Source organism: Chlamydotis macqueenii, chromosome 7 (assembly GCF_036417535.1).
Source record: "Chlamydotis macqueenii isolate bChlMac1 chromosome 7, bChlMac1.mat, whole genome shotgun sequence".
In the NCBI taxonomy this organism is placed as follows: Eukaryota; Metazoa; Chordata; class Aves; order Otidiformes; family Otididae; genus Chlamydotis; species Chlamydotis macqueenii.
In genome coordinates, this window is record NC_141562.1 from 33,998 (window position 1) to 147,930 (window position 113,933).

A 113,933-nucleotide genomic window follows, 5' to 3' on the forward strand; every position below is an offset into this window, starting at 1 on the left:
GGATACGGAAAGCCCGGAGCCCCAATGTCTGTGGTGCTGTAGATGCGCAGCCAATGGCCCGTGAGGAGAAGCAAGAGCTTGAGTGGCTGGCAATTTCAATGAGGGCGCAATCGTCCGATGTTTGTGATTTTTCGGGGTTTTTTTTCAGTGGGCGTCCAGGTGCAGCTGGTGGTACACGTCGAAGCCCTGTTGGTCAGGGAAAGCCCGGAGCCCCGATGTCTGTGGTGCTGTAGATGTGCTGCCAATGGCCGGTGAGGAGCAGCAAGAACTTGACTGGCTGGCACTTAAGGTGTGCGAGCAATCGTCCGACGTTCGTTCTTTTTCGGAGTATTTTTCAGTGGGTGCCCAGGTTCAGCTGGTGGTAAACGTCGAAGCCCTGTTGGTCAGGGAAAGCCCAGAGCCCCGATGTCTGTGGTCCTGTAGATGCACTACCAGTGGCCGGTGGGGAGCAGCAAGAGCTTGACAGGCTGGCACTTTCGGTGTGGGAGCAATCGTCTGATGTTCGTGATTTTTCGGGGTATTTTTTCAGTGGGCGCCCAGGTACAGCTGGTGGTAAACGTCGAAGCCCTGTTGGTCAGGGAAAGCCGAGAGCCCCGATGTCTGTGGTGCTGTAGATGCGCTGCCAATCGCCGGGGACGTGCAGCAAGAGCTTGACTGGCTGGCACTTTCGGTGTGGGAGCAATCGTCCGATGTTCGTGATTTTTCGGGGGTTTTTTTTCAGTGGGCAACCAGGTGCAGCGGGTGGTAAATGTCGAAGCCCTGTTCGTCAGGGAAAGCCCAGAGCCCCGATGTCTTTGGTGCTGTAGATGCGATGGGAATGGGCGGTGGGGAGCAGCAAGAGCTTGACTGGCTGGCACTTTTGGTGTGGGAGCAATCGTCCGATGTTCGTGATTTTTCGGGGTTTTTTTCCAGTGGGCGCCCGGGTGCAGCTGGTGGTAAACGTCGAAGCCCTGTTGGTCAGGGAAAGCCCTGAGCCCCGGTGTCTGTGGTGCTGTAGATGCGCTGCCAATGCCCGCTGAGGAGCAGCAAGATATTGACTGCCTGGCACTTTTGGTGTGGGAGCAATCGTCCGACGTTCTTGATTTTTTGGAGTTTTACTTTCAGTGGTCGCCCATTTGGAGCTGGTGGTAAACGTCGAAGCCCTGTTGGTCAGGGAAAGCCCGGAGCCCCAATGTCTGTGGTGCTGTAGATGCGCTGCCAATGGCCGGGGACGTGCAGCAAGAGCTTGACTGGCTGGCACTTTCGGTGTGGGAGCAATTGTCCGATGTTCGTCATTTTTCGAGGGTTTTTTTCAGTGGGCAACAAGGTGCAGCGGGTGGTAAATGTCGAAGCCCTGTTGGTCAGGGAAAGCCCAGAGCCCCGATGTCTGTGGTGCTGTAGATGCGATGGGAAAGGGCGGTGGGGAGCAGCAAGAGCTTGACTGGCTGGCACTTTCGGTGTGGGAGCAATCGTCCGACGTTCTTGGTTATTTTTCGGGGTTTTTTACCAGTGGGCGCCCAGGTGCAGCTGGTGGTAAACGTTGAAGCCCTGTTGCTCAGGGAAAGCCCAGAGCCCCGATGTCTCAGGTGCTGTAGATGCGCTGCCAATGGCCCATGAGGTGCAGCAAGAGCTTGACAGGCTGGCACTTAAGGTGTGGGAGTAATCGTCCGATGTTTGTGATTTCTGGGGAATTTTTTTGAGTGGGCGCACAGGTGCAGCTGGTGGTAAACGTCGAAGCCCTGTTGGTCAGGGAAAGCCCAGAGCCCCGATATCTGTGGTGCTGTAGATGCGCTACCAATGCCTGGTGTGGAGCAGCAAGAGCTTGACTGGCTGTCACTTTCGGTGTGGGAGCAATCGTCCGACGTTTGTGGATTTTAGGGATTTTTTTTCTATGGGCGCCCAGGTTCAGCGGGTGGTAAACGTCGAAGCCCTGTTGGTCAGGGAAAGCCCAGAGCCCCGATATCTGTGGTGCTGTAGATGCGCTGCCAATGGCCCGTGAGGAGCAGCAAGAGCTTGACAGGCTGGCACTTTAGGTGTGGAAGCAATCGTCCGATATTCATGATTTTTCGGGGTTTTTTTTCAGTGGGCGCCCAGGTGTAACTGCTGGTATATGTTGAAGCCCTGTTGGTCAGGGAAAGCCCAGAGCCCCGATGTCTGTGGTGCTGTAGATGCGCTACCAATGGCTGTTGAGGAGCAGCAAGAGCTTGACTGGCTGTCACTTTCGGTGTGGGAGCAATCGTTCGACGTTTGTGATTATTCGGGGTTTTTTTTCAGTTGTCGCCCAGGTGCAGCTGGTGGTAAATGTCGAAGCCCTGTTGGTCAGGGAATGACCTGAGCCCCGATGTCTGTGGTGCTGTAGATGCGCTGCCAATGGCCCGTGAGGAGCAGCAAGAGCTTGTGTTGCTGGCACTTTCGGTGTTGTCGTAATCGTCCGAAATTCGTGATTTTTCGGGGCATTTTTCAATGGGAGCCTAGGTGCAGCAGGTGTTAAACCTCGAAGTCCTGTTGGTCAGGGAAAGCCCAGAGCCCCGATGTCTGTGGTGCTGTAGATGCGCTGCCAATGGCCGATGAGGAGCAGCAAGAGCTTGTCTGGCTGGCACTTTTGGTGTGGGAGTGTCCTGGTTCTGGCCAGGATAGGGTTGATATTTACCTGAGCTGGTTGGAGAACTGAAGCTGGTAGCCCCTATGGCTGGGATAGTTAACTAATTAGCTAACAGCTGGGGTTAATTTACCCAAATTAGCCAAAGGGCTATTCCATCCCATCTGACATCATGCTCAGTATATAAGTGAGGAGGGTGCTGAAGGGAGGCCCCCTGCTACTTGGAAGAGACTGGATGTGGAGATCTGTTGTGAGGTATTTTACTGTATTTGTGTTCCATCACTGTCTTGTTTCCTTCTGTCATTACTGTTAAATTTATTTTTGTTCAATCTCAACCCACGTGTTTGTTTTTTTTTCTGGTTTTCTTTTGTTTGTCAAATCTCCTCCTATTCTCTCCGAGAGTGGGGGGAGTGAGAGAGAGATTGCGTAGTCTGGTCCCCATTGGGACTGATCTACGACAGGGAGCAATCGTCCGACGTTCGTGATTTTTGGGGATTTATTTTCAGTGGGCACCCAGGTGCAGCTGGTGATAAATGTCGAAGCCCTGTTCGTAAGGGAAAGCCCAGAGCCCCGATGTCTGTGGTGCTATAGATGCGCTGCCAATGGCCGGGGAGGAGCAGCAAGTGCTTGACAGGCTGGCACTTTCGGTGTGGGAGCAATCGTCCGACGTTTCTGATTTCTGGGGATTTTTTTTCAGTGCGCGCCCAGGTTCAGCTGGTGGTATATGTCGAAGCCCTGTTGGTCAGGGAAAGCCCAGAGCCCCGATGTCTGTGTTGCTGTAGATGCGCTGGGAATGGCCCGTGATGAGCAGCGAGATCTTGACTGGCTGGAACTTTCAGTGTGGGAGCAATTGTCTGACGTTCGTGATTTTTGGGGATTATTTTTCAGTGGGCGCCCAGGTGCAATTGGTGGTAAATGTCAAAGTCCTGTTCGTGAGGGAAAGCCCTGAGCCCCGATGTCTGTGGTGCTGTAGATGCGCTGCCAGTGGCCCATGAGGAGCAGCAAAAGCTTGAGTTCCTGGCACTTTCGGTGTGGGAGCAATCGTCCGACGTTTGTGATTTTTGGGGATGTTTTTTTCAGGGAGCACCCAGGTGCAGCTGGTGGTATATGTCGAAGCCCTGTTGGTCAGGGAAAGCCCGGACCCCTGATGTCTGTGGTGCTGTAGATGCGGTGCCAATGGCCGGTGAGGGGCAGCAAGAGCTTGACTGGCTGGCACTTTCGGTGTGGGAACAATTGTCTGATGTTTGTGATTTTTCGGGGTTTTTTTTCAGTGGGCGCCCAGGTGCAGCGGGTGGTAAACTTCGATGCCGTGTTGGTCAGGGAAAGCCCTGAGCCCCGATGTCTGTGGTGCTGTAGATGCGCTGCCAATGGCTGGCGAGGAGCAGCAAGAGCTTGACAGGCTGGCACTTAAGGTGTGGGAGCAATCGTCCGACGTTTGTGAATTCTCGGGGTTTTACTTTCAGTGGGCGCCCAGGTGCAGCTGGTGGTAAATGTCGAAGCCCTGTTGGTCAGGAAAAGCCCAGAGCCCCAATGTCTGTGGTGCTGTAGATGCGCTACCAATGGCCCATAAGGAGCAGCAAGAGCTTGTATTGCTGGCACTTTTGGTGTGGGAGCAATCGTCCGATGTTCGTGATTTTTCGGGGGTTTTTCCAGTGGGAGCCGAGGTGCAGCAGGTGGTAAACATCGAAGCCCTGTTCGTGAGGGAAAGCCCGGAGCCCCGATGTCTGTGGTGCTGTAGAAGCGCTGCCAATGGCCGGTGAGGAGCAGCAAGAGCTTTACTGGATGGCACTTCCGGTGTGGGACCAATCGTCTGATGTTCGTGATTTTTCGGGGGTTTTTTTCAGTGGGCGCCCAGGTGCAGCTGGTGGTAAATGTGGAAGCCCTGTTGGTCAGGGAAAGCCCAGAGCCCCGATGTCTGTGGTGCTGTAGATGCGCTGCCAATGGCCCATGAGGAGCAGCAGGAGCTTGACTGGATGGCACTTTCAGTGTGGGAGCAATTGTCCGACGTTCGTGATTTCTGGGGATTTTTTTTCAGTGGGCGCACATGTTCAGCTCGTGGTAAACTTCGAAGCCCTGTTGGTCAGGGAAAGCCCGGAGCCCCGATGTCTGTGGTGCTGTAGATGCGCTGACAATTACCCGTGAGGAGCAGCAAGTCCTTGACTGGCTGGCACTTTCGGTGTCGGAGCAATCGTCCGACGTTTGTGATTTTTCGCGGTTTTTTTCAGTGGGCGCCCAGGTGCAACTGGTGGTATATGTCGAAGACGTGTTGGTCAGGGAAAGCCCGGAGCCCCGATGTCTGTGGTGCTGTAGATGCGCTACCAATGGCCGGTGAGGAGCAGCAAGAGCTTGACAGGCTGGCACTTTCAATGAGGGAGCAATCGTCCGATGTTCGTGATTTTTCGGGGGTTTTTTTCAGTGGGCGACCAGGTACAGCTGGTGGTAAACGTCGAAGCCCTGTTGGTCAGGGAAAGCCCGGAACCCCGATGTCTGTGGTGCTGTACTTCTGCCTGTAATGGCCAGTGAGGAGCAGCAAGAGCTTGAGTTGCTGGCACTTGCGGTGTGGGAGCAATCGTCCAAAGTTCCTGATTTTTCGGGGTTTTACTTTCAGTGGGGGCCCAGGTGCAGCGGGTGGTAAACGTCTAAGCCCTGTTGGTCAGGGAAAGCCCGGAGCCCCGATGTCTGTGGTGCTGTAGATGCGCTGCTAATGGCCGGTGAGGAGCAGCAAGAGCTTGTGTTGCTGGCACTTTCGGTGTGGGAGCAATTGTCCGATGTTCGTGATTTTTCGGGGTTTTTTCTCAGTGGGTTCCCAGGTTCAGCTGGTGGTAAACGTCGAAGCCCTGTTGGTCAGGGAAAGCCTGGAGCCCCGATGTCTGTGGTGCTGTAGATGCGCTGCCAATGGCCGGTGAGGAGCAGCAAGAGCTTGCGTTGCTGGCACTCTCGGTGTGGGAGCAATTCTCCAACGTTCGTGATTTTTCGGGGCGTTACTTTTAGTGGACGCCTGGGTGCAGCGGGTGGTAAACTTCAAAGCCCTGTCCGTCATGGAAAGCCCGGAGCCCCGATGTCTGTGGTGCTGTAGATGCGCTGCCAATAGCGGGGAGGAGCAGCAAGATCTTGAGTGGCTGGCATTCCTTTTACAGATAACGTTGTGCAAAGTCTTATTTTCTTAATACTGCAGGAATAAAAAAAAAAAAGGAAGGAGTTTCTTTGTGTGTGGTGTTTTTGGTCTCTCCTCTGAGCTGGGGCTTTCCCCCCAGAGCGCTCTCCTAGCTGTTCCTCGGTGTCCCTTGGTGACAGCTTCCCGCTGTCCCGCTGTTATCAGCTCTCCCCAGACAGCTTTTGGGGGACTCATAGCCGTATCTGCTCACAAAGACCAGCTCTGCCCAGGCTACGTCTGTCAGAGCTCCTCTACCTCGTACAGCAAGTTGTTTAACTGGTGTCGGGTGCTTGTTGTGTTACAAGTGGTGGATTTTATTCCAAAATTGGACTCAGTCCTCTTCTCTCCACAGGGTCTTTTTTGCATGAAACATTCCCTTGACCAGGAAGTCATTTGTGATTTGATAGATGGTTTCGTGGAGGTTTTTTTTTTTAATGCTTTTTAATCAGCATGGGACCCAGCCCACCCAAACATGCTTTTGCTGTATTGGTCTACTTCCTAAATGGTAATGAATTCATCTCTCTCTTTCCAGTGAAACTAGGTGTTTATGTTATGGCCATGGTTCAGACCGGGAGAGCTGCAGGTACGGTAGCTTTGGCCTTCCTCTCTGAAAATGTATTGTCCTTGCTTTCTTCTTGGGAGTGCGGCATTTTTTACAGCGTGTCTCATTTGCACTTGGAACTGGTGTTACTGTCAGGTCAGGTACACGGAGGATGAGGAGCGCTCCTTTAAGGATCACACAGAGAACATTTACTTTAATTGACTTACCTACACTGAACAGGGAACTGAAAAGGAAAAAGAAGGAATTATTTCTCCAATCTGTCATTTACCTGCCTTTGCTGTAAGACCTGGTCTCTCTCCTGCAGTCCCCCCATCTTCCAGGCTCTCTGCCTCTCACTTCTGCGCATACACAGAGAAGAGCCTGGACTGCAAACGACAGCCTCCTTCCATTGCACATCCTCACCTCCTCTCCTGGTGGGTAGAAAAACCTTATGTGTGTTATTCCTGTCAATGCAATTCAGTCAGGATCAATCACAGAAATGATCTTTATATTCTGACTTCTCAGTGTTTGCCTCCAATACTTTTCCAATGTCTTCTTTCTGATAGAAGGGAAAGAGTGAACCTCTGGAGGTCACACAGTCCTTTTCTGGAGCCCAGGGCCAGGCTCGTGTTTGTAACACTGCTGGCGCACATCTGTCTGTGGTGGAGGCTGCCGGCCTGGCATTGCTTTGGCTTTTCTGTTGTCTGACCTGAGGCTCTGGTACTGCAGCTTAAGTCTGCCTTTCTCGCCTAGTCTCTGTGGCTGTGGAGGACGGTATGGTGCCTTCTGCTTTGCTGCAGCCTTTTTCACCCGTGAGCACTGTTAGCAGCTTTCTCAAATTTCAGTCATCTTTTCTGCAGAAGAAGGAGACTCTGGCTCTTTCAGTCTCTCCTGGCTGGCTGTGCTTTCTGGCTCTCCGGTCCAGTTTCTTTCCATGCGGGCTTTAGTGAAGAGCACTTAGAGAAGACACTCCCTACATACCATGCACGTGCACTGGATGGCTCCAGTTTTTAAAGTCAGCCCCAGACACAGAGCTAAGCAGGTGTTCACTGCTGCAAGCGCCATCCCAAAGGGTTAGTCCAGCCACAGCTAATGAGTGAAGAGATCCATTTCTGTAAATGAGATGATGTGAAGACACCTCTAAGGGAGTTGTCCCTCCAAGACAGGCTGTGTCGGGGCTATTGTCGAACGCCTACGTAGGAAGCCTATGGCACTCTGTGCCTGATGTGTTATAGCCCAAGTCTTTATAACCTCCTGAGTTTCTCCATTAGTGGGACAGTGTCAGCATTTGTCTAGAAGCATGACTGGTGAAAGGGCTGTGGTTGCAGACCTGCTGTGAAAAGTTCAGGTGCTTAGTATGTTTTGTGAGGGAAAGTTTTTGATGGTCTGCGGAAACGGAGCTGGCACTGTGAGACCTGAGGTGATGTTTCCATTGCCGCTGTAGACATGGGCTCCTGTGCACGGTCTCGTGGCTGCAGATTGTACCAGGCTCTTTGCCCATTGTGAAGACAAACTGCTGCTCTGCTTACGTGTTTTCCAAAGCTGTTAAAACTGTAGTGCTTTACTTATTTTTTTGCTGCAGGCTAATGGCTGTGACCCAGAGGCCGTGATGGATTTAGATCTGGCAGGTTATGAAGCAAAAGCTTGCCAGTTCCTCACCCTTGCTGTTCATGCCCTGAGGTTGAGTGCAGACTGTCGATGGTTGAGCCTCTGAGCAAACAGCCTGGCACACGCTCCTCTCTGTTGCCTTAGCTCAGGGTGTAATAATCTCCAACAGCAACGCAAGAGGGACAGCACAGGGCGGGAACCTCCTAAATCACTGCAACTACTGAGCCACTGGTGTAAACACGTGCCCGCTTAGCAGGGCTCAGCTGATGTGCCATAACTCCACTGCTGCTCAGCCTCTTAACTCCAGCCATCCAGGGTTTCTTTTTCCTAATCTGTGGCTGCCTTCCTGCCTTTTTGATAGGGCAGAAAGAGAGGACAAAGTGCCCACATGGCTGATGAAGGGGCAGTGGCGGCGGCAGGGTGCTTTGAGTTGCCAGGGGAGGTGACAGTGCTGACTCTGCGGGGTGGGTTTTGCTGAGTGTTGCAGCAGGTCACGGGAGCTTTTCAAAGGGAACAGTACAAAGGTTCCTGCCCAGATCTGCTCTGTTACAGATGGAAAAATGTTGTAAGCCTGATGTGTGTTTCAGATAGATCTGCTGCTCAGAGGGTCCAGCTGAAGACACCCAGGCCAGGGTACAGGGCTGTGTGAGGCTGCCTGATGGACAGACAGCAGAAGAAGCTATGGATGCCTAGTACGCAAAACAAGGACATCCTTCCAGGGCTCCTCAGGCAAACTGGAACCAAAGGAATTAAATGGCATGCAATTAGTTCTGGTGGTTATTTTGGTGCAAGCTTATGTGAACTTTAATTTGAGGTGAAGAGCAGAATCTCTGAGGTTCAAAGTGACCTCTGGAGATGGCGTAGTCCAACTTAAGTCAGTAAGGGGAGGTGGAAGACAGAAATAGGAAGGAGAGCTGGGCACTGAATAATTTGTCCCCTGGATGTTTACAGGCTTGACGACCCATTCCCTCCAGCAGCAAGCCTGTGGCAAGGCACTTTTCCACAGACCTGCCTGCCTCACCATCTACTCCTGAGCCAGGTGCCAAAAGTGTCCAGGGCTCCTGCCGCCGCCACATGTCTCAAGTACCCTGCAGGATAGTTTGCTTTGCTGAAGAGAGCCAGACTGAGGAGGAATTGCATGTAGGTACAAATGAGCCCTGTGAACAAGTTCAGCTTCTTTCCATGAGAATTTGGCCAAATGGCTTTTGCTCTGGGCCGCTGCTTGCAGAGCTCCTGAGCAGGCAGACCTGGCACGGGGAGGCTGCGAAAGGGGAGCAGGGCTCTGGCAGGGAGATGGCACTAGCAGAGTGAGTTGGTCCTGGGGATCTTGCGGAGCACTGAGAACGTGAGCTCAGAAGAAGAACTGAGGCAAGAGGTGTGAGCTGTGGTGCAGCTGTGGTGAAGGTACCAGTGCCTCTAGCGCAGTGCTCTGGGTTGTAGAAGATGGTGGTGGGAGCCAACGCTTATCCAAGGGTGGTCAGTATGGTAGTGGCAGTGCTGGGAGCACTGGTCTCCTGACATTTGAAGCCACATGGACTTCCAGAAAAGAAAGTTTCCTTCCTCCTTTCTTTGCCACCAATACTTACATGTGTGCTTTGAGGGAAAAGTCTGGGACATAACCCAGTCTGTGGATTCCTCAGTGCTGATGCAAACATTTCTAGAGGAAGGAGAAAGCTCTCCCCAGCAATCATTCCTCATGTTTTTTCCCTGGTATGTTGCAGGAAGGGTTAAATGCTTGAGGAGGAAGTTGACTGAGTCTTTTTGGGTGGTCTGGGAAAGAATGAGAGAACAGACTATTCAGTCTTTAATTTACCTGCTTTGGGGAGGTGACAGGAGTTACAGAACAGAAAACAGGTGGGTGAGGACTACCGGAGACACTCTGTCTTCATACGCATTCACTGATGCAGCTGTTTGCTGTTGGGGAGGTGTTGCAGTGAGGTAGAACTGCAGCAGAAGCTTCCTCCTCAAAGGGAAGGTTTAAAGTGGCTTTTATTATAATCCTAGCCAAGCATAAACTAATGGCTGCAGCTTAAAGAAAAAATAACCACCAAGCATTTTCTTGCAGCTGAGATTTCCAGATAGAGAAGCCGTTGGCCTGGGGAGTCTAAGAGCAAAACCTTAGGATCCCTGGGAAAAGAAGCACTTGAGATATGGGTCTGAAGTCCTTCCAGCATTTAGATGTCCACTTGGAATCTGACAGAAACATGTTTGATCTTTGACACCTCTTGGGCCATGTTGGATCTGCTTGTCCTGCATGAGATGTAACACTCAGTGCTATGCCTGCACCTTGGGATTTAGCAATGGACAGGAAAAGGGACAGGCAAGCTTAGGACAGGGGGCTTTTATTTCATTAAAGAAGCCTGGTGGGGTGGGGAAGAGGTGTTTGGAGTTGTCTCCTTTGCAAAGACCTTGTAAAGCTGTCATTGAACTTGTAGTCTGGGTGCAGTTCACAGTTCACAGGTGTATGCCCTTGGCCATGGCCTGCACAGGTTTGATCAATGACAACTACTCGTTCCTCAGGTGTTCTGTGGCGGAAGTTTAGTACCTCACAGAGCTCCAGCCAAAGGCATTTAAAAACTGTGCTGCGATTCTTGCAGGCTTCAGAAGTCTACAAAACTGAGCATTTTGGTTCAAGGTGCTTTCCACTTGTGGAATTAGATTCCACCTTCACAGTTGTGCTTGGAGTTTGTACTCTCTTCCTGTCCTAACCTCCTGCGTAGCGTGCCTGCGCCTAGCTGGATGGCTAATGCAAGGACTGGCTGTGTTTTACTGGTAAGCCACCTCTTTCTTACTGCTAAAACTGTGCCCATGGGTGTATCCCAGGTGAGTGACTGCTTCCCCAGTCTGGGGGAAATTGCAGCTGCCGTGTGCCTGATGCATTGGATTTTCTAGCCTCCTTTCTCTAGTATGTCCATTTCCTTCTTTTTCACATTGCCTTCGCTGCAGAGACCCTTGTGCTCTCTGCCTGCTTCCCTCTGTGCTTCCTTCAGACCCATTTCGGATGTTCCCTTTTCCTGAAGCTCTCTCCAGTCCCTCCCTGGAGGATTGCTCAAATGCTTCTCTGCTTTCTGCCTCAGGTGTTCTGCGATGCTTTTTCCCACAGGCTGCCGGGTACCCCCTCTCCTCTCCCACCCCAGCAGTAACTCATGCTGGTCTCCTTATGGTCAGTAGGTTCTTCCATCCTCAGTCACTTACCAGCAGCCCTGTATACCTGCTGCATAGCGCATGAGGAACGGATTCTGTGTAACGGGCTGTTTGCTGTAATAGGTGGGCTGCTGTGCTGATCTCCCTTTTCCTTCGAGAAGCTGGAGGGAAATGATGGGACTGGCTTCTGTGAATCAGAGCCCAGAGCTGTCTGTGGCAAGAAGATGGTGCTGGGACTGGGGAGAGAACACTGGCCTGATGGGGAGGTCTGCATGCTCTTCTTGGGGATGGCGCAGCGTTGGAAGGAAGGAGGTGCTCCTGACACTGAACAGCCTGGTTTTCCTGGATCATAGGTATTGTAAGTATGAACCTGCAACAAAACTGCTTTCAACTAGGTCTGAAATGTGCTTTCCCTGCTCAGAAGGGATGGATGATTGAGCAGAAACTGGCTGTTGTTTTCATTCAGCTACTAGATCTTCTGTTGTTTTTTTTCCTCCTCCTTTGTTGTAGCTGATCTCCAAGAGCCCCTGTACTCTGATGTACACCTGTACTGATGCTAGATCCACTCTAGCACTTCCTGAACAGGAAGGTTCCCTGTCAATAGAAACTGCTTAAATGTGCAAGGAAGCTCTTGATTAAAGAACTCTCGGTGATTGATTGCTCTTTCTTGGCCAGTTTGTGTCAGCCCAGCTAGGAATGGAGAGAAATTTTTACCTGTGCGTTGAGAAGGAAGCCCACGCGAAACCCCAGCCGCTGGTAAATCACCCTCTGGTTTGGCTGATGCGAATTGTCAGAGACCCGCAGCTGCTGCCGGTCCATGAATCAGCTCAGCTTCAGACCCGAATGGAAATTCACACCCTCTCAAGTCATTTTTTATTTGTGCAAATGTCAGCACCCAAGCAAAAAGCATCTGTTTAACCTCCCCATCCGCAAACCCGGAAGCTGTTTGCAGAGCAAACCGTACCATGGTGTTGGAAGACAGAGGAGAGAGATTTACTTACAAACTGTGCCCTGCATCCCACTAGCAGGGGCTGTGCCTGACAGAAAAGCCTGTGCCTGCTCCAGGGGCAGATGTCTGTGGTGGAACTAGAGGACTGTCCCCACTGACGTGTGTGTTGGCAGGATGCTGTGTCACGAAGGTATTGGTTCAATAAGGTATTGGTTTTGCTTTAAAACTCCCCAGATGTGAAAATACTTAAATGCACTGGACTTGCAGCTCCAAACTTGTACTTTGGAGCTTGTGATGTAGCTCCTTGGGCATGAAGGTAGACTCGAATGATGTGACATGGAACTCTGTCTTGAACAGCTATCCTATTCTGATACTGCGTCAAATGCAGGTGGGAAACGGGACTTGTGGCTGCATTATCCATGTCTCTTGTGGAAGTTGGGTAGTGGGTAGCAAATGAGGCAACTGCTGCAGGAGAAGCTTGGACAGCTGCATGGCAGAGGTGTTTGAGCTGCGTTTGAGTCAAGAGGCCCCAGACTGAGAAACAGCAGTTGTTAAATTATTCTGGCAGGCGGTGGGGCAAACTAATATAGTGACCCACAAGTTAGGTGGCCTTGAAAAGGATGGAAATCATGCACCTGCATTTCCCCTGAATATCTTGGGCACAAGTAGAGCTATTCCTTGGGTGGCCTATTGTCAGTAGCTCAAGCTGGATGTGGGCCAGGGAGTGATAAAACAGCAAGGGTCTGTGCTTCTTTTATGGAGCCTGTCAACAGGGCTCCAGTCAGAAGAAACTGCAGTCCAAAGTTACATGCACCTGGCTTTGCCTATGTTTGATGCTCTGGAGGTCTAGTTTGGGCTTCTGTGGGCACCAGATCTTGTCTCTGGCCGTTGTCCAGACGCTTCTCTATTGGTTTGTCTGCTGTCTGTGTGTTCCTGGCAACAGTGAGGCACAGCTCTTTACCTAAAAGCGAGTTTTGAGAAGCTTTGGCCACTGGGCCAAGAGCTTTCAGAGTTATTTGCACAGTGTGCCTGCTGGTGCAGTCTGGTTTTTGTGTTTTTTGAAGTTACTCAGATTAGAGACCCATAGACCATTTTGTTTTGTCTGTGCTGGCACTGCTGACCTGGGAAGGCAGAGATGCTCTGATTCTTGGGGCTGACCCTTTGGGGGGCTGGAGTAGCCCATTGGGCTCATTTTGCCTGGAAGAGAAGCCTGTTATTTGCTGTGGTATTGACGGTGGAAGTGTGTTTTGCTCAGCGACGCTCTGAGCTGCAGCTGGCCCGTGTATAAAGCTGCTGATGCGTTGTGCAGTTGACCGCTGCCTGGATTTAATATCTAACCTTTGATTGTTCCTGAAAGCATGTTCTAGGGATTGCATTCTCACCCACACTGCTCCTGTGACCCCTTCCATTTCCTGGGTGTCTAAGTACAGAACAGAAAAGATTCATTAACCTGGCAAGTAACCTCTTTTTATGGGGGAAGTGATTTTCTGTCACGCTCTGTTAGATCCTATTGATTTCTGGTTTTCCCCTCTTTGGCCTCTTCTGCCATATATTCTCTTCTTTGTCATGCTTCAGTAGGAGGGTGATATGTGATATGCTGGGGTTTTTTTTGCTGTTTCCTGGGCAGAGAACTGGGATCTCCTAAGGCCATTGCTCAAGTGCCCAAGTCCCTGCCTTTTCTTGGAAAGCTCTGTTGTCGAGGTAAACTGCTGGTTAGTAATGGGATGTTGACGTGAGGACTACAACCTCCTGGCTGCCCTCTTTTTTTTTCTTGACATTGAGAAGAGCATTTTCTGTCCTTTTGCCCTCTTTGCCTGTTGTACAATCCTTCATCTCCCGGCAGAGGTGTGACACGTTTGCCCTGGGGTTTGCAAGCAGGCGTGAAATTGAGACCCTCAGACCATCAAGTGTGCCTGCTCTTTCTGTCCTCCTGGGCGGTGATGGTGGCTGGGTCCTGATGCTTTTGTGGTGCCTGTGTATTTCACAGCTACGCCTCTGCTTGGTGTGAAATGGAAGGAGCTGGCAGGTTTGAGCTGTCCCACTGGTTTGTTGTAACAAAGGTAGATCGAGGCAAGTGTGAGGGGAAGAGGCATGTCCTTGGATCTGGTGAGAGGGCATGGGAGTGTTCCTCGTTTCAGGAGGAACATGACATTCTGTGCAAAATTCCACCCAGGGAATGAGGAAAGAGTTTTCTTCCCAATTAGTGCACGTTTATGTATTCCTCCCTGTGGACAGTCATCTTTGTGCTAATGCAGCCATTGCAAAGATAAAAGATGACAAAGGTAAATGCTAAATACACGCTCTCTGAGCAGGATACAGCAGTTCTGAGAAGGCTGTTGCTGTTTACTTATGTATTTGGTTTTTAGACAGAGCCCTTCTGTGATTCAAGGCAGATATTTCACTAATTTGAGAAATAGTTTTCCTTTCAAAAGAACACTTCCATGTTTTGTATTAATTTCTCAACTTTCATAGTTCTTGCTAAATTCCTTTTTAGATATGAATATTTTATGGCAGTCCTGTGTAGAGGTATTTCGACTGAAGTGTCAAAGACTTATAATCCAAGGGAGAGTTGTTGTTTCTTTCAGACTTTTGTATTGTTACAGGAAGCCTGTCCTATTGCTGCTCAGGTTCAGCTGAGCAAAAGGAGGAGTTCTGCCCAAAATGAGAACTAAAGCTCGCTGTGGTGAGGTTTGTCATCTACGTTGTCCTAAGGGAAGATGTATGAAGAACAGATCCTTTTAATTTACAGATCTTAGGCTGCACTTTCCCTAAAATAGGCAATTAAACCCTGAGGGGTCAGTGAAGGGATACGAGCTCTGTTTGCAGACCAAGCAGACTGATCCACAGTGATGGATGTTAAGTGTTAGGCTGTTCGGAGGCTTGCTTTCATGGTTCAGTACATTATGTGGGAGAAGGTGGAAAAGCTAATGGGACTTTTTTTTTTTTGCAGAGAAAGAGGTTGGTACTTTGGTGAGTGGAATATACCAGGAAACTCCTGAAGACCTGGATCGTGGTCTTTGCTTTTAGTTGTGAGCAGGTGTGGGGAAACCAACAAGCTCGAGAGTCTTAAAATTAAAACTTGAGTCAGCATTTAATGTTGTCTTCCTCATATTGCTTTCAAGGCTTTGAACTTTCAGTTTCTATGGTGTTGGTTTGTTGTTTTTGTTTTGTTTTTTTTTTAATTATTTTTTAAATAAACAAGTTTCCCCCCTGTCCTTCATTAACCTAGAGACTCCTCACATACCTTGAAAGGGTGAACAGTAATCTGTACCTGTTACTACAACTGAGAGTAGAGACATTGGAAGGTCTCCTAACAATATTGCCAGCTTTCCCAGCGTTGCTATCAGCAGAACAAGGCACCACCAAAGGATCAGCTGGATGTGGGGCTGGCTAGGGAGGTTTGGGACTCTTTAAAGTGTGCTTTGAAAGGATGTTTGCTATCCAGTGTGAATGCTGGGCTGGAGCTTGGTGACCTCTAACTGCAGGACTGTTTTCAGAATGCCAAAGTGCCCTTTCAGTCAATATGAAGGCTCAAGGTGTTGTGTTTACAGGCATACAGGTCTTCCTTCCTGTATGAGGAGTGGACCTCTTCTCTGTGATGCTGCTATGTGATGCAGGCAGCTGCTGCTTCCTTGAGGGCTGTCCTGAGGATGCTCCCTCTGGAGAGGGAAACTCTGTAGTAAGCCGTGTCCTGGAGAGGCTGCAGGTGAGGGATGGAGTTTTGTTGCAGGTGGTGCCTCTTCTCTCATTCTTCTGGTGGTGGTGAGGCAGAGAGGGTAATGGATACACCCGAAGTCTTCTGCATCCTGGGGCTCTTGTTACTCATTATCAAAAACCTCTGTTACACTCTCACAAGCCAGGGTTTTGATGTTGTCTCCATCCCCCTGCCTTGCCCCAAATTTTGCTAACATGCATGAATGCAGAGTCCTGAAATTCAGGTTCATGGTTCCAAAGTTCATGGTCTTGAGAATAAACAAAAAAACTATTGTGGTGGCTGAGAGCTGGGTACCCCATTAACCCAGAATCATGAATATTTATCACACTGGATTACAAAAGAACATAGAGGCTATATTGTATTTCCTATAACTTTATTTCCATGGCATCTTTTCTTGGCGGGTCACTTTAATGTAAGCTTTGCTTATTTAGTTGCACACTTTAAGCCGATTAACTTTTTACTAATAAAATGTGTGTTGACTCCCTTTGTTCCAGCTCCTGTTTGTTTGTACCTACACTTCTGTGACAAAGAGTCACAGAGAACTGCTTTAAGCTCTGGCTAAATCCCACTGCTGGCAGCTTTGAGTGAGCTGAATGTGTCTGGGGATGATTTCAGCCTTGCATTTTCTCTCTTGCCCTCTTGCTGCCTGGAAGTTGGGCCCTGCAAAGCAAGCTCTCCTGAACCCCCCACCACCATTTCCAAACCATTTGTGGTGCTTTGGCAGGAAGGATCCAGCCTGTTGTTGTCACTCCCTGAGCTGGGTCAGAATAAAACTACAAGCAGGGGGAATCAGAGCTTTCCAGCCGTGCAGACTGATCTGTGGCTCTGCACGTTCAGTAGTTTCCCAGCTGGTAACCGCATTATTCCTTCTCTGCTTACATGCCTTGCCCTGTCATTCAATGCCCAACATGCTGCACACTTTACTGCGACTTCTCTCTAGGAATGTCCCAGAGAGGTGATTACATCCTGCTGTTTTATTAAAGGACTTCTACAAAAACTTCTCTTTTTCCACCAAGGCAGTTCAGACCAGAATGTCAAAGTTAGTTGGGAGCCTAAAGGTATGGATAAGCACTTGGAAAATACTTTCTAAAGGCCTTTTATAAATCTGTTCCTTTGCATTTGGAGCTTTGCTGAAGCTAAAATGATCCCTTAGAAATGTACTGTAAATGCTTAAGAATGGCTGATCTGTCTCAAAACAAACTCGGTAGTCTGTTTCCATTGGACCAGCAGCAAATGCCAAGGGAGGTGTAGAAGAGCAGGAGAAAACAGAGTGATACTTCCAAAAAGTCTCTCTGACTGTAGCAGACTCCACAGTCCATGAGCCAGAAATGGTTCATTGTCTTTAATGATCTTGGATAGCTTTGTCTTGCATCTGCTTTCTTTTTGAACCTGCATAAGCTTTTAGTATCCATAGCCTCCTGGGATAAGTGCCAGAGCTTAACTGCAGCATCCCTCCACTCCTTTCTTACCCACTTGTGAATCAGTGCATCGGGTGCTGCTGAGGTTTAGTCACTGCTGCCTACCAGCTTCCACTCTTTGTCTCCTCTTAGACCAAAGCTTCCCATGCGTTGTTTCTACCTTGGGGAGGAGTCAGAGGAACACAGCTGTTCTTAATATCAGGAAATATTCGTCCTTTGCTACAGTGAGACAATCCTTTTTTTAAGAACTCAGAGATCCCCCTGGCTGGGGAAATGTTGAGTGCAGTACCAGCCACGCTCCACACCTTGTGGAAATTGCTAAATGCTTCTTTGCATCACATTTTGCAGATGAGTATTGCACCACTCAGGTTTCAGGGATAATTTTGAATGTGCCCATTAATTCATTTGCAGTGGAGAGGGGATGACCATAGGAGGTGCATGCCATTGCTCCCCCGTTGCCTGTCCTCCCCAGGGAAGAGTCTAACAAATTGTGGTGGGAGGTGATGGAAGGAAGGACAGTGTAGGAAGGGGATGCACTCACTACTGTAGTGTCTGGGCTGCTTCTAGTACTGGAAGTTTGAAACTCCTGTTGTTAGAGTGAGGTCATGAGGTTTTGTGGCTGATTGGTGTAGTTTCAGAAAGCACCTTGTGTTTGTGATGGCCCTGATTTTGGGGAAGGACATTGTGCCTTTACTACTGGACCTCTGAGAAAGATGAAAGTTTTTCTTTACCCAGCCTCAGCTAAGCAGTTGGCTGCTGTGATATGGTTGTATGGTGGATGTAGACAGGTTGTGACATCTACAGATGTTCTCATTCTGATGGCATCTGGGAAGCATGCAGTGGCAGTGGTCCTTTTTCAAGTAGTTTATACACAGTATTCTCTGCTGATGGCAAAAGCATGTGTGTTTAGTGCTGTGCATTGTTTTTCCTTTTCGGGGAGTGTTTTGGGTTTTATTTATCACATCTAGATCTGTGAAGTTCCTTGGATTGTCTTTCCCAAAATCCCCAATGCCTTTTTGCCCTATATTGAGGACTAGTGGAGCAGATGAGGTTTCACATGAGTCATGATTGATTTTCAGCATCTGTTGTGTGGACACAAAAGGACCTACCAGCAATAAGCCCAGAGAAGTACATTGATGTGTTCTCCCTTTTGGTTGATCTACGACTCGTTGTGCTACCTTCTGTCACTGATCTTGTAACATTTCCTGTGCAGTCAGACCTGGTGAGGAGATAAAACCAGCCTTAGCATGTGAAGCCATCACCAGCCATGGAAATACTGGTTCCCCATCTGATGATAACCAGTTCCTGTGTGACAGCTGTGCCGTGTCCCGCAGTAGGGACACCTTTGATGTGAAAGGACATGGTGAACTATACTCATCCTGCCTAACCAGCACTAAATACAAAGTATAAATCTCTGTGCTGGATGCAAGCTTTTTATTTGTGGTGCTATCAGTATCTTTTTGTTGCAGCAGTTCCTGCTAGGGACACAAAAAATTTAAGGATCTTGGTGCTTTCAATTTCCTCCTGGCTGAGTGAAATAAAAGTTGAGTTGACATGTTTGCATTGTCCCTCTGTCAGCATTGTAGCTCAGCAGTCTCCATCGTATCAACGTATTTCAGGAGTGGTGTGCATACTACATGACTGTTGAGTGCGGAGTGTTTGAAAGTGTCTGATGAAGACTGATGCAGGGCAGCAATGTCCAGATAAAGGAATGAAACATGGACATGAGGCTACTTGTGTAGTTGAGTGTGGAGATGCAATTGTCATGTGTTGGTTGCTTTGTTTGAGGGATGATATATTGGGAACCGACTTATGTTTTCTGGACTACCTTAAATATTACATTTCTAAAATTCCTCAGACTTCTAGACCCCACTAATACCCCTTTTTACCTGCGGATTTGCCTGCTCTCAGCTCTTCAGTGTCTGATGGTGAGGGAGCTTTGTTGTCTCTTGAAGGTGCATGGAGAGTGGGTGAAGGTTTGCTCCCCTCTATACTGCAAGTCTGGGCAAAATTTGGAAGGGAATCAAAAGAGTACAGCTTGAAGATCTCCATGCTAGGCAATGCTGCTTTATGGTGGTTTTAATCTTCTGCAAGGTTAATATTAAAGTATGAGTGTGTACCATGCAGGGCAGTGCTAGCATTTGACGGGTTAAAAGCGGTGGTGTTGATGTGGCTGCAGAGGGAAAACTGACAGGAGGGGCAGCAGATCGGCTGCTGCTGGGCTGTTACAATACCTCAATAGCTGGAAACTCTTTTGATAGAGGCAACCCTTCTGGAAAGTGCTTGCATTTTGCTTTCCACTGATCCAGAGCTGGCATGGGGATCCTGCTCCATGAGAGGGTGAGCCAGGGGCAGATCTCTCTGCTCATCCTTTCTGCTGAGGGTTGGAGGGAAAGGTGTTTGCTACAGCTCCCTCAGGCTTTCCTGTGGAGCTCATCCCCTGTCCCTGGCATCTTCAGGAGGAGCAGGTGGTGTGGAAAAGCAGCAGCTGATGGAGCGAGTGCCCAAGGCACTGTCCTCTTTCTGACCCAGCACAAGTGTCCTTCAGCAATAAATGAGCCACTTTCCATTTTGGGTACCTTCCTCTTTCCAGCAGGGCTGGTGACCCTGCCTCCTGCCGATTTCCAAGGGTGCCCATGGCAAGGCCTGGCTTAAGGCTGTGGGAAACTGGAACTAGTTTCTAGTTTGCAGTTTTCTTTGGACTGAAGTTTTTCCTGTCATCAGTGTGCCTGAGGTGGGGAAGCGTTTTCAGACCCTGAGCCAAAAAAAAAAAAGGGCTTCACTGCCTCAGAGCAATGCTAAGGCCGGGAGACCTTGCTGGCACTGCAAAATCTTGGCAACTGCTTAAAAGTGGCTCAGTCCCCTCTCCCCTTTGCTCCCTGCTTCTGTCAAACTGCAACCTCCCACTTAAAAGGCAGGCACGTTCCTGACACAAGGCTGCTTGCTATCCAGAGGGCACAAACAGCTTGTCAGGGGAAGACGTTATCTTCATTCCCCATGTAAAGATGTTTTATTAAGGCTGGGAAATGTCAAAAATGAAGTTTGCTTTTGTACCTTCAATCCGGCCCCACTTATGATTGCGATAGTCGCTAACTATACAATTGCGTTACGCAGCTCCTGGAAAGGATTCAGCCAGGGGCGAAGGGGACTGATGATGACAGGGATCCTGTCTTTCAGAGCTAGGGAGGTGCACACTGAGCAAGGATGAGAAAAGCCTCTGTCTTCTAGACAGCTGAGTGGCTCCACAGAGGAGCGTGTACCGATGCTCTGCATCGATGTTCCAATGTGATCTTCAGCAAGCTGTGGCACCAGTCTTTCCAAGGCTCCTTGCTACTTTTGTGCTTTTCTGGGTATTTGGCATGGGAGCATGTAGATCCCTTGCAAAAGCGCTGAGTACTTGCTGCGGCCAAGTGGGGAGCCGAGCTCTGACACAGGCAGGACTGGGCTGATGCACAGGGCACAGCTCGGGTGTTTCAGGGAGGGATGGCCAGCAGAAGTGGTATTGGTTTCCATTCAAAGTTATGTATTTAATGTAACTGTGGGACTCTTTGTGAAGGCCTGGGATGAATAACTCTGGGAGATGCTTTGTTTTCAGGACAAGGCTGGAAAGATAGGAAGGGCCGTGCTGAAGTAGAAGGCCATCCACTGGCTAAGGAGGGCTGAGCAGCTCCTCACTGAGGCTGCAATTGTGGCCACTTCAGTCTGGCTTAGGTCTGGGCTGCTGCTGAAGAGGACAGCTTTTCCTCCCTTCTTCCTCATCCCAGTATCGGTGAGCTGTGGGAACTGAGTGCAGAGAGGGACTGATCTCGTTGAGAACAAACTGTTTTTTACCGAGTTGGTAAAACCAACTTCGTTTTTACCATGTTGCTTCCCAGTCCTGTGGTGCTTGTGGTAGCACAGGAGAGGTCATAGGAAGAAGCGACTGGGAAGGAGGAGGGGGAGAAAATAGATATGAGCAGCTGCCTCTGGGTGTGTAAACCAACAATTCTGCAAGCTGGATGTGCGGTGAGACAGTGTTTCTGTTGTGCATGTGCTTGTCTGGACAGTCATGGCTGTAGCTAATCTTCACTAAAAGACCCTCCAGTTTCTGTGAAGTTGTAGGAGATTTTATGTATTTGGGATCAAATGTGACTGGAAAGCACTAAGGATGAGTGAACAGTTGATGCAGGTGTGGAAGGTAGACCATATTTGCATATGCATGAAGCATAAATCTTGTTGAATGTCATCTTCTACTGGATTCTTTAAGTCAGTCTTGCTGCATGAGAAGACAGAGCTGGGTTAGGCTGGCCTTCTCTAGGAGGTGAAGGGTTAATGATGCCTCCTTCAAATTACTTAACACTATAGTTTTATCCTGGCTGTTCACATCTGTTGTGATGTGAAACAATACTGGATGCCATGAAGGGCTTTTAAATGGAAAACAGCTTTCACCTGAGATCCTCCTGACTTCAGAGCCTTTGATTCCTGTCTGGAGCTGGGTCTACTACAGTTATATTTTGTATGAATTCCCCCAATTTGCCTCTGGAGATGGCTGTGTGTTGATTTTCCTTCTATATTCCATCTCCAGTGTACTGATTTCTGTTCATGAGAAGACTTGTGTGTTCTGCAGTGATCTCCCCAAAAGCTTCATCACAGCCTGTCTCCTTACAGTAAGATGTAGAGCCTGGACATGTTCCTGTGACTCTCTGAGGGCAGCCCTCCATTACTGTAGCCTCATGCTTGCATGTGCTCCAGGCTTCCTGCAAAGTTCAGGGCATGAAGTAACTCCTGTAATTTGGACTCACGGGAAAAGGCTGAACTAGAGGGCTCTGCATGACCAGTGGAGGAGGCAGAGGTGGCTGCCGCTAGCATGCTGAATCGCACAGCATTTTGTACTCATTCCAGCTGTTTAACGGGATTACATGAGGAGTGGCTTCTGCCTGCAGGCACTTAGTGCCTATGGAAATCCGCAGCTGTTTGAATCGGTTATGTACTAATCCGATGCCTCCCCTTTATGCACAGTGATTTGTGAATGATGGAAGCCATGTGAATCAATTGCATGAGTAATTTTTCATGTGCTTCATGTCGGATTTGAGGAGGACTTTCAGTTAACTGTGTCTGCAGTCCCCAGCAGCTTCCACAAACAGGGAGTGACCATGAGATGTAGGAGTAGGATAGCTTTGGTGAATGTGAATCCCCTTACTTTGGACAATGGGAAACAGCCCAGTGTGCCAGTAAACATGGAGCTGAGCTCCCTCATCTTCTGCTTGGTCCAACTGCCCTTTCTGTGGCATGACTGCCTTGTGAAGAGCCAAGGACTTGAAACCCTTCAGCCTCAAGAGAGGGAAGGTAACTCTATCTGGTGCTGGGCAGCAGCAGGTGGTCTGCCTCATGGTGGAGCACTGGGATGGGGAGCTGGGACATCCGGCTCTCCCTTGGGTTCTGTGACTGAAAAAAAAATTGCTTCACTTCCTCAGGACAGACTGAGAAACATCTTTGGATGGCTCTTTGGGACATCTGTTTGGTGCCTGCTCCAGCAAGCTTTGTCTAAAGAGATAAGGCATGTTTTACTGCACAAGTCCTGTTCCAGTAGGCACAGCTTCTGCACTGCACTTTGTTGAGGTGCAAGTATAATGTGCCATTACTGACAAGGAAAATAGTGACATTTGTGTACTTTCCCCTTTGAATTTTTAATACCTTCTAATAGACTTTCCTGCATTTCCCAATGGAGATTTTATTGTCTGCTTCCTGACCAGATCTACCTTTTGGGGAGCAGTACCCCTGAGTGAAGGCCTTATCTGTTTATCTACTCAGTCCTCCCATCCACCAGCTAGACACCAGTAGTTTGGATGTAGTCTACCTGTTACAGGGCAAACAAGCTGCTGCCAGGCTGGAACTGAGCAGGAAGCCACAATGAGTCCATTGAAAGTCAGATGCTCATTTCAGGTGGCACAGCAAAATGTGGAAACATGAAATTACAGCTTACATGGAGCCTGTAAGAACTTAATTTATATTTTGAGGAGTTCTAACAGCTACAGCCTGGCTCCCGATAGTAATATCTGGATGAGGGCTGAGCAAAAAGCATGCCTGTCCTGTGAGTAAGTTACTTCTCTGGAACCAGGAGCAGGGGATGGTCACACTGCGTGACCTGATACATCTTCATCACATGTTGAGGTCTTCATTATAGGTCTTTCCCAAAGTCTGCTCACCGTGGTCCATAAAGCTTGTTGCTGCGGTGGCGCGATCCTGGGAGGAGGCAATGTTCGGACTGGTCAGGAGCATCTGGCTGGGGAAGCCTAGGCCGACCTGGGAACAAAGATGCTGTTGCTCTGAGCTGCGTGGTGAAACCTTTCTCTGTGGAAGCCAGACAATCTCCCCATTTATTTGCAAGTGGCATTCAGTCACAGTTTTTTGGCAACATATGGAAACTGTTTAAATTAGCCGTATGAGCCATACGTGAAACAGATGCATATTCTTGAGCAGGCTTTTGTCATTGGTGTTTGAGCAAGTGAAGGGTGCAGCTGGTTCACTCGGGAAGTGGGGAGCATGTCCTCACCCAGATGTGGTTAAGCGCTTGAAGTGAAACAGAGAACCAGAACATTATAGGATGTGTGTTGATGAAGACTGACTTCTCCTGTGCACCTACTGCATAAATAAGATTAATGGATGTAATGACACTTAACCCCTTGGTGCTTTCCTGGTTGCTCACTGCTGGTACAGGATCAGTTGTGTCAACAGAAGACTGTAGCTCCGTGACTCTCTTGCTAGTGTCTTTCACTTGTATGCTGGTACAGGTAGTTTATGCTAGTAAACACTAGTTTAAAGCTCTGAGGTCTGATCAGAGCCTGATTCTACACCTTTCTGGGCAATCTTAGTGAAAAGAGAGTAATGAGATCTTGTTGAAGAAAGCAGAACATTGTGACTGCTGTGGCTGTTGGTTGTGAATCTTGAGAGGACTTTTGTCCTCTCTGAAGGCATGATGCCTCTCCGAATCTCATCTCTGAAACTGATGCCTCTAACTGGAGCTGTTGTGGTCTCTGAACTTTAAATCGTTGTGGAGCTCTGTATACTGGGAGGATCATGCTGCTATGCAGTTCTAGGTGCTCACTGTGGTGTGTATAGCTGGGGCAATTAAAAATGGCCTTGAATACTAACAGCATTGATTTTATGCATGTCAACTGCAATGGAGTAGACCAAGGTGGGAGCTGCTGAGACTGCAGTGCTGGTTGCCGTGGATGTTTGAGTGGCTAGGTTTAGCTGATGTGGGACATCAACACTGAAAGACAAGAACGGAGAGTTTATGGCAGTGAGGTTCAGAAAAGGGTGAGGAAGCAGTGAAAGCAGAGCTCTGAGAGCAGTGCTGATAGGCCAACTGGAAAGGAAGAGGTTTGGGGGCATCAGAAGGAACCACCTAAAGGAAGGCCATGGCAGGATGTGAATCTCTCCTGCGAGGGCAACGCTGTGACTTTCGTGTGCCACACAGGGATGTCTGCACAGTGCAGTATTCATAGATGGGTGTGCTACTGACGGTCTTGTAATGCTTGCCATCACAAAGCAGACATGAAGAGTGTCTGCTGGGGCAGGCAGGCTGGCTGGCTCCTCTGTCATGTGTCTCTAAAGGTACAAATCCAGAGAGGTATTGGGACAGATTGCGAACAAGGCTTACAAGCTGCAGAAGGGGAAGCAGAAGATCCTGTTTACTCTATACAAATGATGAGAAAAGGCAGTAACTGTTTTTTTCAGGCTTTTTTTTTTTTGTAAGAGTTTAAAATGGGCAGGGGATGAGCAGAGGGGTATGGCATGTTTTAGGGAGCTCTAGTTGTCCTTGCAGCAGCCTGGGCTCTGGGCTGTGTCACGCTGAGCTAGCAGCACAGTTCCTATCTGGGGCATCACTGTATCCTGCAGGATTATCCCCTTCTGGGAAAGCCACCTCTTTGGATTGCATGGCACTAGAGGTCAGGTTCCCGTGATCAATGTGAGTTACTTGGGAAACATCTGTTTCTGGGCAAATTGGTGGTACGGGAATTTCCCTTAGATGCACAGTGCAGGTGTGAGTCTCTTCTCGGGCATTGATGGGCCAAGCCCTTCCCCAGGCTTATGGGCACCAGCAACCACCTACAAGCACAGGCAGCCCCTATGCAGCGGGAATTTCTTTTGCTGTAAGCATCAAAGGCTTCAAATATAAGCCCAATGTGTTTTCAATCTTAAGAAGTGAACCAAACAACTATTTGTGATGACAAATACTGGTATTTTGGCTTATGGACAAACCTGGGTGCAGCATCTCTTGGGATGTGTTTTGATCTCTCCTTTCCCCCCTCCCCCCGTAATTTTGCTCATATGTTTCTTTGAACCAATTTTGCCCGCAGTGAGACTCACCCGGAAGCATCCCTGTCACAGGCATTACTCCAGTAATGTTTTGCATACTGCAGGGGGTGGAGCGCTCCATTTTGCAAGGTTATTTTTAACTCCTAAATACTTGTGGCGAGACCAGTCCAGCATGGTGGCTGGATCCTTCACAAGGACGGGCTGCGCTCCGCTGCCAGGGTGAGTGATTTCCACTCCTCCTGCTTGGGGTGCAGCTGTAATTTTCCCTGCGTAGCATCTACCTCTGGGGACCGTTTGTAAAGTTTGGTTTTGAAGAGGGAGGAAAGGAGGTAAAATCTACTGGTCTTCTTTTGTTGTGTATTTGGTTTTGAGTTTTCCTGGGGGGAGAGGAGAAAAAATACTTTTGTGTGTTGCCCCGTATTGACACAACGTAAATGCTGTGTTTCAGACTGCTTCACAGCTCAGCCTGTGCCTGGGACACTGCTGGTGCCAACCTGCTTCCTCTTTGGTTTTCCTCCTAAACTTGTGTTGCTTACTGCTTTGCTGTGTTGTGCTGTCGGACAGACTCACCTGTTTCCGTTGCTGTCACCTCTTGCTTTTCCCTGATGCTGTGATTTCGCAGCTTGTGAGGGTCCCAGTCCTGTGAGGTGCTGAGCCTTTCTTTCCCTGGAGCGAGCTCAGTGGTCAGTGGTCCTTGCTGGTTTGCAGAGCAGGAATGTGGCATTTGCCCAGTTCCTGAGATCTCGTGCAAGGATGGCTGCTTATTTATTTATTTATTTATTTATTGTCTGTTCTGCTGGGACACCTATGCCTGGCTGAGGGCATGAACCCCGCTAAGGGGGTGCCTTTGGTTATGTCCCATGCCCCCACCATGCCATTCAGGGCTGCAGCCACTAATCTCATTCTGATCTCTTCATTGTTGTGGTTTTGGCAACCCAAATTCCTTACCCAGGCCTGAGAATTTAAGATCAGCATATTTGCATGACTGATCGGATTTGTCTCGCTTCTATGACGACATTGTTTCTATGGAAAATTAATGGATTCTCACGTTGTATTTTTAATGGCTGAAACCACCCCCCTGCCACCCTCCCATCCCTGAGAGGGGAAGTCTGTAAACAGCTCAAATAAGCTATCCACCGTAAAGAGCTCCCATTTCTTTCCTGTCTGCTGTTCGTTTATTTTCTCTCTTCCAACAGTGCTGCAACACTCCTCTCCTGGTGTTGGTGGATAAAGAACAATAAGTAAAATGAGCCTATGTTTGCTTTCCTTGTCTGGCCCTCGAATAGATGTGATCTGTCATGAACTTCCCCCTTTCATTCAGGACCATGTGGTTTTAAATTGTCAGCCTACCTTTAAAACTGGCTGCAAGCAGTCCTGGGTTGTTACCTTCCTTTTTTTGAGGATGCGGCTCATTTAATCACTCCGCTTCTGTTCACTTTTGCGATGAGCCAATTTCTTCTGCGAGTGGGCTGGTGACAGCGAAGTTCTAGCCTGTTTGTTTGGGTCACCCATTCCCCTGCTGCATTGCTTGGGGTGAAAACAGTCAGGTTTTGACACCTAATGCATCAGGGAAAAGGGGCAGGTTTTGCAAAGGAACCTGTAATGGTTGGCTCTGCATTTTGGGCACGGCTGATGAAATGCCCTCAGTAGGGGACAACACTTAGCCACTGAACCACTCCAAATGAAGTTTAGAGTTACAGCAGTTTTAGTCTTAAATTTTCTTCTGCAATCTCTAAGGTTATTATTCTTCAACTTAATTTGAAGGAATAAATCCAAGGCAAGTCCCATGGTATAGGAATTACCTAAGGAGAAGGTCTGACCTGGATTGTCTCCTCCTGGAAGACTGAAGCTGGTGGCCAGAAGGCTCAGAAGAGCTCTTGTGGGACAACTGATGTTGCATGGGTGCAATGTTTTAGGTCAACATCTCCTAACTCATAGTACCAAGAAAGTAGTGTTGAACAAGCACCTGAATGCCTGAGACAGAAACCGCTGGCAGCCAGTACCCATGCTTGTCCTTGGGATGATGCTGGGGTGAGCAGGTGATCCCTAACTGCCCCCAGCCTTAAATGGTTTACTGCTGAAAATCAGGGCATGCGTCCCCCACAGCGTGACAGTCCTTTCCAAAAGAGCTTGCTCCATTGCTGCATAGCTGGACTGCACTCAGTTGTCCTTATTGTCCTGCTTGCCCCAGACTGGGCTTGTGCACTGGGGTGTGCTTGCTGCTAAAGATCTTGCTTTCAGCCCCACGAGCCCAAGGTGAGATGATGTCTCCTTCTGAGGGTAGGTTAAGTTTTTGGGGACCTCAATTGAGCTTTGCGTTCCTGTCTTCTGGTCTTAGGTCCGGATATCTGGAGTACACGTCCAGCCTGGTACCACAGCCAGGCAGTTGTGTTTGCAAGTGGAATAGGCTTTGTGTTAGTGCTTTGGTAATTAAGATGCACTTCTACAAAGGGCAGGCAAGAAACTACGGGGACCTGACTGCTTAGTTACTTAGGATGAAAATTTTGCCAGTTTTTTAGGCAAAAATACTGTAGGTATGGAGATAAGGTGATTGATCTGAATTCTTGCGGTGGAGAGAGAAAATGAGGCAGGAAAGAATCCACTCTGTGCTGGCAGAGCCTGGGCTGAAGCAGTCGGCTGTGCAAAGTGTTACTTTTCTGGATGCGATTGTTGCTTAGGGCTTTGGATTATATTAGCGTGGAAAAAATGCCTTTGAGTGAAGGGCCACAAATCATAGCTGGGCCAATGGGGAGGGAAAGAGGACTGTAAAATAGGAAATCAATTTAATACTCGGTGGGTGTTTGCAGCATGCTCACCCTTCCTTCAAATTGCCAAAGGAAAGATTAATTAAAGTTATATTCAGCAGCAAAAATGATGGAGGGTGTGAGATGGGGCTTGCATGGTACAGCTTTCTCCATAATTAATTGACAAAGGCATTCTTGGATTTCATTACCCTGAACCTTGCCATCTCCTGCTCTTAAAGGCCAGCCGAAGCAATGCTGAATTTGCAAGCCAATGTTGCTGTCCCTGTAGGTTGAGCTAACGAGGAACACTTCATAGGCACTTGGGGAAGGTGCTGCCTCTGTCAGGTGGTGCCACTTTATGGGTCCTGTCATTTAGGATCAGAACATGAAATGGTTTTATCTACTTGTGGCTTGTGGTTCCTAGTTCCTCCTTCCACCAAGGCTGGGAGCTGTACACACTGCAAGGTGGAGGAGCTGGCAGGGGATGGAGATAGCTGGTGGATAGGTCTCTCGTCTCTGTCTACTGCCTTTATTGAGTCAGAATAACTTTTGAGCAAGATGTGACAAAAGCTATAGGAGGCCAGGGCTTGTCTGGACCACTTGTTAACTGTCAAATAGGGAGAGAATTGCACATGGCTCCCCTTTCCCTGCATCATATTCCAGCTGCCATCTGTGTCCCTTCTGTACTTTTCATGAAAAGCTGCACCTGATCAGTGCTGTCTTTGTGAGAGGTTTCTCCTGCTTGCACCAGCTGCTTTTCGGGGCTATTGTGTATTACTTTCTCTCCACCTCTCTGGGGTAGGCTGTGGAGACACCAGGGCTTTGCCCTTGTGAATGAGTTTTAGAAGCCAACTCCTGTAAGCTGAGGTGCAGCCCAAAATGCCAGGTTCTCTGACTTAGAGCATTTCCTCCCAAATTTTCCCTTGAAGATCTTCACTTGATGATTTGATGCCAGAACTTCCCTTGAATGAGGCTGGATATGGAGCTTTCTGCTCTTGTCCCTCTGAAAAGGAGCTGTGGCAGCCCTCCCTAAGGATGTTAAACACTTCACAGTGCCAGAGGGAGTTTCTCCGTACCACGCTGTTATAAGGGGAAGCTCTGCTGTCTGCCCAGTAGTCCAAGGTCTGGCAATCCTGAAAGTTTGTTTCCTCTGTTGATTTCCATGATAAATTACTGAAAATGCTCACTCGTGAAGGGCTGGGAGGTGTACAGCAGACTGAAGCTTTGGATTAATTGGATGCCGCAGCTCCAGTCTTTACTGGCAGTGTGAGCACCATGGCCGTGTCCGAGTTCTGCCTATTGTGCATTATTGCTGTGATGGCTGATAGTGCCTGGCTGTGGAATACTGCAGAAAAGAACTTGTGTTTAAAAAAATATATGCATATGTAACAGTCTGTTGATGCAAGGCCAGCACTAGATGTTCCTAAAATCAATTGTAATTGATTAGGCCAAGAAGAGGAATAAAGCGGTCGCAGCTTAGTGCAAATGCAGGGTTTGGCACCTCTTGTAGCAGCTAGGACAGAAGAAACAATGGCTGAGTGGGTTAAGTGATATGAAGTTGGCAAATCAAGGAGCAATTTTTAAACTTTTTTTTTTTTTGGCAAGGGCATCTTGCCAGGCAAGACAAGATAGCAGGTCTTTTCCAAGTCAGCACCGACTTTTCCCCTGTGTGTCTCTGAACTTTGTGTAACTTAGCAGACAGACCCATGAACACTACTCCTGTTAGGAAGGTGCCAGCTGTGCAGTTTATGGATGTTGGTAGCTAAATACACAAAATGTATGCTTTTTCATCAGCCCTGGATGCTCTAAAGAGACATTGCTGCTTCATAGTCCACTGGCTTAGTACAGTAAATACAAATTTATTTTTTTTTTTATAGCCTACCTTATGTGCTTGCTCAAATGCTAAGCAATAGCGAATGGAGAGAGTCCAGGCAAGGATGGGGTGGTGTCCAGCTGAGGACTACACACTAGGGTGGAGGGAAGAAGTGCTGAGCTGGCAGAAACCACAGAGGGAGAATCTCATTTTGAAGTGGGGGCATGCTGCTTGCACTTGGGAACAAGCTGGATCGGAAAGCCCTTCCTGGCTTGTGAGAAAGGAGGGTGCTGAAACTGAGCCCACTCCTCAGCAGACTGGAGCATCCATGGCCACGGCAGAGCTGGACGGGAACAGGAAGGGCCCCTGTGTCCATTGGCAGCAGGAGGGGGCCAGGGTTGCCTGGGCAGAGGGACCACCAAGTGGGTTGCAGAGCTTGATTTTGCTTGCACGGGAGTGAGGTCTGCAAGTGAATGTAACTACCTGTGGGGTGGCTCTGTGCATGTCTGTCTGTGTTGGGCGGTAGGGATCAAAATACAGACATTTGTGTGTCCATGGTAGCTTCTTCCTAAAGTCTGTTTGCCTAGATGTAAAATGTGGCCAAGAGGCACTCTGCAGACTGCGTAAAGCTTTCGGGGAGAACAATTCAGAGATGCACAGCCAAAGCCCTGTCTTGTATCAGCACTGCCATGGGACACACACCGTCACCTAGAGCAGAAAGCAGAGAGAGCAAAAATATTATGAAGCTCACACAGCTCAGTTTAACTTGAATGGAAACAGGAGGGGTTCAACCAGTCCCTTGGGCCTTGCACGCTGGGTTACAGGGCAGCAGCATCCTTAACCCTATAAGGCAGCTGGAGAGCTGGGCAACAGCCATCTCCTGCAGTGCTCTCTTAGGAAGAGGCAGGTGTTTAACCATTTAAGAGCCCGTAGAGGGAGCTGCTTTGCTGCCTGTGGCGTGGATTTCCCACTCTGTGTGTTTGCATTGTGCCATCATTGTACCAAGAACGGATCCGTAGATCACTGGGCTGGAGTCACTGCCATGTCGATGTGGAAAAGATGAAGACCTTGATTGAGGAAGCAACCAGCAGCAGGAGAGTTATGAATATTCAAATGAAAAGATCTTTCTCCTAAGCTAATTATGGCAGGCACTATAATCCATGCCGCTGAATTATTCTGTTCTTGGCTTAAATAACAAGGCACTCAGCCAAGGGAGAGCATGTGTCATTCCTTAATGCTGGTCATTGCATAGGCTCACATGTATGTTTGCAGCTTTGGGCAAACTCAAGCCCAAAGTATTTCTTTGTTCCTGCATCATCAACTTTCAGGAAAGGAAATTCATTGAACATAAGTCAGAATTTCTGGCCTAATTCGGTCTCCTGCAAATAACTTCCCAAGAGAGGGTGCTGTGGGAGCACCGCACATGATAATTTAGGCAATTTAGATTTCTGCAGAAGTCTGAACAGGCATTCACACTCTGATTCCCAGAAGGTTTTGATATTCTTGAAATATTTGTTGCCGTTTAGGAGTGGACCGTTGTCTTAGACATTTTTCCACAAACTGAGACTCCTTTCTGAAACAAAACATGTTCCCTGGGCAGTTACTGACATACAGTAACTTAGTGTGGCTCTGGCCTCACAGAAAGAGGGCTCCGTTGGCTCAAGTTAGAAGGCATAGTCCTCAGTCCAGGTTTAGATCCCATTCAGCACCTAAAACCTGCCATTCCTTAATAAAAGCTTCAGTAGTTGAGAGAGTCTATGTTTGAGACAGTGTGGGATGGAGGGAGCTTTCCTGGCAGGCAGGGTACGCCTGTTCCCAGGACCTCTCTTTCTGTGAATATGTCACAGCTGTTCCTGATGGGTGCTAGAGGGAAAATTGCAGTGGTCTCCCATAGCACCTAGAGGGTGACTGCTTTGCTGGTCCCTGTCATGAGAGTAAATCTATGGCCTGTGCTAATGCCTTGGTGCAAGGATGGGGGCTTCCTGGTGAAGGGTCGTGGCAGGCATATAGGTGAAAGTTTTGCTCCAGCTTAGTGGCTGGAGATCAGTTCAAACACAGACATTGGGTGACATTTCTCACGCATGGAGTTATGTTCTCCTTATACGAGCTCAACTGATTTTTGTGTACTTGTATAAAGTTGGAGCTGACTGTGATTAGGGTGAAAAATACCTGTCCTCAGGTATTTGTCTTTGAGTGTTAGAGATCAGCCTCCTTTTAACAAATCACAATATTGCGTTTTGTTTTGAGATATATTTTTAGGAACAACGCTTTCTGGCTGAATACTAGAAGATTTTCTTGGTGATCTTTTTTTCCTACTTTGTCTTTGAGGGGAAAAAAAAATAGAAAGGGCAAGAATTTTATTAAAAGACCTGAATGAAACACACTTTTCATAGAAAGGAATATTTTAAACTGTTGTGAGCACTTTTGTATTGAGTTCTCATAAGAGACAGCAAAACTATTTTTCTCCCCTGAAATCAGATTGTGCTACTTGGAACTAAGGAAAGGAGAAAATGCAAGCAGAGAATGGGAGAAGGGAGTTGCTTGAGGGTGCTGGGGTGATAAATGAGGCTGGATGTGATTTGCAGAGAAGAGCAGTGAAGACTTTAGAAAGAAGACACTTTGAGCCATCACATTGCTGTGGAGTGGGAGCCTACCAGAGGCCCCCCCCCCCACCCCCCCATATTACTGTGGAAAATGAGGACTGTGAAGGCATTGGTGGGTTTGGACTCTGCACTTGTGTGAGAAGCACCTGGAGAAACTGTGCAGCCTGTCCCTTCCTAGAAGATGTTCTCCTTCCCAGTGCCATCTGCCATACCTTCCAGGCGTCATGGCACCTCTGTGCTCCGCGCTCAGTGCAGACACCAGGGTGAGGACTCTTTTCCTGGGGGACAAAGGTGCTGAAAACAGAGGCAGCTTCCCAGTCTGCTTTTTTTCATTTAAGTGCTGGATTTGTTTGCTAAACACAGTTGCCCTTCCCCTTTGCCTCAACAGACAAATGCTGTCTGGCTACGTATGCTGGGACATGGTGAGGCTCGACATTGAGGGTGGTTGGTGCAGGTTATTAGTCCAGTGTGGAAGCAAACTCTCTCATATTGGCTCCATCAGCCTCAATAAGAGCTGCTCTGCTCTCACTATGCAGAGCGATTGTTGCGTCTTCTTAAAGAAAAGCTGGCACACTGCTGCACGGAGTGTTAAGAGTTTGTACCTGGCTGTACATTGCAGAGCTCTCTGCCAAGAGAAATACTGGTTTCCAAGTTTGTTAGCCTGCTTTTTGGAGACTTCAATTTTTTTGTTTGTTTGTTTTTGTTTTCTTTTTTGGAAATCCTCCCACATTAAATTAAAAAGACGACCTTGGTAAAGGAAATCAGAAGGGATGCTTTGAGATGCTTCATTTGCCAGCAGTCTCTGAACTTGTGACCCTTTAAAATAAAGTACTTGGGCTTTCCTGTGGGATGGCTCCCTTGGGGTGGAAGCAAGCATCTTTCAGGCTTGCGTGCCTTTAGGAAGGAGCCTTTGACAGCACAGGAGAAGTTGCAGTGCAGCACTCTCAGCCGGGACTTCCAGCGAGGAAAGTTGTTCAGCTGTTTCTGGACTGTGATAAATCATGGTTCCCCTGGAGCACGCTGGAACTGCGGAGAGCTGGAAATGAATGCTAGGGAAACTCGGCTTTTGTAGTGGGCTGTCTTTCAGGATGATGCATGGCTTTGTAACAGAAAGAGATTCCTTTGCTAGAGCTGGGAGAAAACGTAACAAGTCTGTTGATGTAAATCCATGCTGCAGGCTTGTCCTGAGAGCTGTGCTTTGGCATGGGCTGTCAGCCTGAGAAACAAACTGTGTGGTACTGATGGAAAAGAGCCACTGAGAGCCCAAGGTGGTGGCAGTTTGGGGCTGAAATAGGACGATAGGTTTGGCAGGAGGATAGGGAATGGATAGTTGGCCAATATAATAGTGACTTACCGAATATAGTGGGGAGGGAATCGGATGGCGTGGGATGCTATTTGCATCTCTGCCCCTTGACTGCTACTGCAAATAACTTCTCTGGATGGATTAAAATGTCTTTTCTTCAAATTGCAGTCACAGAAGCACATCTCTGGGAAAGACCAATGGCAGAAAGCAATCAGCTTGGGATGTTTGGCCATCCTAGTAGACTTTTTAGATGGTGAGGATCTGAGAGTATTTTAGGTTCTTCTCTGTTCATGACAAGGGCTTGGATTGCCAAGAAGTTGGGGAAAGCCCGAGTTTTGTGTTTGTGTAGCAAACAGAAGCTTTGCCCTAGTTATAATTGATGTCAGTCTGTGTATAGGTTTTATCTGCACTAGCTGTGGTGTCTTCTGGAGCTGTTTGGTAGTGCTGTTAAGGAGACCCAACCAAAAAGCCAGAGGCAGCCTCCTTTGAGGCTGTCTTCCATTCCTCTGCTGTGGGCAGGTAACTAGAGGGAGACAGCTTAGTTCCAGGGAAAGGGGGAAGCAGCTGAGTCCCACTTTGCTCATGCCAGGGCTTTGCTGCTCGTAGCAGCTCTTGGTAGGGGCAGTTTATGGTAACTGCTATGTGTTCAGTAGCAGGCAGAGACTCCTTGCTGTTCCCATGTCCTAGACCAGCGATGTTGGCAAATGCTGTTGCACCGACTGAGGTGCTGAGATGCAGAATAGAGGAGGCAAGTACCACATCAGAACTGGTGCCGTGTTGTATCAGAAAAAACTCTCTCAGTTAACCTTTCATAGTTCGATTGCCACAGATTTGATTGCAAGTTTCTCATATTTAGGCAAAGGTCCCTATTTCATTTGGTCTGGCAGTAAAAGTGAGATGATCAATAAAACCCATTGGTTTTCCAGGCCTAGCATACTTTGATCAGTGATGTTGCTGGTGTAGCAATGGGATGTTTTTATCCCCCAAGTAATGCAAACGTTGTTGGCTTAACAAGAGAAGAAAAAAATTATTCTATCAGATCTGGTCAGTGTTGCAGACAGTGACTCAACATTCCTCCTTGTCTGACTTACTGAGTTCCTTGAACTGTACCACCAATTAATTTGCTCAGTTTTTTTATATTTTTCATCAGCCTACACAGGCTTCTCATGTGAGTTTTAACAGCTCTGTAACCTGTTTGTTATCTCTGGACGATCTGTTTTGCTTGGTCAACTGCTTCATAGCCTGTGTTTATTTTGTTCAAATTCTCAAAATGGTAACTATACACTGCAGCATCAACTTGGTCAGGATACTCCTGGGGTATAATTTTTTCCACTCAAATGATTTCCAGTCTGTTTCTCTGAGCTGTGAATGTCGAGGTATCTATTTGTTTACCTTATTTTCATGGCTTCTGGCTGAAACTCAAGGATTTTTACAAAATTAAACACTCTGCAAACTTTAATCTGGGTAACTGATCCACAAGGGGACAAACAACTGGCATTTCTCCACCAAAGTGGAAACAGTCAGCTGGCTCTCAGCTTGGATTTAGAGCAACGCGGTGTGTCCGAGTGCTAACCATGTGTTTGAGGTCCTGCAGGCTGACAGCTGTAGCCTTTAGGTATAGGCTGCTGAGCTTGCCTGCTTCACCGCTGTCCTCCTGTCTTATGCAAACTGTTAGCCTGGGGATGGTACGGATGCAACATCTCAGTCGAGATCTGAGCTGTGACTTAGCTAGCTCCTTCACACTAAGTAGGGAAATGCCAGTGATTGTCCCTTTTGTAGCCTTTAATGAAGGGGGAACACCACCACCTTAGTGCCTGGTTGACAGCCAGACCTGTAAGGAGTAACACAAGGAATCCCAGCTAATCATCTCCTTTTAATGGGTCTGCACAGTGGCTTAATTCAAATGCTGTCACCTGGGCCTCCATCAATGTCCACTCCGTCTGTACTTTTGAAACTGCTGCTGTGTATTACTCTTTTCTGGTCCACGGAGTAATTGCCTTTTAAGTGCAATACGGGCCATGTAGGAACGTACTTTCCCTCCAAAATGAAAACTAAACTAATTGCAGTTTGTTTCTCTCCAGCTGCCTTTTGGGGAGATATCGCTTTAGATGAAGATGATCTGAAGCTGTTTCAAATAGACAGAACTGTTGACTTAACAAAGCACTCAGATGGCAACGCAAGACACACTTCAGGTAAGGGCAGCCCGGGGGTGGCGATGCTTTCTTTCCCCTGCTTGTATCCTTAGGGAGGAAGGAGTTCCCTCTCCCTCGTGACGTCTGTTCCTACAGCCAGGAAGGTGTATGCAGAGCTTAGTTATGCAACTGGGGGTGGGATCCAACTCTGAGCTTTGTTAAATAAGTCGCAATTTGATGTAGCCAAATTCTGTCTTCTCTGAGGGAGAAGATTTTCAAATTTACAGCACTGGTCTCTTTCTACGAGGAACTGCCTTTCTGCCAATTTGGAAGCAAATGAAGTTTGCCACTTGGTTGAGCCACTTGGTTTGGCATTAGTTTTGACTCTTATTGTCCTCCTCCCTTTTATTGCAATGCATGATCTTAATAGAATAGTGCATTTTTTTCAGTTGTCTACTTAGGTAAAATCCACTGCCGTCTTGCATACAGACTACCCTTGAAGTGATGTTGTAACTGAAACAGTCTAACAAGTGTGTTGATTTTCTGTAAAGCCAATAGAAGAGGTAACATGCTTATGCTGCCACCCCTACACAGCTCTTATGTATGCTCCATCTTGTGCCAGACCAGAGTTGTTTCTTGACTCTGGAGCTTGCTTTGAACTCCAACTCTATCAGACTCTGAAATACTCTGTAACTGATTTTGGGGATTTGGAGGGCTCCCTGCAGTATTGTTGCTTCTGCTCCACTTTATGCTGAAAGAGAGAAATTGTTGGGGAGTCTGTGCTCTGAGAGATACCAGAGGGACTGGAGACAGAGCAGGTCAGGACAAACTTATGTTCTCTCTCTGCTGTTACACTCTTAGGTTAGCAAGTAGGGTGAAAGGTTGGGTAGAGAAATAAATAACTGAAATAAGGACTGGTTCTGTATCCTTGTGACTGCTTAGCTTTGGTTTCAGAGCCATCTAAGCGCTGTGTAGGTCTTGTTCTGGGGATCAGTGCTCCAGTCCCCAATATGCCCACGTGGTCACATAGGGAATTGGCATTACACAGGGAATTGCATCACTGGTGTTATGTACTTAAAGCCTTTTGGAGTGCAGCATATGACCTGGTAGAGTCCTTATTCAGGTGAGCAGTCTCCTTTGCTCCAGTGGAGCTTCCTTTCCAAGAATTTGTCAGGAAGAGCGCAGATTCAGCAGCTGAAAACTGCAGAAGGCTTTGCAATACTATCTTCTGTGCAAAAATCCTTCTCTGGTGTGTTTATATAAGTGAGGTTTTCCTCAGATCCTGTTGAGGGAAAGGCAGGCATGGTGGTGGTTTACAGCTCAGTGTAGCCCATTGAATTCAAGTCGTTTTTAGGTGTCTGCATGTTGATCTCTGACTCAGTTAAAACTCTGAGCTATGAGTTGGTAAAGAGTATTTGCACACAGTGCAGAGTAACTCTGAGTGAATGCCAGGGGACATGCTCTTCTAAGAGGGCTCAGGACTACCAACTAGTTAATTTCTTGTCTGGATCCTTTCAGGATTGTCCTGGAGGTTTATTCCAAAGTGTTTTCCTCCAACCCAATTTTAAATCATTCCAGTTATGACTTCTGTGCTCCTTTCCTCAGGTCTCTAAACCTCAGTTCTGCTTTATTTGAAGCTTATTTTTACTCTCATCAATGATCTGGTAAAATAACTGTTTAAAGTTGCATATTTGACCTTCATTTGAGTTGAGATAAGATTTTTCTAATTTTTTATACCAGGAAAGAAAAAAGTTTGGTTTTTTTCACCCCATTGGCCGTTCTCCTTTGAACCTAGCTCAGACAATTGCTTGTGATCTTTTTGTTTGCTGCTTCTCATGTTACAAGAGATTCTGCAGGCCAAACTATGCCCTCCACATCATTCTGCTATTACCATCTGCAATGCCATGTAAAAATCTGCCAAACAGGAAATTTCCTCCTCCCCCTTAAAAATGTTTTGCAGCTAGAAGAGGGGGATAAACAGTAAGGGATGTTGCTAAAATCTAAGTGTTGCTTGGCATTTGAAATGTTTGTTAGCTACCTCCTTGTCTCTGTTTCTGTGGGATTGTGTTTAGATGTCATGTTTACTATGAAAATCAGTTGTTCTCATGCAGTGGTGTTGAAGTGGCTACCCTTAAGATTTGGCCCCGTAGAGATACAGTAATGGTTCAAAACATAAATAAATGAATCTGAAGTGTTATCTGGAGACCTGCCAGTGAGCACTATCCTCAGCAAGCCCATGCTCCACCAACTCCTAATCACTTTGATGAAAGACTTTTTTTAAAAGAGCTTACAGTTTTGAAAAGTTTCTCATAGGTTTGGTTTTTTTTTAATAACCTTAGTGAAATTACTTGCTTTTACAATATAATCTTAGTTTAGAAGAAACTTGAGTCAAAGCTTTGAGGATTCCTCTGCTGCTGAGAACCCCCAGATGGCTTTGAAATGGGAAACAAGAAGATCCACAGACAGACTGTGAAGCTGCACAGTGTCCCCTCTCTTTTGGACCAAATGAGTCCCATGGTGCAAAGTGATTGTCTTTGCTTTATTGCTTTATCTGCTGAAGCATTAGCCACAGAGGAAGACCACCTTTTCCTTTCTTGCCATGTCTATGGAAGGATGTGCCTATTTAATCCTAATGGGCTTAATTTACATCTTTTCAGGCATTTCAGGGATTAAGAGGACTTTTCTGATATATTACATCTTTTCCTGATTTTTTTTTTTTGTCTCACGGAGGCAGTTTCTAGTCCTGAAAGGCACCTCTGTGAGTGAGAAAGGCAAGTTTGCCTTTTCTGAGTTTGGCACCAGCAGATCAGAAGACATGGCGGTCTGGCTGCCCTCGCTGACACCGTGCTGTGCTGGGCTCTTGCTGCTGAGGCACTGACTCTGCATCCTGCTGCTGCCAAGAATGCTTTTCAAGAACAGACAAAACAGGTTTTCTTGGCCTCTGTTCCTGAGAGGTTTTTAGGCTCATGGCTCAAAGGCCTTGATGAGGCTTTCGCATTGCCACAAACAAGGGTTGGGAAGGATTTACAGAGTGTCTTTGCTAGCCAGAGTGAGTAATACTTCAGATAACAGTGCATTTGGGACAGGGATATGTTTGATCCTAGGATTTTTGCTGAAATCAGAGGGGAGACAGAGGCTGCTGTGAATGGCTGGAGGCTCTGACAGCAAATTCATACAAGCTATTCTCTGGCAAATGGGGCAGACGGGAGTTCTGCATTAAACCCTCTCTTAATAAGAGCAAGGAGTTCGTTTGTTGGCACGTGCTGGCTCTGCTGTTCTTGTGTGCTGTGAACATGCAGGCAGCTAATCCACTGCATCACCAGATCTGCACAAGGTCCACATCTGCAGCAGGGTCCTTCGTTTTCTCTTGCTTTGGAGTGCCCATGGTCGTGGTCACCTTGTTTCACAGGGCTCTTCCTGTTTCCGGGCTGGCTCACAGCTTATTTTGTAGCACGACAACCCAGGATTCGCAGATTTAAATAGTGTGCGTAAACTGCTTTGGGGTATGGAAGCAAATCTGGACGGGAGCAGAAGAATATGGAGTGCACGCCTGAAAGCCTGTATCGTACAGCAGGGGTGACTGCAGTGTTTTCCAAGTTACACACAGATTTCTTTCACCTGTAGTGGGCTGTCAGCCCCTGAAACATGTTTTGCTGCTCTCTGGTTACCATCCTGAGGCAAGGTGTTGATTCCCAGGTGAGCTGGGATTGCTTGCAGGACAGGTTGCTCTCCTGCTGAGAGCTGTGCTGTTTAGCCTCAGGGTGGAGAACACGACTTCTCCATTGGAATGCTTAGGGTGCTGGAAGCAGTCACAAGCAGGGCTGCGGCCAGTAGTAGTGCTGCACGTGACTACCATGTCATCTTTGCCACTTGTGTTTCTAGTGAAATCGAAGTTAGTGCAAAATGCACTTCTAGAGGAATGCAAAATCCAGGGATTTTAGACCATGACTGACTGAGATTCCAGGGAAGATCTGATTCATGGATTGGAAGGAGAGACTGTTAAATTCAGCTGACTTGGCACATGCATGCCAAGCTCAGAGCCGTTTTTCCCCTGTAACTCGTGTTTGGTGCTCTGTTGTAGTGGCACTTGGCTCAGGGTAGAAGGGGTGGACTTCAGCATGGGTGAATTCAGGGGCTGCCTGGGGTGCAGCCTTTGATTAATTTAGGCTTAGAGCATATCTCTGGGTTGTACTAACTTAAACTGAGTTGCGTTGGTTGTAACTGGCCAGGAGCAATGCAAATAACTATGTATGTGCTGTAACATAACCCACATCTGTGAACTCTCTACAGGGGTCTGCTCTTCCACTGGGAAATTTTAGTGAAGGTTGCTTCCTCTTATGTGGGTAGAGGAACATCTTTGTTCCAAGAGACCTGTTGGAGGGCTCTGTCCGTCTGTTTGCATACCTCCTTTCAGTTTTCCACAACACGTGACATGCACTCTAGGGATGTCTCTGCAGTCCATGCAGTCCCTTAACAGGAAGAGGAGCCTCAGCCCGCTCTGCGGTAAGGTAGGTGCCAAATGCCTGACGCTTGGCTTGATGCTGAGGTTTGTTTAGCCGTGTCAAATGATTTTCCTATGACTAGCCCCAAGGTTTGCCTTTTTGAGTCCATTCAGAGCAGATAACCATGAAATTAATTTCCTGTAGTTCTGTAGTTTGCTCATACAAGGCAGGAGCCCCCCTTTGGAAGAATTGAGTAAGTCCTCTAGAATTGGGTAAGTCCTCTAGGTCTGAGAGTGCTCTTGTTCACAATGTTTTTCTGAGTTTACCCCCTTTCCCAGTTCTGCATTGCTGTGCAATAAGCCAGTGATCTTACCTTTGCAGAAAAGCAGATACTGTTGTTTTTTTCCCTTCCAGCTCAGAGTCTTGCAATCCTGTTGCAGCCTTCTCAGACTTGTCTGATTTTCTCCAGCATAAACACAATTGCCTAGAAAGCCCATGACCCTTGGTTGTTGCTGATGAACCTTCTCATTCCCCCTGTAGTTAAGGCTCTCCTATTAGCAAATGCTGATCTTTAGGGTCGACATTTTCACTCCAAATGCTTTTCTTTTTTGAGTCCTGAGTGCCAACCTGAAGTCCTTTTTGGAAAATATTGACAGTGCTTTTTCTCTCTAATTGCTGATCTTAGGGATACCTTTTTGCGAGTCACAGGAACAGAGTCTGCCAGTCTGGTGCCTGATGGGAGGTGAGGAGAGAGGTCATCAAGTCAAAAGCATGGGAAGTGTATATGTGCAAAGAGGACAGATGTCCTTTGCAAGGCTGGACAGTGTGTCTGGCAGGACTGGGGAAGTTGGCTTGTCAGGCACATCTGCCTGTTCTCATCCTGCCACTGCTATTGGATTGATCTGTCAGTTGGACAGTGCCTGTGGGGTGATCGCACAGGCTTTGGGTCTAGAGTCCTGAGGATATGCTGCATGGCAGATGGGCTGGCCCATTCAGTGAGCTGCAGCTCAGTTCATAGGTTTCTGCTCTGGAAGGCTTTGCATCTTACACTTCCAAAAGCACAGCACAGGCCAGCTGTGTGCTTTTGGCTGGGCTTTTGCCCTTTCCACGCTCCTTGCTCCCAGTAAGGAGGAATTCCCCTAGCTGTTCAATGTGGGGGCACCAGAGATATGCAGAGCAGCAGCTAGTTTCTTTGCTCCTGCCCTTGTTATGTGCAAGGGATTCTTCTGATTTCCTCACTCCACAAGCTCCTGTATGTTGCACATTTAGCTCTCCTACTTTAGAGATTCTCACTCCTCCTTGGGTTGCCCATAGTCCCTTCCTCCTTGCCCAGTGGGCTGTATTCTCTTTCCTCAGGAAGCAGTTTCACCTTACCCTCTGCCCAGAGAGGATTTGGTGTGTTTGGCCATTTTTCTCTTCTTATATTCACCAAAGGGAGTTCATTCTTTTCCTTACTTGCCTCCTCAGACCTCTCCCTTAGGTCATACCCATGGAGAGCTCTCTCACATGCTGACAAATGCTGTCTTACTGTTATCTCCATTTCCCAATGTGGTTTTTGTTCCTAGTTTTGCTGTGTTTTGTATGGTCCCTGTGTGACTTTGAAGTATGGTGTGGGAGAGAGAGTGGTCCTTGAGTGATGGATAACATCTGAGTCAACATCAGATGTTAATGGAGGGCTGTCCACTGCCTCCCTAGACAGTGAGGTGCTGCTTGTGATGTGCCTGAGTAGCAACAAGAGGTGTTGGAGTCTTTACTCCACCTGTCCCACCAAAAGGTATGCAGGCTCCGATTTTCTTTGGACTAGGGTCTTCCAGTATGACACATTGCTTCAAAACCAGTTGGGATCAGGAGGGCTTGCAGTGTTCCTTCACACAGTGGGCTGTGGTCTTCCAAACTTGGCTTGTGACAAGCAGAGAAATGCTTCACTCACTGCAAGAGAAGTAAAGTTTACCTCCTCTTTCCCCTTTGCTTGTGATAAAGGTCCTGCAGGGCAAGGTAAAGAGAATCCCAAGCAATAGGTGAAGATACCATCTGGCCCTTGCCAGAGTGCAGCCTGAATGACACAGCCCTACCACTTGCTCTGTGTTTCCCATGGAGTAAGATATATTTTTCCCTCTTGTCTCGGTTTCGCATGCACCACAAAGTTTGTTTTGTAAATGCACTGTTCCCTGAAATAAAGTTTTCTGGATGGTAGCCTCCTGCCTATTAAAATAAGTGGTTCTATTTCTGCTGTGCAGCCAGCATTCAGCTTTACACAGGTTTTCTTCTAGTGATTTTTATGAGCTCTGCAATATTGCTCAAATTAATCCACACAAGCAATAAAGCTTTCTCTATTGTAACGAAAATCCCTAGCTATTTCAATCTCTGCCACTTACTCATTCTTAGTGGAAACTTCGGTTGTGTTTATCCTGTGAGTCCAATTCCTACACATCTTTCAGAAATCAGCCAGGAAGGCAATAACTAAGTATCACTCTTGTGAAATGCTGCACATCAGAAATTAATCAGCTTGAATTTTGTTAATGAGCAATTAACTTTCTTTAAGCATGCAAAGACCTCTGCAGAAACTATATACATCAATGCCATGCCTGAAGCTGCTTCCAAACAGCCTGTTTCTGCAGCTCCTTCCTATTCAAGGTGGTGCCACCATCAGCTTTGGGCATAGCTGCAGCAGTGTCACTGCACCGACAATGCTGAATGCCTGCTGCTTCCTGCTTGACTTTGCCTGACTTGGGCTCCCAGCCCCACCGCTTTCCCCATCCCCTAAGTTCTCTTTTGGGCACATCTCAGGCACCTGGAATTTGGTGCTAGATGGCATTATTAACCCTTTAAGGAGCTGGGGTAGTCACCACGAAGAGCATTTATAATATCTGATTTCTGTTTGCAACTGTCTTCCTCTCGATTGCTCTTAATTAAATTTTCTTTTTGCTCCATTCTACAGCTGGTGTAACACACTGGGAGGCTGTTCCTTTTACTGGTGCCAGAAGAGTCTGAATAGTCTTTTGTGTTTAAGTGGAGGTTATTAAATAGCTTTATATTAATTAACTGTGATGCAGGGAACACATGGGTAAACGTACTTGAAGAGATCAGTTTATCCATATGGAAATTATATTGGAAGTTAAATCCATTACCCTAATTGTAAAATTTGACAGTGCTTAGCCAATAACTGCAGAATTGCCTAAATCATGCATTTGTGTCAGAGCTGAGCAAGTGCCTAATTTCCTTGAATACTTGCTCAAATGAAAAATTGAATTTGCCTCAACTGCGTAGGCTGCCTTGTCATTTCCGAGAGTGTTTTAGCAAATGAATTTAGAGGCAGACATGGTCGGTGAAAGAGTAGGGTCTAACAAGCTCTGAGAGCATTCATTGCAGGATGGTCACTCCGCGAGGCTGGCTTGGATGCCTGGACCCTTAGGCTGTCCCCTTTCAAGCAGGGATGTTGCTGTGCACACAAAACAAAAGTTGCTTACCCTGTTCAGCAAAATAGCTGGCAGGTCCAAGGAACAATCAGTAGCCAAAATGGCTTGATGGATAATAGCAAACAACAAATAAATTAGAAGAAGTTGTAAACTGCTCGTGGTTGATTGTGAACAGAAAGGGGTTACATTTGTGGAATAAATGCATCAACTTTGAGCTGCTTGTTCAGGCCTAATTTGGAAAGAAGGCTGGCGCTTGTAGCTACAGTGGACAAAAAAAACCTTCGCTGTGGCTCCCCTTTTCAAATGGCAAGGACAAAGTATTTATTCAGCTGTCAAGTGGGGAAAGAAAGCAAATTAGTTTTAGGCTGAAACACTGGACTGTGTTTGCTGTAGCTCTGAGGCCAGATGGCGACTTGGACAGCCCTGGGGAAGAGGTAACAAGTTTCTCCAGGGCAAAGATCAGAGGCAAAAGAAAATATTCAGATTATCTTGCTGTTCCACTTCCTAGAGCTGTCCTACAGAGAAGATAGCATGAGATGTGTAAAGCTGTGTTGGGAGGGTGGATTAGCCACTCTTCTTGTTGCAGCTGAAGGTGCTGCTGAATCCTGGAGTCAATTTGTGGCAGAGTGGGTTTGAGGCCTGACTCCCCCACCGAACTGCAGCCGTCCCTGGGACGGACGGGGCAGCTTCCCCACCAGCAGCTCGCTGCAGTGAGGAACACTCCTCTTGGTCCCTTCCAGCTCCCCTGCAACTTCTTTAATGACTGCAAGTGATTTGGGCATCTGTTTCACCAAGGAGCTGGGACCTTGAGGTTGGAGAGGGCCTAAGGCTACTCAGCAGCAGCCACGCTTGGCTTGTGCTCCCAAAGCTTTTAAAGCCCCACTTGTCCTTCTGCTTCAGAGCTGGCTCATACCTCCATTTCCCTGCTGTTGGCAGTCAGTTTGGGACATCCTTTAAACGAGCTGTGGTGGAGCTGGTAGGTAAACAAGCAGATGGGGTGTCTCTGCTCTATCTATTTAGGTTGCTCAGCTGTCTGTTAAACACGACTCCAGCAGGCTCCTGGAGGGTAAGAAGGCACCAAAAACTCTCCAAGACGCTCCAGGATTGAGAGTGTCTGAATATCCAGGCAGAAAGCAAGCTGGAAGAAAGGTCTCTGTGCTGGCATCACATGCTCTCCATGGAAGCAGTTTTAATTGCATTCAAACATAATTTAGCTTCCAGTGTAGTGTTTTCATTTTGGGTTAACTTTTATCCAGTATAAACAAGGTAAGGGGAAAACAAGAGGATTAGGAAGGGTGAGTGGGAGGAGCGGTCTGGCCGGGCCGCAGAGAGCCCTGGGCTCTGACTGGGAGCCCACAGCTGGAATGGGGCAGGGGGATGCCGCAAGGCAATGAGCTGTGCGTGGCTGTGCTTGAAGGGGCCCGGGGTAGGGTGGGGCTGAAGCAATTAGACTGTGCAGGTGAGAGGGAAAAGGTTGTTAGCGCAGGGGTGCTGGAAGGGTTTGTGCTGCCCGCTAGAGCAGCAGCGGGCAAACCCAAGCCCGCTCTTGCAGTTTCCTTATTGCCTGCAAGTTCACATCTGGTTTTCTGTCCTTTCAGGGAGATAAGGAAGGAGGAGGATTATTGTGAGTCAAGAGCGCTGTGATGGGGAGGCAGACACCTGTTAGAAGTCGATCTTAATCTGTCAGACTGAGGGGAAATCTAGTGCAGTGCAGAGGCTGTTGGTGCTACACGTGACTGTTTTGATGTGCTGTGAGTGGAGAAGTTGCACAATGCGTGTGGGGACCTGGCCATGCAGCAGACACACACACGGACAAAGGCCTTGTGTACTCACTTCAGCTTTTAATTTTCACTTGCCTCAGTAAAAGCACTGTAAGCCAAGGACTTGCAGGACTCTTTCTTACTGGAAGAAATTGGTGATATAACATAGGTTGTAAGTTACTTTTTTCTTTATTTTCTTGCTCATTTATCTGTCTTTTTATTCCAGGGAAAAGAGGTGGTCGTTACACCCTGCAGGAAAAAGTCCCTTCCGGTCTTCTCAGTCCTTGTCTCCAGAGAGCATTGCTCCCTTAAGCACTGACGCTCGGTTGAAAGGTTGGTGGAGAGGTTGGGTCAGTTTGTCCCATGTTTTGCAATGCCTTCTTTAAAAAGAAGATGCATCACAGTATAAAAGTGATGCTTCCACTTCCAAAACAGCAGGGAGTGCCCAGGCAGAATGCAGGGTATTGAGGAATGGTGCTGCCTACACTTCTGCTTTGCCTGCTCCAAACATGGATGGCCAGGAGAAAGGCTTGGTGCATTAAGCACTTTGCAGCTCATATTTGTGGCAGCCCTGTGTTTGCTTAGCTGTATTCACCTTCCTCTTCTCGTGAACTTCCCTAGGAGGCCAGTATCCTCACCCTGCACAAGCACTCGCAGAGCTGAAGTGGAGATGACACATCTGCTTGTCAAGCCTCTGGACCCTGGGACTCTCCTGAGTTATTGCAGCTAGTCAGCTTACTCTGAATATGAAAAACAGATTCCTGCAGGGAATTTGGGGTTCAGAATTCTTTTCCTCTTTAATTTATTTTTAAGTAAATTGAGGGAACTTCAGCTATTCCACTGACAGGAAATGCTGAAGGATCTATCTCAAATCATTTGCTCAGATCCCCAGGGCCTTGGGGTTTATGAAAAGTTTTTGCTATAGGCTCTCCACCAGCTCTGGGAAACATCTGTTCCACATTCTGAATGTGTTTTCCCAGCAGAGCTTGTTTTAATAAAATCATCACTTTCTCTGTGGTTAGAAAATCCAGTGCAATACAGTGTTTTTTCTATGCTAAAAAGTTGTTGACCACTGGTTAATGAGGAAGTTAAAAAGCAGTATGTAACATCAAGTTGGACTTATTCTGTTCTTCCAGAAGCTTCTCTGATGATCATAATACGACAGAGCTTACCAGAACTGAAGCCCTGAACAGTCACGAGGATTTAATGTTACCTGCGCTTCTCGGTTTTGTTGATGTTTTGTTGTAGCCTCTGTCTGAAATCCAGTCTCTAAGCTGTGGCATGCGACTAGCATATATCTTGAATGAGAGTATGAAAGTCAGGTGTTTTAAGGCATGGGCAGGTGAAATTGTTAATAATTTTAAAAGGTATTTTATGTCACTTTTTTCCCCTGGTTGTGTCCCAGCTCTGAAATGGCCTGTTTTCCACACAAAGACGTTAGAAAAAGTCTCGCTGAGGTTTGATCCACAAGCGACTAGATAATTATGTGTACAGTCAAGTTTTTCTCTGCTGAATCAGAAAAATAAGAGAACCTAGCAAAGTCTCCAGGGTTCACTGGGGCCTCCTTTGTCCTCAACAGAAGAAATGAATGTAGTGGTTGTAGCTGCCTTCAAAGATCAGCTATGGAGCCCTTCCCCTGTGTGGATAGCAACCAGGGAAGGAAGAAGAGATCCAGTGAACATGGAGAGGGTCTTCCTTGGTCTGGAGAGGAAAAATTATCCTGGCTTGAACCTGCTATGAAGATGGGAGGTTTTGATTTTATTGGGAACTTTTCCACTTTGGAAAAAAGAGAGATGTTGTAAGCTTCATCCCATCCAACTTCCAATATAGGAACATCTTGTGCTCTCAAACTACAATTTTTCACACCTACAATTCCTATTGGCAACAGTTATGTTTTAGAACAAAATTCTAGATAGGCATCATCTGAAAATGAGGATTTAAGTATCTTGGGATAGACTGAATGTTTCTCCTTTGCTTTTAAGTGGGTAACTTGACTAGCCCTAGTGTAGCATTTTCAGATAAATGACAGAAGACAGGTATATTACAATGTTTTAGAAGTCAACTGCCTCTCAAGTAGAGTTGTGGTGTTAGAGGGTGTTATACAGTGACTCAATAGGACTCAAAAGGAGGGTAGTGGGCATTTCCAGGCCCCGCTATGTACATCCTGATTCACTGGTGGGCTGCTTAGCTGCTTTGTCTGGCTTTCCTTCCTTTTTAGACAAGAAGCTGCTGGTGGTTTGTGATCAAGTGGAAGCAAGCACAGAAGTTTTATTTAGTGAGAGATCCAGTTGGTAGTTCAGACTACCTGGGTTTAAAAACAAAAACAACAACAACAAGAAAAGCAGAATGTGCACAGCAGTAAATTTCCTCAGCCCTAAGTTGCATTCTAGAAGTAAAATTTTTGTAGAGGACAAATATTCAGGTCCAACATAGTACTACTATTCCTAGTTCCAACCTCTCTTGTGGGAAGTTTGGGTACTGAATGGAGTCTGCTTTCTGCTATTTCCTACGGTTACACATCTTTTATCCTATGCTTGTGGCACAAGGGAACTGCAAACAGCACAGTTTTGATCTGACTCTTGGCATGCTTTGTACACGCTCTCTCTCTGAATATGTTGGCTTTTATTTTGGTTCCAGCTGAACAACTTAGACTTCTTTTAACAAAATTGGGTTTTCATTTTCCTCTTCTGGAAGAGTGGGAGAAACTGCATTCTTCCCAAAGACACCACAACCTGCTGCTTTCTGCTTCGCTGGACCCTTACCTACCACCTCAGACTGCCTCTCTAGTTTCTGCAAACTATTTAAGCACCTGTTCCTGAGCCAGAGTTGTAAGCATGGTGGATTTATCTCAGATTTATGGTGCATTTAAGCTACTGGAAGTTTCTTTCAGTCAGCCAAGCTCCTTTGGCAGTGCTGGTCTGTGGGAAACAGAAAAACGAGTTGTTCTACAAGTGCAGTGTAGATAAAAGATGAAATATTCCCAGCCTGGGTGGAGCCCCCTTGTGTGTTCTCTGCCAGGTTGTGCAAAAAAAAAAAACCAAAACAACTAAGTGATCTAGTTAGGGAGTCCTGAAGTGTCCTGCTGGGGTTGTAGTTGTTAAGCAGCACAAATTGTTAGGAAGGATTGAATCATGAAAATGTAGGAGTTAAAAGAGCTTAGGAGATCCAGTTCAGGTCCTTGCATGGAGACATGGTCTAACAAATTCTGTGTCATCCCTGGTTGTGGGAGAAGCAGGCGAAGCTTAAAGAGTCAGGCTGGGGAGAGGTGATGGGTTGTCTGACACAACAGCAGTGGGGAAGTACTAAGGATGAAAGTGATTTTTTGAAGGCTTGTTAACTGCTGGATATACATTGTAAAACAGGAAAGTCAATCCTGTTTTGCTCATCTCGTTACAAATTACTGTAAGCAGTAGACCAAGCTTGCTTTTTATTACTGTATTGGCATTCCACAGAGCATTGTGTCAAACTGAAAATCTCCATTCTCCTCTTAAGTGTTTGTAATGATAATAGTCTTCAATACATACATGGACATTTCATGGTCTGGAGCAGTAACACTGGAATCTGTTCTGCTCTCAGATGTGACAGAATAGTCCAACAGAGAAGTACAACTTCAGAGATGTGTTGAGGGGGCAACAGGACCTGTACATTGCCTGCAACCTATGTGCAGCTTGTTCCAGATGCAAGGTGCATTTCTTATCGTCTTTCTTTATTGATTATGGCACATCAGTTACTTATCTTTGTTTTGCTAGAATCTTGCATTAGTCTTCTCTTGGGAAGAATCAGAAGACAGGACTGTATGTCTGTCAAGTCACTTGACTCTTAGCGGTATGTTTAGGTATCATAATGATAGGAAATGCCTAAAAGCTCACGTGAATCAGAACAGAATCTTACAAAATTCTCATGTATGATTCAAAAGCAGTCTTTTGGGAGAGAAGGGTATGGGTGCTCCCTCTCTATACTAGTGAGATTAATAGTGTTTGAAAATATCCAGTATATCTGCACACCCATATCTGGCCTTTGTGTAGTGCTCTCCCTTTTCATCGGCTACAATGAGACAAAATATGCAAAGATGTTGTAGATTTCATTAGTCACACTAGTTTATTCAAACATCTCCTTTGTATAAGAAACCAAGGCTTGCACTGATCTCTGGGAAAGAATGTGCTCGCGGCTTGGAAAAGCAGCCTGCGCAAATGACACTGGCATGGCAGAGGTCAGCGGCTCAGGTGCAGGAGAGGGGGCCTGGCTGTAGGGTTTGGTGCCATCATTTGCAATTCAATCCCATACAGTTCCCTCTTAGGGGAACAATTCACTAGATGCAGAGTTGTTCTTTTCTCCTAATTCACCATATAATTCACCTCCCAAGTTCAATTAAGAAGCAATCTGTTTGTGACTGGAAGCAAGCTGCATTTATTTAGGAATACAAAATTATCTTTTGCTTCAGGAAAGACCACATGCCTTAATTCTGGTGGTGAATGGCTGGTTGGGGTTTCCTTTAAATGGAATGGGATATTGTGTGAAGAATAGCATACTTTGAGGGGGTGAGAAGTCTTGGGGATGTAAAATTTAACTGAGAAGAGGAACTTTTGTTGAGCTTAGGCTTAAGGAAGTGATGAGGACTGGGCATGAAAGAAAACAAAAGGAAATCTTAGGATGGGACATTGAGGCTGGAAAAGATTGATAGAGTTCAGAGCAATCCATCTTGTTGAATCAGGCTTGTTCCTGTTCACACATCTAGTGGCTTTTGTCCAGTCAAGCTCTGTTAAATTATGGCACTTCCTTTGGGAGACAACCGCCTGATTTAGTGAGTCTCTTGGACCAGGAAACTTTAACCTATAGTCAGCTGAGAGTCTTGAGTATTTTACTTTCCTCTGGTTCGTTCTGTTGTTGTTTTTCATCATCCCTTTCCTGATAGTCTAATTAGTTATAGCAGTATAATGTCGGAGATGTAGAATTTTATACCATCCTCTCAGCCCTCCTCCAAGGTGTCAGAGATGTACCTTTTCCCCTGTCTTTGCTCCCTTGGAGGGGCTGGAGAAGGGTTTGCAAGAAGCCAGCTCCAGAGCAAAAAGAAGAGTTTTCCAGCTGGCCGAGCAAGACTGGTTCAGGGGCTGGAAGATGTCCAGCTCTTATGAAAGTGGGATGTCTCTCTTGAAGTGTCCGCACAGTATCCAGCAGTGCTGTATGACTGATAGTGTCTCTGTTTCTGCATATGGTTGGGTGATCATGCTATTCCTGCTTTACCTTGCTACCAAGACTGTAGAAGATCTTGCTAATACCTCTGCAGAGATAAACTCATTCAGCCTCCCTTCTTCTCACAGGGGAGCTACAATAGAAAGATGGGAAGGGAGAGAAGGGGACAACAGTGGTGGTATCAGCACCGCCTTCTTAAGACTGAGTGTAGTTCCAAAGCACGTTTTATTTATATTATACATCTTGCTGTCTCATGTGTTGTTCTTTCTCACCCTGGGCACTGTTTTAGAGTTTTCCCTCCTACTGCAGTCACCATGGAGAGCTTTCCTGCCAAAGAGATGCTGGGCTGGTTTTCTGTGTTGGGTTTGTGATTGTTCAGTGGCTTGCTGCCCAGGTTTCTATACTCTGTGTGTCTGATCTCTGGCTTCCGTGGTGTTTCCAAGTTGGACCTTGCAAAATGAAAAGCCCAGGAAACCTGGAAGACAGACAGCTGTAGAAAGAATATGCTTGTTCCTCTCTCTTCTCCTTCCCCATTTTCCAACCATTTTTCTGTCCTTTTCACAGCATTTTTCTTCTACTATCCCTGTCTTGAAGGTCGTCTTGCTGCTGGATGATCTCCTAGTGCTCCCTCCCTCCCCACACTCAGCAGCTGCTGGTAATTCAGATTTCAAGACTGTATGATTGTTGATCAACCTGCATTTAAGAGATGGCCAAAATTTGAAAGCTACCCCAGGAACTTTAAATGTTTCCTAGAAGGTTGCATTTGGCATAGCTCAGGTTACCAGTGTAGCAAGAGGCTGGAGCAGGTACACTGAAACAGTGTGAAATGTCTCAAGCCCCTTCCTTGTAGAATTCTGGTTTAAACTGTGAAGATTTGCACTTGTTGAAATGTCCACATGCTGATTTTGAGAAATTCATATGTATTTTTTTGCATACGGGCAGGAGAGATCTTGCCCTCCTAGAGAAGGGCCACGAAGATGATCAGAGCGCTGGAGCACCTCTCCTAGGAGACAGCAGCTGACAGAGATCACTGTCAGTTGCTGTCCTTCCTGTGTCAGAGCTCTGCCAGCCTGCTCACCGGGATGTGTCTCTGCTCTTTTTCCTTTGCAGGAGGCCTGGGCGAACAGTCTTTTGTGTCAAGCGAGAATGCCACGTCAACTGATCGTAGTGACAAAGCAGTTAAAAAGGGTAATGTGGTACCCCACCCAGACCTTTGGGTATCTTTTATTTACTTTTTTAATCCCCTGCCAAAGCACTTTTAGTCCTGTGTACATGTGTGTGCCTCTGTGCCTAGGAGACCAGCCTTACCCAGGCATCTGTGTTCATTCCTGTTGGTGGGTTTGCCTTGTATAGCGTGGCGGGTTGACCGTGGCCAGCAGCCAAGCACCCACACAGCTGCTCAGTCACTATCCCCCCTCCAGCAGGACAGGCAAGAGAGCAGGAAGAGCAAAACTGAGAACATTAATTTGTTGAGATAAAGGCAATTTAATAAGTGAAGGAAAGGGGGAAAAAACCCCACAAAACCAAGCAATATAAAGGCTCACCCTCATCCACAAGCAGACTGATAGTCAGTCAGTTTCTGAGCAGTTAGCTACCTTGGAAGGCAAAACTCTGCGGTTTTTAACTGCTGAGCGTGATGACATATGGTATGGGATAGGAGCAGTTTGTGACAGGTATCCAGAAGATTACTTGTGTCTTGAGACCGTCTCCCTTCTTCCAGCTGTGGCCCTTGTAATGCCCCAGCAGTACCTGTGTAGGATAGGTGTATGCAAAGAAGGGGAGGGTGGCTCTTATTTCATTGTGGAAACCCCCAACCTCACAGCATCTGCCTTCCAGGGTCCAGCAGCTGTTTTAGGGATGGGGGAACTTCTGAAATGCCAGGTGCAGCTGACATGATGAGGATGTGCTCAGGAGGAAGAGGAACAAAAGGCAAATTCCTGTCTTTGTCCTGCAGCTCAGAGCAGGGCCTCCAGTGGGAAGGGCTGGACCTGGTGAAGCAGGAAGGAGGGTTTGAAGTTCATTCCTTCCATCCCCTGCACTGCCTTAATTTCCTTCCCATTGTTTTGATCCCCTCAGCCTTGACAGTAGTGGTTTGCTTACCTGTGCTGCTGCTGGAGGGATGAATGGGAGAAGAGGCTCTCGGCAGCCCCTCTAGTCACTGGAGGAGGGTCTCAGTAGGGCTTGTGCTTTTTCATAACCCAGCAGCCCATGTCCCCTGACTTGCGAAGCAAAGCTGTAGCCATTTCCATACGAATCACAGGACCACAGCTGGAGCTTAGATCCCTCCTCTTGGAGCTTCAGAGAGGCCCACCAGCACTGAGGAGCACTGCCAGCAGTGCTGCCTCTTGAGGTGAGGAGGGAGTTCCTTTCAGGCCAGCACTTTCTGCAGGTGTAGCAACCCCTGCAATCTCTTATTCCTTGGCTCAAGTCCAGGTGATGGGTTGGCTGTGCAGTACAGGCAGCTTATCTAAGAAATGGTGTCTACACAATCCTTACATATGCTAGTGTAAGGCTGCTTTGAGGTTTGGGGTCATCTATGGCACAGCAAATAGGGGATGAACAGCCAAGAAGCTCTGAATGGAGGATATTTTCTGCTGTATCAGACCCACACCGCACTGAAAGTGCACGTTGTATAGGTGTAACCAGTATCTGAGCAGAGCTGTGGCAGCACAGATGCAGGGCAAGGTACAGGTGCTGCCTAGAAGCCTGTGTGAATCCTCAGGCAGGTTTTATGGCTAGCAGCAAGCACCACACAGACAGGGCTCTTCTGCCTTTTTAGCAAGAAATAAGACGTGTTCTGGTTTTCCTTTTGTATTTTTGTTCCTTTTCATTAAATTTGTGAGATTCAACATGGATGGAGATTTGTGCTAAGTATAGAATGCCTCAGCTTTTCCTCCCTGAGCATCCCTCCTCCAGTAGAGACTGTCTGATCTGTATATATTTCCAAACAACCCAAGACCTAAATGTGAAAACAATAACTTTTCAGACTTAAGTATAGGTTTCAGTCTAAGGGGCTCATCCTCTTCTTCCAAGGTCAACTCAAATGAGTAGGTGTTGCTGTTGTGAAGCGAGCCCTGCTAGAACAAACCTTTTTCTGCAGATCTGGATGAGTAGGGCAGGTTGAGAATATACAGTGACATTTGGGCTTGTTTGACCTCCCTCCTTCCATTCCCTTGAAGTACTGTGTCCCCATCTATGAAACTGCTGTTGGAGAGGGTGGGTAGCTAGAGACGGGGTGGGAAGGGGGATCGATTTATACTTTTCTGGGAGAATAAGTTTGGCATAGTGCATAGGGAGGCTCCAAGGTTGTTATAGACTTGCTGTCTCTAAGTCCCAAACAAATCACTGGCAAATCTGGCTATGGCTTCTGGTTTGGATTAACATCTTGCTTTTTCTGTTTTTCTTTTTCTGAAGCTCCAGGGTATTACCTGAGGGCTGCACCTGGAACTAAAAAGGATTTAAACAGTGTTGCCACTCTGTCTTGCAGACAGCAAGCAGAACACAACGCTTGCGAGGAGACCGAAGAGGAAGGAATATAAAGATGAGTCTGGGATGGATGCACACTCCTCTCCCAGAGTGCGCAGGGCAACCACATCCAGGGCTGAGAGGATCTGGCCGGGGGGGTCATCCCCTATGTGATCGGAGGAAATTTCACCGGTCAGTAGTGAAAACGTTGCTCCCTGTTTGCTCAGGGGTGAGTGTCCCAAAATGCGTGGGAGATCTCGGGAGCAGAGTTTTCCCACAAGTGACTCAGGTCCTTGAGAGCCTCTCTCCTAAGGCAGGGTGGGTGTGTGTTTGCACAAGGAATTGTGTGCTGTGGAAGCCTGAGACTGAAGTGTACAATGAGATGGTTCTCTTGCAGTCCAAGAAATAATTGAGTGATTTGGTCACTTTTCTTGATTGCTTCAGGGGCCAGCACTTGTGAGCTGTACTCATACCCAGTGTTTCCAGAAAGGAATCCTCTCTGCTGTTGGAAGCGCAGGAGCAGAAGTACAGTGGGTTGCTTTCTGTATCCTCAGTCAGAGAGCTTTCCCTGTGCACTCTGCTTCCTGACTTGCTGTTTTCTGAGCACCAGGCGGCTGGGTCTCCTCTAGCTGGGTAAGGGTGAGGAACAGTGAGCTGGGTCCCATGGTGGATGAGGAACTCTCCAGAGTATCCTTTTTAGGATCTTTATAGCATCTCTGAGGCACTGTCCAAACTAAGACGTCTCCTGGGGTGTAGAAAATCTGTACAAGTCTCTTGGGCAAAGCAGGCAGACAGCTTGCTCTGATGCTACCTCTCTGTAGCTCAGTAGTTCCCCATGGGATTGGCTTTCTTGACGTGAGGATGACAAATGCTCTGTGCCTAACTGAAGCCAGCTCCTTCGTGCCTCCCCTAGGCTGCCTCCATCATCTCCCGCTTAGATCCAGCAGAATTTACTCTCTTGAGGTCCTGTCATGTACTTTGTTCCAGCAGCAAAGCGCAGTTTGGGAACCACTCCTGTACAGTGTGGGGTTACCTCCCCAGTCCTGCCCCTCCTGCCAATTTGGGGTGATGCTCAAGACCTCTTTAACATGTTCACCCAGACCCTGTGGTGGGGTGGCACCCACACTGCTGCCAGGAGTGTGCAAAGCGCCAGAGGAAGGGTCTGTTCACCTCCTAAAGAAGGAGGGGCTCATGCAACCTGGCAGGATGTTGAGTAGCCTGCTAGCCACAACAGTCCCCTTACATTTGTCAGAGAACAGCCATCCCCATCCCTCAGGGTCTGATGAGAAAGTCTTCTGTGTGTTGTGTGTGTTCCTCTGCCCTAACCAGTCCAGAGTAGGTAACACCATCCTTCCATTTGGGTGACTGTGTAAGAAGTGGCTCTCACTGTAGCACAGTTCTCTTGCATGTGGCTTGGTGTTTTGCCTCAGCTTAATCCCACCCTGGAGCTCCTCCCTGTGTTCCTTGTGCCTTTCTAATGTACTTTTGGCCTTTCCGCCCTCTCCAGTCTCTCTTGAGAGTGGCAGCTTGCTCTGCAGCCCTGTGTGTGCCAGAGACACACCTGATGACAGCTTTGCCTTAGTTTTGAGGAGCATCTGTAGTGCTTATGAGATTCCTGGGTCTTGAAAGCTGTGTGTGGTCATGTTATGTTGTGTCATGAGAGCAAATCTGGCGCACCACTGAGTAGCTGGTGCGCAGATCAGAACACCCAGCAGCTCTGCCAGAATGAACACTACCTAGTGAGGTGACATTTCCCGTATGCGAAAATATTGATGTGCTTAACCAAGTTTGCTACCTGTTTAATTAGAGCAATTCATAGCACAAGGAGAGAAAAGGATGATACAGTAAGTTAGTGCTATAGTTGGAAGTGGGTCCCAGATTCCTAGAGGTGTCTACAGGCGTAAGACTGACTGTTGGAAAGACTGACTGTTCCCCTATCTAGATGAAATCCTTTAGAGATTTTCCTGAAAAGCCAGCCCTTCACTGTTTGGTCTTCTTGAATTTCTTTTTCAGGAACCCAAAGAGCTATCTTTAAGCAAGCAATGAGGCACTGGGAGAAGCATACTTGTGTGACGTTTGTGGAGAGAACTGATGAGGAGAGTTTCATTGTGTTCACGTACAGAACATGTGGGTAGGTGACACATGCAGTCCCTGCAGCTACCTGTGTTGCAAACATCCCTTTCATTGACAAATGGCTTTGTAAGTTTAGCTCTTTGTAAGTTTAACTCTGATCAGAACAGACCAATGGCTACATGGGGCAATCTGTCACAGAGATGCATCTGGTCACTCCCAGTAAGGTTTGCCAGGATAATTTAGTATTTTCTCAGAAGAAGGTGCTAAGCCTTTCTGGATTCTTTTCCTTGGGATAACATTTAAGTGTATATATGCATTTTTACAGATATGCAGTTACATATTTTCTTTATACATACATATGGATGTACATGTAAGTACATACCATGCGTGCAACTGCTGGCCTGTCCTGGAACCTTCCAGGTGTCATCTCCTATTTCTATATCTCAGACTTCCCCAATTCATTGATGTGCTGTAGGGGTTTGTGGGTTTTCTTTTCCAGATGCTGCTCATATGTGGGTCGCTGAGGAGGAGGTCCTCAAGCTATATCCATTGGGAAGAACTGTGACAAGTTTGGCATTGTGGCTCATGAGCTGGGTCATGTGGTGGGTTTCTGGCATGAGCACACACGGCCTGACAGGGACCAGCATGTCACGATCATCAGAGAGAACATACAGCAAGGTAAAATAGCACTTCAGGTTATTCCACCTGGCTTTTGGGTAGGCAGAAACCTTTCTTGCTGAGCTTGTCAAAAACCGTAGTGGTCTGTGAGCTGGAATGGAGAAGAAGAAATATTGCTAGTCCCTGCATAGAATAAGAGTCAAAATAATTGGATGAACAGAGATTTTGGATGTCCAGCTGGAAGTGTTGGAACATAGGAGTATATCCCTTTCATTCTAGGTGCCCACAGGCTTTTTTTTTTTTTTTAAAGTGATTTGTTTTTTCCCTTTGTGTTTGGCATCACAGGTCAGGAGTACAACTTTTTAAAGATGGAAGCTGGGGAAGTGAACTCGCTGGGAGAGACCTATGACTTCGACAGCATCATGCACTATGCTAGGAACACATTCTCCAGGTGATAATCATAGAATCATAGAATAGTTTGGGTTGGAAGGGACCTTTAAAGGTCATCTAGTCCAACCCCCTGCAAGGAGCAGGGACATAATCCAAGGTTACATGTCCTTAGGATATTTTCAGTAGTTATGATTAGCTCTGTGGGATACATGGAGCCTAGAAGGAGACCTGTGGCCTATTGCAGAGATATGTGGCAGTTGCAGTGAGCTCTGCTGCAAGATGAGTGAAGAGAAGTATGGTGGACTCCTGTTTTCCTCTCCCCACTATGTTCACCCAGTACTGATAATCTCTGAGACTTTCCAAAGCCATATTAGCATGTTTTGAAACCATCCCAGCCAGCATGTATGTATGTGTCTATGTATCTGGCCACCTTCAAGGGGGTAATGCTAAAAACACCTTTGAATCTCTTGGTTGTCCAGCTGATACTTTGGAGTCACAGTATTGCCTTCTGAATCCCTAGTAACTTTGCTGAGGAAGAATTTAAACTTTAGATCATGATCTTTAATTGCTTGGCTATTTTTTTTAACCATTTATACATGTGCTTTAGATCATGGCCTCTGCAGTTCTGTAATTCTGTGTGACTGGGTTCTTCATGGAGAAGTTTCCAGTCCTGTTCCTGTCCCAGCTAACTGCCCGTTTCTGTGTAGTCTGCCCTTGGCTCCCATCTCATCCCTTCAGATGGAGACCATTTTGTGATCAGAGAGCTCTGCTGGATAAAGAGGTGAAATGAGCATAGTTATTTATGTTCTGGATTTTGAATGAGAGCTACTGGATGACCAACTCCATTTTGCTGCATTATTTGAAGTTTTTTCCATAAATCCCACTACCGCTCCTTCCCAAGAGCTTTTCTTCACTATGTACCATGAGTAAAGGGCATGGGAGGCTGAGTGCAAATGTTCAGCATCTTGAGAACATTTTTTTTTTTTTTTTTGCAAAAATTAAATGTGTCTTTGGGACTTCTATGATTTTCTTACTCCCCAGTTTTATGAAATTGCCAAGCCTATTGTTTTGTCCTTTTGTTTCTAAAACTTCATTTCAACCAGGGAAAAATTATCAAAGTTACTGAAGTGCTGCTTGTTCTGGCAGGGAGAGATGGTGGCTGGGCAAGGGTGCTTTGCAGCCCTTTGCATTAGATACCCAAAGAAAACAATTTTTCTTCCCTTGGGGCATCTGGTGGACCCTTCCAGCATTTGCTAGAGTCTAAATGGTTAGAATTGTCCTGCACAAAAGCAGGATTAAGTTATTACTGACGTTTATATTGTGGATGTCTTTGAGTCTGTGTCTCTTGAAAACCAGGGTCCTTCAGAACACTGCTGGACCAAAAAGGGATAAAAATGGCAAGAGTCCTTCTAAATTTAAATTGGTGCTTAATAGGATTTTTAAGTCTGTTTTTTTCGAAGCCCTTTGTCTCTGTGACCCACCCTCACCCCAGTAACAGTCTTTGTGCAGTAATTGAACTGAGCACTAAGTGCCTCTGTGGGCTGATTGTGCTCTCACCGTAAACAGGCAGTGCTGGGAACAGGCTTTTACTTTACCAAGATCTGTCTTGACATCTGCTCCCCTAAGGGAACTATGCTTACTTTAACCAGAGATCTGTGAGTCTATGCGTGTCTCCTTCCCACCTTAGTGAGGTTTGCAGGTGCTGGCCAATTGTAACCAAAACAGATAAAAAGATAGAGTCCATGAAGAAAATAAGTTCCTGCAAGTTTCATTAAGATCAGCGGCTGGGAATGGGAGATAGCCCCTGTGTGATGCTGCTAAGGGAAGAACTGGAGTGGATGTGTTAGCACACACCAGAAAGTCCATGTAGGAAAAAGATGGTCTGAGCACCCCACCAGTGGGGATGGGGCCTGTGAGTGAGGAAGAGGTGAAGGACACAGAGCCGCATCCATGACTCATTGTCTTGAAGCAACTCTTACGTGGCACTTAGCGCAACCTTGTTGTTTATGACTCCTGTGAATATTGATGGTAGCAAATCATATGGTGTTTGCCGTGGTCAAATGCTGCTGCAGGTCCTAGGCCCTTTTTATTCTAAACTTTGTACCTAGAATAGAAAGGGACAGTTTTTCTGGGACACAATGAGACCTAGCAGTGGAAATTTTTTCCAGTGGTGCTTTTGAAAATTGCTGCAGGAGTGACTGCTCATTTTCAGTGCACAGCAAAACACGTTTCTCATTTGTGTCTGTGACTGTTAGGAATAGACATATGGCAAAAGAGACTGTAATGACAGCAGTAACAAGTTTTTACCATGGGAACTTCTGTTCTTGTCTATGTCAGAAAGTTGCCTATTTTGCAGAGTGTGGCTGCAGCCTTTGATTTCTTGATGCATTCTTACAGATGTGGCAGCAAATTAAACTGAATATTGCTGTTTCATTAAACAATTTCTTTTACTGATGTCAAGACCCATAAATGGCAGCTTAGCAATAAGAAAGTTTAAACCTCCATGGAGCCATAGGCAAATAGTGGGTTACCTTAACACACTAAACATCTTGCTAGTAGACATGGCAGCACAGCCTAGAGTTACAAAACATGACCTCTGCAAAGCTCCCGTTTGAATTGGGATGCAGGTAGCACTGCCTGCAGGTCAAGGAGCATCTTCTTGATATATTGACAACACACCATCCTAATCCTGCCCAGGATGTGTACACATGACACTTACGTCCTCCACAGGTTTTACTGTGTGAAGTAGGGTTATGTTGTCTCTGCAGATGGGGATATAAATACAGAGTTGGGACAAAATGGGGCTACCTGCAGCTGAGTGCTCAACCAACCTTGAATCTGCTTCCTCAAGTGATGTTTAAAGCACCTGTATCTATTGCCCTCAGATGGGATGGTGAATATTCATAATTTCTCAAGATCAGTTGATAATTTCATCATATTTACGTAACACTTTACACATTCAGGGTACTATGCGAGTGCTAATGACTCTTGAGAACATCTCTGCTTAAACTCTGTCATTTTTAGCTAGCAGCAATGATGGGTTGTTGTGCCTGACTTACCACTGCATTGGGCAGCTAATCTGTGCTCTGCCCGTGCCTGGAGAACAGAAGAATGGGACATCCAGGATTTCTGGGTTCTTCTCCTACCTCTGGGAGGAGAGGTTCAGTGTCTTATTCAGGAACAGTTCTGGTGTTAGAGTGCTTCAGCTGCTCTGTTTAATGATGTCTGCTTGGTGTTTATTAATTTGTGAGCCTAGGTATTGGTGTTCTTAGAGACACTCGTCAAACATGCACAAAATTCAGCTGGTGGAAAAAGCAAAACCAGAAATCTTACTGGCTCAACCTAGAGTACAGCCCTCTGGAAGGAAATATGTTTAGCAGGTAATAAGGGATCACAAGGTAGTTTGAAGCTATGGGTTGTTTGTGTTGTGTGAGCCATACCCTAGGTGTATGCTATGTGCAGGAGGCTGTGAGTATACAGTCATGAGGGCTGGAATGGGAAAAAGAATCAAAAGTCTGAGAGAGCAAGTGGTGGTTTCTCTATTAAACTTTGTAATTTTTTCCCTGACTGAGCCTGGAGATCTGCAGAAAACATTTCACTGGCCAAAGAAGTATGCCCCTGCCAAATGCCGAGTTCCTCCTCCTGAGGAGACTTGAAAGCTTATTGTGAGCAAACAGATCTGTTTCTCTGTTTGTGGTGTTTCTGGAATCGGAGGATTTATTTTTGATACAGAAACTTAAATAAATTCAGCCCGAGGCATGCAGCTGGCAGTTAGAATGCCAGCCTGAATTTGTCAGTCAAAATTTTATAGGCTCACCTCAGAGCTTGTAAGCACTGATTTTAGTGTTGATACAGAATTTTCCTACTGCTGAAAAAAACTAACATCCCCCATGCAAGACTTGACTCTAGTTTTTAAAGCAAATTAAATTCCTTCTCCTCTGTTTCTTCCTTCAGTTTGAATATTTACAAAAGAATTTTCTCCCAGAAAATACCTTTAATAGAATTATATTTTCTGTTCAAGAACATTGGCTGCAGCTCTGGACAGCTGTGATCCAAATACTCTGCTTGCAGTATTTATTTAAAATTAAATCAGTACAGGAAAACCCTCTCAAACTCCTTCCCAAGGCTCTTATGTGGCTGAGCAGCCCAATGAACAGAATTACTCTGTAATTAGAGCTTAACTCATACTTGAAAACTCTTGTATCAGGACTAGGCAGCACTAAAATTACTGCTTTTTCACTGGTTTCCCATTGGATTCTACAGACAGTTTTATTGTGTCCTTCAGAAAGAGAAGTCTGCCTTCCAGAGCTGACGCCAAAGTTTCAAGCTCACTGTTAGCCTTGGCACCTCCAAGGCTGTTAAACACTCAGGGGTGCAGTGAAATGGTTTCTGTGGACTGGACAGACTGACCGTGAGAGCTTGGACTTTACCAACCTGGAGTTCAGGTTTCTGATTCCTCCCTCCCACTTTAGCCCAGCAGTCCTAATGCTGCCTTGGGGTCTCTTTTGCATGCAAGCTCTTGCTTGGATGCACGGACTTTGCATTTTGATGGAAGTGAGCTTAAATCCTTTTCTGGACTGAGATCAAAAGCACAGTAGAGAGCTCCGGAGTGTGAAGTACCACATGGAAGAAATAGTAGCGAGGAAAAAGAGGCAGAGAGAAATGGAGTTATTAGCTTGGAAACTCATGCAGAACAAAGGTAGAGCACTTGATCTTTTTCTCTTGTCTGTGGCAATGGCAGTCACTGCCAGCCCAACACCATCTGCTACCGAACAAACTGCGCTTCCCTCTGCTACTTTGCCTTAAGTGTCCAATCTGTGCTCCTGCTGAGCCAGATATGCCATGAACCTTCTACAAGAATATTTCATTGCCTTTCCTGATTTATGGCAAGGAATGTGTCTATACTCAAACAGAGGCAGCGGCAATCTTTATATATAAAAAGAAGGATTTACTGACTTAGCTTCCAAGTGTACAGGCAAGTCTGCCATCTGCTATAGCGAGAAGGCCACCTCAAGGCATGCAGTTATCACAATCTGGATTACTCTTGTTTGTTAGCAATGGGATATATGGTCAAGGAAATGGTGTGGGAGCCTGCCAGGGTGACTTTCTGTGCATCATGTCGGTTTACCTACTTCACTGCTCTTTGTCTCTCTGTTCTTCCCTTTAGAGGGGTTTTCCTCGACACCATCCTTCCCCGTCGTGATGATAATGGGGTCCAGCCAACTATCGGTCAGCGTATTCGCCTGAGTCAGGGAGACATCGCTCAGGCAAGGAAGTTGTACAAATGCCCAGGTAAATACGGCTTGTGGAGATGGCTCCAGCTTTATTGTAGAAGTTTATCTGGAAGACATTGCAGTTCAAGAGCACCTTAATGTCAAGCTGGAGCTGTGGGAGAATTGAACTTGCCTAGCATGTCTCCTGTTAGTACTTTGCTGGTGTTCGTGTTTGGTTTAGGGCTTAGTGTTCTCTGCTGAAACTTAGAAAGAGGAGCTACAGAGTAGGCTATGGAGAGGGCCTTGGACAGGGCTTATATTTTGCTGTTGGTTTCATATAAATATACTGTCTAGAATTAAGGGTGTAGGCTCTGTTCATAGAAAATGAAATCAATGTACAAGACCATGGACAGAGTGGAGACTAGCAGTTAGCAAAGTGGCAGAGGGATATCTGGTAGACCAGAGTCTCTGCACACCAACGATCAAGCTTCTGTTGAGTTATTTATATAGGTGTTGTCCCAGGGATGAACCTTAAGAAAACCCTAAGTGTATCTCTGTGATTATGGTGTGTTGCTCAGAGGCTAGGGAAACAACATGGAAAAAACCCCAAAAATGCTGATTTGTAGAACAACCAGGTGCTGGAAGTTGGTCCTTTGGGCTGTTCAGGGGACAGCTGTACCCCTCTTTCTGCTGCAGAAGAGTTGATAGACTGGGAATAGCTTTGACAGAGAACCCATCTACATATGCATGATGTACTGAAAACTGATAGTTGAGTCTTGCTTTATCTAGGGTCTGAAAAGACTGGCAAAAAGAGCCTTGTGGTTACAGATATGATTGGGAGATTACATTTGCCCATCACACAAAAGGATCCTTTTACAGTGCAGATATTAGACGATGAAAGTTTGTGCATCAGTTTTAGCTGAATAGGTTAATAGAGAAAACCAGATTCCAGAGAAGAAATCTGCCAGATGTAAGGACAGGTTGAATGTGAGGATCTAAAGAGAGGCTTGAAGGAAAGGGGTCACCCAGTCTGGTGCCTGTGGCATGGGCTGCAGTGACTGAGAAGAGAGACGGCATGGAAGGTGTGATGCTCAGAGGGAGAAAATTTAACAAGCTCTGTTGAATTTCTGCTAGTAGTGAAACATTCATGAGAAGACACCAGAGAATAAGAGGGTTGCCCTAATTCTAGAGAATGACTCTGTAACATTTGTAAAATTAAAAAAAAAGGACTTTTGCAGGCATGACCCAGGAGTTTACCTAAATGGATTGGTCTAGCCAGCATATTGATCCTATTGAGAGTGGCTTTGACTGATCATAAACCTAAAACGATCATAAATGACTAATCCTCTTAGAATAAGCGTATCACAGAGAGAGGGGAAAAGGTGAGGAGGAGAGAGAAATTTCAGCGTCACATCTTAAGTGAGTAGCTGGCTAGCACTGCTCTGTGAACCACTCATAAGGCCATGGAAAATGGTCAATAGCTGGTGCGCAAATACACTTCTCTGTATCCAGCTACAGGTCACAGTATTAGTTCATAAGGGTTTAGAATGAATTCTGAGGATCCAACAGTACTTCAGGGTCTGTGAAGTTTGGAGATCACTGCTTGGCTTATAGTGAGTGATATAACTTTCTTAGGTATGCTAGTTCTAACTAACTTTTTTTTTTCCTTCTCTTTACCACTTACCATTTTCTCTAATTTACTTTTGATTGAACAAGATGTAGCTCTTGGAAAATTGTCTCACAGATTAGTTTAGGGATTGGTTCATTTAAATACTAAATAAATAAATAAATAGAGATGTCTTGCACTGTTTTTTGATTGAGTCAGACTTAATCCAAGCAGGCTTTTTATTCCCATAGCTGGAAGCATCAACTACAGATTCAGATTTCTCGAGGCAAGCTGAAAAGCCACTTTGGCTGGAGGTTAAAGTCGAACTAGTAGCTACAAAGCAACTTTCTTAAAGTAAGGACCCTTCTGAGTCTCAAGTTTTCCACTTGCAAAGCAGAACTTTTCTACTTTTTATATTTTTTTCCACAAAGCTTTAGCAGAGGTTATTGCAGTTCAGAAAATATTTGGCAGCAGAATGATTAGAGCTTTAAGCCTACTAAACAATTTTTCTTCAAATGTCTACTCTTTTGGTTTGGTTTTCTTTTTTTCTTTGCATCAGAATTTATACACAGGTTTCATTTGAAGAGAAGTGCAGTATATTTAATGACATTAACATCTTCAGCTGCCGTTTGAATCTGTAGCTTGAAAAATTCTCTTCCTCTGCAAAATGCAAAGCACAGGAATTAAAAACCAAAGGATTTCAGTTGTATGTTCAAGGGGTCTGAATGAGACTTCAGGCTGAGGACAGCTTTATTCAGTAGTCAAGCTGAGGATTTTTATATAAAACACAACAATGTAGTCCAGAAGTTGAACGGCAGATGGTTTGCCTTTTAGAAAGAGTCTGAGAATACCTGAGGAAATCCCCCCAAAAAAGAACTAGCATGGTGGAGGATGAGTTACAAGCACACACTGGTATGAGCCAGAACGACTGCTGTATCTATTGTAAGAAAAAGGGCTCTCCAACTCATTAGACTGGAGCTCTTGTGGCTGCTACCGTTAGGGCTGTCTTACCTTTTCCATTCTAAAACCCTGCTGTTTTAAATTGCTCTTAATTCCCCAAAGCTTATACCTGCTGGGTTAAAGCTAGTGCCAAGCCAGGTGAAACCAGATGAAATTTGCTGAAGGAACTTCTGGAAGGCAAAATGCACTCCTCTGCATAGTACTAAATGCTAGATTTTTATATGGCTGCATGATTGAGGATGTGATGAGTACAGTAACTACAAAAGACTTTTAAAGACTGCAGCACGTCCTGCAGTCTTGTGCTCTACTAAAGGAAACAGGCCTGTGTGGCTGTGCTAACTGTGCAGGAATGGTTCAACTATAAATTGAGAGTGCTCCTGCATTATGTCATCCCATCCAAGTCTTTGTTCAGCTTCAAAAAGATATAGTGTACCAGTAACCAGCTAGTGAGTAGTAAGTGCCTATCACTCAACTGCTTCATCTACAAATGACTTCTGAAGCACTCACCTTTCCTACTTTGCTTTCCACTTCTGTTCCTTTCTAGCAGCTTACATGTGCAACAGCTTCTTCACCATATGTGAAAACCATTTCAGCTCAGTTTCTTGGATCCCAGAAGTACAAACAACTAGTCTTACTGGACCTATTGGCTTATTTGCTACTAAGTGGAGTACATTTGTATTGCTTATTGGTGTGCTCTGTAAGAGATTGTGCTCTACACACAAATATGCATTGCTCATTATTATCCTGCTTGTCCCACATACAGGCAGTCTCTCCTCTGCACTGAAAGACCAGCCTGTCCCGGTGTGTCTGGAGAGTTTCCTCTGCAAGGTTTGGATAGTTAGCTAGGTCTCCTTTCATGATGTTTTAGCAGAGTAGTGTTTGGTAGTAGATACATTAGTACCAGTTCCATAATTACACGGTCTGACCAGGTACTGTGTAATTACACTTAGGAGAATTAAATCTGGGCTGTTGGAAACCCTCACTGTGGTTCAGCCAAGGGGTGTAACCCTCTTTGTCCTCTGTTGATATGATAATGTAGTATGTGTTTCCAGTGATTTAGAGCTTTCTTTATAATTTCATGGGGGGCAGTCTTGTTTAAATTGGTTTTTGAGCAGAGAAAAAGAACTTTTATATATCTTTGAGTTATGGATTGGAATCCCGTCATTATTGGGACACCTTGTCAGATGTTGACATTCCTAAAGCCATCCTAAGGTGGTGACCACTCCAGACCATGCATTGCCCAGTGGTCATGCCAGAGGATCAGCTAAAGAATGGTTTGCTCTCCTCAGAGTAAATATAGCTGGGACTCAGCTTCTTTGGGATGTTTACCTGCTGGGGCAGCATGCATTTCCTGGTTGAGGATCCTAGGAGCATCCTGGGAGCTGGAATTATCCTCGCAGAGTCTAACGCAGCTAACAAGGCAAGGCATCTTTGCAAGAGGTAGAAAGGAATAAAGTGTATTTATTCTGCAGGCAGAAGTCCAGATTTCTTCTCCAGTTCATGCAGGTCATCACCTTTTACAAGCATCTCTCGCTGCCCACCTGAAGAATACAGACAGCATCACCTGCTAAACATGTTGGGAGAGGTGGGAGGATGTTAAGCTATTAAGGGGGAGTTCTCAGGGCTCAAAACTGCTTGAGGAGGAAGGAGTAATTTAGAGGTTTTGAACGTTTATTTTCCTCTGGGGTAGGTATGTGCATTTACCTGCCTGTTTTGCCCACTGGTGCTTTTTTTTCTAGTAGTTTAAAATACCTTTGGTTTTCCTGACAAGAATCACTTTGCCAGATCCCACACTGACATGTGCCTTGAAATGTGTGTGACTTGTTCCTCGTAGTGACTCCACCTTCCAGAGCACCCCTAGGACCCACTTGGTTGAGCAAAACCCCAATTTGTGTCCCTGCCTATTGTTCATCTAGTCTGACCTGTCAAACTGTGGGTCAGATTACTTCAAGGAAATTAAGAATTTCTGGCCTAGGTGACTCTGTCTCCCCTTTTTGAAGATATTAAACTTTTTGAATGGGAGCAGTCTCTTTTCACTTCCAACTTCCGACCTGCCCATCTAAACGTAATAATGGCTGAAAAATTAGTGAGTGTGTGATAGCATCAGACAGAGGAACATCCCCTGGCATTTCCATGAGAAAGGAAGCCAGATGTTCGGCCTTGTCAGATCTTTCAAAGGATTGCTGCTTAACAAGGGATTTTTGGGAGCTGCCTTACTGTCACTGAGGAAACCAAGTTGCAGGTCAAGGGCAGCTTTATAGCATCAGCGGGTTATGAAATTGGAAAAACAACTGGAAAGCAGGCAAGCCAAGGTCCCTTCTCCTTGCAATGGATATTTGCATGTGTCTAGTCAGCACTCTGAAGGAAATGGGAGCTTTGATATTTGTGATCTTCCCGCCTAGCCAGTCAGCTGCTCTGCAGATGTAGATGGTCGCTCCTTGTTCCAGTTTAGTCTTCCTGGCTCCGAGAGCAGGAACTACAGTAGTTGTGGCTTTCCCACATGTTGGAAGCTGCAGTTCCCTAAGGGAGCATATGTGTGTACATATTACTTGCTTCCCAAAATCACTTTGGGATCTACATTTCATCAACAGCAGGCCACAAAAACAGGAAGGTGGAGAGCAGAGCGAGTGGCAGTGCTCACATTTTATCCTGCACAATGTGACAGCTGGATAGCCAAAGCCTGAGGGCAGTGGGGCTTGCCCTGCTTTTGTTAGGAAGTTTTAACCCCCCAAAAAAGACACTTAACAATGGTAACTAAGGAGAACATCACTAAGCAGCTTGTAATGAAGGGAAAACAGATTTGCTGGCAGCAGTCTTGGGATTGTGAGGTGGGATGGGATTAATATTTTGCATCTGATCAGTGGATTAGATATTTCTCAGTAGGGTTGAAATGTGAAAGTGCCAGTGTCTGTAAGGAAGATGAAGGAAGAAGGATGCCTTTTAAAAAGCTGTTTCCCCTGTGTCCTTGCACTGATAATCTTCTGTCCTGAGAATCCTGACAAATTTCACATCTCCCCTTTGGCAAGGTCTCAGCTGGTCGATGAGCTTTTGTTGGTACCATGAATGAACACCCTTAGAGTACAAGCCACCAACCTGCACGCAGCAGCCATGTGCAAACATTTTGGTAGACCCTAGTATCTTTCAGAGGGTCACTCCTTGTTGCTGGTTTTTTTTTCCCTTCTCTCTCACAGCTTGCGGAGAGACCTTGCAGGACTCAACAGGGAATTTCTCAGCCCCTGGCTTTCCAAATGGCTACCCATCCTATTCCCACTGTGTCTGGAGAATCTCAGTGACCCCAGGGGAGAAGGTAGGTGCCACACCAGCATGAGGTGTACTTTGTGCTTCCCTTGTATGTGGTTTTGCTAACGATGACAGTGTTAGCAGCTGCCAAAAGTTCTCTGCATGCCTGGAGTGCAGGGATGGAGCCTGGAAAGGTTCCTGAGCACCATTGCTGTCCTCTCAGAAATAGAGTCAGGAATACATGGTCCTGAGGAGAGAAGAGGTAATGCTGGAGCAGAGCCCCCTCACAGGGCTGCATGTTGGTCTCTGGTCCTTCCTCTGGATTCGAGGCTAAACCCTGCCTGGACAGTCTCCTGCCACCTGCTAGCTCTGGCTGAGCTGAGGGAATCACCTTTCAAAGCCAGGTGCAAGTCAGATCAGTTATATAAAATGTGCCAGCAAGCTGGGGTGCTGAAGGGAGCCGAGGAGCCATGAGTGACATCAGTGTCCTGCCCCGTCACGCAGGCATAATGTCCCTGTCAGGGGACTCCTGCTTCCTGCCTTGAAATGCCGAGCCCCACTGCAAATCAATCAGCCACCCTGTCCACTTTGTTCCCAGCTCCTTTTGTTTTATTGATCTTCCTGTGGAAATAAAATCTTTCTTTAATCCACTAGCACCAGCCCTTCAGGCCTTTCATGTTGTACCACGCTGCAAGAATGCACAGCCTGGCTTGGGAGCTTCTTGACAGAGTGGCTTTCCTCTCTCTCGAGGACCACCCTCGAGTTGCTCTTAAGGCTTGGACTCAAAGAAGAGCAGAGCTCGCTTGTTTTGCAGCAGCTGTCTTGCTCTGGGACCCAGTTCTGTCACCTGCAAGCCCCATCCCATGCAGTGCTGACTGTCTGCTGTTAGCTGCAGGGAGAGCTTCACCAGGGCAGAGATGCCAGGAACCATCCAGGTTTTGAAACTATTGCACTGGGAGTTCTGCAGTGTAAATATTACTGTAAATTCTCCCTTTGTCTCTCAGCTGCTTCAGAAGACTTGTGTTGGATAGAACCCAGCATCTAAATGCTGAACCAGAAATATTAAAAAAGAAAAAAAATCAAGTTCAGATTTAATGCTTCAGCTTATCTGTTTAATCAAATGCAGCAATTAGAACAAAGTAGCATCACAGCACTGAGGCATTGGCTTAGAGCAAATACTGGGCTTCATCTGCATAGAAACAGATAAATCTCCTTTTGCTGTCTGAAGTCAGAAAACTGCAAAGTGTGAACAAAGTAAGCAATGTTGTTAGACTGCACTCTGTGCATGCAGCCAGGGCTTTAGGGGAGAATATCTGTTTTAATCTAATGACATTTCTATGGCAGACTATAAATGTAAATTAGTATATGGGTCAGATCTTGCAAGGACAAAAATGTGACAAGTACGCTCCATCAGTGACTTCCATAGGCCCAGAGCAAGGCCTGTAATCCTTGTTATAGGGAAGAGACCAAAGGGATAAAATTTTAATGCTCAGCTCTGCTCGGTAAAGCCACTAAAACAAAATTAGCTATTTCTTACAAGCAGCACTTATATAAGGGTATAGATTCCAAACATCTGTATTTTGGGGCAATGTGTTTGTCTATGCTGTTCACGTTAATCAAAAACAAATATTCAATTTTTAATTTAAAAAAAATGGGACGACTTTTTTTGTAGCGTTTTAGTAACTGAGGAGCAATGACTGTGAACTGCAGAATGGATAGTCAAGTACTGTCTGCTGTCATGTACTTTCATGGTTTCATTAAAATATCTTGAAGCCTTTCTTTTTTGAGGAAAGCTGATTAAAAAGTCCAACTAACTGTCCAACTGTATTTTTCTGCATACTAACTTATGCAGCTGCGTGCAGGTTAAGCACGTAACCTGTAGGATCTTCCCAAAGAGAAGTGTGTACTCTCTCCTTTCAGATTATGTTAAACTTCACATCAATGGACCTGTTTAAAAGTCGTCTTTGCTGGTATGATTATGTGGAGGTGCGTGATGGCTACTGGAGGAAGGCCCCGTTACTGGGTGAGTAGCTGTTTCATTTTAATTGCATTCTGTATGTTTGTCTTGAAGCTTACTGGGGGAAAAAAAACCAAACAGATACAAACCTTCCTTTACCTGGAAGGAGCTTATGTCTGGCCAGTGCACTGGCCGTCCATTAATGTCTTCATCCAGAGATGTCGGTGTGCTGTATTCACACCAAATAATCCATACTCCAAGTCCTTTGGTAGCTAAGACTTTATTCCTTCCTTTTCCAGCTAGAGAACAGAGGCATGGAGGGAAGTGAGTTGGGGGCATGGCTGGCACTAAAAATGTGGTCTCTGGAGTTTTATTATTGCTTTTTCCTAAGACCTGGGTAGAACTGTCAGACGGTCAGAAGGAAGCAGCCATATAGCTCCTGGCACAAGTTCCTGCCAATATTTCTCAAATATTCCTATCTACAAATACTCGGTAGTCTGCACTTCGGGCCTCTGTATTTCTAACAGGAAGCTTGCTAGACTGTGCCTAGGGTATCAGACTGTACAAGGGCTCTACTCTGCTCCTGCTTCCAAAGATCTCAAGGAAGCGCAGCTCCTCTGTGTCCTCCCTGTCCCTCTGCCTCCTGCTATTGTAAGGGCAAATCTTCTGCCACCCTGAGTAGGAAGTCAGGAGTCCTACCTGCTTTGCCAGTGGCTTTGACCCTGACCCTATCTCCTAATGTCACCTTAGCCCCACTGCACACCCCAACTCTGGTACCAGGTGTAGTGTCAAGGATGGAGCTATGCTGCTCTCTCAAGGTTTCTGTGGGCCTGCCTTTCAGCACAGAGGTGGCAGCCAGTTTTATGGCTTCCTGCCTGTTTTAGGGTTGTCAGTGTTTATAGCTGTGTCCTGCTGCATATGCGTCAGGTAACACTACTCCAGCAGCTGCAACTTAGCTCCTTGTTATTTATTTATTCTGCCGAGTAATTTAAAGGTATTTCAGAAGCCAAGCACCTCCCTGTCCCCCTGTTGCAGGTGGACTCGTGAGTGTTTCCAGCTGGAAGGAGACACTGCATGAGTGGCCACAGCTCCCGCAAGGGGCTGAGCCCATGAAATTAGCTCGGAAGAGGCAGACAGACGGCAATTCAGCAGGGGGCGGGGAGGGGGATTAGTATGAATTGTGAAAGCACGGGCTTCTTGTGGAGAGAAAAAAAATACATGTGTGCTGCATATTTTCCCAGGGAAGTGTGTGAAAACCCAGCCTTTAAATAGTGTATAACTTTTTATTAATGGGCCCTTTATCACACTCTGAGGAGTTTGCTCATTCTCGTTCCTCATCTGTGTTTCCTCTCCTTGACACCCTTGTTAAACTCCAAGTCTAAATCCAGGAGGCACTTGCTCGGTGACCCTAGAGGAAGGAGCTTTGCAGCACTGATGCTGTTTGTTAGCGTCCTCTTTGGGAGTGGAGGTGGAAGATGCCATTGGTATGCTGCAGGGCTATCTGCTGCCCAACAGCGCTGGGCAGCTTTCGGGCACACGGGCTCAGAACTGAACAGCCGAGTAAAGCTAGGGTCTGAGATTATATTTGGATGGGTGACCCTGTAAGAGAAAGAAGCTGGCAGTGAAACTGCCATTGAAGAGAAAGACAGTTTGCAACTGTCTCTATGCAGTCTCATTTGCACCGGCTTGCCTGTCACAGAGGCATGGCTCTCACATCCTTGAAGGTCATAGCCTTCCCAAGGCTACCAAGTGGTGAGATGAGATAGGTAGAGCCACAAGTGTCAGTAGCTGACTGTGGGCAGCTGACTAAGCAGAGCGTGTCTAGGTTTTTAACACACAAGATTAATGCCAACTACTCTGCCCCCCACACATAGGAAAAGCAACAGCCCTCTCTGCCTGCCTGTCAACAGGTCTTGAACGATCTGTCTGCTTAAACCAGTGGTGGGAACCACTACTGCAGCCTGCTAATGGGAACTAAGGTGCTGTCTTGCAGGTGAGGAATTAACCAGGTTTTTACCCAGTGGAGGTTGTTAAAAAAAAAAGCATTTGCCTGGTGTTGCAAGGCCAGGATCCGTATCATCAATGTCTTGACTGAATTCAACCTGAGGAACTGCTCTCTGCTGCTATCAGATTCCCACTGGGAATTCAGCTGGACAGTGTGCCAAGGCTGTGTGGAATTCAGTGTCTAGCCCTGCTGGTGTCAGCTGAAGTGAAAAACCATGTTTGCACTGAGTGCTTGCAGTGCATACCTGGTGCTTGCTCTGTTTCTCTGAGGACCTTCTGGCTCGAACAGGTAGAGGAGCACCAAATTCAGGTTGTTGAGGTTGTTTGAGCTGCACATGCCATCTGCAGCTGTTCTGTTTCAGGACTGATCCTTGCTGGCAGGATTCAGATATTTGCTAGTGCTGGTGTATGCTAGAGAGCTGGGTGAACCATGGAGCAAAAAGGCTCTTGGTCACACAGCTCTTGAAAGAGATTGAATGACTGCAGAGGCTTAACAGGGAAGAAGTGAGAGCAGAGGATGAGGCTAAGGGGTGTTTTATCATCAGCTTGGCCACATCCTGCCCTTCATTTGGCTTGAACAATTTGCTCTTGGGTGCAAAATGCTGAAGGAGTTTCAGAGGCCTAGCAGGTGGAAAGGATGTTCCCTAATGTCCCAACTCTAGAAGGATAGGGGGTGGTTCCCCACCCTTGCAGCTCATTTGCCTAATTATGTGATCAAAACAAGATGCTTTTTGAACTTACCACAGCAATAAAGGCTGCATCTGTGACTACTGCATTCTGCTCCCAGCTGAAGAAAACTTGTTATGAATTTAATAATTGAAGAGAATATGAATTAATGAAGAGGGAGGAAACCAGAAAATAAATCAAAAGCACAAGTGATGGGAGTGAAATAGTGTTTTACACACAAACAGATCCTTTAACCTGTCTTCTAGATAGATTTTGTGGTGATAAGATCCCTGAACCGGTTATCTCCACGGACAGCAGGCTGTGGATTGAGTTCCGGAGCAGCAGTAACATCCTGGGCAAAGGCTTCTTTGTGGTCTATGAAGGTACAGCCTTTAGCTAGAAGTTGTTTGTTCATTGAACAGAGCAGCCAGAACAGGATGCAGAGGGCTATGGGATCAGTAGGAATTCTGCTTCACCATGTGGTTAGACACAGCCCTGCTCCTGTTTTTTATGGGAAGTGGCAGATTTTGCAGGCTGTTTCAGCAGACAAGACATGGAGTGTACAAGTAGATCATCATGTTTTTGGGGGGACAACAGGCTGGCAGCACAGAGCAATAGCTTCCATTTATAGGCCAGGTTCTGTTTGCCCAAACCAGCCCCTGCAAGCAGGATCCTGGATGTAGCAGGAATTCCTTTCAGTAATTTAACAGGTTGTCCTGGTTCTGGCCAGGATAGAGTTAATATTTACCTGAGCTGGGTGGAGAACTGAAGCTGGTAGCCCCTATGGCTGGGATAGTTAACTAATTAGCTAACAGCTGGGGTTAATTTACCCAAATTAGCCAAAGGGCTATTCCATCCCATCTGACATCATGCTCAGTATATAAGTGAGGAGGGTGCTGAAGGGAGGCCCTCCTAGTTGGAAGAGACTGGATGTAGAGATCTGTTGTGAGCTATTATACTGTATTTGTGTTCCATCACTTTATTGTTTTCTTCTGTCATTACTGTTAAATTTACTTTTTGTTCAATCTCAACCCGCGTGTTTGTTTTTTTTTTTTCTTCCTGGTTTTCTTTTGTTTGTCAAATCTCCTCCTATTCTCTCCGAGAGTGGGGGGAGTGAGAGAGAGACTGCGTAGTCTGGTCCCCGTTGGGGCTGAACTACGACACAGGTGAAGTTCTGTTTCAGATAATACACTTTATATCACTTAATACAGCTTATTTGTTCTTTTTTTTCTCAGATGTGAAGGTTATTCTTTGATTATTTTTTTTTTTTCCCTTGTATGTTTTACTTACAGAAGATTAGAAATTAGCATGTAAATCTTCTGCAGGTCAGGTACTTTGGAAACTTGCATGGCACTGGGATGCTGAAACCACTTCAGAGGAGGAGCAATACTACCAAAGTCATTAACGAATCAGTAATATCCCTTCTCCATCTCTGCTTATTTTTTTATAATAACATTTCTAAAATGTATTAAAAGCCTTCATTGTTCTCTGGGCAACAGGCATTTTCTTAGAAGTATCAGCACTGTCAGCAGTATCGACGCTGACTGTGTTGGTACTGACTTTAAATCTTTTTCTTCCTGAGGCCACAGGAACAAGCATGACACTGGAAGCCCAGTGCCTAAGTGTGCAATATACTCATGAATAATGATATTAACAGAGGGAAGTGAGGAAAACATGGGATTGTTGGGGAAGTGCAAATAAAGCTTATGAGGATTTAATAACAGTGTGGGGCTAACAAATCTGTTTTACAAGATAAATATCTGGTTTCTGCAGGAGTTGTTGCCTCAGAGACAGAGGTAGCTTGCCTAATTTTTGTTTTTATTTTTATTTTTTTTATGTCTTTCCTGAAAAACAGCTGTTGCCTGAACCATGTGGTCTGTAACACCCTTTTTTTCTGGTAATTTGTTGGATTTAGAAGTGATCAAACTAGTGTGTCTCTAATATTTTTCTTATTGCTTTGGTGGATTAGTCAGTGTAATTCTTACAGTGGGTTATTGCCCAGTGATATCTGCTCCAAGTTTAAAAGCAAAAGAAAAAAAAAAAGATGATGAGGAGTGTTTTGGGGAAGAAAATTCTCTGTTCTTCATCATGTTAATATGACATCATGCTTCATACTGCTAAATTATATTAAAAGAAAAAAAATTACATATGTGTCAAAGTCACTTTGCAAAACTTTATTTTCTCTTGATAATTTTTCATATTTTCTGTTGATTCATAAATAACCCCTAAAGGTTCAGTAAGCGTGAGCAATACTTTCTTCACTTGACTTTTGAGTAGAGCAAATGAAAGTGGAATGTGCATCTAGCAGTCAAACTTTGCATCCCTCTGACTGTTTATGGTTTCCTGCTTCTTAAAGGCTCTGGCTTTTTATGTAGATCTTCCCTGCAAGACACTTCCCATTGGAAAGGTATGAAATCTATTGCTAAGCCTGAGAGCAAGCACAGAATGTGACTGCTAGAAGCCAGCTTGTACTACAGAAACAGTGATGGCCCATTGCATAGTTATTTTCTTAGCTAAATCTCCTCTTGTCAGAGCAGTAGGTAGTGAGAATTATCTGCATCTCTCTCCATAATTTATTTGCTGAAATGAGTGAGATTTCAAAAAATCTGCCTTAATCCCCATTTCCGTCTGATGCAAGCTCAGGTAATGGCTTGTTTCTTTCCTCTGTTGTCAGGTAGCTTGTTCAGCTGTTTTGTGAGTTCTGTGTCTAAGCAATAAGGGTCATTTTTATTTCCAGGAGGAATTGCCCTTAAATGTTTAATTTTCTATCAATTTTTATCCAAAAGCTCTCTGTAGTGCTGTTAGTTCCTCTTTTTCTTTTGAACTCTTCTCCCTGAAAAGTAAAAAGCCGAAGTGCATTTCACACTGCTTCTCTGTCCTCTGCTTACTATGTAAATGCCTGTGAACCTGGATTCCTCCGGGTCTTCGCCCTGAAGTTTTCAGTAGATGGGAGGAAAGAGGCAGAGGCATGTAGCCACATGATGGGAGAATGAGTTGTTACTAAATGGCAGTTAATGTAGTGAAAGTATCCTCACAGTTCAATCATATTATTCCTTTTCTTTCATGAGATTCACAATGGGAAGATGCTGGTCGTTTTGCTCCACAGCACTGCTGGCAGCCCCAAATTTGTCATCATTATTGCCTTCTCAGGCTCTGTCAGCAGAGAGAGAGCTGTATGGTGTCTGACAGTTTTATAGCTCTTAAAAAAAAATTGTCAGTCCTCTGCTCTTTTAGTCCCTTTCTGTTAGGTAGGGGAGATAGTTCTCTAAACGGTCCCTTAGAGGTTCTCTCTAGCACCACTTGTAGCTCTGAATACATGAACTTAAACTACAATCTAAATTGTGCTCTGCAGCTGAAGTTTGGGTGCAACTGTTCGGCGGTGCCTTAGCACTGATTCTCTAAGAAAGACGTTAGCACTGCATTAGTGGAACAGTGCTTTTAATTAGGTCACAGTTAAATATTAGCAGCTTACAAGGCAAACCCAAGACAATGTTACCCAACACAAGCAATTTCCAGGACACTAAGGGAGACCCACAACTGAATTGCTAAGGCAATGCATTGTGGAGAGACCCCAAGCATGAAGATGGTTGATGTCTGGCAGGTATCATTGCAGTGCCATCTCTCTTGCACTTACTGTCAATGATTTTGTTTGCTTGACTTTAAACACAGCCGAAATATTCATATGCCGCCTTTAGACATGTGTGTCTTGTATCATGGGGTAAGACAAGTTTAACCTGTGATCTTACTTTCATTTGTTACATGGTCTTGCAGACAATTATGCTGAACTGCTATTTCTTTGAGGCCTCTGCTAGTTTTGTATTAAACTAGATTTTCATTAAATTTTCTGTTCTTTGTCTTTAAACTTGCTCATTCTAACATTTAGCACAAAACTTAATTTTTCATGCACAGCAGTCAGTCTGTTGGTCTCCTAGTGAACAGCTCAAGTCATGCTTGTTAATATTGCCATCGTGTGGCTGGATTAGATTTGCAAATGTTTTTTATTTGGGGTTTGTTTTTTTTTGCCACCTTTTCTTAGTCCTTAATGCTCATAGCAGGTTTTAAGCAGTTATGAAGGCATGTGAAACAAACAAATACATAGAAATTCTCTATCCCAGAGAGTTCACCCTTTTAGGGAGGTTGGCACAGCAAGACAGGAGATGCTGTCACTAAGACAAAATGTTAATTTTGTAAAAACTTCCAGAACTTGTGTGTTGCCTTTGTGGAAAAAGCCGTATTGATACAGATTTGCATGAGGAAGAAGGTTATGTATTGAAAATGCTTTACCTAAGGAAGAACTTGCACTCTCATGTTTTTTTTCTGTTTGTTTTTTTTTATGAAGCTATTTGTGGTGGAGAAATTCACAAAGATGCTGGCCAGATCCAATCTCCCAATTACCCAGATGACTACAGACCTTCCAAAGAGTGCATTTGGAAGATCACAGTTTCTGAGGGCTTTCACATAGGAATCACATTCCAAGCCTTTGAGGTGAGAAATATCATTGTATATATTATGAGTATTATTTAACTTCTGTAAGTCCTTTAAAATTAAGAAGGAAGTGATGTAAATAATAAGGATAATAATTATAAATCTTTTTAATCATTCAGAACAACATTTCTCCTCACAAGAAGTTTGTTCAGAGATTTTGAAACCAAGTTTTAAATATGAGTTTTCAAAAACTGTTACTCTAGACAGAAAGAATTAAAAAGGGCACAAAATTGTTGATGATGTTAAGTAAGTACTCGAGTCCTTGAATTTTCACTCTGGTCAAATTAAATTGAATGGTCACAATCAAGACCGAAAAAAATCCTGTTGGTGTCGCTGAGGCTTGGCAGATTTCAGGGTGGTTGTGACTCTCTAAAGAAACATCCTGTTCCCAGGTGGCAGGCTTTGAAGAGCTCAGAAAAAGTTTTCTCCTACTGATTACAGGATATCTTACACTCTTAGTTACGTGCTGGGTGATGTGTTTCTGACCACTGATTTAAAAGTCAGACAGGAGCGGGCAGGACCTGGGTTGGTGTGTAAAACCTGTCTAGCCTATAGGTTCCTCTGGCTTGTGCATGCTTACTGTACTTGTCCTGGAAAGGACTGACACCATTAACTTCTGGCTGTGACTCCACAGCTGTTCCTTGAGCCTATTTGTTTGCAGTTGTTCTGCACTGTAACTTGGAGCTTCTCAAGGAAAAGTAGCTTGCAGATAGTCGGGGACCAGGTTACACTGGAGTGTAGCTGTGAAATAGCAGTAGAACTGACATGTGCCCGGGGTTGGATGCAATTTCAACTGCAGGAGAGTTCAATGGCAACCATGAGGCAAGTACTTAGTTGTGACCAGTTGTTTGGGGTGCTCCTTTGAAAGCTGATCTCTGGCCAAAGTCTAACTGGGTCTGACTCAGAGCACTCGGACTAGTGAGTTACAGGCACACCCTTTCCCGTTGCAGATTGAATGGCACGATGCATGTTCTTATGACTACCTGGAGATCTGAGATGGCCTCACTGAATACAGTCCACTGATCGGGCACTTCTGTGGCTACGAGAAGCCAGAAGATATCAAATCCAGCTCAAATAAAGTATGGATGAAGTTTGCATCTGATGCAACCATCAATAAAGCAGGCTTTGCAGCAAATTTCTTTAAAGGTATGTGATCTAGTACCTCTCAAGGTCGAAGTTAGGGGTCACTCAATCCTTAACCTAGTGCCGCCCCAAAGTGACCAGTTACCATTGTATCTACATGTAGTTAAGAGCTATTAGACTTGTCTGTACAACTGCTAATATCAAGTTTATATACAAATTGCTTTGAGAGTGTAGAGGGACTTGATGCTGAGGCATGAATACCGTCTCTCTGGTTAAGACAAAAAGCCTACCTCAGGAAACCTTAGCCTTTCCTTCATGGGTCAGTACCAGCACAGGCACTAACACAGCTGGACAGAATCCCCTTTTGTCCAGGCCAGGGAACATTGACATTTTCAAAGAAGGTACTGTACAAAGAGTGTTAAAAACAAACTCTCTGCTTAAGTTCTGTTCTAAAAGAAGCTTCTGGAGACAGGATAAATTTGATTGCAAGCTGAATCCCAGGGAGAATTTCAGAGTGTGTTAGGAGACAAATGTGTTCCTAAACTGAGATCCTCTTCAGGAAGATGCAAATGAAGTCTAAGATTCTTCTTAAGAGTTTGACCCAAGTCATGGTCATTTACGAGTATCCTGGTAACTTGATATAGAGGCAAGAATAAAATATCTAACCACTTAGGAAAATACCTATGGAGCTGTCACAAGGTAGTCAGTCATGTTTGTCTTAGGTTCAGTGGCAGTTGTACGGAAATAGTAGCTGCAATGCCAGTATTTGGATTGCCTAAGTCTTTTATTTATTTCAACTTTAATTTTTGTCTTGTGTTAAGGGTGTCATGGTCCATTTGGATCTCTCAAATTTACAGGACAATGTACTCTGTGAATTAAACTTTATTTCATGAGCTTATTAAGAAATACAACAAACAAACATGACAGGGCTGAATCCCCTTTGCTCAGACTAGTTTATCAGGTGTATTCACTTATTCACCATTCAAGTCACAAGGCTTCATAACTTACAACTGTAAGTCATAATCCACTTATGCCCCCCCCAAAAGCATTACTTAAATAAAGTTTAGTTCAGAGTACGTTGTCCTGTAAATCTGAGAGATCCAAACCAACTGTGACAAAGGATGATTGCAAGATCACTGGCAAATACTGTGATGTTTAATTCCAGTTCCTACCAATTCTCACAGTGCTTAGACTTCCTTGTTTAAATTTCTCAGGTTCCATAAAGACACAGAGAATACTCCTTCCTAAATACATTTTGGCTTCTTTCAGGAGCTGATAGTGCAGGCTAACTGTGGCAGAGATATCTTCCAGGGATTAGCACTACGTGGAGACTTCTTGGCCTGCAGCAACTCAGTTTGTAGAATCTGAGGTTTGCCTACAAGTTTGTAGGGGAAGAAAGTTACAAATCTGAACCTGAGGTGCTTTCCTTGGGATAGTCAGAAATAAATGTATTTCCTTTTTTTTATGTAAAAAAATGCATAATCATGCACTGCTAGTACAATTGCAGACATGCATATTATCTGTGGAGTTTTTGCTGGCAGATTAGATCTACATCTCAGACTTCACATGTTTGAACCAGAGACCGTGTAGCTCATGGATCACTAGAGTGTTGCTAAGTCCATGCCAGTAAGTCCAGCTGAGGAGCAAAGTGTATTTGCTTGGACCAAGCACCACAGTAGCCATAGCTATACAACTTCTAGCCAACTTGCATTGTGGACAGAGCTGATGTCAGTTTGCAAAAGGTAGGTAGACATACCTGCAGGCTACATGTGGAGTTTCAAGCTGGAATCTGAAGTCTACAATCTTTACCTCCATATCCAGAGGGATTGTGACTACCAGCCACTCCATGAACAAAGTAAATGAACAAATTGCATAGCTCTGCAGGCACTCTTGAGGCTGCCACCTGTGGCTGGTTGAGCAACAAGTCAGCTTTGCCTTAATTATGAAAGGAATTGAGCTCCAATTACATGTCTTACAACATTGAAAGAAAATAACTCAACTTGAAAAAAAAACAAACAGAGTTAAAAGTGGAATAGAATGTTATGCTTTGTGAGAACTTGAAGTGGTAACTTCTAACTTTTCAGAGAAAATAAACCTGCAAACAGCTCAGAGAGAGTAAGATGGCTCACAGAGAGTAAGTCACATGCAAGAGACAACGTCAGGAAGATTTGAAGAGCTATGGAACCTGTACCTAAGCATGGAGCAGCAAAGAAATACTCTACTTTCTTCATAGTGAATCCACAAAAAGAAACCAGAAAATAAGATCTGTTTGGGCTGGAACTGTTGCAGTGTGGGGTTCTTGACTGTGGGAAGGCTTTGTAAGGAGACAGTATTGTCAATAGAATAGAACAAGAGTATTTCACTTAGAAGGGACTTAAAATTATCATCTAGTTGAGACACTTCCTATTTGATCTATGTAACAGTAACTGTTACTGGAACATTATATTTGGATTTAGATATCAAGGTGTTGTCAGTGGGAGTCTGCAGGGGCTGTCCCACGTCAGACAAATGGTTCAAGCTGGCCCACAGTGAACCCACTGCAGGACATAGCTGAGCCCATGAGCTGAGCTGGTGGTGCCTCTATGAAAAGATGTTTAAGAAAGGTCAAAAATGATACGGAGAGAGAGGAGGAGGGGACAAAAATGTGAAACAACAGAGGTGACACCCAGGTCAGAAGAGGAGAAGGTGGAGGTACTTCATGACAGAGCAAATATTTCCTGTAGCCTATGGAGGACCCATGCTGGAGCAGGGGGAAGTATAAGAAGGAAGGAATGGCACTGTCCTGTACTGACTGTAACTCCTTATCTCCTCCTGCCTTTGCATGCTCATGGCTTTGCTGAAGGGTCTCATTGTAAGCTGTGGTGATACAAGGCAGTGGAAGAGGAGTCTGAGTCTGGAGTGAAGGTGGAAAGGTGTTTTTTTTGTTGTTTTTTTAGTTCTTATTTCACAGTACAGGAATCAGTGCTCAAATATTTATATTGATTGGCCATAAATTAAATTCGGTTCCCCAAAGTTGAGTCTTTTTTGCCCACCACAGTAATTGGTGGGTAATCTCCCTGTCTCAACCCAGGAGCTTTCTTGCTCCTGTTCTTCCTATTTTGTCCCCCATTTCACTGGACTTGGGAGGAGTGAGGAGTGAGCAAGCAGCTGGGTGGAAGTTTGGCTGCTAGCTGAGGCTAACTCACTACAACCATGTTAATAAAACCATCAATTAAGGCATGCACATGGAATCAGAGGTCAGAGAGAGAAGCCAGTACATCTGGCTATCTGTATATTAAAATGTCAGTTCAGGTTGTTCAGATGTGATTGGAAGAATCTGACTTCAAAGTCTAGGGTAGCAAGACTTCATATGTCTATGAAAAGGAAGAACTACTTGCATGTTCTCCCAGCACCTCTGCCACATCCCATTTGTTGGGGTATGTCCTCCTGCAGCTCCGTTACTGTGAGAACTATAATAGTCTAGTTCCTCATAGCTCAAGATACTCAAGAGAATGAGGAATTTAAAAAACAAAACAAAACATCAAGGGCAAATGAGAATAAAATGCAGTGAAATCTTTACAGGAGACTGTTTTCCTAGAAAAAGTGCTCTTGACTAGCAACGGTAATGGTAATCCTTTACAGTTTTGGTAGTAGGAGTGCTTTAGTGCTTGTGAGGTTTGCTGCAGTGCCTGCTCAGTGGGCTCGGCTCGTCAGCCAGTGCTGTGGTCCTTCTGTCCAGAAGTGTTGCATAAGGAATATGATGGGGTTTGGATGGTTCAGGAAAGTGTGACTTTTCCTGTTTTTTTCCTGATAGAGATGGATGAATGGTCTTTGCCGTACAATGGTGGCTGTGAGCAGCACTGTGAGAACACACTGGGCAGTTACAAATGCACCTGTGAGCCTGGCTATGAGTTGACAGCTGATAAAAAGAGCTGTGAAGGTAAGTAACCTACCAAGTGAGGCCTCTGCCTATAGGATGGGTCCTACAGCTAATAATGAAGGTGAACAATCTTGGAGGTGATTTTCCTTGCCTCCACATCCTCTTATCTTCCTCCACCTGAAAAATTTCTTTTTGTCAACATCTTCCATTGAAAGATAAGTTTTGGTTGAAAAACTGAAAATACTCTGATTCTCTACTGCTAAACATCTCTAAAACCAGTTATTCTTTATGGCTGGAGATCCCTCTTCAGACTAGATCTCCCATGGTACAGCATAAGAGAGAACGGATTTTACAGCCTAGTGTTGAGTGGCCCAAAAGTATCTGAAGCTAAGGCTGAATTGTTTATTTTTTAAGAAATATATTTTGCAGAATAAAATATCAATGTCCGTACAGACATTCTCCGTATGGAGGAGTCAATTCCCTTCTGTTATGGGTGGAAAAGAACCCCTTGTCTTCGATGAGAAAATCTTTTTGTCAGCTTTCTATTTATACAGTTAATATCTTGCAACAAGTGTTTGCTCCCACCAACAATATAGCTGTTGATGTGGTGAGAATCCACCTGTTATTCTTGTTTTGTAGCCCTGACTTTTAGCTGAAACATGTAGGGAGCTCCACGCATGGTGAGTGATGCTCTTAAAGTCACCTGGTTTGCCCTGACTTCTGCCTTTTTCAAGCTATTTGGGGAAGGCTGCTATCAGCTTGGTGAGGGCAGTGTTAGATGTGTGCAAAAGGCTTTTGGAAGCTTCACTTTTTTTTTTTTTATAATTTATTGCAATTTTGAGCAAGCTAGTTGGAAAAGCTTTTATCCCTGTGGGTTTTGAAGATCTGGCCATATCTCAGTACTCCTGAGAAACAGCAAGAAAAAGTTGCTTTGTTGCAAATAGAATTTTGCAGCAAAAGAGCAAACTGAGATTGATTCCTCTGAGGTAAAAGCCGTCCACAAGATGATGAAGCTGAGATGTCCTCAATTTTTAAAGGAAATAAGATTAAAAAAAAGCTAAATCTTTGGCTTTGTCTTCAGTTTTCTGTAGAGAAGGTGCAATCCACATATAATAAGCCACTGAAGAGTTGACAGGGATGTCTTCCCTAGGATTCTATTATCTTCTAATTATTCCATTACTGATAAACTGGAAAGAGTAAGGTTTGTAGGACTGAGTGTGAGTGAATTTACCAAGCTGGCCTTTACAATTGTATTGTGCATGTCAAGTCAACTGATCCCCAGTAAGCCCAAGGCTAGGGAATGAAAAGGAGATCAATCTTACATGGTTTAAGTGGCTCTTAAAGCCATAGCCTGGCTGTGAGTGTTTCACTGGTGATTTATAGCAGGTGAGCTTTCTGTCTTCTTAGCAGCTCCCAGCATTTTAAACCTGTTCTGGAGGCTAGGATTTGAAATGTGCCACCAACCAGGGTCTGATTCATTTCCTAGCTAACGATATGGCCCAATCTGTGTGTCTGAACTGAACCAAGTAAAACTTGTGTTCATTTATTGCCTCTCCAGCTGCCTGTGGGGGCTTCATCACCAAGCTCAATGGGACCATTACTAGCCCTGGATGGCCCAAGGAATATCCTACTAATAAAAACTGCGTCTGGCAGGTGGTAGCTCCAGCCCAGTACCGGATCTCTCTGCAGTTCGAAGTGTTTGAGCTGGAAGGTAATGATGTACGTAACCAGTCCCTGCATCTCAAAGGTGTGACTATGGGCTAACTCAGAACTGGATAAATCCTTGGGGTACAAGGAAGAGGAGACTCTGTCTTACTGGTGGAGCTTCTGGTTGTTTCCCCACCCTTGATATAATAAGACAATAACAATGAATGTTCTCCTTGAAGTGTGGATCTGCTTTCTCTATGGAGTGGAAGGATTAAAGTTGTTCTGCTATAAATGGGCTTCTTTTATCTACCAGTTTTGCATAATTGTAGGTGTTTTCCATCCCTAATAGATGTCCCACCCCCTCCTTCCCCAGAGCTGCCTTTGTAGGAAAATAATTGCAAATTAATGATGGAGTTTTTCAAAGACAAACAAAATGACCAGTGAAAGAGTCTGTTCTCTGCCCCACCCAGGGCAGGGTGGAATTTGGACAAAGCATTCAGGTCTCACTTTCCTCAACATAAATGGGGCAGTGGCTCTTCCTTAATTCAGCAGGCTGCTGAAGTTCATTCAGTGCTGCCAGGCTCTTGGATAAGGTGGGAGTAATTATTTTAGCTAAATTCAATGGAATCTTTGCTATTCTGATAAACACACCCATGCTTTAAGACCAGGGCAGCAAGGGATGGGGGTGAGAATTTGGGGAAGTTAGGAGTGTGTTCGAGTATAAGGCAGCTTCTGTTCCCGCTCAGTCAAGTCCCATTCCTCTGAAATGCTCTGTTCTGAGTCCATGGAGCTGAGAAATGTCTTCCTCTCTCAAGCAGATCTGTAAATACGACTATATTGAGGTTCGTAGTGGGTTGGCTTCGGACTCCAAGCTGCATGGCAAATTCTGTGGCTCAGAAAAGCCCGAAGTAATCACATCATATGGCAACAACATGAGACTGGAGTTCAAATCAGACAACACAGTGTCCAAAAAAGGCTTTAAAGTTCACTGTTTCTCTGGTATGTAGCTGTATTCTTTTACTTGCTTAGCTGTCTTCTCTGATTGAACCTCATGGTTTTGGTGCATTTTCTTCAACCTACTGTCAAATCACAGAGCTTGACATGGTTAGTTACATCTAAAAAAGCATGGTTGCTCTGTGCTGTGTCACCTTGCATCTTGGTTTCTCAGTGCAGTGTATGGTCCAGTTTCATAGTGTTGTGTCAGCAAGATTCATGGATTTCATCAGTGCCTCCAGTCCTTCACTTCAACAACAGGAAGCAATGGAGAACCTGATCCTAAAAGTTATTGCTGTCCTTGGAGTCATTAAAGAAAAGCTTTTTCCTCTGAAACAAAGAAGACTTAGAAAATTTCCAGAAGTCTTCTGTATAGCAGTCCTTCCCATCAAAGCAGTGCATGCTAGTGGAAGTTTCTAATCCTCTGTTCTGAATCCTTCATAGCTCTTGGTGTCAGTGATGTATCTGGGTGGCAGGCAGTCTGGATGTTAACTGTACATTGTATGGGAGTGGAAATTCAATTTCATGCTGATTTTTCAGCAGAGACCAAGAAATATTAATGGATGATCAGGCAAAATGGTCTTGAATTAAGACAGTTGCAGAGTAGAATCAGGGCTAGGGGGTTGGCTTATTAAATCTAACAAGAGGAAGGATGAGGTGGGGTATCTTTCATCTAGAAATACATTTGGGAGTGAGGAGACAGATGAAGTTAGTGAGGTCCAGAGAGGGCATTGGCCCAAGAAAAATTTGAGATAAACTGCTCATAAATTAAATTGGACGGAAACCATGAGCAAATCCTATGCTCAGAACAGTGAGATTCAGAAATGTGTAGTCCTGAATATACAGGAGTGAATATCCACTGGGGTGTTTTTCAGCTTCAGCGAGCAGCTCATACCTTAGATCCTCTTCTCCATCTGGCTGCTTGTGCTCTCAGTCAGAGCTATTTAAAGGCAGGGCCTCATCAGAGTATGCAGGAACTCAAAAATATAAAGATGGTGGATTTTTGCCTAGGCTAGTGAATTTGTGTGATACTTTTCCCGGACCCTGTTCTAAAAGAAAGAGATATTACTATAGGTTTCTTTTAGGTAGGAGTATTTAACTATTCAAGACCTATATTATAGAGTAAAACACATTTATGATGCATTTTATGGAATGAAAGACAATTGAAAAGAATTGTATCTGAGCTAAAAAGCTGTTTGGACTAATCCAGCAGCAGAGGTTGGAGGTTTCACTGGTATCTGCCTGTCCTGGTTGTGGGTCTCCCAGCTGGTGACTGCGATAGCCTGTTTCTCACTGTCAACTCAGTGTTGTTTGGTTTGATCCTGCCCAGACAAGGACGAATGCTCCAAAGACAATGGTGGTTGCCAGCATGAATGTATCAACACCTTTGGGAGCTATATATGCCAGTGCAGAAATGGCTTCATGCTACATGAAAATGGCCATGACTGTAAAGAAGGTAAGATCCCTACTCCCTGTCGTCAGGAAAGACAAGGTGCCTCAAACATGATTTGAGCCAGGGTGCTTCTTGCCCAGTGTTGGAAGGATGTTTGTACAGCATACCAGGCTGAGGCACCAAAAAAGCCCCAGCTAGCTGAAAAACCACCTGGAAAAAGGAAGAGAAGGGCTTGTTTTCAGTTGGATCCACTCTCCAATCTGGCCCTCTATATGGAGGGTGGAGACAATAATTTGGGCTAGCAAAAGGAGCAGTTGTAGGACATCACCATTAGACTAGTCACTGCTACTTAATTTAATTATTGGGTTTGAGTCAGAAGAGAAAGGATAAGCTCATCTAACCACTTGCTGCTGCCAAAATTGTCTTTCTTCCTGCACCCCTACCCCTGCTGTGTGCTGCCTTCCTGTGTATGGTCTCTCGTCCTTGTCTTATTTCTCCATCAGCTGATTCAACTTTATAAGTCAGTAAAATAATTCAAGGCTGAGATAGCCCCAGAATCAACACAGTGGAGGGGTTGGACATCATGTCTCTGGGAACAGAGCAGACAAGATGGAGGAGCAGGAGAATACATTTGGGAATGAGGAGGTGGATAAGATTAATGAGGCCCAGGGGAATGAGATGGTCCATTGCACCAGCTGCCAAGTTAGCTCAAAAAAGTGTAGGACAAACCTATCAGAACTATGCAGTAATACTAAAAAGTCTTGTTCGGTGACTGAGGCCTTCCTTGTTTCTGCCCTGTTGAAGGTCTCAGTGGGCAGAGAGGAGTGTGTAGGACATTATGTGGTTCCCTTGTGAGATCTGCCCCAATGCCTCCATCTTGTGATCTCTCTCTCTCTCTCTCAAGCTGGTTGTGAGCACAAGCTGAGTGGTGCAGAGGGAACGATGAGCAGTCCAAACTGGCCTGACAAGTACCCCAGCCGAAAAGAGTGCACCTGGGACATCTCTGCAACGCCTGGCCACCGAGTGAAAGTAGTGAGTAACCAGTGAGCAGGAGTATGAGGGGAGAAGCAGGCTGGATTTTGAGGAGCTGAAGTGACTTTCCCATGCCACTGTGTGAGTGGGAGGTTGGTGCCTGTAGGGCCTGTGTGGGGTGCTTGGAGGAAGGCATCCCAGGAGGCTGCCCCTGGCCTACAAAAGAGCAGAAGGTCTCAGAGGGACATGAGGCACGGGTGAGGCAGCTTGGAGGAGATTACAGCAGATGACAACTATGGAGCATTGCTGTCTTTGTTAACAGAAGGTATAGAATGCCCTCCCACCCCTGCCCTTTCTTATAAGCCATTCTGTTGGAACCATCTCTGGATAAAGTCATGGCAGGGCCAGTCCCCAGCCCCTCTGAGGGAGAAGTGTCAGGTCCCTTTTGCAGCATGGCCTGATGCATATGGCAGGACATACCCAAAGCTGTCCAGATGGCCCATGCACTGGGGCAAATAAGGCCTAGATTCCTGCACTCAGCGGAAGAAGTATAGAAGAGCTGCCCATTCAGTGTGCTAGGCAGGGTTCCCAGCAGGAAAAATAAGAGCATGTAAGGCTTGCAGTTGAAAACTGTTGTTGTGCACCCATGTGAGGCATCAAAGCTAAGGCTGCACAGCGCATTCGTATGCATTTCTGAGCTTTGCCACCCTGAGATCACTCTTGTCTGAAAGCCCACTATTCTGTTTTAGTTTGTGGGAGGAGTGGGACAAACATACCATTTGACCTGCTTCTCACTTGGCATTTCATCCTCTGCTACATTGCATACTCAGATTTAGAGATGTCTGTCTTAATTCTCCTTATTCTTGCTGTAGACCTTCAATGAGTTTGAGATCGAGCAACACCAAGAATGTGCCTATGACCACTTAGAAATGTATGACGGGCCCAATAGCAAGTCACCTATCCTTGGCCACTTCTGTGGCAGCAAGAAACCAGACCCTGTAGTGGCTTCTACCAACAAGATGTTCCTCAGGTTTTACTCTGATGCTTCTGTGCAAAGAAAGGGTTTCCAGGCAAAGCACAGCACAGGTAAGCTGATTGCCTGACAATACCCAGTGTGATAAGATGTCATCAAGTCTCACTGCATTTTTTTACCAGGTGAAACTAGACACGCTTTCTCCAAAATAAGCTTAGCCTGAATTTTAAGTGGTTGCATATTGTGCTAACCAGTTCCCAGACATTGTTGGCACCATACCATAAATGCCAGCTTCCTTATCAGCTCAGAGGTCTCAAACATTCCTACTCATGTTCTTTTGTTTAAATTGGAGGTATTTGGTTGACCAGCAACACCTTCTGTATCTCATCAACCCTCAGAAAAGGAGGCGATGCAACTTAACCCTTGTATTGGCCCACACACGGAACAGGCCCATGTTAGATTGATTATGGTGGAAGCAGAGATGTGCTGTGGACAGACACAGCTTGACCTTCTTATCTGTGGCAGCCCAGAGGTGAGCGTGTTGTACCAACGCTCCCTTTTTTTAAATCCCTGCCACTGTAAACAGATGAAATGTACTCTGACTGGCAGTCCCTGAGAGACTGGTGAAGAGGCATCTTCCTAATTGGCTGCAGGGAAGCTCCACACCAAAGCGCACACGTTTTGCACAAGCACGGGGCTACTTTCATGTATCATGTGGGCAGAAAAGGATTGTTTTGATCTCCAGTTTTTTAATGTGTTTCAACTTCCTGCTGGCAAAATACTTGAGATCAGAATTTCAGCTGCAGAACAAGTGCAAAGAACGTGTTAAGTCTTCCTTTAAGCAATTGCTCTCTAAAATAATACATTTTTCCAGAGTATAATGTGGCAGGAACACCATCCTGCCAGTTTTAACTGGTCGCCTCTTTCCTTGCATGTTCTGTACCAGGAGGACCAAGCTTCTCTACACTGTTTGGGTCATTGGATTCATGGGTGACTGGTGAATTCACTGATTTATGATAGTTTGGTGCAGTGGTTAATTACATTCCCAGTTATTCATGCACTCCATGCTGGAGGCCTTCTCTCCCCACAGCTGGCCAAAAGTGGGATGGCAAGGTTTTTTTGTGAGGTAGGGCCTTTGACAAGACTGTGTTTTGTGCTCTTTTCTTCCTCCAGAGTGTGGTGGGCTCTTAAAGGCTGAAGTACGAACTAAGGAGCTGTATTCCCATGCTCAGTTTGGGGACAACAACTACCCAGGTCAAGCTAACTGTGAATGGGTGATTGTAGCTGAAGACGGTTATGGAGTGGAGTTGATATTCCAGACGTTTGAGATCGAGGAGGAGGCTGACTGTGGGTATGACTACATGGAGATTTATGATGGTTATGACAGCACTGCCCCACGCCTGGGACACTTCTGTGGCTCAGGGGTTAAGCCATGGTGGTGGGGATTTCATAGGTGTTAACTGGAGGTGGCCAGGAAGGGTACTCTCGTACCCTTTATGGAGAGAGGCAGCTCTCACAAACTGATGATGAGAATGCTCTGTGTGTCTTGGTTTTGCTGCTTCTCTTGTCGCTAGAGATCACAGACATTTTATCTGATGCACAGAGCTGGTCTGAAAACCTTGCCGACTCACTTTCCTTTGTTATCCCAGGGCCATGTGCAGCAGCACAGGACTGCTGTGCCCCAGCCCTGCCACTAACATGTTGTATAAATATGGGAAACAGATTCCAAAGGCCAGTTTCATCCTCAGTCACTTCCTACCTGAAGCCAAGTCATGTTGGGGCCATGCTATGGCAGGGGTGAAGGGTGGAGGGATTTGCAGAGCTGCTTGTTGACTCCAAGGTCGTGTGCTGTCTCCTAAACGGTTATCTGTGTCCCCATTAAGAGGAGTGACTGTTAGCATGAGCAATAGTGTGTGGTATTTAAAACCAGAGGTTCTATGTTTAATCTCTCTAAGACTTCAGCAATGAAATGGAGAAGGTTCTTATTGCATTTAAAGAGGGACATCCAGGGAGCAGGTGTGTCAGAGCAGAGAGTCCTTGCAAATTGGGGAAATGGTCTGGAAAATAAACAAAGGCATAGCAGCTCGGTGTGAAGAAGTTGAAGGCAGCAGGGATGTAATTTACCTACCTTTACACCGATAAATGGAGAAAGTCTGGGAAAGCCTTGATCGAGCATAGAGGTTGTGGCAGGTCACAATAGTGGGGGGTATAACGAGAATTATCATGTAAGATACATGGCTAAGTTATTTTGCTGCTAATGAACCTTGGGAGGGCCTCAGCTGCCCAACAGGATCCAGTTTGGATTGTGTCATTTCCTTAAAAGATTATGACAAATTAGAGAAAACTCAGAAGACTGGAACAAGAACATCCAGGGAGTCCTGTGAATGTGACCTACAAAAAACAACTGGAAGAACTGGGATTGTAGAGTGGGCTGGCATCAGTCTTCAAGCATAAAGGGCAAGCATGTGAAGAGCAAGGGAATGTGCTCAGGAAGTCAGAGCAGGGCAGGATGTCCTGAGTGCTCAATGTTTGTGTCTCTTGGCCAGTCTGTTTTCACTGTGAGCTTAAATTCTAGCATCATAGCACAGACAGTTATTTAGCCTGCAGACTTGACCACTCCGTCTTGTCTTCTTTACTCTTCTGCAGCCTCTGGAAGAAATCTACTCTGCAGGGGATTCCATCATGATTCGATTCCATACAGATGACACCATCAACAAGAAAGGCTTTCACGCCCAATACATAAGTACCAAATTTCAGGATGCATTGCACATGAGAAAGTAGTTTGACTGCCCCTTGCAGACGTTCCCATCTGAAGATTGAGACATTTAACTGTGATCTTTGTCTTTTTTTTTTTTTTTTTTTTTTTAAGGCTTCTGTGCACCTGGCCAAAAGCAATGTACAGTATTTTCTGTAACTAAAACTAAATCCAGTCTTAAAGGTTTGCCTCTGAAATTATTAGCATGACCCTTTCTTGTTAACATACCCAGGACCAAAAATTGTCTTCTAATCATACCTGCCAGGGCATAAACATTGTATTTTGCATAGCTTGCCACGGGGCTGAGTGAAGATTCAGCTTGAATTGAGAAAAGCCTTTGTCTCGTGCACAGCCTGTTTCTAGGTGACATTTCCTAAGCCTCCTGTACACATGAGCTGTCTGAACACATTTTTCAGATGATGTGGACAGTCACCCAGTAGGATTTTCTCAAAGGACCTTGGGAGCCACCCACTCTCCTCCCCTACCAGCCCCAAATCCTCTGTGCAATAAGTGAACAACCAGATGGCTGGAAATCCTTCACTCCTGTCCCATCTATTTATTTCCTTGGTTATTTTGGGTTGAGAGTTAGGCAGGGGCACAGGAACAGTCTCTTTAGGGCTGCTACCTACTTAGATCACAGTGAATGAGAAGGGCCCATTGCCTGATTTGCAGTAATTGTCATGATATATGTTGAATGGAAATACTTCAATACAGTGTCCAAGGGAAAGGTGGTGGCTGACAGGGAAGTGCTGTGGTGGGATGCAAGACATGACTGTGTGGTGGTGGCAAAGCTTAGCAACTAGAGTGTTAACAGTGTGCTCCAGTTACACCACCAGGCAAGGCAGCTCAGAGGGCTAGGGCAGCAGTCCAGGCCTTATCTTAAATAAGGAATCTCTCCTCCTCACTCCACCCATGTTTGCTTTCTCAGCATTCTTTACATTGCTTCTTTTCCTTAGTACCACTTACATGTGAGCCCTTCATTTTGACGGCTGAGCTGCTCTCCCCAGGGCTCCTCACCACAACGTAGGAGTGCTCTGCAACGTCAGCTAGCCGAAGCGTCTCACTGAAGGAAATGCTGGGCCAGAGATAATCAGAGTGTCCCTGAGGCAGAGGGACACAGGCCATGCTACAGGTCAGCTTCGGTGAGCTATGGGAACACGTCAGACATGTGCAAGCTCCAGTCATGTGACTAGGAATAAGAGAGGTCTGCTGGTTTCTGCTTTCTCCCTGTTCTTCGCTGGCCTGTAGACAGTCTCTTAATTTCATGGCAGGGGTGCAAGCAAAATGGTCACTTAAGCACTTTGAGCTATAACGCTCAGACATGCTCTGTGTTGCAGTTATTTATGTACATGGAAGTTACCAAGCCGCGGACTTGTAGAATTAACAGGTAGTTTGGCACTTATTTGGGGAAAAGTAGGAAAAACTGCTTTTGGGGGAACCACTGTAATTGAGCTGTTGTTATGGGAAGAAAAAAAGAAAAGGAGAAGGGAAAAAAAGACTTTATTCTGAATGATATTTCATTAAGGTACTCATGGGCAATTATGAGCTAAAAGCTGAGGTATATTAGCTTTAATAAAGTATTTATAATCTAAGGATTACTATGTTTACATAGCCAATGTACTGTCAGGCTCCGGCGTGACACCTCCTCTCTGGTGTATGACTATGGAGAAGTGTGGGGCCAGCGCCACTGTCGGGCACAAATGACATTCCTGGAGATGAAGGCATTTCCAGGTGGATAATAAATAGACCCAGCCCTCTCCAGAAGTCCTTGAACATAATATGGTCCAAGTATTGTGAATACTAGGAGAAGCAAATGCATGAAAATATTTTCTTGCTTAGAACAAGAAAAGTAAAGTAATTTATAGACACACACACAAGATTGTATGTATATAAATGTGCATGTAGAAGACCAGTAGTCAAAGCCTTAATAAGTGTCATGTGAACCATACTGTACCATTGACAGTATTGCAGGCTGTATGAAACCATGTTATTTCTGTTTTGGTTTTTTTAGCTCTGTTTTGTTCCTCTTTTCATGGCCTTTTTACAGGCAAGACCTCTGACCTCAAGCTGTTTCACCATACAGGTCTGGGGAAGTGAACTGTGCTAGATGGGGTCTGCATTTGTTCTTCTCTTCCTTGTCCCCATTCAAGCAAAATGGCAGTGACTCAGGTCTGGAAATAAAAGCGTGATACCGATCCCTGTGAAGCAGAAGGGAAGTTTCAGGTGGCAAGCAGCAGTTCAGGTTTCCCGGCACTCTAGTGGGAGCAGTGACTCTGGAGAGAAGTGACTGTAGCAGCTTGCCATGTACTTCAGCGTCTCTGTTCCATGTTCTGGTAATTTCCCATCTTCCCCAGACTTTGCAGATGCTTGCAATGTGTCAATGGATCTACTACGCTTGTTAGCATTCATGCAGGTGTCTCTTGTGACAGTGTGCTCACAACTGTTGTACTGTGCATTTCAACCAATGATCTATGTAGAATATTTCTGCTGTACTGACTGGGCTTAACAGTCAATAATTCTAAATGTGTGAAAGTTTCTTAAGAAAAATTAAAAAAATGTCAGACACTCTAAGGTGTGTATACGTAGTCTGGTCTTTGTGTGGTTTTGCATTTCACTAACTAAAATAATTTTTTAAGAGGAGGGGAGGAGAAGAGGGTGTGAGGGCAATCACAAATGTACCTGTGCCCAGAACGAGTCTGCATTCATTAAAGACTTGTGGATTCAGTTGCACGTTCTGTTGTATGTATGCATTTACCACTTCCTCAAGGGGAGGATATTTCTTAATAGATTCCTTGTTCTGCCAGCTGTTTTTTGTGTCTGCTGCTAATACCGGGTGGGATTTACTCTCTGCAGGAAGCAACTTTCCCTTGAGCCTTTAGCTTTGTCTTGGCTTTGCAATCAATAGAGCGTTTAGGAAGTGGGGCAGAGGAACAAGTTGGTCAGCCAAAGGGCTACATCGTTGTGTTTTGTGTTCTGCACTCATGCTTTAGTGGGCTGAGATGCCGATCTGCAGCAATAAACATTAGGGATCTGGGAATTAGTGCACAAGTAGACTTCAAAAAGAGAAGGCTCTTTTACTGCACTACAGGGTATGGCCTTCAGCAGCAGGTCCCAAAGACCTGGGGATATGAAACTCCTGTGCAAAGGACAGCAGGATGAGCATGAGGCAGGTGTTCCTTACTGCACGGTTGTTGTCCACACTCTCACTGTGGCAGGAAAATGTTCAGTAGCTAGGCAGCACCTAAAATGCTTTTCTTCCCCTTTCTGTCCTCCGCTTGATGTCTATATACCCTGCCTGCTGAGGATCATGTCTGTGTTCTTTCCTCAACACATATCCAGTTCATGCATGTCCCACCACCAATAACATTTCCTGTGGTGTGTGTCACAGCCACTCAAACCTTCATGGTGACTGAATTTCCTCCCTGCTGCTCCAAAAGGCAAAGGAGTAACAGAGATGAAGTAAGGAATAAGCATCTCCCTGCAGTCTTCTTTACCAGAGTATCATAACCCAGTATGATCCTGCAATGAGCCTGGAGCCTGACAGTCAAGTCCCCAGGTGGACATAATTCCAAAATGAGGGCCAGAAGCCTTCAGTCACATGGAGAGTTATGGCCCAAAGCAATGTTGGAACATTATAAATGATGCAGTCCAAGTGAAGACTGTGTGAAATAGGAGGTAAAATAGAAGGTGGAATATGAACTGGAGTTCTCTAACAGTTCTCTGTTAGAGAAACACAGAGATATTTATAGTTGCAGTGAGATAGGTTCTTACTGTTTGCATTATCTATCTGTTGTATATGTAAACGTCTTTTGCAGGCTTATATCTTCCCTGCTTTTCAACTATAATGTTCCCTTAATGTCTCTTCCCACACTGATTGCCTGGCACCAGTGCTGTGTGACATGGCTGGTCTTCATTTTCTCTACTTCTTTCTAGAAACAGGACTTAATTTTCCAGAAAGCACCTGAGGACCATCCAGTCACCATGTGTGAGATGCTGAAGGGAATATCCATTGCCTGTCAGGAGATTCTTCATCTTTTAAAAGCATGAGTACTGAGTGGTACAGCACACTTCAGATGCAGAACGATGCCTCAGACCAGACAGGCTCATTGGTCTCAGCATCAAGCCAACAGAAATCCTCCACTTTGTCCTGGTGTTACCAGCAAACATACTCTAGCAGATGAGGTGCAAGCCTTAGAAAGCAAAAGCAGGATTCCCCCAACATATTAAACACGGTCTCGGAGCCATGAGCAGTTTTATTTCCTGTGGGGCTGACAGAGATGAGGCGGAGTCCCCAGTGCCCTGAAGCCCAGCTTCCCCGGCACATGCCAGACCCTGCCCCTGGCAGGGACCTGGCACTATCAGGTGTGCTGGGACTCAGCCAGGTTGTCTGAGTCAGCCTGAGAGAAATGCCATCGTCTCCTCCTCTTTGCAGGTCCACAGTTTGGTTTTTGGCAGGAAGAGAAAGTCATCCTAAAAGGAGCGCTAACCCTGGCGTCAGGCAATCTGCTGTGAATGTGTGCAGGGATTTCTCGGGGAGAAGAGCAAAATGGTGAGTGGGAGTAATTCTGTTGAGTTCATTAAGACTTGTTTGGATGGAAGTAGTGGGGGGAGTTCAGACTACAGGAGAAGAGAGGTCACAGGACTGCTTAGCGATTGGATGAAAAGTTCCCCGGGATTGTTTAACCCTCCCGTTCTCTGCCCTGATTAGATGAATCAAGCTGGCCCCTTCCTTAACTCTGCATTTCCCTGCAGCGCAGCCAATAGTTTCAGACAGCTGCTTGGATTTTAGCATCTACCCTAGCTTTTCTGTCCTGGAGATATCACCTGGTCCTAGGATGGCTTGAGCTAAGAGGAGGCTTGTGCCCTGGATTATGCAGAGGACCCTTCTTGAGGAGATTTCCTGTCCTGGGAGACAGGACCTGCTGAAACACACACTGCCTATTTAGAAATGGCCAGGTTGAGAGTGGCTAGGAGTGAAACCCCCTTCCTCCCAGCAGCTAGCTGGCTCTTATGGTAAAACAATCTTTTTCTCTGAAGTTTAATAATGAACTAATTCCACAAGCATTTACTGAAAACATGTTCTCAAAGGATCTTGTACTGACAGCAGAGCTAAGGGAGCACAGCACAAAGTTACTTGCACACACAAATGTAGTTTCACAAATAACTTGTGCAGAGAAAAGTGGCCATATGTAAATATGCTATTTATGTGGCTCCTATTCAAACTTTCATTTAACCTACATGCACAGTCCTAGAAATAATAATAAAGTCCATTAAGTGCACTGTCTTTAACCAATAAGGAGGAAATAAAATAAATTTACAGCTTCAGAGAAGAGGCAGATATGAAAATCCAGGCTCAAACACTAGCAGGTCAGCTGTTCACAAAGGTGTGTTTCAGTAAGGAAGCTCAAGGAAGGTACAGTAGAAAATTTAGGTGATAAATGTCTCTGCTATATTTAATTCCTAGCTGGCAGCCTGGGTGCAGCAATACCTGGACCTCTAAGGAGTTTGAAAGTGCTGGTTTTCACTGGATGACCGATTGCTAGCTGTGTCTGCATGCTCAGAAGCATTTCCCAACATCTGCGGTCCCATAAGCTAAGATGTTCAAAGGTTAGACTTCCAGTACAATGTCCACAGTGTGTGTATAAAGGCCACACTTATAAACAAGCCTCCAGCTAGTGTCTGTGATGGGAGGATGAATCCTGGATCTTATCCCCTCTTTGACTTTGCTGTGAATTATGGTCCTCAACACCCAGTGATGTGCCCTGCTCCTAGACTGCAGGACTTAGACTGAAACAAGACTGAAGAGCCAAATCTCTCAGAGCCTGCTTGCATTTTGAGCCTTCCCTTTCCGTAACCTGCAGTATCCAGACTTTTCTTGACATGCCTTTCACTGCGTTGACCTCCCTGTTCTGAAGTAACCAGGCTCTCCATGCATGGCAGCAGAACTTCCTGCAGTCAGAAAAAGGATAACTTTCTGCCAGCTCCCTCTCTACTGGCTTTTTGTGGATGCAGAGCAGGGAGACCTCAGCAGCTTTGCTCTTTCACTCCAGTTTATTTAGTTTTCACATGTTTCTAGGACTGGCTGGGGTTCAGGAATGAAGTTGAACCTAAGTGTCTTAAAAGAGCTATTTCACACAGATGTGCATGCTACTTATCCTTGGATTATAGGAGAGGCTCCTGCACTGCTTGCCCTGATAACCCCCCATCTAAAGCTAAGCCTCTCCGCAGCACCATTCGCAACACTGGCACTAACACCAATCCCTATGGGCAGCCCGAGCTGCGCAGAGAGCTCACCAGGTAACAGAGCGAGTATTGCTTTCAGCAGCAGAGCTGCACCAGCAAAAGAGGTTAAGAGCAGCTTTCAGCTATCTCCAAGCCTCCTTCTGCATTCCTCCCAGGTGGCAGACAGACAGCACACCTAGCAGACTCTTCTGAATGTCTCCTTCTCTATGTGAGGAAACAATTCAGTCAGGGAGGAGTTAACATGTTTCTATCATTTCCAGCTGTCCTTGAATCAACAGGAGCAGGCAAGTGTGATTAGTTTGGGGCTCAAAGGCTGCAGGTGCAAGTCCTTGCTGTTTTACAAGCTGCCATTTTACTTAGCTCCCAAGCCATAGTGGGGTTAAACAGCCTTACCCTTTCTCACTAGGTAGCCCTCAGAGTAAACGTATTAAATAATAAGGCCCTGACTATTCAGCGGCTCTGCCTGGTATAAACAATTCAGGCAAACCAGTTCATGTTGCCTCATATAATTTCCTTCACTAGCATGGCATGGTTTTTGTTTTCTCTGGAGAAATGCCTTCCCTGTTCAGTTCCAACAGATATGTTCTTATGCCACCATTTCCATTCATGTCAGAAGCGCCTCTCCCCATCCCACACTTGGCCAGGGGCATCTCCCAATTGCTAATACTCAGGTCTGATTTTCTTCATTTTTTTTTTTTCTCTGCAGGAGACAACAACATCTTTCTCACCATTTTACAACACAACTGTAAATTCAGTAAGTACGCTGCACAGGATGAAGATTGACTGACTACTCACCATCATGTTATCTGTAGGAGCTGGGGGGTGGGATTCTGGAAGAGAAATTGCCACTTTTATGGCTGAGTGTTGATGCAAATCTTCTAACAGACTGCCCTAATGCCACTGACATTATATTGTAGTAGTAAAGATAGGTGAGATGCTTAAAGTACCTGGATTCCTGCATTTCTACCTGTTTTCCCGTTTATTTAGAAATGGGCAAATCCAGCAAGAGGTGAGTTTGCTAAGCCTGTAATGCAGCTGAGCTTTCTTCCTCCTCCTTTCACCGAAGGCAATGTGAATGTCATTTCAGATATCATCTCTGTTCTCTCCCTGTGAGAGAGGGGGTGAAGAGGAGAGCAGGCCATTAGCCATCACAGCAGTTACCAGAGGGTCTTTTACTCTCCTGCCACTCAATTAAGATATCTGTCACTGCTAATTCTTTGCTAAAAGCCATGGAGTTCCTCTCTCTTCCCACAAAATGTTGTGGGTGGGCATGCAAATATCTGGGCCTTCTAATCCTGCCTTCTGCTTGCTGTACTGTGAAATACAGTCTCCCTTCTGACGCACAGACCCTTTCTGGTTTTGCATCTTCCCAGTCAGAGATCAATTGCATTTTTCTGCTGGATTATAGGCAGAGGACAGCCACAACCTGCCTTAGAATGGGGAAGGGCAGTTTTTCTGGCTTGTGAGTTACTGAAAGATGGATATAGATGTGAGTATTGATCATGGTTGTTCTTGACTAAACAGAGCATCTGTTAGCTGCAGGGGCCAGAGGAGACTTGGCTGACCTGTGGCCTTTGAGGGGGCACATACAGCTCTTGAGCTCTGGCCTGTACCCAGAGGCTGCTCCCTGCAGCTGTCTAGGGTGGGCACTGGATCCTGTGGCTCTCAGCTGGAGCAATGTCAGCTTGGAATGGTGGGTCAGCCTCGCAGAGGGGATAACAAGTGAGGCACCTGCCATCATCACTGCCTGTGTGACTGTAGCCAGTTCGTAGGATTCCTATGCACAAAGATCACCCAGCATGTGATATTTAAAAGCACAACAGTATTTCTTGCTCTATTATAGCCTTGCATAAGCAGTTACTAGCATATGCAGTTACAATTCTTAGCATAAGCAGTTATTAGCAATATTGTTTTCCCTTTGTGAGAGCCTTACCAACCCGACTAAGCCGGAGACACCGCCGAGCAGGAGGGTGATGATCAGCGGGGTCAGAGCAGAGAAGGGAGGTAGGCGCAGCACCTTCAGGGCGTCCCCTGTTGTTCATAGAGTGTGCTCTGCGTCCTTTCTCTGCTCCGAGCCGCCTCTGTTTATACCCTCAGCAGATTCAGTGGCACAGTACTGACCAGGTGCTGGTGCACGCGTGGCCAGCGCATGCAGCAAGGCCTGCCAAGTACGTGCCCTGCTGGGTAACAGCGGTTCCCGGATAGCAGCAACATCCTGCTCAATAACACCCCTCCTAGCTCCCCTCTCTGAGATAACAACCCTCCTAGCTCCCCTCTCTGAGATAACAACCCTCCTAGCTCCCTTCTCCAAGGCTGCGTTCTCACAGCTGTGTGCAGCTTGTAATCTCCCACAGTGGCCCTATATGGACCATCACTGAAATCCCTCACACAGTGATGGACTTTCTTCTTGCTGGAGCTGCCTTGTCATTTGGAGCTGGGTATGGCATTTTACAGTGGCTAGGAAAAAACAGATGGTTTTGGTTCACCAGGTTTGGCAGTGCCCTGTACTGCATCCCTTGCATCTGTGAGTCAAGGCACTGATTGATCCTCCCGGCAAGGGCATGGAGGTAGCTGCCTCTAACATTGTGGCAAGGACAGAGGGCAGACTGTTGCAAAAGCACATCTTTTCCTGGGGCTTCCCACTCATCTTTGTGCTGCTTTGCATTACGATTCTAGCTTTCTCTGGCATATATTTGTGCTTATTTCTTGTGTATGCTTTTTTTCCAGCCTCAAGCCTCTGTTTGAGGAAAAATATATATTCCTTCCATTCAGTCAGAGCCATTGCTGGAGAGACCAGAGTTTGGGTTCTTGCTTATGACTGGCAAGTACAGGCCATGACCACAGGGTGCAGCTGGGTGCTCCATATGTTACTGACCACATGCTATTGTTTAAGTCTTACAAATGCTCACTTAGCCTCTCTACTTGCTTACTTTGTATTAAACACTTTTTTTTTGGTAAATGTTCTATAACTATCTTATTTCTAGACTCCTGCACATACATCTGGAAGCACAGCTGTCCAGGCAGATTGTTCTTCTGGGGTAAGAGTTCGTTTCACTATTTAATCAAATTGATTGTGTGGAACATTTTCCCTCTGGAATCAAATCTCTGCTTCCCTTGTCCATCTCAGAGTGCAGTACAGCTGGGCTGGATGCCACTGTTTTGATGCAGGGCTGCAGTTTTGTTCCTCACATTGGCTTTTCTTGATATTCTACAGTAGCCACTTTCTCAGCTACTGAGCACAGAGCTAAAGGATCCCACTGCATGTGTTTGACCTGACTATCTGTCTTTGTGTTAGTATGAGCCCTGGGTGGTTGGAGTAGCTGCAGGGATACCCAGCTTCCTGATCTTGGTCCTTGCAGTCATCTTGGCAGTGCTCTGTGTGCTCCAGTGGAAGAACTACAGCTGGAATCAGGTGACTACCTTCCATCTCCTGGCTGCTTTGATATTTCCCAGCCTAGACCTCCATATCAGAAACCTGATTCAGCACCTTCTGAAGCTCTCCAGAAGTTCAGGACCATATCTTTAGGCACTCAGACTGTTTCTGTTCTGTCTCTGAAAGGCTGGACCTCAGCTTAGGAGTTGCGGGTTCATAAGGATAAAAGATAAATCCATATGAAAATACTGAAGGGGCATCTCCAAGTGATCTGTTAGCTAGCAGGAAATGAAAAAATAAATGTCACCACTGTTCTTCAGTTGATTGCAATTTCCCACAGGAAAGAATTCATTTAGGGATCCTCTCACTCCAAAACAGTGTTACTTAGCTCCAGAAATGCTGCCAAGGTGTTTCACAGTATGTATAGCTTGGTCACCTTTTTTCCTGTGTTCCAGCCCATGGGGTGGATGGGTCTTCACACACTCCTGAGGTAGAGTTAGGAGTTTCTCTAGCACCAAGCTTCCTTCCTCTGAGTTGAAAAAGCACCCACACCAGCAGAGACAGTCAACCTGCCCACAGAGGAAGAAACCGAGGAAGCACTGTGGCAGCCAGACATTGACAGTTCTACCTAAAAGGGCCCTTCCCCTGCCACTTTACAGATGTTTTTAACCAGATCCAGTACTTGCATGGATCTTTTATGTTTTATTTACTTCAGAAATAAAGGTGTAACAGTAGTGAGGGAGGCAATTTCCCTGTAGTTGTTGTTGGTTAATTTTTTTTTTTTTTTCCCCTGGATGTCAATGTAGAAGTGAGGGTTTTCCTCTGTGTTAAAGGATGAGACAAGTTTTAGATGTTCTAATAAAGGCAATGCTCAGGCTTTGAGGTTTCTCCTCTGCAGGCTCATTCTCATGGGCAGGCATCAAGTGGATTCTATGATTGTACCAAATGAAAGAGCATTTTGGCATTCAGCTTAGAATGTGTTGGATATTATCCCTGATATTATCCCGTGTGGTTTTTTGTTCCCTGAATATGTCCTCAAAGCATTTTCTCACTGCCCTGTGCTTCTTATGCAGTTGTTTGTGAATTGTGGATAGATGTTTTTTGCTGCTCTTTTGTTTGTTGCTTCAGACAAATCAACATCCTGATGAGCAGGAAGAACACGAATATGAATCATTCCCTCCAAGACCTCCAGACGTAAGTCATCTATTAACTAATTCTCAACATAACAGACATGCTGCTGAGCAAGTTACTAAATGCAGGACTAGCTTTAAGGGTAGCCCTAGACTAGTAGAGAGCTTGCAGTAAGCTCTCTCCCCATGCTTGGCTGGGGCTCCTACATGACTGCTGTTTCTGGTTACATGTCTGCCCGTTTGATGCAAGCCCAGATGAGAAGCTAGCAACGGTTTGCCGTTGTTTTAGAGTACACAGGCTTTAGAGCTGCATCCTTCATGGGCAAAAATGGAAGAAGAAGGAGGAATGAACCTGAGATGTGAGCAAATATGACATTTTATTCAAAATACTACCAAACATGTCCAAAGAGAGGTGGGAATTCTTGCATACTGTATTCTCTGCAGTACTCATAAAGCCTCTGAGTACCTTGTGACAACCATCACAGAAATCCTATTTTTCTTCTAGGACTTTTATATGACCGTGATGCAGGGGACAACACATATCTATATAAATGAAGATCCAGACAAACACCGCAAACCAGACATCAAAATACAACCAAAGCCCGTGAGGATGAAGAAGCCCAGAAGAGAGCCACCTGTGGTAGAATGCGTTTATGAAAACCATCTGCTCTACCACTGAAAGAAAAGCACCAAATAGTGGCTGGGACTAGAAATAACGGACACAGTCCTTTTCCTGGACACCAGAGGTCACAGGGTTGCAGTTTATGAACAAAAGAGTTTTCTCTTTGTGCATACATGAAATTCTATGGAGGACAGGACAAAGAGGGTAAAAGAACTCAGCACCGATGCCTCTGAGATGTGGAAGCAAAATGAGATTCCCTTGGAGTACCTAAGCTCTCTGGGAGAGATGGTTTTGCTGTCCTCCTAAATTTAAGTTAATTCTTTTTAATAAAGAACATCTAAATCCCAGCAGTGATACCGATGGCAGCCAGAGAGTTGGTTGGAATCCCTATCACTCAAGTGCCTGAGCTCCTCGCAGCAGCCTGCAAAGACAGGGAGGTATTCTTCATTTGGCAGAAGCAGTCCGGACCATAAATGAGATGAAGTGATATGCCCAAGAAAACTGGACAGAGAATGCAACTCCAGCTGCATATACCTTAGCCCTCATGATGGAAACTTCCCTTAGTTCTCAGCTGTTCCTTACTCCCAATGACCTCTCACTAACGCTGTTCTCTCTTCTGTACCTTGGCATTTCAGCTGGGAGGAGGGTGGGAGTGTGATTCAGGCAGGAGACATCATCCAGAGAAATGATCTCCTCAGCAGCCCCATCTTGATTTGTCTGGGGATGCCGTGAGTGGCCACAATTACAAGTGGGCTTGTGCTGGCAAATGCCTTGGGAAGAGCAGAAGGCCTGGGGGAGATGGTAGGAGGAGGACAGAGAGGGGGAAGGTACTCCCAGCTTGTGGAAAGACTGGGCCACAGTGTGCCCGAGAAATGAGAGGAGCCCCCAGGAGCAGCCCAAGGTCCCATCGAGGTGATGAAAGCAGCCAGAACTTCAGCCTCTGACCTGAGGGAGGGGAGCGCTCTCCTCCAGGAGGGATGCTGCAGCTGTCCTTCATCCGGCTGTGGGCAGCGGGATTGGCAGCCCCAAGAATAGCAGATAGAGTTACTGATAGCCACTAGGCCACTGGACCCCATTCCCCTCCTACACCATGAGCCTCCCCAGCTTGTGTTGTGCCAGGGCCTCCTTCAAAGCAGCAGCAGTGGGTCCAGTGGCTGAAGCAGGCAGAATCCTTGCCCCAGGAGGGACAGTCCCTCCCACGGGGCACTGGCCACAGGTGCTGCAGACCAACTCTGCAGATGTGGGCACTTCCCCAACCCAAATAATATAATAGGTAAAGTCCTCATAAATGTTTTTTTCTTTATTGGGTCATTAATGTACACACATACAGCACTATCCATCTACAAATCATGCTGCTCTTGGTGGGACATGCTGCAGAAGAAGCAAGTTGTAAACAGCCATGGGAGCCGTGTTTGGGAAAAAATCAGCTGTTTGATGCAGTCACTGTGCTCAATAAGCCTGTGGACGGTGTCAGTGCAACAGGCTGCAATGTCACCCAAGGCCTCCCTGCAATGTGGTGGAGCAGTGCTGGGAGGCTTTGAAGGTGTCTACTCTGTGCATGTACCTGTGTTTGGGCTACCTTCCTCAAGGCCTTGGAAAGGTGGGTCAATGCTCCTGCCATTGGTGTTAGTAAGGGACATGTAAAGGAGTAGCCAGTTTCAGGACACTTTGGAGAAAGGTTTTGTGCTTTTCAGCGGGGGACAGCACAGAGCTGGTAGACAGGAGGTACGTTGCTTGTCCCACTCAGTGTCGGAGTTACGTTAAGTTCCTGGAGGTCAACAACAGGCTTCAAGGTAAAGCTCTGCAAGATGGTGGCCACGAGTAAGAATATCTCCATGCGTGCCAGGCCCTCTCCAGGGCATATTCGCTTCCCTGGAAGTGAAAACAGCCAATAGTGCTCAACAGGTATTGCCAAGTAGACCAGAGTTTGTACTAAGCAGATGTGTTGTGCAGCTTTATTTACCAGATACAGCCACAGTAGTGAGATGACTGTCAGGATTACTAAGGACATTTGCAAGAGAATAGTTTGTTGGAGAAAGACCCTTGGCAGTTTGGCTGGCTGTTTGAAGGAAGAACAGGAGTAAAAGCCTTAAATGTGGAGGAGGCATCACAGGAGGTAAAATGAGAGAGCGCAAGGTGACGTAAAGCATGAGTGAGAAAGTGGAGGGCTGGGGTTATTGATAGGTGAGTGGTTGCATGTAGCCTGAGAGGTACTTATGAGGTGCTGGCGAAAAGAGAAGCTACAACAGAAAGACAGATCGGTTAAGGATTACTTTGGTGGTTGTGTAAGAGGGTGATAGGCATTTTAGAAAGTGTCAATGGGTCCCATTCATGTCGTTATATTGGCAGCTCCTAGTAGGAGGTTTGAGAAGCCACCAGGCCCAGATAAGATGGCAGATGCAGCTGGGGAAGAGAGCAGCAGGGAGGGGTTATCCAGAGAGCAGTGAGCCCCAAGGAAACATCAGTGGGACCACGCTGGGAAGAGGGAGTGTGTATTACAGGGAAAGGCAGGGTGGTCCCCAGAGGGGGAAGTTGACAGAGAGAGGCAGAGAGAGAACACCTGTGCTTTACCTGCTGAGAAGGGCATGAAGAAGTCACTCTTCTTAAAGGTGCCGTTCTCATTCAAGAAATGTCCAGGGTTGAACTCATTTGGGTTTGGAAACTCTTTACTGTCATGGAGGACAGAACTGAGGATGGGAAAGATAGTGGTACCCTGAGGTAACACAAGAAGAGCAGAATATGAAGGGGAGGTGAGTTAGATCACTTAATGTGACTGCCTGCCAAGTTAAGACTGAGTGTCCTAGCACAGCCCTATCAGTGCCTTTGGTTTCTCTTTGGGGACCATTCCTTTGGGGAGGCAGCTTTAGGGAGACCCTGCTGGATGTCACATGTTGGCTTCTCTTCTTGAATGCTCCCTCTCACTTTCAGACCATTTATCCTCACCTTGCTCTGGTCATCTGGCGACACCCCACCTAATTCTTCCTCTTTCTTAGTGTTTCACAATAATGAACTTGTAGATGCACTATGTTCCTTCTTTTCTGTGAGCTCCAAAAAGCAAACGTACATAAGGCTGTGGAAATGAAGCTGTCTTCTTCTCTTCTGAAAAGTTTTGCCTGCCACAGTCCTCTTCCTTCCCTCTTCCTGACTGCCATTGATGGGGCGGTGGGATAAGTAACCCAGCAGTGCTAACACAGGACCCCTCTGCTGGAAGCTGAATAGTTCCCCGGGTCCTGCCTTTTGATTTTAATCAGTTGGCTGAAAATGAAAAGGCCAACAACCCATGTGCTGCCGTTCCCCTGCTGTACATGGTCACCCAGAAGAGCAGAGACCATTGCTGCAGCAGGCCAGGCCAGGCCATGTGTTGCTCTAGCCCACCACTGGCCAGCAGAGACTGTCTCGGGAAGAATGTAAGAACAGGGCAAACAGATTTTGCTTGTTCCCCTGAATGCAAACATGGCCTCCAGCACTTTGTGGCTCAGGGGCTCTCTGCGCTCAATAACATTGACTAAATTTGCTTCCAAGCATGTGCACAGGCTCTCCTGGACGGTGGTGAGCAGTTGTATGGCTTTGCTGCCTTTTATGTGAGAAGTCACTACTCTGTTTTTTTTCTGAACTCACTGTGTTTCTGCAGATAGGTAAAGCTGCAGAGCAAGTGAGCAAAGAAGCTGGGCAGAGCTACCTGTTCCTGTTTTGACTCATGGAGTAGCAACAAGTGAGCTACAGGAGCCTGAGGATAACACCTTCATGAAGGGCTGGGTGACAATGAGGTCATGCCACAGCATTTCTAGCTTCTGGCTTGTAACTGACAGCCTAAGAGCAAACGTGCTGCTAGCTTGTTGTTGAACTTGAGGGAGCTTGCCCACTAACCTTGGGAATGACGTACTCTCTGAAGCGGGTGTCTTTGCTCACAGTGTGAGGGAGAGCCAGGGGGATGAGGGAGATGAAGCGCTGGATTTCATGGACCACTGCATCTGTGTAGGGCATCTGGGCCCGATCAGCCACACAAGGTTTTCGTGATCGTCCTACTACCCGGTCAATCTCTTCTTGAACTTTCTCTGTCATGAGAGGCACAAACCATAAAATAGGTAAATAAAACCAAACCTACTTAAACAGATTTCCCTAAGCTGTCCAAAAATCACAGATCACAAATGACAGGAGCATTGGTTTGGTGTTTGGTTTTGGTGTTGACTAGAACACAATTCCACTGCAGCCCATGCAAAGAATGTCCTCCTAGTGACTTGGCTAAATAGGAGTACTGGAAGATAAAGATGTGGACGCAGTCAAATCCCTGGCTGTGAAGGGAGTGCAGCTGATGATGATGCCAGTGAAGCTGAGGGATCTCTAATGGCCACCCTAGGGAATGGCAGTGCAAGGGCCTTCCCCATTTGGGTAAAATATGAGAAAGAGAGAACAGTTGGGAGAAGGATGTGCTGTCAGATGCATGCCCAGCCCAGGGGAATTGCTATAGAGAAAGAAGTCACAGACTAGTACCTTGTATCTTCGGGTATTTGAGAAGAAGCAGAAGCCCAAATCTTACGGTGGTGCTAGTTGTCTCCGTTCCAGCAATGAACAAGTCAAAGGTGGAGGTTATCAGGTTCTTCATGTGGAAACTGGAATTAGGTTTCTCTTTCTCCTAGGAAAAAGGCTGGGCTGTTTCTCTGACTGAGCTGAGAAAAGTGGCCCTTTCTTGTGTCCCAGGCCTTCCTTTTCACCTAGGGCTGTTGCATTTCTCTATTAAGGTACACCAGACATCTGGGACATTGCAGTGCTATCTTCGAGCAGTAAGCTCAACCCTAGAGCAACCATTTTTTAAGCTGTGCATTGAATAATACGTAGCTGTCTGTTTGCCCTTGCTGTGCCAACTGCTTTCCCGTGAAAGAACTGCAAGACCAGACTACAAATGTCTCTGCGTTTCTGTGAGAGCAGATGAAGGTCTTGCTGTCCAAGCAGCTGCAGGTAGTGGCTGGTGAGTGTGCAGACCCAGAGCTATAAGCTCTAGCATAGGCGATATCTGAGGTAATGTTGGTGTCTTCCCACTGGGCACTACACAGCCCGGCTGCCTGGGAAGGGGTCAACCCAATGTCTGTGTTACTTAGGAGAGGGGGGGGCTCAGTGTAGGTGTGTTTGGGCATGAGCTGGGGTTGTATGCTGTCTCCTTACCTCCTGCATTTTGCTGAGGAAGCAGTCAATGAAATCTTGAGGGGAGTTGGGATCTAGGGAGGCTTGGTGCAGCTTCACCTCCTCTGCCACAAAGGCTTTTAGGTCATCAAATTCTCTGAATATTTTGTTATGTGGGCCAGGAAAGTAATCCAGGATCTTTGAGTACATCTGGTAGAGCTGGAAGGAAAGAAACAAGAAGGTCCCTAGCATGACCATTGCCCCATCCTTTGATATTAGCAGAAAGCCTAGGAAGGCTACAACCCTCTCAACTGAGCCAAGCAGAAGAGCTATGAGGCTGGGCAGTCTGATAGGGTGGTAGAGACTTGCTTAGCAGTAGTAGGAACTTTAGAAGTGGAGAAGGGTGGTCAGGACGAGGGGAAAGCTGCGCTTAACTGGCAAAGCCAACTCCATTGGTGAGGGTGCTTCTTGCTCTTGAATGAGTTCCCTCCTCAGGAATGCAGCAGAGCATTGATGGCATACTAGTTAGAAGACTGAAATGGGACTTCGTTGGGAGGAGGCCTCCTGCTACCCTGGGAGAATGTTGCCACTGTGAAATGGCTACTCAATGTACCTGTCCCCACTTGGAGTTCATCATCTGAAAGATATTGTTCATGTTGTTCATCAGGGCCAGGAACTTCTTGTCTTTATAGTCATATCGTCTCCCAAAGACGATGGAGCATATGACATTGGAGACAGCACAGCTCAGCAAGAACGTTGGGTCAAAAGGTGTTCCTGTGATTTCAGAAAAGTTACAAACCATTAAAAAAACCCAAAACTATGGCTACCATGGGTAACCTGAGCTCTGGTTGTTAGTGGAAATACCAGATCACAGTCTCTGAGTGACACAGGAGGGTACACCAAAAAGAATAGTATGTGATCATGGAATTAATTACTGCTTTGTGATGAGGGGCACCTGGTGCATGGACCAAACACACAGGAACTTCAATTCTACGCTAAAGGCATGGGCTCCCTTAATATAGTCCTTTTTTTGCAAACATAATCTATGTTAAAAATGGACTGTACCCTTTGTTTTGTTGATCTCTTCCAGCAAGTGCTCAGATTCCTCCTGGATCCTCTCTTCAATGCTCCTCTTCCCCATTCCAAAGTTGCGCAGAGTGCTGAGAGCAAACCGCCGGAGTTGTAGCCACTCCTCATTATTGCTAAAAATAATCCCTGCAGAGGAAGAAGGAAGAGGGAAGACCTGGCTTGCGTGTGCTGAGTGTGAGATGAACAGAGGCTCATGGTGACAGTGAATCCTGTCCCTGAGAGAGCACTGTCATGGTAGTGTCATAGGGTGCTGTGGTTTGGAGGCAATCTTTCGAGGTCCTGTAGTCCATCTGCCTGCTTTTGGCCTTCCCCACCACATAGCCAACCTCCTTGTGAACAATTCATCATTCATATCTGCACATAGTTTCCCTTACTGGAGCTGATGGCTGTTGCTACTTGCCCTTTCACTGCCCATCGCTGAGATCAATCTGGCTCCATTTCTCTGCTGCCCTCTTTGAATGGTGGAAGGCAGCAATTACAGCCCACTCTGCCTTCTCCAGGTGGGACCCACCCAGTCCCCACAATCTTCTCTTGTGCATGGTACACTCCAACTCTAATCTGCTGAACACACCCTCAGCCTTTCCCTTCTCCTCTAAAGAATTTCAGTCAGCAAACATACCTAATCCATTGTTAGCCCTGTCTCCTATTGGCATGGGTCCTCTGGCAGCAAACTCGTCTGCGCGATCAACCAAGGCTTCTTTCACCACATCATGTCTGTGCAGCACCACCACTGGGTCAAAGCCCAGGTGCACTGTGAACACTGGTCCATACTCCTCACTGAGCTGTCAAAGTGCAAGAAAGAACATGGAGCAGATAGGGAGGAGGAGTTGAAAAATGGTCTTGTTGCTGCATCCCACTGCAGGCAGTGCAGCTTCACAGACCAGAAACATCAAGATTTGGTCCTCTCATGATAAATATGGGTGTGGAGGGGGTTCTCAGCTATCAAGTTCTCAACAACAATGGCAGCAGCAACGAGAGGGAGCAGATGAGATCCGCGTGATCTTCCTGCTCCTCTCGGATTGACACTCATCAAGCTATGGCCACAGATTGTCCCCATGCACAGGTCCCACACATTTCTCACCCACAGAAGAAAATAAGAGAGAAGAAAGTGGCCTTACCTTCTGGAAGGTTTCAGACATGTTCTTTGGTTTCACCTGCAGCACGTTGCCTATGATAGGAAGGGGAGCTGGTCCTGGAGGCATCTTCCCCTTTCCAGACCTCCCTCTCCATGCTGCAAAGGAGAAAAGGCAAGCAATGCAAATCAGGAGGACAACAGTGGCTGCTCCCAGGAGCTCCATTTGTTTCTGAGGCTCAGGAGGGAGTGACTCTGGCTGCTGGAGCCCAAGTTTATATACTGAAGGGCTATGTTAGCTCAACAGCAGGTTTTGGATCACGTGGCTGAATTACTAGTCAAATATTTGCTAGACTGCCCTGTGTTACGAAACTAGGTCTTCTCTCAGTGTTAATTGAAGACACACCTTATCTCAAACAACTGCAGAAGCTAACAGAGATTAAGAAATTTATAATGTGCTTATAAAATTTGTTTTGTTTCACCTGAAGTTCATTGTCAAAGAGATCACACTAGGGGGGCACTCTTCTACTGAGGTGCTCCCAGAAATTCACTGTCACGAGAGCATCTTCCAAGTACTTCAGTGCCATTTGGATTTTTTGTTCTTCAGTATTGATTGTATAAGCTCTCAGTGGGGTGAGCCATCCTTGCTGGTTCCTCAAGTCTTCCTGACAGTGGAGTTCGCACTGCATGTGATGTGCCAAAGAACATATTGATGTGTTCTCCTCAGTGCACAGAAGCACCCTAGGGATGTCTGGCCTCACAAGAAAGGAAAGTATAAAATATTCATCTAGCAGAGGCAGAAAGGTCTCCAGACATCACAATAGATGAGAAAGGACTTGCTGGGAGTCATAAGATAAAGACATAAGAAATGGGACTAGACTCTGGGACTCTGACCTCTTCAAGGTCTCCCAGAGGAGATAAAGAGTGAGAGAAGCAGGTAGAGAAGAGAGAAATCAAGAACTTGAGAGGGTTCCTGGGGCATGGCTTCCCAAGCTGAGACACAGCTGCACTTGTGAGAGGCTGGGTGTAAGTTAGTGCAAGCTGGCAACTAGTCTTTGGACTTGCAATGGCCAGAGAAGCCCATCCAACCTACTGCTGGAAGCTGGCTTGCACAGGTTCCTGCTTTGTTGATTTCTGACTCTGATACAAGAAACTGCTCCCCTGGAAGGAACAGAGGTGCTCTGGAAGGCTGCAGGGCATGTCTGATGTGTTGTAAGGACTTCAAAAAGAGCTGAAGGCTTCCCGCTGAAGATTACTCCAGGAGCTGTGTATCTGCAAGGTCCCAACAGCAGTGGCAATGGCAGGTAGAAAGGACCCTCAGGGCTGTGGCACTGCCTATGCTCAGCTTGCTCCGACTTGCCATATCCCTCTGTCTCTCCTGACCTGTGACACTTTTGCAGGCAGAAAGATCTCATTCAACTGAGCTGAAGGTGTTGTGAGGACAGGAGATGTGGGAATTAGCGAGGGACCTGGGTGAACCTGGTGCTTGGTTGGAGTGTGTTGAGTTTGCTGTGTGGCGGTGTGTTAATGTGAGTTTCCCCTTTGCTCGGAGGTGCTAGTGAAGGTCTCCATCCCTTGCAAAAGTTTCTGTAGCTTCCCTATGGGTTCTTAAGTCATCTTCGTTCTCTCACATAGGTGCAATATTTTTCTAGTTGTTCTTTTTAAATCTCATTTCACTTCTTAAAGACCTGTACTTAATACTTTGGCGGAAAAACTGAATTGCCAACAAGTTTGGACTAATTGCTGTTCTACTGATCTAAATTCTTGCATCAGCTCAGATGTTGCCAGGTCAGTTCATGGAAGTTCATGCAGCTCTAGGGACTTTCACCTGGTGAAAGTGTAGTTCATGGGAGTTCACAGTGCTACATGAGGTCTCTCTGCTCCCAGCAATCATGACCTTACCTGCCTTCTCTGTAAATTTCCCTCATTCTTGGGGACAAAGGCTCACTTCTCAGCCTTGCCTCACAGTTTGTGACATACTTTAGGCAAAAGCCCTGGAACAAGGAATACTTTCAAGATTTCTCAGGATTTCAAGATTTTATCAGGATAAAATCATTATATTTCAAATATTCCCACCACCCTGACAGACACACTGGGGATTTACAAGGGAGGAAAATCTGTAAACTAGCCACTCAGACCTTTCCCTGTGGGAAGCCATGGGCCTTTTCATGTCATAGTACTGTCCAAGGCTTTTCTTAATACTTGCCTCTGTTTGCAGGCACTAACGGTAGGCAGAGCTGGTCTGTCCTGTCCATCCATGTGAAAGTCCAGGAAGGGCAGACTGAAGTCCCCTCTTCCCCATCTTCCCTAGCAACTTTGGTTTTAAGTTCATTGAAGGCATGTATTAGGGATATTCAAAGAAAAGGCTAGCGGTATTGTAGCTTTGCCTCTTTTTTTTTTTCTAAAATAAAGCACAAGCTTGAAGAAAATCTGTCATCATTGTATAGAATCTCCTGCAGGCTTGCTGCCTGCACCTTCTCTTTTTGGACTTCTGTTCAGAAGGTGGCACTGCAAAATGCCACTCCTGCCCACCCTGCAGCCAGCAGCCCTCATCCCTTGATGAGACACTTGATGGGGATATCCCTGCTGTCTGCAAATGCTGTCCAGCTTCTGTGGAGGAGTGTTTTAGCTGAGTCACTCCTCCATGCACTGCCATTTTGCACCATGTACGGTGCACGGTACAGACCATACACACAGTGATCTTGTCAGAGGCAGTCCCACAATGCACAGGGTATTTCGTACTCCTCTTCCTGGCACTTGGTGGTGGTGTTTAATATCTCCTTTTCTTCCCACAGGTCTCTAGAGAGCTTTCTACAGCCAGGGCAACTCCTACACTGTCACTATGTCTGCCCCAGTCTTCCAGGCTCAGAATTGTTAGGATGAGATTTTCCTGACGGATATCTCAGCAAGATTTTAGCTTGCTGGGATCATGATCAGCTTCAGGCTAGTGTCCTACAGAGACGTTTGCTTCACCTGCCTTCATCCTCTGCATGTTTTGTTTGTGGTGGTCTTGAGTGCTAGCTAAATCGGTGCTTACAGCTGGGTCATTGTAACATGTGAGAGCTATCAAATGGATGAGGAAGAGATTTGTGAGGAAGAGAGACCTGGCTATTTCCTCTCAGTCAGGCTAATTTCCACTGCCTGTAACAACTTCTTCCAAGCAAAGCATTTCATTTCCATGAATTTCAGGCTCATTTCACTTGTCTTCCATCTCTACATTATCCACCATGGCTGTCAGGTGTGTGTGTGTAGAAATTAGGAAAAGGTTAAGAAGCTGCTAGAAGTTTCCCCTTTGTCCAGTGGACTTGGCCAGGCCTAGGGCAGACCTGCCACTGGCCAGGGCTGAGCCAACTGGTAGCAGAACATTCCCTGGTAACACCTCTGCAATAATGTATTTAGGGAGGAGAAAAATAATTTTTTAAAAAAAGAAGAAGATATGAATAAGCTGAAGCAGGAGCAGAAAGGGGGAAGTGTGGGCCTTGTGGCCCTCACCCTCTGGCCTCCCGCCGGGTGGCCAACTGGGCCAACTCAGCCCGGCCTGGCTGCAAGAAGTGGAGAGGAGAGGAGATGTGAAGAGAATCTGAGAGGCGTCTGCCTGAGCTGATTGTGAAGAATTTCTTGTGAGAGGAATGGCTGCAGATGCCAAGATCAGTGAAGAAGGAGGGGGAGCAGTAATGCTGCTCCTGGCAGAGATTCCCCTGCAGCCCGTGGTGCAGCCCATGGTGAGGCAGGCTGTCCCCCTGCAGCCCATGGAGGACCCCATGTCGGAGGCTGTGGCCCCTGGAGGGCCTGCTGGGGCAGCTATTCTGGAGGGACTGCACCCCGTGGAAGAGATGACTCATGCCAGAGCAGTTTGAAGGACTGTGGCCCATGGGTGGGACCCCACAATGGAGCGAGGGAGGAATGTGAGTTCTTCCCCCAAGGATGAAGGAGCAGCGTAAAGAGACGTGTGATGAACTGACCGTAATCCTCATTCCCTCTCCCCCACTGTGCCGCTCATGGTGGGGAAGGAGATAGAGATAATTGAACATAAAATTAAGCTGGGGAAGAGAGAGGGGTGAGGGGAAGTTACTTTGTTCTCTTTCTCATTATCCTGCTTTGATTTTAATGATAAATAAATAGT

At 46.0% G+C, this 113,933-nt stretch overlaps 2 protein-coding genes across 2 annotated transcripts; one reads left to right on the forward strand and one right to left on the reverse strand.

The window, feature by feature from the left end:
• The first annotated feature begins 10,353 nt into the window (after nucleotides 1-10,353).
• On the forward strand, nucleotides 10,354-102,885 carry TLL2 (tolloid like 2). The gene is given in 29 exon segments (XM_086751775.1): nucleotides 10,354-11,387; nucleotides 11,701-12,164; nucleotides 35,953-36,063; nucleotides 51,922-51,999; nucleotides 54,299-54,433; nucleotides 54,436-54,468; nucleotides 56,290-56,407; nucleotides 56,849-57,027; nucleotides 57,313-57,418; nucleotides 62,525-62,649; nucleotides 68,328-68,443; nucleotides 70,297-70,399; nucleotides 73,270-73,386; nucleotides 77,343-77,488; nucleotides 78,439-78,634; nucleotides 82,365-82,490; nucleotides 83,989-84,149; nucleotides 84,896-85,076; nucleotides 86,401-86,526; nucleotides 87,368-87,495; nucleotides 88,308-88,521; nucleotides 89,582-89,832; nucleotides 91,055-91,151; nucleotides 92,120-95,712; nucleotides 98,113-98,160; nucleotides 100,391-100,444; nucleotides 100,702-100,818; nucleotides 101,908-101,973; nucleotides 102,415-102,885. Coding segments are annotated over 23 exon segments (2,934 nt in total). The 5' UTR covers nucleotides 10,354-11,387; nucleotides 11,701-12,148; the 3' UTR covers nucleotides 92,191-95,712; nucleotides 98,113-98,160; nucleotides 100,391-100,444; nucleotides 100,702-100,818; nucleotides 101,908-101,973; nucleotides 102,415-102,885.
• Nucleotides 102,886-103,816: 931 nt separating this feature from the next.
• On the reverse strand, nucleotides 103,817-110,053 carry LOC104476783 (cytochrome P450 2C20-like). Its single transcript, XM_010116686.2, has 9 exons — nucleotides 109,857-110,053; nucleotides 109,358-109,520; nucleotides 108,715-108,864; nucleotides 108,263-108,423; nucleotides 107,692-107,868; nucleotides 107,023-107,164; nucleotides 106,399-106,586; nucleotides 105,103-105,244; nucleotides 103,817-104,403 (listed from the first exon to the last, which is right to left on the reverse strand). Exons 1-9 carry the CDS (start codon nucleotides 110,034-110,036, stop codon nucleotides 104,222-104,224), a joined length of 1,485 nt encoding a protein of 494 aa, XP_010114988.2. The 5' UTR covers nucleotides 110,037-110,053; the 3' UTR covers nucleotides 103,817-104,221.
• Between the last annotated feature and the right edge of the window lie 3,880 nt (nucleotides 110,054-113,933).

What these genes read in the sequence shown, in the direction of transcription:
- LOC104476783 (XM_010116686.2), bottom strand. Translation starts at nt 110,036, where the DNA reads ATGGAGCTCCTGGGAGCAGCCACTGTTGTCCTCCTGATTTGCATTGCT. An exon ending in AGAGATCAACAAAACAAAGG is followed by an intron (nt 108,424 to 108,714) that starts GTACAGTCCATT and finishes CTGAAATCACAG; the next exon opens with GAACACCTTTTGACCCAACG. An exon ending in TGAACTCCAAGTGGGGACAG is followed by an intron (nt 107,869 to 108,262) that starts GTACATTGAGTA and finishes CTTTCCTTCCAG; the next exon opens with CTCTACCAGATGTACTCAAA.